Here is a 125,030-nt window from a genome sequence, read left to right as displayed (position 1 = left end):
GCATGGACAGCCTGCTTCAAATCATCCCATAGATTTTCGAGGATATTCAAGTCGGGGGACTGTGACGGCCATTCCAGAATATTGTACTTCTCCCTCTGCATAAATGCCTTTGTAGATTTCCAAGTGTGTTTAAGGTCATTGTCTTGTTGGAATATCCAACCCCTGCGTAACTTTAACTTTGTGACTGATGCTTGAACATTATCCTGAAGAATTTGTTGATATTGGGTTGAATTCATCCGACCCTCAACTTTAACAAGGGCCCCAGTCCCTGAACTAGCCACACAGCCCCACAGCACAGCACCAAATTTGACAGTAGGTAGCAGGTGTTTTTCTTGGAAAAACCATGTAAATCGCTTTTTGACCAAAATTTTTTGTCTCTTTGTTCCAAAAAGACTGCGGCTTGTCTAAATGAGATTTGCATACAACAAGCGACTCTGTTTGTGGCATGAGTGCCGAAAGGGCTTCTTTCTCCTCACCCTGCCATGATACAAATGTTCTTTGTGCAAATTGCGCTGAATTGTAGAACGATGTACAGATACACCATTTGCAGCAAGATGTTCTTGCAGGTCTTTGGAGGTGATCTTTGGGTTGTCTGTAACCATTCTCACAATCCTCCCCATATGCCGCTCCTGTATTACAGGAGGTACCCAAGGGTAACAAAATTTTTGCACAGCCAGTTTTTCACTTTTGATTTAATTACATACAACTGAATACTGCTTCTCTAAAAATCTTTGTTCAGAAAACACCCCAGTACTCAGATGTTCCTGGGAAATGAAAGACATACAACAGTTTGTTTTTAAGTAGAGTAAATTATTATGCAGGCTGAGAGGGGTTCCCAAACTTTTTCATATGACTGGACATAATCTATAGTCCATAATACATTGTTATACACTATGAAACTCTCTGCCTCTATTACATTATAAATGTTATACAACGTGTACATTAGTATTTACTGTTATGATCCATAAAAACAGCTGTATGTTTTGTTTTCCTGCTTATTGATATATGATCAGGTGCAGAGAGTTGCACGGGAATAAATGCAGCTGTTCTGGTACAATTTATGATTGGGTGTAGGGAGTTGCAAGGTAAAATGCAGCTGTTCTGGAACAGTTTATGGTCAGGTGCAGGGAGTTACAAGGGAATAAATTCAGCCATTCTTGAACAATTTATGGTCAGGTGTAGAGTTGCAAGGGAATAAATGCATTCTGGAACAATTTATGGTCAGGTGTAGAGAGTTGCAAGGGAATAAATGCAGCTGTTCTGGAACAATTTATGTTTATGTACAGGGAGTTGCAAGGGAATAAATGCAGCTGATGTTCTGGAATTGTATAACATATAATAACAGATGCAGGGAGTTACAAAGGAAAACCGAAAAGATGTTGATTGCTTTTTGTATATAACATAATACTGTGTAGCAAAATTACTATGTTATTTACACTAACTGCTGATACACATTGCCCCCAGAAAAGAATAAAATACTTTTAGTAGCAGATGTTTTATTTATACAGAAGTTTGATTTTCTTTTTCCTCCCCAATTATTACAGGGCAAGGTAAAGGAACAAGCAGGGAAGGGAGGGGGGAGGAAAACGAATAGGTCAGAGAGGGGGTTAAATGAACAGGGCAGAGAGGGAGAGGAACAAACACTGCAGGGAGGGGGTTAAATGAACAGGACAGGCAAAGGGGGAGGGATGAGCACAGTTTTCAAGCTAATACAGACGTTTTTTGATCCATACTATTTCTTTTATTTTACATTGTTTGATGCATTGTGTAAATTTATGCTATATGTCCCCTTTAAAATGAAAATTCCTTACGCCATTTTTTTCCCCACAGTTAAATTAGATCAGCGAAGATAGTGCATTCTTGTGAATAACAAGGTATTCTTGGACAAATATGATCGCATCTCCCATGGTCAACAAACTGCTACATATCATTGCCCTTGGCCAGTGACATCCTTTACGCAATTTTAGGCATCTGACTGGAATACAGAGAGGCTAGCATGCAGCACTAGTTGGGAACGGAAGTCTTGGGTAAATTGACGCTAGTGGTTCACACTGCAGATGCTTTGCAAGTTGCAAAGAGTTCTTTGAAGCTTCACTTTTCCATTAATTTGTTTGCAAAATTGCCATACATTGCCCTGATTTGTTAAGGAGTTTGTTTAACTTTTACCCGTGAAGAGCATTGCAGGGCACATTCTGTACTGGCAGATAATGTTAGAGGGGCCTAATTTTCATTTGGGGCAGATTTATTTAGGTTTGAATTTCAAATTTTTGAGTTGGATTTTTGGTCAAAACTCACAAATACGAGTTGGGAATAATCAAAACTTGAATTTGAATTCGAGCTTTATGATACCTTGTTCCTGGGAACAACTCAAATTCGATAGTACACCACCTAAAACCTGCTATTCGAGTTTTTGGGTCGCTAATATTAGTTCGAGTTTTAGACATTTAAGATTTTTCTTAAATAACATACTATTCTAGTTTCTAGTTCATTCGAGGTAGAAAAAACTCTCTCACTTGACCTTTGATAAATATGCCCCTAAATCTCTTGGTCTGCTGGCTCAGCCAAACGAAAAGATATTTCTTGGCTATAGCTGTGTATGGTTCAATATCCATCTGTTCAACCTGTAGGTCATCTTGTGTATAGCCACCTTAACCCTTTCTCTGCCTGCTGATTTTCTTTCACATTTAATCTGCATTTCCTGCTAGACAAGTTTCCAATATTTTGTACTCGTGAACAATTCATTTTGTAATTTTACTGTAGCGTAGTATTTTTTGGTTGAAATATGTAAAACAAAATAAATAAAAATATGAAAATTATCTGGATATTCTGAGTTTTTGAAACTTACTTGCCATACATACATGGCATAACTAACATACCCCCACAAGTTTGGTGTATTTAGAAATGACTAACCTCCTTATTGCACTGTAATTGTCCATTGAAATGCAGATACTCTGTATCAGCTTATCATCAAACTTAGCGATTTTTCAATCATATACTCAGAAAATAGTTAGCTTCAATAAATCCTCTATTTTTTGAGGTTCTAATAAAAATAAAAACTATAGGCAACATCAGGACATATGAAAATATTTCATGAATTCATCACACACACACACACACACACACATATTTAGATCATGCACCCTGTTTGTCACCAAGAATCTTAGCTGACTCAGAGGAAGACTAAAGGTTGCCATATAAGGGCCAATAAAAACTGCAAACTTGGTCCATAAAAGCTTATTGGCCTGTATATGGGTCCCACAGGCCTGCCCAACCAATATCTGTATGAAAAGAGTACAATTCATCATCTGCTGTGCTGATTGTCGAGAGATGGGAGGGGGCAGGCTAGAGCAAGGGTTGCCACCTGGCCGGTATTTTACTGGCCTGGCAGGTAAAAATGATGGTTGATCCCAATGTTATGAATAGGGGAAAAAGATAAATATATAGGAAGGCCGGTATTTTTTTCAAGAAAAGGTGGCAACCCTACCTAGAGCAGCAGCAGTCTTAAAGAGATACTGACACCAGAAATTAAACTCTTTTTTTTTTTTTTACATTTATCATAATATTGCCTTTGAAAGCTACTTAGAACTTTACCATAAAGTATTTGCACAATGCTTTTACATTACCTGTCTGATGCCCCATGTTCCCGTATGAGGGGGTTGCCATTTTGTTTGTTAGCATTAGAAACTTTAACTGACAGGCTGAGATGGGACAGTGAGGTTGGCAAAACAGTCAGGTTTAGTAACTTCAACTAACAATAACTTAAATACAAACATAAAGAAACATCTCAGCAAAAAACGATGAATATGACCTATATGTAACTTTTAATGTACATTCATATTTTAAAAGTAGTTTTTAAGTGTCAGTATTACTTTAAATACAGTCCTGGGTGTATGTTACTTTGGTATAAGGTAAGGGAAAACCAGTCCTGGGTGTATGTTACTTTGGTATAAGGTAAGGGAAAACCTAACAGCTTGAATCTGAAAAACACTTCCACAAACACACTACAAATGAAATTCTTCAAAAAGTCACTGACTAACTGCTGAAAAGCAGGAAGTAGCATTCTGGCTATTATATTCGACATGCACTTACTCCATCCTCTCTAGATTACATTTTTGGCTAACTAACGATAGAAACATTTTTGTATTTTGTACATACTATCTTTTTATCCAGTTTTTATTTTTACACTGAACTGTAAAACCTTTAAATTAATAGTCTGCGTTTCTTTCTGCTCTTGCCTGTAGCTGATCTCATTTAAACTGAATGAATGTAGGGGAACACAGGGAAAACCAGCCATGTGTAAGAGCCCTAAGCAAGATGAACAAGCAATCAGGATTGTTTATTCCATACGATGAAAACAGTATTCGCCTGATGTGTTTTATGTCCCAAGTCATGTAGTCACAGGCTTTAACCTCTTATCCTATATTTAAAAGCCATTATAAAGGGCAAAGGTGACACCACACAGCTGTGATGTTCCGTCCTTCTACCCTTTAGCAAAATAACCCTTCTATTTAGGGGAACATTCCTTTAAACAGGCTTACTAAGATAAAAAGCATATGAAGATACATTATCTACTTACATAAGTAAAATGGGATATGGGCAAAGGTTAAAAAAAGTTACAAAGAAATATAAAATTATAAATATGTAAATTAATGACAAAGTACCAATCCTTTGAAACAAATAAGTAAATAGTTATGTCACTTACCAACCTTTTCATGAGAAGAACAATATTTTTGGAGGTACCGTGCAAGGGACCCATAACACATTTGAATGTTTGTGACACACTTGCATCACAGTGATTTTAATTTTCACTTTTGGTGAAAAATACCTTTGTTCCATGGGTTTGTGTTTATCTGGTGTTGATGAAAATGTAGCTACAATTTATAGGATAGAGAGTGTTGGGAATTCTTTGCTGAAAGCTGACACTTGCCTTCAGGGGGATTCCAAATGGTCAGTTTCACTGGCTACATTGTAATTGCTGGACAGATAAGGAATTTTTGCTAAAAGCTAAGGAGCTGTTAGATCGTTGACATGTTAAAGGATGCCTTTTTAATAGCCTATGGGTGCAAGAAACATGATTTCGGAATTAGGTTTACCTCTCAAATAATGGAATAGATAGGAAAGGTTGGGGGGGGTTAACTGGAGTCAACAAGCTCATGCCAAAAGATTGGGGAAGGCCCCACAGTTTATTACATAATATAGTAAACAGTATGAAGGGAATAAACATGCAGTCAACAAATACTTCAGTTCTTTATAATGACCGTAAGCTTGTAGAAGTTTTCCAAGATGCTTGTAGATTCATGGCACACCAAGCCCTCACTTTGACAAACATTTTATCAATAAACATTTTTTACATTCTAAGTTGACAGAAAAAACTTGGTTCAACATCATCATCATCATTTATTTATATAGCGCTGTCAAGATACGCAGGAAGGGACATACGAGTATGGAGCTTTAATGTGTCTTAACAGTTGTGAGTAGCATTACGAATAGGGCTTAGGAGATGCGACATTACATAAACTACAACACTTGTTTGCCTAAGCTGTAATGCCCTGTATGTGGGGGATGCACCTTACGACCTTTGTAAAACAGAATGCACAAGCATATTAATCATATTGCCTCCCGATTTGAAGAATCTACAGTATCTAAGCACTTCTTGAGTGCATTGGAGAGAACACAGCATATTTAAAAATCCAAGGATTTCCCATATAATAGGTATGGCGATGTCTAAATTTCTATGTAGGAAAGTATTTTGTATTTTTATCTTAGAAATGTAGCAGCCAAAGGGCCTAGATAAAAGTTTTGATGTTACATGTTTTGTTTTGATGGCCAGTGATGTAAGGGCTAAACTACCCAGGGGATAAAAAAATATTCCACCTCAAAACTGAGAGATCAGCAATTTCCGTGTAATTCCGCGCATGCGCAGTTGTCGCAGACCGGCAAACTGCTCTAACTGCACATGCGTAGAAATACTCTCAGTCAGCTTACAGAGGACACGGAAGATGGATGCGTGGAACTTTGCTGGAAGAATCTATGGCGAGGGGTAAGTATGGCGTATGGGGCATTTCCCCGGAAGGGTAGTTAGCCTGGGGGGAGGAGGGACGGAGGTCTCCACCTGCTGAAGGCTCAACCAACACAAAACAATTCCTGTAAGGAATGATAAAAACACATATATCTATGATTTTTTTAATTCATAGTGAATACACATTAAAATGTAAGCATTGTAAAAATTGTAAATTTAAAAATCTGATGGAACTGCTTTAAAATTGGACATTTGATATTAAATATTTCATCAATATAGTTCATCAGTTCAGTTTAATTTGAATCATAGTGCCTTTAGTATATGGAGCGGTACTGAAGCAAGAGTAGTAACAACCCAACACCAAAGTGTGATGGGGGGCAGATTTATCAAGGGTCGAATTTCGAGGGTTAATAAACCCTTGAATTCGTCCCTCAAAGTAAAATCCTTTGCATTTGAATATCGAATTCGAAGGATTTTAGCGCAAATACTCGATCGAATAAAAATCGTTAGATCGAACGATAAAATCCTTCAAATCAAACTATTCGAACAATTTTAATCGATCGATCGAAGGATTTTTATTCGATCATAAAAAATTTAGAGAAGTGCTGAAAAAAATGGATACTGGCTTTTCTATATGCAGGTTCACTTCCTAACACTTTTAGGGGCAGATGTATCAAGGGTCGAATATCGAGGGTTAATTAACCCTCGATATTCGACTGCTGAATTAAAATCCTTCGACATCGAAGTCGAAGGATTTTTTCGTGATTTTGAACGATCGAAGGATTTTAATCCATTGATCGAAGGATTATCCTTCGATCATAAAACTGTTAGCAAGCCTATGGGGACCTTCCCCATAGGTTAACATTGGCCTCGGTAGGTTTTAGGTGGTGAACTAGGGGGTCGAAGAAATTTTTAAAGAGACAGTACTTCGACTATCGAATAGTCAAACCATTTTTTAGGTCGTAGTCGAAGGTCGAAGTAGCCAAAAAAACCATTCGAAATTCTAACTTTTTCCTCTATTCCTTCACTCGAACTTAGTGAATGGGCCCCCTAAAGTGTTTTAAACTGTCTTTAAACTCTTTTATTGACATACATATATCTATATATACATATATCTATATATACATATATCTATATATATATATATATATATATATATATATATATATATATATATATATATATATAGATATATAGATATATAGATATATAGATATATATATATATATATATATATATATATATATATATATATATATATATATATATATATATATATATATATACATATATCTATATATATATATATATATATATATATATATATAGATATATATATATATATACTGTATTATATGGAATGAGAAAGTCAGTTGGAGAAAGAAAATGTGACGCAAGCCTACACAAATATATAATGTTTGTGAGTATATCAATTACTGCAATTCTCCTACAACAGTGTATTTGGGTCCGGTGTTCCCCTAGGCACCAGACCTGTGAGTGCCCCTGTGTGATGTCACAATGCACTGTGCATGCCATCCACTGTGCTGTGATCAATGGACCCCTTTCCCCCACCTCTGCTGCCAGAATTAGTAGGTAATCATCGGTTGCAACTTCAGCATACAGAAATAAAGGATAATTTTTTTTTTAATTCTTTATTTACGTTTTCTCATCAAAAAACATAAGCAGAAAGAGGGTGAAATAAAGGGTACAGAAAAAAAATGGGGAGGGGAAGGGGTTGGGTAATACATTGGTCAAATAGCAAACACATTTCATTTCCAATGCATTTATTTAACATTTCATATCAGCACCATAATTATTATTGCTGTTCTCCCCCTTGTGCCTATTCCTTTAATGTTCTCTGACTTTTATTCCAATCTTATTTTTCTTTCTAGATCTAATGATTCTCTAAATATGTACCAGGGGGAAATAAAGGATAATTTAACAACAATATCCAAAGTGTTCATCGATTATTCACATGAAATGAGTGACAGCAAACTGAGAGCCAACTCTGAGCCAGCAATTCCCATAATTGAAGAGCAGACCCCCCTCTCAAACTGGTGGGGGGGGACTTTAGGCTGTGTGGGCTTTCTTTAACTTCTGTTCCCAGATATGTAGGTGGGTTTCCTAAATAGATTCCTGGGGTGTGTTCGTATCTCAACACTATATCTTTTTACATGTTTCCAACTCTTGCTCTGGTTTGGAGCATCCCATCACATATCACAACTATATTATCAGTATACTAGCCCCAAAATGTAATGTGGGGGCACTATATTTAGGGGCACATTTACCTAGGGTCGAATATAGAGGGTTAATTAACCCTCGATATTCGACCATCAAAGTAAAATCTTTCGACTTCGAATATCGAAGTCGAGGAATTTGCGCTATTCCTACGATCGAAGGAATAATCGTTTCGAACGATTCGAAGGATTTTAATCCAACGATATTTAATTCCTTCGATCAGGAAATTGTTAGGAAGCCTATGGGGACCTTCCCCATAGGCTAATATTGGCCTCGGTAGGTTTTAGGTGGCGAACTAGGGGGTCGAAGACATTTTAAAGAGACAGTACTTTGACTATCGAATGGTCGAATAGTCAAACGATTTTTAGTTCGATTCGAAGGTCGTAGTCGAAGTAGCCCATTCGATAGTCGAAGTAGCCATATTGACCATTCGAAATTCAAACTATTTTTCCTCTATTCCTTCACTCGAACTAAGTCAACCCGGTAATACAACACACCACCCATACTAAATGTTGATCCAGCGACTGTTTCAATTGCTTTCTTTGAGTCGGGACGCATTTCCCCACCTGACGCAAACTTGAGAGACTTCAGGTAAGTTTATTTGCCTTCCTTTGGATCAACTAGCAGTTAAGCAGGTTTCATTTATACAAAAAGATTAAACTTGATGGACATGTGTGTTTTTTAACGTGCATTATTTAGGAACAAGTGCAGTATTGGAAGGGAAATGCAGTGCTTCCTTTGTTATACAGCAGCACACTTATGGGTACAAAAAGAAAATGGCAGATGGAGAGAGGGTTGAAGAAGAATGGTCATGGGGAGAATTTTTAATGGCAAATAGTGAGAGGGCAGGAGAAGAGAATGGATCATTCTGACACAAGTTTAAAAATATATAAAACAATGGTGGATTAAGGAAGAAAGATGCAGTTATGATCGATATAAGAGATCAGGGATAAGGAAAACTGAAGATATTTTAAAAAATACAATAAAAAGGAGAGGGAGAAACAGTAGAAAGTGAGATTGGGAAGAAAACATAATAAATGGAAATGGAGAAGGAAAGGTAAGAATCCTAAGAGATCACATTAAAAAGTAGATATGTTTATACATTTTTTTTTGCATGGGTAAAATCATACAGATAAAGGAGACACTAGTTGATAGGTTTACCTAGGGTGGCAGAACACTAATATTTTGGGATAGTACAGCTTATGTCACCTATATATATATATATATATATATATATATATATATATATATATATATATATATATATATATATATATATATATACTTTCATTTTGCTGATACTTGTTAGATTCAAACTTGTAAACTATGATCATTGAGTCCTTCACTAAACTAGAACCAACACACTCTTTATTACTGAATGCAGTAGGCATAAACGTTACTAAAAATATTTGGCACTATTTCCTCATTGGTACCACAATTATATAGCCCAGGTTATCCTCCTTTGAGCAAAACCCAGTGACCGTGAAGTCGCCTGCAATAACATATCCCTGGAAATAGCTTGCACAAACACAGAGCTTTGTATGTGATGTTCCAGTGTTTCATACAGTTAGGATTGTCCTGTATGGTTCTTCAAGGGGCTGTGCAGTCCTTGCTTTCAGAGTTGTAAAACCCAGACAAAATGTAATTTATTTGTGGGTGTTATAAGTATGCCCACAATGTCACCACCCCGCTTCTGGACTGTACCATCATGGCTCTGCCCCTAACATTATTAAACCATCCCTGGATATCCTTATACCACCCGCTTTGTAAAAGAAGGTGGCAGCCCTGTGTACAATACTGAGCCCTTCCCCACTTGTGAGCTGTGAATATTACTTAATTTTAAGGGGTACATTCACTTTTGATTTGATGAATCATGATAAATAGGCTTGCATTAAACTGACTTCGGGTCAGTTTAATGCAATCCAGGAATTGGCTTATCCAGCACAGGCTATTCATTTATCAACAGAACCCACCTGAAAGTTGCTTGCAATAACTTTCAATAAAGCTTGATAAAGCACAGAGCTTCCTTGTCGGTATTCTGGTGTCTTATGCCTGTACAGTATGACATTCATAATTTTCATCCTAATGTATTCGTTATTGGACTGGATTCAGTATACCATAACTGCATGCCCTAACTTCAAATTCTTGGGCAGGATGCATAATTAAAATATGAATGTTTTAGAGGCAGTATTTTTATGAATGGCCAGTAGGGGACAGTGCAGGATTGAGGTGTAGCAGTAAGATTTGGATACATTGAAATAGTGTATATACTTGCATACTGTATGAATATGCAGGATAGACAACAACTTCTAGAATATTCTGAAATTACATTCTATATTTAATGACAAAAGATAATATACGCATGTTAGGGATTGGGTAAGGACAACTAGAGCATGGTGGGGGGGGGGCAGACATGAGAATACAAGCAGTGCTGTATTTATGGGTGTGGCCCAGGCCCGGACTGGCAATCTATGGGTTCTGGCAAATGCCAGAAGGGCTGCTGCATGGTTCCATAGAAAGTTACCATAGAGTGGGCTGGTTGGGGGCTGTTTGGGCTGGTAGGGGGCTGTTTATTACTTGGAATGGCAGGGCCTATTTTGACTCCCAGTCCAGGCCAGGTGTGGCCACAGCTCTCATAAACAGAAATGTATTCAGGCAGGATGGCAGGGTACAAAGTGGCCACAATGGTCAATTGTGCCTGTTTTTTCCACCATGCACCATGCCCAGTTTTGGACAGGGACCCCCATTCCTCCCAGGGCCCCCCAGTGGCAAATCCCCCCCTCAACCACCCAACCTACCCCAACCGCAAGCATCGTCCCACCGCAACCCCTTTCCCCTTTCAGCATCAACATGGTTTTCTCCCAGTGTCCCGCCATCCCAGTCCGATCCTGACCCTTCCAGTTCATAGCTGACCACTATACTGTAAACACAGCAAAATGAAAAACAAAACACCTACACATCCCGCTCCAATGCAGTACAAAAGGCACACACTAATCATATACAGAATAGAATTCCACAATCATTCCAACAATACACATAAGCAGCAACCATGACCGGAACTAGGGCTAGGCGGAAGACGCACGTGCCTAGGGCGCAAAGGCAGAGGGGCGACAAGCACGTACCTCTTCTGAGCCCTTCCCCTAGTCCGGACCCTTGTGTCCTTAAGCTGTGGTTGCAGTTTTTTCTTACAGGAAAACTATACCCCCAAAGTGAATACTTGAACAACAGATCATATCAAAGAATCTTATCAAACTGGAATATATATTTAAGTAAATATTGCCCTTTTGAAGTGCCATATACGCTTCATGCGCACTGGTGTGGCCTCGCCACTTCCGCTCTTCTGCGCATGCGTCGAACAGTGGGGGGCCAAGTAATCGGCTGGGTTGCCTAGTGCGCCCGGCCGACTTGGCAGCAACACGACTCTTTATACTTTTGCAAAGATTAAAACTAAAATAAATGTAAATTACACATAGGTAGGGTAATAAATATGGGCGGCTCCTAGCAACCCTTGCAAAGCCACCAAAACCATAATTAACTATACAAATTAGCATAACCATCCACAATATAATTTTCAAGAGGGAGCAAAGTTATCAACCTTAGGCAACCTGCTTTTCTAGACTGTATACCAGTCTAAAGTATTGGCAGTTTAGTAGGAAACAGTGTCGAACTGGGATACCAAGAGCCCACCAGAGAAGCGGATATATAAAGGGCTTCCTTCTACCTTCTACCCCCCTTGCTTTATCTACTTTCTACTCCCCTTTCCCTTCCCCAGTTTTTTAAATTGTCCCATTTTGCTCCCCAATATCCTTCTCTGTTATTGCACTCCTTTTTATACCATTCCCTATTGTAGTAACCTGCATACTACAAAACAAAACAGGCATTGTTTGTCCATATATTGCAATATATTTATGATATATATGACTTGGCCACCTTAAATATATTGCTTTATATGGACCAAAAATTCCTGTTTTGTTTAAAGGGGAGGGCATATTTTAGCAGCTTAAAGGGGAAGGAATCCTAGTCGGCGCAAAGTTGTTAGAGTCAGTTAGGCCAAAGGTCATGGTACAAAAGGATTAGGCAGAAGGATGGTCAGACAGGCTGGGTCGAGGCAGGCGGATATCAGAATCATCAAACAGGCAAAGGGTTAAACCGGGTGATCAAACAAAGGGTTAAGCAGAAGAGTTGTCGTAGGCAGGTAAAGGTCAGGATACAGATTGTCGGATTGTCAGGAAGCAGGCAGGGTCAAACACGGATAATCAGATCAGAATTTCAAAGACAGACGCACAAGGCTCAGGAAAACCACTAGAACTACGTTCTATCACAGGCAGAGGGCTCTACACTGAATGGCCCTTAAATAATATTCAAATTTCACGCCAAAACGTGCGCCAAAACGAGCTGGCTTAACCACGCCAGCGTGCCTGCGCCTTTAAGAGGCTCGCGCCCTAGAACAGCATGGTGCCGGAGCTTCAAGGACCATGCGGCGGGTGTCCCCGCCGATGGCGCGGCGGGCGACCCCGCCACACAGGTAACCTTGTTACATTACCCCCTCTCCAGGGGGGGCCACTGGACCCCCAGGCTTACCAGGAAATTTTAGATGGAATTTCTTCCTGAGTTTGTTAGCCTTGATGTCCTCTACTGAGACCCAAGAGTTCTCCTCAGGGCCATAGCCCTTCCACTTAATAAGGTATTGTAGCTTACCTCGTAAAAGGCGGGAATCGAGGAGCTCTTGGATCTCAAACTCAGGCTGACCTTCAACCAACACTGGGGGAGGAACAGAAACAAAACGGACATTGTTAGCAGGTTTTAACAAAGAAACATGAAATGAGTCCAAATCTTAAAATTAACAGGTAACTTAAGACGGACACAAGAAGGGTTGATAATTGCAGAAATGGGGTATGGACCAATGAAGGGAACAAGGGAGCCAGAACCGGAAAAATGAAAATGCTTTGGGGTGCAACCCATTAACCATAAAGAAAGGGGACTCTCTCGAGGAGGAATGGGTAGCATTATTGTATGCAAATTCTGCCCAGGATAACAGTTCAGCCCATGTGGACTGGTTGTCTGACACATAACACCTGAGGTATTGCTCAAGGGACTGGTTTACCCTTTCGGTTTGACTGTTGGTTTGGGGGTGATAAGCAGAGTAAAAGGATAATTCAATCCCTACCAAAGAACAGAAAGCACGCCAAAACTTACCGACAAACTGAACCCCCCTGTCAGAAACAATATTTACAGGAAAAACATGTAACTTAAAGATGTGAGTAACAAATAAATCAGCCAAGGATTTAGCAGAAGGTAGGTGTGGAAGGGATACAAAATGGCTTATCTTGCTAACCCTATCCACCACCACCCAGATCACAGTTTTCCCCAGTGAAGGAGGCAAATCAACAATAAAGTCCATCGAAAGATGGGTCCAAGGCTTTTCTGGAATTGGTAAAGAAATTAGCAAACCCTGGGAAGACTTCCGAGAGGATCTTGACCTTTGGCAGATTGTACATAAATTTACAAAGACCTTGGTATCTTGTTTGAATGAAGGCCACCAAACATGACGGGATAACAGGGATACCGTTTTAGCAATGCCTGGATGCCCTGCCATTTTAGAATCATGAACCTCTCTCAGCACTTGTTCTTTTAACCCCTGAGGTACAAACCATCTCCCAGAAGGAGTATCATTAGGAGCAGATGTTTGTAAAGGTAGCAATAAAGAAGAAAGGTCAGATTCTAGGGTGGCTAAGATCATTTCCCTGGGGATGATGGGAGTACACTCACTAGTGTCAGGAGAAATGGATTCGAAACTCCTAGAGAGTGCATCCGCCTTGGTGTTCTTAGAACCAGGCCTGAATGGCAAAGAAAAATTAAACCGTGTGAAAAACAGAGCCCACCTAGCTTGACTTGAATTTAGGCGTTTAGCAGACTCAATGTATAATAAATTCTTGTGGTCTGTATAGACGATCACAACATGTTTTGCACCCTCAAGGAGGTGCCGCCATTCCTCAAAGGCCCACTTGACTGCCAACAACTCCCTGTTACCTATATCATAATTCACCTCAGCAGATGAAAACTTCCTGAAGAAGAAAGCACAGGGATGCAATTTGTTTGTAGTCGGGTGCCTTTGAGAAAGGATTGCCCCAGCTCCCACCTCAGAGGCGTCAACCTCTACAATAAAAGGTAGCGCAGTGTCAGGGTGATGTAGGATAGGGGCTGAGCTGAATTCTTTTTTAAGAAGATCAGAAGCTTGTACAGCTTCAGGAGGCCAAATACTGGGGTCAGCTCCTTTCTTAGTCAGAATGGTAATGGGGGCAACAATGAGTGAAAAATTATTAATAAATTGGCGATAATAATTAGCAAAACCAAGAAACCTTTGGGTTGCACGTAACGAAATGGGCTGGGCCCAATCCAGGACTGCTCTCACCTTAGGGTATATTTATCAAAGAGTGAAGTTAATAGTGAAGTTCCGCCACTAGAGTGAAATGCCGCCACTCCCCATTCATTACTATGGGATTTTTAAAGGCGTATTCATCAAAGGGTGAACTTTCACTTTCACCCATTGATAAATACGCCTTTCAAAATCCCATAGAAATGAGTTGAGAGCTGCGGAATTTCACTCTAGTGGCGGAACTTCACTTTTTGATAAATTTACCCCCAAGCCTGGATCCATTTCTAGACCCTTGCTGGAAATATTAAACCCCAAGAATTGAACAGAAGAATCCTCAAAAGTGCATTTCTCTAGTTTTGCATAAAGGTTATTCTCCCTTAATCTACGCAAGACCTCACACACATGTTTTCGATGTTCACACATGTTGGAAGAGAAAATTAGAATATCGTCTAGGTAGACCACCACGAATATCCCCAGCAGGTCCCGGAAGATGTCATTGACAAACTCCTGGAACACTGCAGGGGCGTTACAGAGACTAAACGGCATAACAAGGTTTTCCACTCATCTCCCTCCTTAATATGTATCAGATTATAAACCCCCCTAAAATCTAGCTTGGTATAGATTTTAGCATCCTTAACCTGATCAAACAGCTCAGAAATTAAAGGAAGAGGGTATCGATTTTTTATGGTGATCTTGTTGAGACCCCTGTAATCAATACAGAGACGAAGACCACCATCTTTTTTACCCACAAAAAAGAAACCTGCCCCCGCAGGGGAACTAGAAGGCTTGATGAAACCCCTTTCTAGATTTTCCTTAATATACTCCTTTATTGCCTGGGCTTCAGGCAAGGAAAGAGGGTAAGTTCTACCCCGAGGGGGAGTAGATCCAGGAATTAGATCAATGGGGCAGTCATACTGCCGGTGTGGGGGTAAGGTCTCAGCTGCTTTTTTGGAGAAAACATCAGTATATTCTGTGTAAGCAGCAGGTAAACATTCAAGGGAAGTAGTAGCTATGAAAGAGGGAAAGCCGACCCCACCACACTTGGAACCCCATTGAGTAACTTCCCTTGTGACCCAATCAATCAGAGGGTTATGCCTCTGGAGCCATGGTAACCCTAAAATAAGAGGAGAGGAAGCTCCCTCTGTGAGATATAAAGCTTTCTCCTCACAGTGTAGATTGTTGACAAACAGAGAAAGGGTTATGGTCTTTTGAGAAACCACACCTGACCCTAAGGGTCTCTTGTCTACAGCCAAAATTCGCATGGGGGGATTTAGAGCAACTAACGGAATTTTATATTTAGCTGCAAAAGCTGCATGCAGAAAGTTACCCTCCTCCCCTAAATCCACAAATGAGGACAGTTTGACAGAGCCCGTAGGCCAAGTTATTTTAACTGGTAACAAAACCTTAGAGGCAGATTGGGGAGAGGAAACTCCTGCACCCAAATGGAGCTCCCCTTCTCCATTTAGGCTTTGGAGTTTCACTGCCTCTTAGCACATTGGTTCAGAATGTCCCTTTTCACCACAGTACATGCAGAGACCCAGGGAACGCCTGCGTGCCTTTTCCTCAGGAGTTAAATGGGATATGCCTAATTGCATAGGCTCCTCCTGAGGCAAAGGCACCAAGGGGTTAGGAAATTTTACATTGGTCACCACATTAGATCTTATGTTAGTAACCCCAGAGAAGTTTGTACTCCTCTCACCCCTTCTCTCCCTTTGCCTTCTATCTACCTGGATGGCGAGAGACATGAGACCATACAGGTTAGAAGGTTGGGGGTAATTAACCAGACTATCCTTTACAGAATTAGATAACCCCAAACGGAATTGACTCCGTAGAGCCAAATCGTTCCACCTAGTTTCCACTGCCCACCGGCGGAATTCAGTGCAGTACATCTCCGCATCCCTTTTCCCTTGGCGCAACCTACGAATCGTGGTATCGGCAGTAGATGCACGATCTGGGTCATTGTAAAGAATTGCCATGCTGTTAAAAAAGGCATCGAGGGAGTAACGAGCAGGATCAGAGGTTGGCAGCCTGAGGGCCCAAATTTGGGGATCACCCTGGAGCAGGGTCATGATAAACCTTACTTTCTCCTCACCCGTAGCAAAGGAGTGGGGAAAGAAACTAAGGTACAATTTACATGCCTCTTTGAAAATGAAAAATTTTGTTTTCTGGGAACACAATTTTGGGCTCGTGGGGCTTAGCATAGTTACCCCATATGGCAGAAGAACCCATAGGCGGAGAGGAACCAGGAATAGGTAGCTGCTGAGGAGCTTGCGGAGTCTCCAGCTGGCGGGTTACGTTGTGAAAACCCTGCAAGAGATAGTTCTGCTTTCGCTCGTGATCCTCCAAGCGCTGTAGCAAGGTAGTAAGGAGCGCTTCAGTGGTAGTTGGAGGAGTAGTAGCGGAAGGAGCAGCAGCATCATCGTGACCTTGTCTTCCATGGCCCGTGATAATGTCACGGTCGGCATCCTAAACCAGAACTAGTGCCAAGCTCCCTGGTCTCGGCTCGGCTTCACCAGTAGTGTGACCGCCTTTCGCTTCGGGAGGAGCCCTCAGCGTACTCAGATGCCACCTGGACTTTTCGAGAGGAGCAAGGAGCAAGGAGTTCTGGTAGGCAAAGGGGCACGACTGTTGTTAGAGTCAGTTAGGCCAAAGGTCACAGTACAAAAGGATTAGGCAGAAGGATGGTCAGACAGGCTGGGTCGAGGCAGGCGGATATCAGAATCGTCAAACAGGGTCAAACCGGGTGATCAAACAAAGGGTTAAGCAGAAGAGTTGTCGTAGGCAGGCAAAGGTCAGGATACAGATAGTCGGATTGTCAGGAAGCAGGCAGGGTCAAACACGGATAATCAGATCAGAATTTCAAAGACAGACGCACAAGGCTCAGGAAAACCACTAGAACTAAGTTCTATCACGGGCAAAGGGCTGTACACTGAATGGCCCTTAAATAATATTCAAATTTCACGCCAAAACGCGCTGGTGCAACCACGCCAGCTCGCCTGCGCCTTTAAGAGGCGCGCAGGCCCTAGAACAGCATGGCGCCGGAGCTTCAAGGACAATGTAGCGGGCGTCCCTGCCGATGGCACAGCGGGCGACCCCGCCGCACAGGTAACCTTGTTACATTGCCTTTCTATTCTGCCAACTTGAAATTGATATTACAATTTAGTTTCTAAGCCTAGCAACCCTGGCAAACATAAATTAGAGCATCAGTTAATCCAGATATACAATATTCTTCTAGTTTTCTTACTTATCTTTTTTTTAAGAAATTCTTTTATTGTACAACTAAGCCATTTCTTGGTTGCTAGAGACATCAGTTTGAAATCAAATCTAGAGAGCTGCAGAAAAGAACATGTATTAATGCAAAGCAAGTTTAATATCTACGACAAAAGCACTGGCCTAACTAGGCCAAGTCTCTAAACAGTTTAATGCTTATGTTCTTTGTGCTGTGCAAAAAAACATGAAGCAATGTAACAGGAAAAATAATGGCAAAAATCGTGATTGAAGTGTGTTTTTTTTTTTTTACTAAATACAAACACTTAAAATATTTATTTTATGCTACAGAACTCTCAGATTTACCACATCTAAGGCGGATACTGGTTAATGCCTTCTGAGAAAGCCTATCCTGAAAGGAAGTAAGATTTTATTCATTGTATACTGTATGCTTATAGGGAATCAAACAAGATATATCTAGAGATAACCAAGTCCTTCCAACATACAGATTGTGCTAATAGGTTTGGTAACAAAGCAATAATCTTAGTCTTTATTTGCCAATGAAAAAATATAACTAGAGCACATCTTTATGTAACATAAACTACAAAATGCATCCTTTCCCCCTAACTCTGCACAGCATGAGGATGAATTGGTTACTACTCCTTAAGACCTAACTATAATAACAATTTATATTTTTTTATGCAGTGACAATACCTGTTTATATAAAAATACTATTTTACTTGTAAATTCTGTATAATACTGGGCCTTGCAATGATATTGAACTAACTGAATTATTTTTTACTTTACAGATGCTCCTACATGAAATGATGATGCATATTTCTTTGTCATGGATCTGGATGATGATGATCATCATGGAAAAAGGTTTTGCTTTTATAAGAGGTACATTGACAATATGAGTGGAACACAACTTAAAGTAAGTGCTTCTATTCAAATAAATCCCCAAGTGTTCTGGGCCCAAGAGTCAAACAGAAAGTTTTCCTTATAATTATAGTTTTGCCTGATTTAAGCAGATATTCTGAGACAATTTGCGTTTAATTTTTATATCAACCAAAAAGCAAGTTAAGATTTTTTTAGGACTTTTGCTATTTAACTGCAATGACCACCTGCCCTAAATATCTGTCTATATTTTACATGTCTATAAAGATGCATGATATTATCGCACTAGGTCGAAATTCAAATATTTTTAGGTGCCTCGTCCAGTTTCTCACTGCCCAACATAGGTCTATGTACATAATTCCTGGGTGCGTTTCTAGTCTGGTCCACAAACTAGAGAGAACATAAGTCAGCAATTAATACAGGCAAGAAAGAACAAGCAGTAGCTGTTAAGTGTGCCCATAGGGTGAATCTATTAAAGTTTCACATTTTTGAAATGGTTGAACCCAAGAGGCGTGGATGCAATAGGCCAAAGGAATTTTTTTTGGATCAGGAAATTGGAAACTTTGCTTTCATTGGGGTTAAATAAAGAATAGGACTTAGGGTAAGGCAACACGAGGAGAGTCGGGTAGATTTTGTCGCCTGGCGACTAATCGCCTCGTCTTCTGAGTGACAATCTCCCCAAACTGCCTCAGCGTGTTTTCCCATACGCACACGCGGCAATGCGTTTTCAATAGTCGCCCAAAGTTTCCTCCGTGAGGCAACTTTGGGCGACTATTGAAAACGCATCGCCGCGTGTGCTTTAGCGCAGGCGACTTTTCATTGTAGCCTATGGGAAAACACGCTTAGGCAGTTCGGGGAGATTGTCGCTCAGAAGACGAGGCGATTAGTCACAAGGCAACAAAATCTCCCCGAATCACCTCATGTGTAATAACCCTTAAGCCCCATTTTTAGATAAGTTTTTATCTAACTATATCAGAAACATTTTTTTATTTTTCACAGCCTATCTATTTACTATGTTTTTATTTTTACACTTAACTGTTCCTTTAAGGACACTGAGAAATGAGGCACTTCTTTGCTCAACAATACCCGCCCCTTGTCATTCACTGATGCCAGAGGTGATGCCAGAGGCAGAGGTCCCAACACCAGCTCCATTTCCTGCCCTGGAAGAGGAGCCCACTATTTCCATAGAGGTAGGGGAATCTGCACTTTAGAGTTTGATGATTCAGGAGTCTGCAGCTGCTAGACTGGTTAGAATGAGGGGGGAATGAGCCTGCAGAGGATTTGCGGTCTTCTGGCAGTAAATGTCTTACATGAGGATAACATCATCTCTGATCAAAAAGTGGTACTTTTTCATATCTCATGTCTGGGTGGGTAGGGCTTTTTTTTGGAAACTGAATACCACTTTGCTGTAAGATGTGGTCTGGCACATTCCCTTACCTCTGGGTGCGCTGTTCGCAATTTGCCTGCTCCATCAGTCAATGTTACTACACAGCAATGAGTGCTGTGAAGTTAAGACATGTGCAGTAGCACATCTATGGTCTAAAGTTGCCACCAAATCTACCTTTAAATTACCTTTTTACACGGTCGGACTGGGCCCAGAGCCGCTGTTAGAGCCACCTGCCAACCTCCTTCCCGGCCCCCGGTCGCTATCGCAGTAAAAAAAAAAAACTTAGGGAAAATGCAGGAAATGTAGAATCGAGGTTTCACTGTATTAGGCTGCAACGTTTTTATCATCTGCAAATAGTGATACATTACTTATACTGAAGCATGTGGGACCACAATAAGAACCCTACTCCGCTCTTCTTCACCTTGCCTCATGGCTGGTGCTCCCCTGTATCCATGCTTAGGATCGCACCATTTTATTGACCAGTATTGATGCCACACACATGCCTAGTTCAACACTGAACTGAAAAAAATATACCAGGAATAAAAGTAAAAGCATTAGATAGTATTATGATGTTAAAGCTGCAAAACCATACAGCAGCTCTATGAAAAGCTTTGGTTTTCATTTAGTCATAGGCATCATTATATTCTTTAAAGGGGTTGTTCACCTTTGAGTTAACTTTTAGTATGATGTAGAGAGTGATATTCTGAGACAATTTGCAATTTGTTTTCATTTTTTATTATTTGTGTTTTTTTAATTATTTAGCATTTTATTCAGCAGCTCTTGAGTTTGCATCTTAAAGGAGGGAAACCCTGTAGAAAAAAACCCTGTACCCCCCACCCCACGTGGACCAGACCTCCCTCCTCCCCCCCAGGCAAACTGCCCCCCCGGGGAAATGCCCCATACTTTATACTTACCCCTCGTCGCAGATTCTGGCAGCAGACTTCACAGCATCCATCTTCCGGGTCCTCGGTAAGCTGACTGAGAGAACGGAATGTCGGCACATGCACAGTTGCTGGTTTTCGGCAACTGCGCATGCCCCAAAATTGACAGAGATTGCCGATCTCATAGTCATCTTACCAAGGACCCGGAAGATGGATGCTGTGAAGTCCGCTGCCAGAATCTGTGGTGAGGGGAAAGTATAAAGTATGGGCCATTTCCTCGGGGGGGGGGTTAGTTTGCCTGGGGGAGGAGGGAGGTGTGGTCTACTCTACGTGGGGTGGGGGGTACAGGGTTTTTTCTACAGGGTTTCCCTCCTTTAAGATGCAAACTCAAGAGCTGCTGAATAAAATGCTAAATAATTAAAAAAAAACACAAATAATAATCGGTGGGGGCAGTTAGCCTGGGGGAGGAGGGGTCTTCGTGGGGTGGGGGGTACAGGTTTTTTTCTACAGGGTTTCCTTCCCCTTTAAGCAATCAGGTAACTAGGGTCCAAATTACCCTAGCAACCATGCATTGATTTGCATTAAAACTAGAATATGAATAGGAGAAGGTCTGAATAGAAGGATCAGTAACAAGAATCAGCAATAACAATACATTTGTAGCCTTACAGAGCATTTGTTTTTTAGACGGGAGTCAGCGACGCCCATTTGAAAGAGTCAGAAGAAAAAGGCAAATAACTATAAAACTATATATATATATATATATATATATATATAAAAATAATGAAAACCAATGGAAAAGTTGCTTAGAAATGGCAGTTCTATAACATAATAAAATTACCTTAACAGGTGAACCACCCCTTTAACAACAGTACATTTATAAGAGAATCCTCATGACGTAACAAAAATGAGTAATTGCTAAGATAAAAATAATTGATGAAAGCGAACTTAGAAAAGAATGATTAATAAATAAGGAATTTGAAAAACATGGGAGTGGACGAAGAGGACACCATAATCTTTAATAGGACACAGATAGGAAATGGAGAACAGACGGCAAATGGAGAACAAAAATGCAATGGAGAAGTGAAACAAACGAGAGGGTGGATGGGAAGGAAAAGAAAAAAACTGTGCCAAAAGTGAGGTAAAGTCTTTATGTTAGAGGAAGGGTCTACAGGCTGAACTATAACTCTCTTATTTGTTCACTTCTACACAGAGGAAACTTGGGTACAAGTGGTCCTTAAGAGACAAAGTAGATTTACAGAATAAATAAATATATAAGGGCATCCTATAATCTCTCTAATGCAATGTCGCCCATATTCGGAAGGGGTTTTTACAGTGAGAGCTGTGAAGATGTGGAATTCTCTCCCTGAATCAGTTGTACAGGCTGATACATTAGATAGCTTTAAGAAGGGGTTGGATGGCTCTTTAGCAAGTGAGGGAATACAGGGTTATAGTAGATAGCTCATTGTACAAGTTGATCCAGGGTCTAGTCCATTTTGGAGTCAGGAAGGAATTTTTCCCCCTCTGAGGTAAATTGAAGAGGCTTCAAATGGATTTTTGCCTTCCTCTGGATCAACTAGAAGTTAGGCAGGTTACATAGAGTTAAAAGATTGAACTTGATGGGCATGTGTCTTTTTTCAACCTAACTCACTATGTAAATAACATAGAAGAATTTACCTCCTATGTATACTAAATATTCCTGGCCTGAGGGGCCAGATTCAAATCAATGAGAAAACATTATTTTGTGATTTATCATTTGATAAGTTATAGGCGAGATTCCATTTAAGGAGAATAACTTTTCTCATAATTCAGTTTTTTCCCCATAGACTTGAGTAGATTTTTATGTGATAAACAGTAAGATAAGTTTTTCTCACTGCACTGCATCTGGCTCAATGAGAAAATCTGGAATCAAATTAGGAGATAAGCTTTTCTCATCAGACTGAAACCGGCCCAACGCCCAATATCACATCACACACCCATCACTATGGGTAATGCCTTCAGTATATCACAGTATGCTCCAAAGGATTTCACTAAGACTCTCACTTTATTCCCTACACTTCAGTCATGTGGGTGTCACCTAGCGTCCAGGGTCGGACTGGGGGGCCCGGGGCCCACCGGGACTGGTGTCCAGGGCCCCCCCCACCTACTTGTAAGGTGAATCGCCGCTCGGCATAATTGCCAAGGCGGCGCATCGCGCATGCGCAAACGGCGCTAGGCGCGCATGCGTAAACGTTGCGCATGCGCAAACGGCGCTGCGATGTGCCGAATTTTTTTTTAAAAAACTGTTTGGGAGAGGGAGTCTGGCCCGGCGGGGGCCCACTAGGGTCGGGGCCCACCGGGTATTTTCCCGGTATCCCGCCGGGCCAGTCCGACACTGCTAGCGTCTCCTTAGTGGAGCACCAAGTTGTTCTTACTAGCTCACACTCTCTATCTAACCATAACTATTGTGTTCTATATCAGGAGCTACCTGCCACTAACTTTACCTTATTCTTTGAGTCCCTCATCACCAAAGTCACTAAAGCTTTGGTTAACTTTCCCACTTGAGGCCCTGACTGATGCTTCCTGCCATGAGCAGCATACACTCCCTCCACTGAGAGCAGATTCCTTACACTAAACTGTTAAAGTAGTTAAAATTTAACTTGCAAGATAGTTCCATAGCACTGTAGTAATAACAGATATCTAACTAAAACTTGACCAGATATTGGTTAGATAGTCTATCAGTTTGCCTCATACATGTTTACATGAGCTATGATTTAACTCTGAAGGGGCCAAGTTCAGAGCTGTCAACTTTGGAGTGTGAAGATGGCAGAATTATAGAACATGTCAGCACACAACCAAAATATTGTCACTCCTATACATTCCCCCGATTTTTTACCACTTCTGATGATTTTCGGCAAAAATCCAATGTGCACATGCACAGAACATTTCAGTGATAGCAGTGGGATGATTTCTGTGGCTTCAGGAGAAGATGTGCACATCCATGTGACATCACGTCTGCTTAAAGGGATACTGTCATGGGAAAACATGTTTTTTTCAAAATGCATCAGTTAATAGTGCTGCTCCAGCAGAATTCTGCACAGAAATTCATTTTTTAAAAGAGCAAACAATTTTTTTTTATATTCAATTTTGAAATCTGACATGGGGCTAGACATATTGTCAGTTTCCCAGCTGCCCCCAGTCATGTGACTTGTGCTCTGATAAACTTCAGTCACTCTTTACTGCTGTACTGCAAATTGGAGTGATATCACCCCCCCTCCGCCCCCCCCCACAGCCTAACAATAGAACAATGGGAAGGTAACCAGGTAGCAGCTCCCTAACACAAGATAAGAGCTGCCTGGTAAAAACAATACTCCCAGTAGTAAACAATGGGATTCTTCAGAATTTATTATCTACTGTATATCCTGTGCTTGAATGGCTGCCCCCATGGCTACACAGAAGCTTTTTTATATAAAGTATAGCAGTTTTTCTGAAGAAAACACCAGTTTTACCAGTGCAGGGCAACAGTAAATTATATTGGCATTCCATTAAAACACTTTCATTGTTTTGGTGTTACTGTTCCTTTAAGTAATAAAAATGATGCACAGGGAGGGCCTGGCGCTGGATGAAAGAGCTGGTGGGCGGTAGGGTCCCCTGGGTAGCAGCCCCTCTGGGCCTTGCAAACCCTAGTCCGACCCTGGTCAGTGGAGTTTGCTCCTGCTGTCCCATCAAGCTTCTCTGCATTGCCTTTTGCTTGCTAGACAAGTTACTTATGTCTCTATGCAGTTTTTGGGGAAGTTATGTAAATTACACAAGTTTTGATGTAACTTTATGCATAACTAATGCAACATAGCCAGGTCACTATTCGGAGAAAGATTTCACAGGGCTCAAGCCATGGCATGTTGGCCCTGAATTTAATATTCATAGTGTCAAACCCTGGGTTAATACTAAGATGAGGAAAGTCTTAAAGAAACAGTAACACCAAAAAAGTGTTTTAAAGGAATGACCATATTGTGCACCAGGGCCACCATCAGGTGGGCACAGGGGGACAGTTGTCCCGGGCCCTGCAGGTATTTGTGTATAAGGGGGGCCCGGCCATGCTTCACTTAAATTATTAGCCGGGCCCCCCTGCTGTCAGCGTGCTGAAATCTTCAGAAAAGAGCACAGGAGCTCCGGTGCGTGTATGATCAGTCTCCTTTTCAGTTCTCTGTATCCTCATTGGTTGATTACGTTTAAGTCCCGGTAAAGCTGTACAGGGATTGGATAGGTGAAGTAGGATCTTCCCCTCCAGCCTATCCAATCCCAATGCAGTTTTTCAATGAAAGAGAGGAGAGCACTCAGATGCTAGTGATTATTTATTATTCATGCTGCTTGGTGTTAAGCAGCATGAATAATAAATAATCACTAGCAGTTAATCTCTCCTCTCTTTCATTGAAAAAGTGGATATTTCTGTATGACTGGTACATCTTTGTGAGAGGATTGATGCATTTATAAATACGTGATCATTAGGCTGAGCGCGGATATTCACAGCTTTTACAATCCCAATGCAGCTTTACCGGGACTTAAACTTAATCAACCAATGAGGATACAGAGAACTGAATAGCAGAAAAATCATGCACGTATGGGATTTCCAGTCTTCTCTTCTGATGCTTGCAGCACGCTGACAGCAGGGGGGCCCGGCTTATCAAGTAAGTGAAGCATGGCTGGGGCCCCCCTTAGCTCTGGCAAGCAATTTTTTTTTATTTCGGGGGGGGGGCCCTGATCACCAATGACCTTTTATAACATGTGTGGGGGGGGGGTAGCCACCAATGGCTTTTTATAACTTAGGGGGGTTTAATGTTTTAACTCTGTGTGTGTGGGGTGGGCAAGATATGGGGTGGGGCTTGGGGTGGGCAGGACCAGGGGCCCCAGAAAATGTTGCCGTACAGGGCCCCGTGATGTCTGAAAGCTGCCCTGTTGTGCACTGTTGCCCTGCTCTGGTAAAACTGGTGTATTTGATTCAGAAACACAACTATAGTTTATATAGACAAGCCGCTGTGTAGCCATGGGAGCAGTCATTCAAAGCTGAAACAGGAGAAAAGGCAGAGGATACATAGCAGATAAAAGATATGCTCTATAGTTTACAATGGGGTTCTTCAGAGCTTATATGTTATCTACTGTGTATCTTGTGCTTGAAAGGCAGCCCCCATGGCTACACAGCACAGGTGGGGAAGGGTGGACAGAGGGGAATTTGTGACTGGGGACAGAGGCCCTTAGGGGGTTTGGGGGCCCTGATGTGGAAGCCCTAGTGGGCCAAAAACCCCAACTAGTCTGACGCTGTAATGGGGCCCTTTGGAAAACCTTGGTCTGCATCAATGTGCCTATGTGGGAATTTTTAACCTGCCCAATCAATATGAGGCTGAATTTTGGCCACATATGGAACTTGCAGGATCTACAGAGAGCCCTATACAATTGCTGATGAGTGGGCAGCTTTTGCAGACCTATGTATAGCCAGCTTAAGGCAAAGATTTTAAAAAGGATGTGTGATTCACTTCAAAACCTACCCACAAACATTTACAACTGAATCATCTCATAGGAAATGTTTGGGTATTGTTGCACGAGCTCCATTGTTTGTAACATTTTTTAACATGTGGCTAGGCAAAGAATATTTTTATACTTTTGCCGGGAGTTGGAGCCATAAACGACACTTTTTATGACCCTCCCTAGCTATGAGGTGAAGGAGGGTCTAAAGACCCCTAACCTTGTAGGACTTCTGGCTTGAGGGTGGGGGGACAACAGAGGCACCCTCCTTCAGGGCTGGGCCTGAGAATCAGGACTCCCAAGGCTAGCGTCCCTGGCACCCGTCTGCTTGTTGATCTCTCAAGCATGTGCATCCCCTCACATGTGCATAACTCCTGATGTGAGTGCATACAACTCCTGACACAGACTTTCTAACAACCAAAACTAGAGGAAGGCCCTGCCACTGTTGCCCCTAGGCATGTGCTTTTTCTGCCTAACTCTAGTTCTGGCCCCGCCCTCCCTAACCTTACAGCAAAGGAGGTCTGAAGACTATTTGCCCTGCAGGTTTGGCTGGGGAGCAACATTTAGAGGATCTTTCCAGTGATGTCACAAGATGTTACTGGGTCCCACAAGCAAATTCATTTTAGATGTCTTATTTTACCAATATTTATTGAAATTAAGTAGGGACTCATATACTTCCTGGGCCCTCCCTGCAGTTTCCGGGTCTGCTTCCTCTGTAGTTATGCACCAGGATCTTTACTTTACTCTCAAAGGAGTGTCTATATTTGTGAACCCTTGTACACTTTTTGGGTATTTTTTACTCTTGGGTGAAGCAGCACATTTTTCAGTCTTTAAAGAAAAATAGAATCAACGTGGATGTGGTTGGGGCAGGGCCTGCTTCATGTCTTAGTACTTAGCAATTGCCTTTGCTGTTATGACATATGGGAACTTGAAGAACTCATATTCTAGTCACTGCATGGGGTTTTTACATCACTTGCAATTTTTTTTCTCCTTCCTTCCCCCGTAGTAGCGTTTGACTTTCAGGAGAAAACTGTCAGCAGTATCTGTCAGATTTGCCAATAAAACAGTTTATGAGTAGCAGAGGTCACTGTGGAGCAGTAATCTATATTAGTAGTGAAATAAATGGCTGGAATGCATCGGTATGGAGCAAAGAGCAGCAGCACTGACTCACAAGGGGATGAAGAAGCAATGTTTTAAATGTGGCCATGGAAATTAAACGTGTCGAAATGATACTTCTCTAAATGAGTCTTTCCTTTAAAAACGGCGCAAGCAGACGCAGAAAGTGGCATGATGCTGGATGCAACTAATCAGGGTGGGTTCCGGCAAATGCCAGAGGTGCTGCTAAAGGTGCCATAGAAAGTTACTATTTAGTGGGCTGGTGAGGGCTGATTGGGCCTCTGTGTGGGCTGATAGGGCCTCTGTGTACATGAAATGCCAGGGCCTATTTTAATTCTCAGTCTGGACCTGCAACTAATGGTCATAAATCGTGCAGCATATTGCAATGCGTCTCTCCTTTCTGTGCGACAAGCTGCACAATCCCCAGCCTCTGCTCCTTACACTTCTGACTGCACATATATAAATGTGACTTTCCTCTGCTTCAAAAAGCGATGCTTTTATGGAGAGAGGGATTCATTTTACGTCAGTCAACGAGTTCTATAAGGCGCCCTTCATTACTGGAAAAGATAGGGCGTGGTATATTTAATAACATATAGATGTCTCTAGATGTAGATCGCTATATGTGTTTAGATATACACGTCGTATGGATGTATTCGCATCCTTATCTAGTAGGTGTAACTGCCTCACTCTACGCTCCTCCTTCGCCCGCAGTTGCAACAGCCAATCACCTCAGCAGTTCCTGGAACGCTCCTTATATGGTTTAGCCGACTGGGGGCGCGCAGCATAAAACCGGCGCCGAGCCCAAGAGCTGCTCAGTGACCCGCCCGCCTGCAAAGAAAGAAGACAGTTCGTGTGTGCGTCCAACCCTCAGGCAAGTAGCGAATCGCCTACCATTGTTCTCTCTATTGCTTTGCTTCTTTTTATACTGCTATACGCTTCTCTTTCCATAGCGGTAATAACGAGGCTTAACTTCTAATTCTCTAGACACGTTCCTTTATGGGGTGAATGAAATAGTTTTAGTCGGTGGCTCAGACGCGTGAAGCTTTATGAAGCGCAGTACAACGCCCTGTGTTCTTTATTAGACGTTTAGTGGTACAGGAAGTTGTAGTAGGTTGCGCACACACACGGGAGGGAACACTAACTTGTTATGTTCCTATTGGGGAAGCAATTTTTCTATTCGCTCTGTAAGTTGCTTGTTAAGTCACATGTTTATCCGTTTTTTATTCTTCGTGTGAGGGAAGGTTTGTGTGATTATTGTCAGGGATGTGCGATTGGGCGTTTCCCACACGGGACAGATGTGTCTGTACAACAGGGTGAAAACTGTGTGGGGACAGGCGTTGAGTCTGCTTTGTCCTAATCTTTCTATAGATATTTATTTCCCAGACTAATGACAATGCTTTTACGTTAAAATGTATTCTCCTTGCACCTTACGATATGTAATTCTGAGCCCTGTAGCGCCATTTTGATAGTCGTGGGGGGGAGTGAGGTAATGGATTGACTCACTAAACGCCTAGTGCCGGCAATGACTTCTGTTTTTACTTGCCACACCTTCCTTGTACATGGCGGGGGAGGGGCCTGTGTGTAAATCTTTGCTGTTGCCTTATTTGGTAATACTGAAACTCCATCGATTTCCCTTTGTCTGAATCTGCGCAGGAATGGTGCAAACCCACGCGCCCTCTGCCGACAGAACTGGAGCGCTGCGAGTCACGTGACCGGAAATACTGGTTGTGCGGTGTGTCAGCTTGGGCGGGTCCTCACCTCCAATCTGTTTCTTCTTTTCAGATCACAATGGAAGACGATATTGCTGCCCTGGTCGTTGACAATGGATCTGGTATGTGCAAAGCCGGCTTTGCTGGGGATGATGCTCCCCGTGCTGTCTTCCCATCTATTGTGGGTCGCCCAAGACATCAGGTAGGCGCTCCTACTGCAGTGATGCAACTATCTCTCAAAATAACACGTCAATACAGTGAAAATCAAACTGGCTGCACTTTTTTTTTTTTAAATTATTTTACGTTTCACTGCTAAATGTGACTGATTTGGGGGGGAAATGTTAAGGCTGTGATTTTATAAAGAATGTAGGTGAAAATTGACAAGCAAAGGTTATTTATTTTTTGATATAAATACAGGGATTGCTTACCTCTACAAACTGTATCCAATTTTGAAAATTGGCCTGATTATTTCATAAAAACTGCACAGCTATCTGAACCACTATCCAGAAGCAGAAATGTTATTTGAATTACATAATATCAAAACTCAATTTGATTAAAATTAATATAATTGTAGTAAATGCTTCCCTTTTCTCTGTAATACAGTATTTTGTACAAGATCTCGGGTAAGATCTAGTCTTGTTGGAGGCAAGACATTCCTCTGGCATTTAATGCTTAGAGGGCACTTGTTGGGTAAAAATGTTATCCCCAACCAAAGGTGTGAGCTAATAGAGCCTCATTCTGGCTGGGCATTACAGTAGTTTTATTTTAAATGCCCTCCGCCAGTGCTGGGCTACCCACTTCCTCCCCATGCGGGTAGCCTAGCGCTGGTGGGGGGGATTTTTTTTTTTTTTTAAACTACAGTTATCCCCAACTGGAATGCAGGCTCTATTAGCCCGCACCTTTGGTTGGTAACATTTTTACCCAACAGATGCCCTTTAAATGATTTATTAGTAGACAACTCCAGATTATGGAATGATTTCACCTGGAAAACCCAGGTCACAAGTGTTCTGGATAACTGGTCTAAATATGTTCAACTAGGAAGACCCAATCTTGGTTAAAATTATAATTCAGCCATTTCATAAGCACTTGAGAGTGATCGCCTTTGAATGCAATATATAAGGTGGTGTGCTGGCTCATGGCATAGGCACACATAGGTATGTATTTTAATACTGGAGACTAATCTCACTGATGTTGCCCATAGTGAAAAATTGGCAATTAAATTGTAACTTTCACCTACAAGTTAGAGATATTTGATGGGTTGCTATGGGCAATGATTGGTGATTCTGTCTTCAGTATTAATAAATATGCCCCTTTGGCTACCTTCTGACACCCTTTTTACAGCTGGCTTATCTGTGGAGCCTGGGGTTTTAAGCAAATCTGTCTGACCATAAATTAGGCATGTTTATATAATTTTTTTTTTTTAACGTATACTGCTATCACTAACTTGTGCATTTAGTTATCGCTTGCTATGTGCAGTAGTGAGTCTGAATAGAAAGGGGAGGCATCCATCTAACTGCAGACAATATTTGTAATTTAATTTGTTACTTTGCAGTGTTAAACCAAAGCCCTTTATGCCTAACAAAGTGAAAAGTTAAACCATGCTTGTTTTAGGGAGAGTGGACACAATCAAAGTTTGCAGGCTTTTCTCCCTTATCAAAGAGTTCTTCACAGCATGCTTTCCATAAAACCTATTGGACTTTTGCTAATTATGGGTGGGTGCTCTTTGTATTATGAACATGTGCTAAATTATAATATCCATTATAATCCAATTTTTTGTTTTGAGAAATAATTGGTGGTTTTTAATTTAGCACAGGTTCAGAATTCATGCAAACAATGCATTGTAAGGATTTGGTGCCCAAAAGTGTAGTCTCCCATAAATCAAATCCAATAATACCACATAATGGGAATGAGTGAATGCATGTAGTAATTTTTTTAACTTTTTGTTTTAGGGTGTCATGGTTGGAATGGGACAAAAAGATAGCTATGTAGGAGATGAAGCTCAAAGCAAGAGAGGTATTCTTACGCTGAAATATCCAATTGAACACGGCATTGTCACTAACTGGGATGATATGGAGAAGATCTGGCATCACACTTTCTACAATGAATTGAGAGTGGCCCCTGAGGAACACCCAGTGCTGCTGACAGAAGCACCTTTGAATCCTAAAGCTAACCGGGAGAAGATGACACAGGTATGTTGCATATCGTCTAGTATGTAAGGATCTGGGGTGGCTTTTGTTTTGACTTTTATTTATGTAATTTGCTATCCTTTACAGAACTTTCCTGGCCTCAGAGTTTACTGGAATCTTTACAGGTTTTATTTTCAATATATGCCTGTTTTACATCAAGGATAGAATACTAACCATGTTAGGGGGAGTGTGTGAAGAGTGCTGAACGGCTTGTATTTCGGAGTTCACTTTGCTCTTGTGTGGTTTTTTTCTTCACACTGGCCCTGCCTGAATTAATTTTGTGTGCAGCAAATTCAAATGTCCTAAAACATGCATGGGTTTTGTTTTTTTTTAAGTTTCTATACACTTATGCTAACTTAAATTTTTTTTTATCATTGCAGATCATGTTTGAGACCTTTAACACTCCAGCTATGTATGTTGCCATCCAAGCTGTGTTGTCCCTGTATGCATCTGGTCGTACCACTGGTATTGTCATGGACTCAGGTGATGGTGTAACCCACACTGTGCCAATTTATGAAGGTTATGCTCTACCCCATGCCATTCTGCGTCTGGACTTGGCCGGACGTGACCTGACAGACTACCTCATGAAAATCCTAACAGAGAGGGGTTACAGCTTCACCACCACAGCCGAGAGGGAAATCGTTCGTGATATCAAGGAGAAATTGTGTTATGTTGCTCTAGACTTTGAGCAGGAGATGGCCACAGCTGCCTCTTCTTCATCATTGGAAAAGAGCTATGAGCTGCCTGATGGACAAGTCATCACCATCGGCAATGAGCGTTTTAGATGTCCAGAGGCACTCTTCCAGCCATCTTTCCTTGGTGAGTGAATTGCCTTCAGTGGCGCTGTCTTAATGAGTGAAATCTTCATGTTTAGTGGGTTTTAAATGTCTCTCTGCACTTTTTTAGGTATGGAATCCTGTGGCATTCATGAAACCACTTACAACTCTATCATGAAGTGTGATGTCGATATCCGTAAGGACCTCTATGCCAATACTGTTCTGTCTGGTGGTACCACAATGTACCCAGGAATTGCTGATAGAATGCAGAAGGAAATAACTGCACTAGCCCCCAGCACCATGAAAATCAAGGTTTGTACAAAATAAAGCTGCATGTTTATTGAAACTAAACTGGCTGTGTGTGATTGACTGGGAATTTTCTAACTTGTCGTCATCTTGCAGATCATTGCCCCCCCTGAGCGCAAGTACTCTGTCTGGATTGGCGGTTCCATCTTGGCTTCCCTGTCCACCTTCCAGCAGATGTGGATCAGCAAGCAGGAGTATGATGAGTCTGGTCCCTCCATTGTCCACCGTAAATGCTTCTAAAGGGACAGACCCTTTCAACATTAACAAATGTACCTGTGCAGGAAGATCACATTGGCATGGCTTCTCTTTTGTTGGCGCTTGGCTCAGAATTGATAACTGGAATGAACAATTAGCACTGTATGGTCATCAATGCATCTGAGGACATTTATGATTTTATTCAGTCAATAGTATTGTACTGGAGAAGCTACCCTCACAGTGTTGTCCAGCTTGGTGGGAGCTCTTACACAAATCATGGTGATACTATTGGTTTTTTTTTTTTACTTTTTTTTTCCATGCAGCTATGTACCCAAACATGTCTCTGTATCTTCTGCCTTGAACACTTGTAACTTGTTTAACCCTGAAATGGGGATCATTCTCAACATCTGGAAGGTTTACATTATCATAGACCATAAAATGTGGCGGGTCACCTGTAACCCAACTGAAAAAATAAAACTTATGTTGTTTCACATTTCTTTGTTGTCTCAAAGTATTTAAGCTCCATTGGGTTTGTCGGCTGAATAGGGGAAAATAAACACTGAAATAAGTTATCCGCATAGCTATGTGCACAGTACTGGGTTGCTCCCTGTGTGCCATACTGCCTCTGGGGGATTATTGGCATTTTTGAAACACTTGATGGGGGTTCCCAAGGTGTATAATCACATGTAGGGGTTGCTATGCTACCCATAGAGAAGGAATATTTTTAAGGGTATGATTTGAAAAGCTGGTTTCGCATAGGAGAGATCATTACAATGAGCACCAACCATTTGGTTTGGGTGTGCTTAACATTAATACTGGCTTGTGGTTTAAGGTGGGTGTGGCTTAAATAGTGAGTGGTCATCGCTCGCTTTCATTACTGGCCCTCCACCATGTAGGCCAGAAAAATCCCAATCCACAGCACTGATATCCTTTCACCTCAAATCTACACTTGTGAATGTGTTTCAAGGTAAGTGACGTTATGCAGTTTTCCACTGGACCCCTCCTATTAAGAGGCGTTTATGTGGCTTTAAGAGAAGTTTATTGGCACAAATGTGGCGGGAGTGAAAACATTTCTGGTCACTTCTAATGTGCACTGACCAGGGGTTTCTATAGATTTGTTTTCATTAAAGGTTAGGGCTGGCCAGGTGTCCCACAATTAACTAAGTTATATGAAGTACAGGACTAGCTCAGGCTTAATCTCAGAGTGGGGAAACGGAGCACAAGTATGTCATTGGTGAATATACAGTTATCACAATTTGATTTATCCTTTGTCATTTTGGTTATCAATTTGCATATAATGAGCACACTAGTCCTTGTGGTTGTTTGGACTTCCAATAGATTCCAATTTCTTTAGGGTTTGGCCACAGACCTTTCACTGGCCATTTGAGGCAATATAAAGTAAGATTCTGCTTGACATTTTGTACTTTATAGCAAACCGACCCCCTTAATTGTTATAATACACACAAGCCATGAATATCTTTTAAATTATGTCCTTATAAATGGTGAGTTCTGATGTCATTTCTGTCACAAGACTCTCAAACTTTATAATAAATTTATAATAAAGCACCCCCCTGTTGCATAATATGAGGATATTAGAAGTCAACTCTGAGTTCCATGACTTTGGACTCATGTTTTTCTATGGTCATGAAACTCCTCAGTAACTTATAATATCCTTATTTTACAAGAGGGGGTACCTTATTCACTATATACATGACCTCTTCAAGAATGACAATGTATTGAAACTGATCCATGATCCCTGGTATGTGTTAAAAAGGCCCAACACCATCCCTATATCGTGATACTTGTGCCACCATACTTCAGTCTTCACACTGTACTGTGACTTGAAGTCAGTGTTTGGGGGTCGTCTGATGAACTGTCTGCGGCCCCTAGACCCAAAAAGAACATTCTTGCTTTAATCAGTCCACAAAATGTTGTTCCATTTCTCTTTAGACCGGTCAATGTTCTTTGGCAAACTGTAAGCTCTTCAGCACGTCTTTTTTTTATTTTTAACAATGGGACTTTGCGGGGGCTACTTGCCGATAGCTTGGCTTCACATAGGCATCTTCTAATTGTAACAGTACTCGCACGTACCTTTAGACCTTCTTTGATCTTCCTGGAGCTGGTCATTGGCTGAGTCTTTGCCATTTTGGCTATTCTATCTCCATTCGAATGGTAGTTTTCCATTTTCTTCCACATCTTAAGTTTTGGTTGCCAAAGCATTTGAGATGATTTTAGCGGAGCAGCCTATGATTTTCTGTGCTTCTTTATATTTTTCCCTTCAATCAACTTTTTAATCAAAGTCTGCTGTTCTTCTGAACAATGTCTGGAACGACCCATGTTACTCAGATTTTAAGAGAGAAATGCACTATAACCTGCATGCACTATCCTAAACAAACAGAGCTTCTATAGAGCCTTTTACTCAGGTATGGTACAACATTCTACAGAATAAATAGCATTCTAGCTTGCACTTTTTGCAGCTAATCTATTGGCAATAAAATGCCTCCATAGCTTTCCTTCTCCTTTAAGGCAGACTTAAAGGAATTGTTCAGTGTAAAAATAAAAACTGGGTAAATAGGCTGTGCAAAATAAAAAATGTTTCTAATATAGTTAGCCAAAAATGTAATGTACTGTAGTGATTTGATGTATAACATGTCAGTCTGAACACTACTTCTTGCTTTTCAGCTCTCTTGGTTCACACTGACTGGTTACCCTAGCTACCAGGCAGTAACTTTAGGGGGGGCCACATGGGTCATAACTGTTGCTTTTGAATCTGAGCTGAATGCTGAGGATCAATTGCAAACTCACTGAACAGAAATGTACCATGTGGCCCCCCTTCAAGTCGCTGACTAACAGTTATAGAACTGAAAAGCAGGAAGTTGGATTCTGGCTGTTTTATTAGACATCTGTTCACTCCAGCCTTTATACATTACATTTTTGGCTAACTAACTATATTAGAAACATTTTTTATTTTGCACAGCCTATGCATTTACCCAGTTTTTATTTTCACACTGAACTGTTCCTTTAAAGGAGAAGGTGGTGTAAATTTTTGGAGCAAAATAAATGTTGGGTAATTACAAACACTACGCACAGGCCCTTTAACACCTGGTTACTTGCAGAGAGTACAGAGGTCTCTTATGTGCATCACACTAGAAAATATGCCTAAATCCCAATTAATAACAAAAATTAGGGAAAAAAGGAAATCATGACAAGATGCTTCGGTGGCAAAATCTACCACTTTATCTTGCATGCCTGACCAAGTAAACTGCTACAATAACCAAAAGTTACTTTAAAGGTGAACATACCCTTTAAGTATCAGTGTGTATAGATGACACAAAACTGTGCAAGACAATTGATTCCATCCAGGATCTGGACAAACTTTGGGCAGCGGCAAGTGTGATTCAACGTTACATAGTAAAGTTGGGTTGAAAAAAGTTTCAAATTACTGTGTCCAAAAGGGATGTGAGGGTCTCCAAAAATAAGAAAACAAATGTAAAAAGTAGAAAAATGTATTAGGGCATGAAACCTAACGCATTTCGTGCCTATTGGGGCACTTACTCATAGGCTAGGCGTAAGTGCCCCAATAGGCACGAAACGCATTAGGTTTCATGTCCTAATAAATTTTTCTACTTTTTACATGTTTTCTTATTTTTGGAGACCCTCACAACCTTTTGGACACAGTAATTTTGATTTTGCACCTTGGGACTGAGGTGAACTGTGAGTGTTTTCTCCTTTATTCTTTACTTTATTTTGTATTTTTGATCTAATACTTATTTATTGAGTGGAACCATAGTTATTTACTATGATGTGGCAGTAGCACAAACCTTGTTTCTATTGAAAAAAGTTCAACCCCTCCAAATGAAACCCAGCACCCATACATATGCACAGTGACCCCTCCATACACTCACCTAAACTTAGGGTTGCCACCTTTTTTGGAAAAAAATACCAGCCTTCCTATATATGTTTCCTGGCCATCCTCCGTCAACATGGATCCAAAAATACTAATGGGTATTTCCCTCTAGCTCCGAAGCCAGGACAGAAGGACCAATCTTGCACGGCTATAAGACCCTCCCCTTCCTGTGAACCGACAGTCTTTTTCCTTCTGTCCGAGCTTCGGACATGTTATTTTTTTTTTTAAGCACTCACGTGGTCCCCTTGGATCACGATTACCGGGCGCAGTCCTTAGGAGTTCCCTCTGCCCGTTGCCCCAGTCCCTGTGTAGCAACGGCGTTGCTTGGGCGGGGACCCCTGCGGCGGGGTGTTTGCTGTTTCAGCAGCTTCTACGCGGCGCTTCTGTGAAGGGCGCATCGCGTGACGTCATCAAACGGCGCAGAAGAGATTTAAGGAGCGTTCAGCGCGGTTCCGTGCCGGTGTTGTTCCACTGCTGCGAAGATGGATCCGGCTGCCAGTAAGAGAGCCGCTCCCAAGGCGAGAGAGTGAGTGCTTGTTTTTTTCTCTAACTACGAAAGGAACTCCCATTATTGCAGGTACTATTATACCTTTGCATGCTTCTTTTCAGTATGTCTGCCTCTTCGGAAGAGCCTGAGAAGAAGAGGGATAGGCTAGAAGCTGAGAGGCGCTGTAAAGCTTGTCACAATCCTACTATGAGGGATAAGAGGGTGTGCAGAGAATGCTTTTCTGAGATGGCTAGAGAAATTTCAGGCTCCACTTCTGGAGAATTATTATCTGACAATACTGCCATTCCTTCTACATATGCAGCTATTCCTGATCAGCAAACACTATTGACATGGATTAAAGATACGGTGTCTCAAACGGTCAAAGACTCTATGCATACTATGTCAAGACCAGTACACAGAACCAGAGATTCTATTTCGGTTCATGATAGTTCCTCTGAGTCTGATATGTTGTCAGAAGAGGAAGAAGAGTTATCATCTGCATTTGACCAAAAGCATTTGGGCCCATTGATTAAAGCAGTTAAGCTTACGTTGAATATTGAGGAGGTGGATCACCCACCAGCCTCTCTGCTTTTTTCTAAAAAGAAGAAGTCAGTCTTTCCTCTACACAAAGAGATCAAAGATCTGATTTTGTACCTCTCTTTCCCGTCTGTGATTGTTTTCCCAGGGTATTATTAAGAATTTAAAAATGAAAACGAGTTTTCAGTGCAATGGGTTCCAACAATTTTGCTTTTATTGATGTGTATTGCTGTATTACATTGGATGTTGAACTTGCTCTGGAAATAAATAAAACTTTAAAAAAAAAAAAAAAAAGATCTGATTTTGTTAGAATGGAATAAGTTATCTAGGAGGATACCAGTTGAAAGTAAAATTGAAAATTTATATCCTTTCTCTTATGAGATGGTTGAGATTTGGAATACGCCCCCTACAGTTGATGCGCCTGTAGCAAGGCTGTCAAGGAAGACAGCGTTACAGATAGATGATTTATCGGCCCTTAAACACCCTATGGATAGGCGCATGGAATCAGAGTTAAAGAAGGCATATATGTCGGCTGGAGCCACAAGTAAGATAGCTATAGCTTTGGTTTCCGTGACTAAAGCTTTGTCCCTTTGGGCAGAAAGATTGGAAGTGGCGGTTAAAGATATGTCGCCAAGAGAAAAGATCTTAGTGGCTCTGGAGGATTTTAGAATAGCCTCAAATTTTTGTTTGGATGCTGCCTTGGATATTACCCGGCTATCATCTCGATCTTTAGCATTTACAGTAGCATCCCGCAGAGCGCTATGGGTCAGGCAGTGGTTTGCTGATACAGCATCTAAGAATGCTTTATGTAAGATGCCTTATGAAGGTAGAAGACTATTCGGTAAAGCCTTGGATGATATAATATCTAAATCTACAGGAGGGAAAAGCACTTTTTTGCCTCAAACTAGGCGTTTTCGTGAGCCAACGAGAAAACTATCTGATGCGTTTTCCAGGAAGAAGGATGACCCAAGATTCTATAGGCCTGGAGATCTGGGCAAAGCAATTTTTTCAGGCCTTCCAGACCCAAGGCCCCTAGATCGCCTAAACAGCAACCCAAGGCCCAATGATGGTCAGCATGCCCTACCTCCAGTGGGGGGGAGACTTCTCACATTTTACGAGGTTTGGGCAAGAGAAGTTCAAGATTTTTGGGTTTTAGCCACGGTGCAAAGAGGATATCGTTTAGAATTTCAAAAGAAGCCTATTTTGAATCATTTTGTGGCCACAAGCGTGCCAACAGACAAAGAGAAACAGAAAGCTGTCCTACAATATATTCAACAGCTGCTAAAGAAACAGTCTATAGCTCCAGTTCCAAGTCAGGAATACGGAGAAGGGTTTTATTCGCCTCTCTTTCTAATCACAAAGGCGTCGGGGGATCTACGCCCGATTTTGGATTTGCGCATGTTGAACAAATATCTAAAACGGCAAACCTTCAGGATGGAAACATTAGTGATGGTGAGGAAGGTCATTCACGAGGGAGATTGGTTGGCGTCCTTAGACCTCAAGGACGCATATCTCCATATTCCGATAGCACTGGAACATCAAAGGTACCTACGTTTTTCTTTCCAAGGCCTTCATTTCCAGTTTCGTTGCTTACCTTTCGGTCTAGCGACGTCTCCGAGAACATTCACCAAAGTCCTTGTAGTAGTAATAGCAAAATTGAGACTCCAGAAGATCGAAATATATCACTATTTGGACGATCTCCTTTTGGTGCCCAGGAGTCTGGAGACTCTGAAGAAGAATGTGTCGATAGTGAGACAAGTCCTGGAGGACTTTGGATGGTTAATAAACGAGGAGAAAAGCCAGACTATTCCATCCCAGAGGATGGTGTATTTGGGGGCGCAGCTGGACACGCGTTTAGGGCTCCTTTCTCTTCCTCAAGAAAGGATACAGCGGATAATCCAAACCGTGTTTCAGTTCAGGAAGAAATCTTCGGTGGGAGCAAGAGAATTCATGAGTCTGGTGGGTCTCTTAACATCCACAATAGGCCTAGTCAGGTGGGCCAAATGGAGAATGAGGCCAATTCAGTTATCTTTCCTGAGGCAATGGGATCCCGTGAGACAGAATTGGTCTCAAAAGATTCAGATCACGCAGGAGTGCAAGAAACAGCTAGTTTGGTGGCAGGAACCCAGCAATCTGAGATTAGGGTTCTCCTTGGAGGAACCTCCTTGGGTGGAGATCTTCACAGATGCATCGGGCATAGGATGGGGAGCCCATCTGCAGGATTTGTGGGCTCAGGGAAGCTGGAGCAGAGATCTCTCGGTGATCCCATCCAATGTGCTGGAGCTCAAGGCAGTGTTTCAAGCTCTTCTAGCATTCCAAGATGTTTTATTGGGTGCAGCAGTGCTTATCAGATCAGACAATGCAGCAACTGTTGCTTATATCAGAGGTCAAGGGGGTACTCAGAGCGCTTCTCTCTTCAGAGCGACAAAACCGATAATGGATTGGGCAGAGAACCTGTTAGACATAACAGCTCGATATATACCGGGCCCACAGAATGTAAGAGCAGACTTCCTCAGTCGACATTGTCTCCCGAGGGGGGAGTGGGCCCTGAATCCATCGGTGTTCACTTGGATAACATCACGTTGGGGTTGTCCTCAGTTGGATCTGATGGCAACAGTGGACAACAGGAAGCTTCCGGCTTTCTTTTCTCGAATACCTTGTCCAGAAGCCTTGGCGACAGATGCGTTTGCCCAGAGTTGGGACAATCTTTTTGTTTATATCTTTCCCCCAGTGCCAGTGATAATGAGAGTGTTGCAGAAGATTTGGCATTCCAAAGTAGAGGTGATAGCCATTCTTCCGAATTGGCCCATTATTGAAGAAGCTATCGATCCGGGAACCTCTGGACCTGTCTCAAATTCCGAGCCTTCTAGTCCAAGGAACATAGGAACATCCAGATCAACACAGATTCAATTTAATGGCCTGGAGGTTGAGAGGGGAATTTTGAGACAGCAAGGGTGCTCATAAGTAGTCATAGATAATTTGATCAAAGCTAGGAAACAAAGTACTCTGGCTAAGTATCATAAAGTGTGGGAATGCTTTTCATCTTATGCAAGACTACATAAATTTAACCCAGTTTCTCCTACTGTTCCGAATATTCTGGAATTCCTCCAGGAAGGATTACAGAAAGACCTAAGTGCCAGCACTCTCAAAGGTCAGGTGTCGGCTTTATCAGCGATTCTTGGTAATAGATGGGCTAAGGACCCTCTAATTCAGAGATTCTTCCAGGCGGTTAGTGTAAAAAAAAGAAGAAAAACCTTCAAAAAGACCAGTATGGCCTGCCTGGGATTTACCGTTGGTTCTGGGAGCGCTCATGGTAGCACCTTTCGAGCCGTTGGAGCAGGTGACTTTATGGCTGCTAACATTGAAGGTTGTCTTCTTGGTGGCTATCACATCAGCCAGACGCATTGGGGAACTTCGGGCTGTCAGTTGACCCGCCTTATACCATCTTTCATGATAATAAAGTAGTGTTAAAGCCTGTATTGGAATTCCTACCAAAGGTAGTGTCTTCATTTCATCTTAATGAGCCTATTATTCTACCAGCCTTACTTTCGTTGGAGATGTCTCAAGAGGATCTCTCTGCTTTGGATGTCAGAAGATGTCTACAGATATATATAAAGAGAACAGAGGAATTCAGAAAATCAAGAATTCTCTTTGTAATCCCTGCGGGTAAAAGGAAAGGAGAGCCAGCGGCCAAAGCTACCTTAAGTTCATGGGTTGTCAAGACCATTTTGAAAGCCTATCAGGAACAAGGCAAATCTCCGCCATTGGGGGTGAAGGCTCATTCAGCAAGGGCGGTGTCAGCATCTTGGGCAGCAGAAGCAGGAGTGTCCATGGAGACCATCTGCAAAGCAGCTATGTGGGCTACACCAAACACGTTTATTAAACATTATAAGTTAGATGTTTTGTCAGTTTCTCAAGCCCTGTTTGGGCAGTCAGTAATTCGTTCTGTTCAGAATAAATAAGTGTGTCAGCATGAAGCAGTAGTATTATTCCCACCCTGGGATTAGTATTTTTGGATCCATGTTGACGGAGGATGGCCAGGAAAGGAGAAAATCGTTATCATACTTACCGAGATTTTCTTTTCCTGGCCATCCTCCCAGTCAACATGCCCCCCCCCTAATTCTGTGGTTGTATTTTTCAGCTTTATAATAGACTGTCGGTTCACAGGAAGGGGAGGGTCTTATAGCCGTGCAAGATTGGTCCTTCTGTCCTGGCTTCGGAGCTAGAGGGAAATACCCATTAGTATTTTTGGATCCATGTTGACTGGGAGGATGGCCAGGAAAAGAAAATCTCTGTAAGTATGATAACGATTTTCTCCTATTTTTTTCCCCAATTAATAACATTGGGATCAGCTAACATTTTTACCGGCAAGCCTGGAAAAATACCGGCCAGGTGTCAACCCTACCTAAACTATATATGCCAATATCTATACTACCGTATATACTCGAGTATAAGCCAACCCGAGTATAAGCCGAGGTACCTAATTTTACCTACGAAAACTGGGAAAACTTATTGACTCTAGTATAAGCCTAGACACAACTACAGCCCAGTCTCCCAGCAGTGCACATTCTGCCAAAGCGACCCCCCCATCGATCAACCGGACTTAATACTGTGTGCATTGTCCCACTGTCCCACTACCACGTGCAGAGGGTGCTGTGTGATATTGCCATCACTGTTAATCTTTCGTATAACCAACAGAGGGAGCTGTGTGATATTGCCATCACTGTTAATCCTTCATATAACCAACAGAGGGCGCTGTGTGATATTGCAGTCACTGTCATTCTTTCATATAACTAACAGATGGCGCTGTCAGATATTGCAGTCACTGTTATTCTTTCATATAACCAACAGAGGGCACACTGTTATTATTTCATATAACCAACAGAGGGTGCTGTGTGATATTGCAGTCACTGTTATTCTTTCATATAACCAACAGAGGGTGCTGTGTGATATTGCAGTCACTCTTATTCTTTAATTTAACCAACAGAGGGCACTGTGTGATATTGCAGTCACTGTTATTCTTTCATATAACCAACGGAGGGCGCTGTGTGATATTGCAGTCACTGTTATTCTTTCATATAACCAAGAGGGCGCTGTGTGATATTGCAGTCACTGTTATTCTTTCATATAACCAAGAGGGCGCTGTGTGATATTGCAGTCACTGTTATTCTTTCATATAACCAAGAGGGCGCTGTGTGATATTGCAGTCACTGTTATTCTTTCATATAACCAACAGATGGCACTGCAGTCTCTCCCCAAGTGAACTGTTGGTATAGGAATGATTATAAGTGACTGCAATCTCAGCTACTGCCTGCTGACCCGAGTATATGCCGAGGTAGACTTTTTCAGCACATTTTGGATGCTGAAAAACTCATCTTATACTCGAGTATATACGGTAATTGAAGATTTTAGTTTTACTATAACCTTGGATATTATGCTTAGTTTTACTATAACCTTGGATATTATGCTTTTTCAATAAATTATCCAAGTCCCTCATAAAGGCATTAACAGAATCAGCCATCACAACATCACTCGGCAGTGCATTCCACAATCTCACTGCCCTCACTTTGAAGAACCACCTACACTGCTTCAAATGAAAGTTCTTTTCCTCTAGTCTGAAGGGGTGGCCACTGGTGCAGTGATCCTCTTTATGGGTAAAAAGGTCCCCTGCTATTTGTCTATAATGCCCTCTAACATACTCAGATTAATCATGTCTAATCCTCAATCTATCCTCTTTAAATGAGGGTTCAGCTCGTCAAATGTCGGCTTCCGACTGCTGGGTTCTTCTTTTATAGACGCTGCAATTGCTCACCCTGCCCCTTTTGTGATGTCATCGGTGGGGCGGGTCTATAAAAGCAACCCAGAAGTCGGATGCAGGCAGGCACGGGTCTGGGAAATCCCGGCCCACACATCACTAATGTATATAGCACTTATAGGCTTATGGATACACAAAACTGATACAGCATAGGGTTTAAAACAATAAATAAAAAAGCACAAACATTTCTTTACATTCATCTAATTGCTGTAAGTTTCGGTGTCTCAAGTATTGATGTTTTAAAGATTCCTAAAGAAACACATACAGTGGCTCTACCATAGGGCAATTGGTATGTTCCGGTGAGAGCCTGAGTGTCAATAAACAGTTCTGTATCTTAAGGCACCACAACCACCTGTGTTTAACATCTAACCTTATCATCTAATTTGATATTTAATTGGGAGTAAACCAATTCAAATGCTAATGTGCAAAACTAGTCTCTCATGCACAACCCAATTGCATCCAAACTGCATCTGTCTATGGTTGATAATGATGCAAACCATGCAAACACATTTGTTCAGATCCCTGTGGTTTACTTATTCAATGCAGCTCAGAATGTATTCCTTAGGAAACTCATTGTAAATGCATGTTTCTAATTCTATATTCTATAACAGCCTAACTTTATTACCTTGAACCAAAAGTTATCTATTGGCTAACCTGCAGATGGGATACATTATGGACTTCTAATCCAAGGGGGCTTCTAGCCCAAAATAACAGGTACATTTTTAACTGCATTAGAAAAATTTTTTTAGGGGACTTTCCTAGGATTCAAGGTTTAATGGCATCTCCTACCTGTAGTGAAAATATATCATAATATATCATATTTTATGCCTGCACAGATTGTTTTTTAAATGAAGGTATTGGGCTGGAAATCAGAGTTGGTAGATGAGAGGAAGAATTCACCTGTTTGCACAAAAGAATGTTTAGAAACAATTTAAAAAGCTTATCCAATATTAAATTTGAATAGAATGATTTTAATAGTTTTTTTCCGAAGAAGCTTTACAGAGCACAATATAATATGACGGTTTGGCATTACAGGTGAAATTTGTTCCTAAAATTCCTTGAGCCAATGGGTGCTCCATAAACACTCTACTTGACAAAGATTGCAAAAATAAAAGGCCTAAAAATTCAACCCAAGCTCTCCAAACAGAAGACAGATCCACTGATAGAAACTCATCTGCTAACAGAAACAACCTAAACTAACTGATTCCAAATATAGCTTGGGGCACCCTGACAGCAAACACCGGGTTGCTTATCACTTACTTGTGTTAATAAAAAGAAAGAATATTTGTACATTACCATTTATTATAACAAAAAGGTTATTTACACAATGCAAGTATTTTTTAGTGGAATGAACATACTTGGAAAGTAACTAACAGTCTAATCTACATATTTTCCTAGGATGTCTCCATCTCTGAATAAGAAGTAGTCCTGCAAATAAGTAGAAAAATATATTAACCAAACGCTTTAAAAGAAAATATATTTTACTTATTTTCATACATTGAGATTACCTTGTCATCCAGTACAACCTTTGTACCTCCATATTCAGGCAAGAGGATTTGGTCCCCAACTTTTACACTCACAGGCTGAATATCTCCGGTCTAAAAAATATCACAAAAGAACGATGTAGAGTGACATTTTAAACATGAATTTATGAGACCACTAATACAAGCATGCAACTATAAATGTAAAACTCTTTACAGCCCTGCTACTGGAGATGATGGACTCAATTACTACTCCTCTGACTGGCACATTGAGAATGAAATCCCATATGGGGCAGTAAAATGATATACAGACTGGAAATCAAATTTACCACTGTGCTATAGCCTTGCACCAGTCTTGTCTAGCACCACAAAAATGCACCTCTAGTCCCGCTCGCCTACCAATGAAAACGAGTAGGCAGTCTTGTTTACAGACGGGAAGCAGGCGAAGCAGACGAGATGGCCACGGGCCGTGAAGGTTTTGTTGTAACTGAAGCATGAGCAGGTATGCGGGGAATATGATTGCGCGCAACTAAAAAAAATTATTATTTGCAATTAGAAAAATGCTTATATTGACTTCTCAAAGCCAAAGGGGACTTTAATTTTTGACCATAGATCCCCTCAAAGGTGTAGATGTTATAAGCAGCTTTTTGAACCATTTAGTTCAGATATTAGATTTGTTCTCTTCCACATGCTTTAAAAAAAAAAAAAAAAAAAAAAAAAAAAACACAAACCAACAACAACAAAATACCTTTCCTCTAGAACCTTCTCCAACAGCAACTACAGTTGCTTGCAGCACTTTTCCTTGTGATTTTTCAGGAAGCATGATTCCTCCTTTAGTTACAGTTTCTGCAGCAAGCCGCTCTACGAGGACTCGATCAAATAATGGAACAAACTTTTTGAAAGCTCGTACTGCCTGCGATTAAACACAAGAAAGAACATCAGCAAATGTAGAACATCACAAAAGTATATTGTACAAACACACTAGATGAATGTATGGCCTGTATCTTGCATACACCAGTGTCCATATGTTTTGTCACTCTCTGATGGCCATAAATTAGTAATTTAAGCATAAATATTAATCCTCACACAACATTATTAGGAAGGTTACTTGCTGCTAATATTCCTGTAAAAATCTTTGAGAGGTCCTCAGTGGTGTTTGTCATGAGGCAAGGTGAGAATCTTGCAGCAGGAGGCAGTGCCTCACAGTTTATCAGGGGAGGCAAAAAGCTGCTCCTGGTAACTTTAAAGGGATCCGGTCATTGGAAAACATGTTTTTTTCAAAACGCATCAGTTAATAGTGCTACTCCAGCAGAATTCTGCACTGAAATCCATTTCTCAAAAGAGCAAACTGACTTTTTTTATATTCAATTTTGAAATCTGACATGGGGCTAGACATTTTGTCAATTTCCAAGCTGCCCCCAGTCATGTGACTTGTGCCTACACTTTAGGAGAGAAATGCTTTCTGGCAGGCTGCTGTTTTTCCTTCTCAATGTAACTGAATGTGTCTCAGTGGGACATGGGTTTTTACTATTGAGTGTTGTTCTTAGATCTACCAGGCAGATGTTATCTTGTGTTAGGGAGCTGTTATCTGGTTACCTTCCCATTGTTCTTTGTTTGGCTGCTGGGGGGGGGGGAAGGGAGGGGTTTGATATCACTCTAACTTGCAGTACAGCAGTAAAGAGTGATTGAAGTTTATCAGAGCACAAGTCACATGACTTGGGGCAGCTGGGAAATTGACAATATGTCTAGCCCCATGTCAGATTTCAAAATTGAATATAAAAAAAAAATCAGTTTGCTCTTTTGAGAAATGGATTTCAGTGCAGAATGCCCAAAGGGATATATAAGATTATGTTGTGGAGCATGCTTTGGACCTGGGGATTTCCGGGTTAACTGCTCTTTCTGTAATTTGGATCTTTATAACTTAAGTCTACTATCATGTAAATATTGCTTCTAATAGCAAATAGTTATATCTTAGTTTGGATCAAGTACAAGGAACTGTTTTATTATTACAGAGACAAAGGAAATCATTTTTAAAAATCTGAATTATTTGATTATAATGGAGTCTATGAACTTATGGAATAATTGTTTTCCAGATAATGGATCCCATACCTGTAATCAGAATAATTTAACGAAGGACAGATCAGATCAAACACGTTTAAATTGTTTTTATGGTGATGTCAGATACTTTGACAGTAAAGCATCATTGAAAGTTATCTATTTGTACTAGTAAGGCCAATTGGGCAAGAAAAAAATTGAAAACTGAAGGGAAAAAAAACAGCTTTGCAGTGAAGAGTAAATCAAATGTCAAATTATATTTTTAGAGGGGGTGATAAATGGACTATTTTCTACTTGGTCCTTGGTGTTTTTTTTTCCACAGAAGACCTTGAGACTGGCACTCTATTAATCTTCTGTGTTTTTCTGGGGGTAAAGTATGGCTTTCATGTAGGCGGTTTCCACTTTGCCCACAAATGTAATAAATTAGACAATCGACCAGCAAACTGGTAAATGAAGTTCTGCATATAAAAATACAAGGTTATGCACATGGGCAAAAAACAACGAATGCTAGTTAAACATTCACTTAAGACTTGAATTTGTGAGGTTTTTATCTACTTCGAATAAAGTCCACATTTAATAAAAAACAACCCCTCAAAAATCTGCTTATTTATTATTAAAAAATATTAATATAAAAATATTAATAAAATGGTGGGGGAAAAAATTTGAATACCTTGAATTTGTGAGCGAACAAGCTCGAACAAAACTTGAAAAAACTCCAGCTGAAATTTTGCCTAGGACAGCCGTCATTGACTTTTACATGACCTTGCAAGCTTTTAGATGCCATAGTTTGGTATTCAGTTTTTTTGGAGTTTTTTTTAGCTTCATAAATACTTGAGTTGAAGTAAAATTCCAGTTTGCAGTTTATCACAATAAAAAACGGGAATCAGGTTAAATATTAAAATGTTATCATTGCTAAATCAGCACCTTAATGGTATAGTGTTACGGGCCTCCTTCCTTAATTAAGAATGAATTAGGGGTTATTTTGGACAACTAATTTTTTAAAGGGGTGGTGCACCTGTAAGTTAAATTTTAAGCAACTTTTCAAGTGGCCTTCGTTTTTTTTATTTGCCTTTTTCTTCAGAGTCATTCCAGCTTAGGGTTAATGAACCCCAATTAAAAACAGGCTCTATAAGGCTGAAAATGTATTGTTACCGATACATTTTATTACTCATCATTATATTCAGGGCGTCTTCTATAAGCTCGAACAAACCTTGAAAAACTCAAACTGAAATTTTGCTGAGGACAGCGGTCATTGACTTTTACATGACCTTGCAATCTTTTAGATGCCATAGCATTCTGGTTTTTGGAGTTTTTTTTAGCTTCATAAACACTTAAGTTGAAGTAAATTTCCAGTTTGAGGTTTAGCACAGTAAAAAACTGGAATAGGGTTAAATATTAAAATGTTATCATTGCTAACTAAGCACCTTAATGGTATAGTGTTATGGGCCTCCTTACTTAATTAAGAAGGAATTAGGTGTTATTTTAGACAAATAATTTTTTTAAAGGGGTGGTTCACCTGTAAGTTAACTTTTAGTATGTTATAGGATGGTTAATTCTAAGCAACTTTTCAACTGGTCTTCTGTTTATTCGTTTTTATAATTTTAATTATTTGCCTTTTTCTTCGGACTCATTCCAGCTTTCAAGTGGGGTTAACGAACCCCCATAAGGCTGAAAATGTATTGCTACCGAAACATTTTATTACGCATCTTTATATTCAGGGTGTCTCCTATTCATATTCCAGGGTCTTATTCAAATGAATGCATGGTTGCTAGGGTAACTGGGACCCTGGCAACCAGATTCCTAAAATTGCAGACTTGGATAGCTGCTGGATAAAAAGCTCTCTACTAGTGATTTGCAGGTCGAGAACAACTGGACCCGCACCCAACCCCAGACTACCCGATGCATGCTCCAATCTATATTCTTACACATGACCTGCCATTGATGTGATGTCACTGAAACAAACTTTGTGTGGATGTTGGGTCCTGTGTGCTTTAGGGGTTGTTCACCTTTGAGATAACTTTTAGTATGAGGCAGAGAGTGATATTCTGAGACAATTTGCAAATTCGTTTAATTTTTTATTATTTTTAGTTTTTGAGTTATTTAGCTTTTAATTCCGCAGCTCTCCAGTTTGCAATTTCAGTAATCTGGTAGCTAGGGTCCAAACTACCCTGGCAACCATGCACTGATTTGCGTAAGAGACTGGAATATGACTAGGAGTGGGCCTGAATAGAAAGAGGAGTAATACAAATTAGCAATAACAATATATTTTTAGTCTTTGCTTTTTAGAAGGGGTCAGCGACACCCATTTAAAAGCTGCAAAGGGTCAGAAGAAAATGGCAAATAATTAAAAATCTATAAAAAATAATGAAAAGAAATTGCTTAGAATTGTCCGTTCTATAACATACTAAAAGTTACCTTAAAGGTGAACCACAGCTTTCAGAGGGGACTGTATTTTCTTATGCAGACAAAATATAAAAGGCTACAAAATGTTTTTTTTTCTGTTAATGACTCTGCCAGTTAAAAGTTGCCAAACTTTTTTTTATATAAGGGGACAAAATACCACCCTTTTAACCTCAGTGTCCGTTTATGAGAAATAAAAAGTGGCTAGCCCATGATAGTCTGCCTCTAATATAAAAGGATGTAACAATTGGGTTGCTACAGAAATGGATTCCCTGGCAACTTTGTGTGTTTATCATTGTGGATCAGCTCATAGATGCAGGCTGAGAATCAGTACCACGTGACACTAGTCTTAAAGGGCAGCGCTTTAATTACCAGCAGAGACCCCACTTTAGTAGCAGTACTTTGATCCTTTATGCATTAAAGGTACGGTTTATCGGTATAAACAACACAAAGGGAAATAGCATGCGATAATCCGACTGCACGCTTACCTACAGTACTCACCATAATTAAACAACGCCTGACGTCTCAGCACGCGACCAACTGCACAGACTCCTTCCTCAGACTGCCAAATCTGACCTACATCCACGTGAATAGAAGAGAAGCTTTGCACATGCGCAGTGGAATGACGGGCCGAGATTAAAATCGCCCAAACACAATTAAAATCGAACGACAACAACCTTATGTTGTATATGCGTCGACAGTCTACAGTTCACCTTACATTAGGGCGAGTTTTGAATTTAGATTTTAAAATTGATCCGCGCAAAGCCGACGAGCTTTGAACTTCGGTTTATTACTTCCGGGTTAGTGTCAATGTCACCTAAAACCTTGGAAAGCCGACGATATTCCAGAACGTTCTGGAAAGAGGCCCAGGAACTTGCATTTCGGCATATACACCGCTCGTTGTGCAAACTCATAGTTCATAGGAGGAGCTAGGTGTCCAGTTATAATAAATGCAGGGGCGGGGTTTCTTTTATTCCGCCGTGTAACTCGTTCATGATTAGCTCTCGGTAGTGAAAGCTTCCGGAAGCCTGACACACACACGTGATCCGAAGAGGAGCTTAGAAGGTTTTGCTGTAAGGATTCCCATTCTGGGGCAGACACGTGCGTGCGTATAGAGAGAAGTGCTCTGCGGGCTGAGGTAAGTTCTACGAGTTTCTTGTCACGATTCTTACTTCAGCTCAGGACTTTATGGGTGGCAATGGCTGAAAGGAACTTGACGTTTTCTGTGTCATTAGTACAGCACAACTAGAATTTTGAAGCCCTTGCCGCATTCTTTGTACAATGACCTTGTCTATTCTGTCCTTTCACATTATCCCATACCCACATGTCCGCAGCTCTTTGTTCTGTCAATATAGGAGTTAATAAGGGCTACTTTTCTCTCTCCTTTTTTTTACCACACTCTTAAATTGTCTACAGAATACAGCTTTGTATACTCTATGCTTTTCTGTAATGGGTTAGTTTTCATTCATTCTCTTAAAGAGGTTGTTCACCTTGAAATGAACTTTTAGTATGATGTAGAGTGTGACATTCTGAGACAATTTGCTATAGCAGCTCTCCAGTTTGCAATTTCATCTGGTTGCTAGGGTCCAAATTACCCTAACAACCATGCCTGATTTTAAATGAGAATCTGTAATATGAACAGGAGAGGCCCTGAATAGCAAGTCCAGTAATAAAAAGTAGCAAGAACAATACTTTAATACATTTGTAGCCTTACAGAGCATTTTTTTAGAAGGCTCAGTGACCCACCCCCCCCCATTTGAAAGCTGGAAAGAGTCAAAATAAGGCAAATAATTAAAATAAACAATTACAAAATTTAAGGCAACTTAGGTTCTCTCTCTCTCTCTCTCTCTCTCTCTCTCCTTCCAAAATATTTTTTTTTTTTTACTGTTTATTTAAAAAAAAAAGTGTTCAATGCACGTCTCTTTGTGTTTCCAGGTGCGGTATCCGCATTTACAACTTGTAACAATAGTTGATAAATTTTTCCGCATCATCTGTGCAATGTTGGCAACAGTTGTATCCATTTGAACAGCTGCCTTTTGTAAAACTCAGGCAAAAAATTCTATATTCGTAAATCAGCCAAAAATGAAAGAAAGTAATTGGGGAAAAAAAATGTCTTTCGTTCTGGTGAGCAATCTATAACTTAACTGGTAAAAGTGTTTGAAGGGCGATGACCTTTTTTAGAAGGTCGTTTCCTGAATTTCTCCTTTTAGACTGAAGGTCCATGACAACTGGCAGTGTCCTACTCCCATATAAGCTGGAGGGTGAAGTTTGATCTCTCAGCCCCACCCCCTGCAATCTGTGAATTCTGGCTAATGCCAGGGTGGCTGTGGTAAGATGCCATAGACAGTCACTCTTTAGTAGGCTGGAGGGGGGCTGTTTGGGCCTCTGTTTACTTAATATGCCAAGGCCTATTTTATTCTCCAGTCCAAGCCTGCACAGGGCTCACTTAGCTCCCTTTCTGAGATGCAATCACTGCTGTTACAATTCTGCTACATTTAGTTGATACATTTCTCCGCAGTATTAGCAACTATTGTATCAAGTGTAACAGCTGCCTTTAATGAAACTCGGGGATTCTGCTCAGCAAGGACAAAGATAACAAATGTATCAACAAAATGTTTCAATTTAAAACGGTGTGTACACAGTTTACAGGGTCAGTGACCCCCCCCTTCCCAGAGCTGCTTTAGAAGGTGAAAAATGACACTTTTATACTTCAATATTAGAAAAAGCGAAAGTAATTGTAAAAGGTCGTTATTACTGGTGATCTATCTGAAAACAACTAGGTGTTTAAAGGTGAACAACCCCTTTAATTGTTGCTTTAGAGAGAAAGAGACTGATCTTGATATTCTTAAGGAAAAAATTACAGGTTTTCAAGAAGAGAGCATCTACCACCGTGGCCAGAAAGTGCAAGGGATAGGGATTTAAATAAAGGTGAGGTATCACAAGAGTAAAAGTAAATGGCCTTGTGACATGGCAGTGTTTATTATGGCTTCTAATGTATTGAACATATGCGTTTAATGAAATTCTAGTGTTTACTGATATTTTCTGAAGCTGCTATATTTTGTACAGTTACCACGTGCAGCACTTTATCCAAAGTTTTTACTCGACCCACAATGCAGATTTATAGTTGTAGTCTTCTATTAACACCTTGCTTACTATGCAGAAAAATGTCCCTTTCTCTTTTAGAAATGCTGCGACTACAGAGAATTCTACAACATGCAAAGCCAGCTTCCAGAGTACTGGCTTTGAGCTTGAGCCGCCAATATGCCAAAGATGTTAAGTTTGGGGCTGAAGCCAGAGCCCTTATGCTTCAAGGGGTTGATCTATTGGCTGATGCTGTGGCTGTGACAATGGGACCCAAGGTAATGTATGTACATGCTTCATTAAGAGTCAGAAGGATTGTGCAGGATTTTAAAGGACATGTCAACCCCACATTCAAAAATGTAATCACTGAAAAGCCTCTTTGAAAGCTCTAAATACCTGCCACTTTGGTTGTTCAAAGGTTAATAGTAAGGCTGTAGCATCCACTTAATCGCTAAGAATTTTTTTTCTCCTCTTCTAACCCACTCAGTCCCCTCCCTCTGAAATTTCCATTGGCTGTTGGCTCGTGAGCATGCTCAGTTCTTCTCAACTCAGATTAATAAACACACCCTCAAGTCTAGCAGCCAAGAAGAAGAGATGGCATTGCTGGTTCCCATAGAAACTCTGCTGTAGCTGTCCACCCTAAAAATTGGGACCTCTAGCTACGAATTGTCAAAACTAGGTAGTTCTTTAGCCCAGGTGAAGCATACCATGGAATTTAAACAGATTTATTTTTTTCTTGAATATATGTGGCTGAGTTGTGCAATATGTAAAGAAATTGTGGTATGAATATTATAGGAAGGTTAACCCAGCTCTAAACCATCAAGGATAGACCAGAAAAGCTTATCTAAGCAATCCAAGTAGCCAGGCTGACCAGATAGGCTCTGTTCTTACTACTGATTTTTCAAATAGTCAAAATTTAGATATTGTTCGAATTTCTTGAGCATGACCTTTTTTTCTATTAAATGTCTTTGTAGGGAAGAACTGTTATCATCGAACAAAGCTGGGGAAGTCCAAAAGTAACCAAAGATGGTGTGACTGTCGCAAAAGCAATTGAACTGAAAGATAAATACAAAAACATAGGTGCCAAACTAGTTCAGGATGTAGCTAACAACACAAATGAAGAAGCGGGAGATGGTACAACCACCGCAACTGTCCTTGCAAGGTCTATAGCTAAAGAAGGCTTCGAAAAGATAAGCAAAGGTGCAAATCCAGTAGAAATCAGAAGAGGTAAGTTTAACACCACTTTCCTTTGGTTTGCAGAAGTAAATGCTAATGGTACACTCATCTATTTTGCTTTCTGGCACACAATAGTGTACTATGTTTCTCCACTGAAATGAATGGTGTTCACAAATTGTCAAAATTCCCAGCTCCCTAGAATGAGGGTAATACTTGGATGTTTTTGAACATTCTCTTTCTATGCTTATTTACATTTGCAGATAAAACTGGCTTGGGTTTGTCTATGAATAATCGTTGATGGTAGCTTGTTTTTTTTGAATCTACAAATTTGCAAAATATACCCACATGATTACACCATTATAATTTTTCACCAGAAGTTTTATACCCTTTGACCATCAAACAAATATGTTTTCTCAAAACTATAGCCTATAAAGTCCAAATAAATGCATACAGCAGAGGCTTTTCTGGCTTAAGGTTTTTAATGTTCAATTTGCTCCAACTGCAAAAATTATTTTTCCATCAAATTTACCCCCAATATCTCTGATCATGGGGTTCAGCAAAATCCTGCTGGAGGGCCACTCCATTTATCCGAGTTATAGCACATTAATGGCAAGAGTAGTACAGGCAGTTGTTTATGTATGCCTCTCTCTTTGTCTGCCATTAGCTTAACATGGAAGAGCCTGGTCATGTGTAAAATGTGGCTTTTCTAGATACCATAGTAAAATTTACCCTTTTTATAATAGCACTAAAGTTGCATGCTAGTATTTTATTTTAGAAGATATATTCATAAAGTCCAACCTCAGGTACCTATTGAAGCTAGCCATCTTCAATCACTAGTGTCTCTGATTTTTCAAGGCAAAATGTTGACAGGTGATGGATGTTTTGACCTTCAATGTTCTCTCTAAAAGCACCATGGCCATGCAAACATGTAATAGCCTGTAAATTTCCAAGACAGAAAAAAAATATAAATAGAACTATCATTTTTATTTAGTCTGTGCAAATGAGTAACTTTCGGCCAGATCTCGATCGGGGAAGCCCGTCGGGGGGCCCCCATACACGGGCCAATAAGCTGCCGACTCGGTCTGTCGGCAGCTTTTATCGGCCCATGTATGGCCACCTTTACGGCAATTACTGTTGGGAGAAAAGTATCCCCTGACTTGCAATCAAACTTCGGTTTAAGAAACTATGTTCTAGATAACTATTACATACTAAGCTTAATTTACATTGCTTCTGGTTACAAAATTAAATAGCTATACCATGCAATACCATGCAATTAAGCTGCATCCTGGATCTCTTGCTGTCTATCTGTCTCCTTTTTCTCTGGCATTTGCTTACAAATACTCTACTGTTTCAGGTTGCCTCAGAGTTTGGTACTCGGCCCTCTGCTCTGCTGTTCTCCCTGTACACAAACAAATGTTGACTAGCTTTACGCATTGTTGCAAAGAGACACATCCATTTGATGGCTGTTATCTGTTTTGGTGTGTAATAAGAAAGATCTCTGATCTAGTCACACTAAATAAAGCTAAAATACATTCCCAATGCCCAAAATGCTGATCTCAGGAGTGAGTACTCCTGGAAGAGAGGCATACCTTATTTTCTTCTTATTTTAAATTAATTTGAATTTCTACACATAATCCTTATTTATGATTATGTATTTGTGTAAAATGTGTATAGCTGCATTGTCCCATGTAGGAGTACTTTTCCAAACAGGCACTAACTAGTCTAGAAAACTTGCATTTAGCCCACTATCTGACTTTGCCAAAGATTAAAATACGGTTTATAAAACTATCATAATTTTTTAAAAGTAACTTTTTAAAAAAATTTTTTATTACTTGTATAGGTGTAATGTTGGCAGTAGATGCGGTAATTGCTGAGTTAAAAAAGCAGTCGAAACCAGTGACAACACCAGAAGAGATTGCTCAGGTAATGTTTCCTTCTAAAGTCGATACTCTAAGAACTACCTATAATTCCTGTAAACAAAAACTTGATGCTGGTGGGGTATAGCCAATTTGAGCAGACATGTTTTTAAAATTTTCAAATCTTTATTGCTGATGTTTCCTTTTTTTAAGCTAGAAATTGGGGGTTGCAGTGCATGTATAGATTGTGCTAAAACATTGGATCTAGTATAACAGAACTGTGTAACTATAAAATGGTGGGGATGTCTCCTATATATAATGGTGGAAGGAAAAGATGCAGATTGGTATATTCAATAGCTATACAAACCGAGCCTGGGTTCAGTCCATAAATATTTATGTTCCTACATTGCAAAGATGGTCCACACTCTGGGCTCTACAGTGATTGACAGGCTTGAGGACTCAACTGTCCAAAATTTGCAGAATGCTTTATTTGTTTTTATTCAAAACAGCTGTTCACAACAAAATAGACATTAAAGGGCACATTTACTCAGTTCGAGTGAAGGAATAGAATAAAAAAAACTTTGAATTGCGTTTTTTTTTTTTTTGGCTACTTCGACCATCGAATTGGCTACTTCGACCTTCGACTACGACTTCCAATCAAACTATTCGAACTAAAAAACGTTCGACTATTCGACCATTCGATAGTCTAAGTACTGTCTTTTTTAAAAAAAAAAACAACTTTGACCCCTTACTTCGCCATCTAAAACCTACTGAACCTCAATGTAAGCCTATGGGGAAGGTCTCCATTTAGCTACAGGTGAGGCAATTGGCCCATAAAATAAAGGTTGCTTTTGTTGATTATTTACAGCACAAAACTAAGCACATTTTTTCCCAAATAAAAGTTCTCTTGATACTCATTTTTCTTTATGGCGAGTATTTTTTGTGTCCTTTGTGGTTCTGATTCAACACGGCAGTGCTAGGCAGCAACAGTGCTCATAAAACATATATTATAAATTGCATGTAAAGATGCATAGCTATTTTTATGGTATTTTGCATACGCATTCCCTACCAAACACTGCAATACATTTAGACAAAATTTTATACAGAGACACTTATTATAATGTAATGTCGGTTCATCGTTTATTCTAGGTTGCTACCATATCCGCTAATGGTGATGAAGAAATTGGCAAAATAATCTCAGATGCGATGAAAAAGGTTGGGCGTAAAGGTGTTATTACAGTTAAGGTAAGTCCTTAAATCACTCATATCACTTTTTTTTTAAAGGTATTTATTTACATTTTAAACATAACATACAACACAAAGGTATATGTCAGGTAACATAAGCAGTGATCACAATATATCGAGGTCTCGCAGGACCCCTGCAGCGCAGCTTGGCAAAGAACACTCCATACAGTTGACAGTTTAACCCCAGCATGAGACAATCATACATGTAAGCAACAATATCCCCATTCGGGCACACAGGGACAGAGCACACTACCCCCCAGACAACAATCTAATAAATCACAATGAGATCCACGAAATAAGTGGCATCCCTAATGAGTTACATCGCAAGATTCACTTCATCGTGGGCCTCTAACCATGGTCCCCAAATTTTATCAAATTTTTGGGGGCAGTGCCTAGCTAGGTACGTTAGCTTTATTACTGGGAGCCGATCATTAACCACTTGTTGCCATTGCTTGACTGTCGGGGGTAGGGGGCTCATCCATTTGATGGCAATTTGTTTTTGGCATAGAATAAAAGAGTGCGTAGCAAGCACCTGGTTTTTACGAGGGGCGCTAGTTCTTCTACTATTCCTAAGAGACACACCTCCGGTGCAAGTACCCCAGGAAGCAGGACCACTTCAGAGAGGTGAGAGACCACCCGTGCCCAGTAGCTGCTGATCATGGGGCAGGACCATAACAAGTGAAAGAAGTCTGCATCCGGTCGTCCACATTTGGGACAGTCAGCATCAGGGTTTCTACCCATGGCCTTAAGTCTCAGCGGCGTAATATAAGTGCAGTGCATTATCCTAAATTGCACCATTTTATCTTTAGTGGAAATCAGAAAACTGTAAGCCTCACTAGTTGACTCCTTATATCACTTTTACATATTTGTTTAAATATCTTCGGTTTATAGTTAAAAACACAATCTGTGATTTATGAATGTTACTGAATACTGCAGAGGTTTGGGCAAATGCTTATCTGAAATTTGAAATTGTAATAAAAAATTCAATTCCACGAAGCATTTACGGTTTGGGTGAATCGGACTCCAGCAAAAGCTGATGACTCCTGAATCCAGAGGATAGCTAAAAATAGGCAAACCAAAGGGGTTCTTGGTTCGTTTTCAAGATCTTAAGATTGTAGAATGACCAACTATGTCTGTGAACTTCCTGTACCACCTATAGTTACATTCATGTAGCCCATACTTCCCATCCAGTCACACCAACAGCATTTTGTGGTGCACTACAAATTGTGGCCTCTCAAGAAGCAAAACTCCACATATTATACATTATCATACATTATTGGTTTTATAAAGGTAAAATATTAAACCAAATAGGATTGCTTTGCCACCAATGTGGATCCATGCAGCCCAGGTAGGATCAAGTTCACGGTACTGTTCTTTTATTACAGAGAAAAGGGAGATTTAAAAAAATAATAGACTTAGAATGCTTAGAATAGACTGTATAGGAGATGGCCTTAATTGAATGCTCTCTGGATGTTATTTAGAGATAAGAGATTCCATACCTGTACTAGGTTAAGGTGAGTTTGTGAGAATAGATTTCAATGTTTGGGTGGGAGATTTTTTGCTTTTAGCCAGAGGTGGTAAAAAAAAAATATAACTATTTACTGTATTTTTGGGTAATTGTTTTTGTTTCTCTTCAAGCTCCTCTTACCTTGTGCCCCCCCAGACCCTCTCAAAAAATATAAACTTTTAAATGGGGCACAATTAATTAAAAAAAAAAAAAATTATAGCACACACCTATTGGACCTTTTTAATATCAGAAAATGTTTGTCATCTGTCTACTGCATTTATAGTACATGTTTGGGAGGACAGTTTGCTTATTCCATGAATATTTCTTCTCTTCCACTTGCTAAATGGAAGATGTCTGCAGCTTCCTTTCGTTTAAATTTAGATCCACACACACCTTGTTAATAAAGGAGGGTGGAATACTTATCAATAGGAATCTGTTGACATTCTAAACTCTCATGTATTTCAGGATGGCAAAACTCTTCATGATGAGCTGGAGATAATTGAAGGCATGAAATTTGACAGAGGTTATATTTCACCATACTTCATTAATACAGCTAAAGGTATGTTGAATTTCATTTTTTTTTTTTTATTCGTTTCATCTTTTATTTTACTTTGTGCATCATAATTTCCCTCCTATTAGCAGGGATAAATGTAGTAGTTCTAGGAAGCTAGTAATCGTAGAAAATGTTATGTTCCATAAACTGTTAAAATCTAATTCTAAATATTTAGGGATCAGGTATGGGTAACGTTTACTCCTTTTGTATACATCAAGGAAAAGCAATGATTGAAACCATAAAATCACAATTTATTTAATTTTAAGTCAATTAAACAAAATGTTCTCCCATTTTTTTTCTGAATGACTAAAATTGCTTGGTATTTTAAATATTTTTGGGGAAATCATCCAGCAGTTAAAAGGCTCTTTTTAACAAGATTTCAGTGTTCTATTTGGTCTGTAAATTCTCTCTATTCTCTGAATACTCTTGTAAGGCAAATAATATTTGTTCTTCAAATCCGAATACCTTTATTTAGTGGTTCTTTACTTATAAAGATCAGGAAGTAATGCAAATCTAATTTCTTCAAGAATATAACCTAAAATGAAAATGCGATGGGGGGGGGATGGGCCAATTAATGGCAACATTTTCTTGCATCCACTACATACCCAGAATGTATAGGTAGAAACAATCCCAGAAACATCTAACTGTAGGTTCACAGTTCAAATGCTTTGAGTGCAGAGTTTTGAATTTATGTGCTGTAGGTATCAAATGATCTTACTCTTTAAATATATAATTCCTGGGTGCTAGGGTAAATTGGGCTCTAGCAACCAGATTGCTGCTAAAGAAAAAAAGCAAATTAAGAAAATAAATAAAGGCCAATTTCAAATTCCCAGAATATTAGTCTTGTGCTGCTTACCTAGCTAACTTCCAAAATAAGGTTTTCTGAGCATGGTCTTTATGCATATGCTGCTATTCCTTCCTTTATAGGTCAGAAATGTGAATTTCAGGACGCCTATCTCCTCCTGAGTGAGAAAAAAATTTCCAGTGTTCAATCTATTGTACCTGCTCTTGAAATTGCTAATTCTCACCGTAAACCACTAGTTATAATAGCAGAAGATGTTGATGGAGAGGCATTAAGCACGTTAGTGTTAAACAGGTGAGTTTTAACAATCTCCCCCCCCCCCCATATATTGTTCAGAACCCATGATTGGACTGAATGGGTTGATTTGAGAGTAGAATATGCCACTGGCCTTATTGGACATCAGTGTTTCAAGCTAAAAAAAAAAAAAGAATATGCACAGGTTACATAGCAAGAAATCTCTGTAGAATACAATTGTTTTAGATTAATTTTGAATGACTATGTCCTTGGCTACTAAAGCAGCTTATTTAAACTATAGTATTGTTTCTGAAGCACCCCCTATCCCCTATCTGACTATTTCTGACTTCATTGTAAGCAGGGCTGTGGAACTAATTGTAGACAGAAGAGGCACCTGCCTAGGGAGAATAAATGCTGATTGTCATCATTGTGCCCATTATATTCCCATAGTTGTTTGTAATGTATAATCATTTTCCCAATTTATGTTCAAATATGAACTCCTGGCTATATAAAATCAGATGTGCAGTGTCAAGACATGGAATTGCACATCAGGTGGTTATAGAAGGTTTGTGAGGTTTTTAATTTTTTTTTTTATTATACTGACAGTATTACCATTCTTTTGCTGTAGGCTGAAAGTTGGGCTGCAGGTGGTTGCTGTAAAAGCCCCAGGTTTTGGGGATAACAGAAAGAACCAGCTTAAGGATATGGCAGTTTCATCTGGTGGCGTGGTAAGTAAAAAATAAAAATAAAATACAAATTGGTCTTTCTTGTTTCATGGAAGAATTTCTAAGACTTGGTGTGTATTCTAAAAAGTTAATATATTTTCTTTTCCCGTTTTAAAGCATGAGATTTACAACTACAGCAAAATATATTAACATATATACACACAAGCCATGAATATCCTGTAAATTATATCCTTATAAACCGATCTTGGTGATGTCGTCAGTTATAAATGGAGCTTAGTGATGTCATTTTTCACATGACTCACTAAAACGTGTGTATTATAAAAAAAAAGTGCTTCTTGTTGGAAAATTTTGAGTATATTAGATGTATGTATAAGAAGAAAAATGATATGGTCATGGAACTCCTTGGTGACTTATAATATTCTTATTTTACAATAGGGGCACTTTATTCACTATATTTATCTTATATCTCCAACACACTCTTAACAATCCTTTTTTAGTGTCTTACAGTAAAAAAAAAAGCTCTGTACTCTATGCCACCTGTTTAGATGTTTGTGTTCTGTTTATTTGAACTTCAGGTGTTTGGGGAGGAAGGTCTCAGCCTTAGCCTTGAAGATATTCAGCCCCATGATTTTGGAAAAGTTGGAGAAGTTATTGTTACTAAAGATGACACTATGATATTGAAAGGAAAGGGTGACCAAGCTCAGATTGAGAAACGTATTCAAGAAATTCACGACCAGTTGGAAACTACGAGCAGTGAATATGAAAAGGAGAAGTTGAACGAGAGATTGGCTAAGCTGTCAGATGGTGTAGCTGTATTAAAGGTAAATATAAAATTGAGGATGCTGGTACATACAGTGTACAGTAAATGAGCCTCGGCTATATTATAGCACAGTGCTTTGCTCAGCGTGTTGGTTTGCATCAGTTCTGCCTATTTGTATTATATCCAAAATGTGACCATATCTTTCAAGAAATACACGACCGAGGAAGTGCAAACATTTTGTGCAATATGTAAAATAAATATTATTACCTACTGAATGGCATTGGGCAGTGCGTTTTAAGGAAAAGGGGTAACGACAGATACAGATTCTTTCATAAAATAAACTTTAAAAAAACAAAACCTTACTCCATAGTGGTCATACAAAAAATTGCCTTATTGCATGTCCCTCCTGTGCACTAAATCATAGGCTTAATATGCTCAAACGTAGGCTCTGCTTTCCTAACTGTACTTTTGAAAGAATCTTGTGAGGGTTTCGCTTTTATCTAAAATGCAGGGCATAATTACATAGCTTTTGTATAGTTTGGAACATAAATTACAGACACGCTCATGCAATCATTGGTTGCAAAGATCTAATATGCTTCTTTCATTATCTTAAACCACCCAATATCTGACAATAAATTCATACGTCCTTGTGACAAATTAAGGCAGAAAACAATTTTGGGACGTGATGTGTACAAAGCAATACACTGCAATGTTGTGTTTTTTTTTTTTTTTTTGTTTGTTTTTTTTACATATGGCAACTTGGGTGGTTTTTCTACAAAGCTTTATAAATGTTCTTGCAGAAGAGGCGCTAACAAATTCTAACCAATGCAGAAGTACCATTGTTTGGCCCCGATGTCCTCAATATGGCAAAATCACCATCTTTTCCTAAATAGAGCCGCCCCAAACTAGGTCTGGACTACTTACTAATTTGAATTCCTTAAATTGCAGCCCTTCTCAGTTGCATTCCAGTCATTTTTTCTTTTTTTTTAAATTTCATTAATTTGCCAAACATCAGCTAATGCATAAATCAAGTGGATACCCTTAACTAATCTGTTGGATTAAGGTCAATGGTTGTGAGTGGTGTTCTAAATTCTCTTTATTCACTAAAAGTCAAGGAAAAAGTACACCATTCAAATATTTCACTCAAAAACCCAGCCTTTACTGCTGGATACAAAGGTCGCCCATGTAAAAGTATGCTTTGTGTTTGTTATGCAGATAGTTCATGATAGAAAAGTCTACATTTTAACTTGTTATTCATCTTCTTTAGGTTGGTGGTACTAGTGATGTTGAAGTTAACGAAAAGAAAGATAGAGTGACCGATGCTCTAAATGCAACCCGTGCAGCTGTGGAAGAAGGAATTGTTTTGGGAGGAGGCTGTGCTTTGCTCCGATGCATCCCAGCGCTGGACTCTCTAAACCCAGCAAATGAAGACCAGAAAGTTGGTAAGTTTGTTTATGAAATGTTTTCACAATCCGTAGTCTTGAATGAACCCCTTAGCGAATATAATATCCCTTAAATTTATCCTATGATCCATCACTGCAGCGATTTTGCGAGAAACCTGTCGCTGTTAAAGGATAAGGAAAGGCAATTTACATTGGGGTTGCCAAAAGTTAGGTACCCCCAAGTGATTATATTCACCTGACTCCCCGGGCTGGTGTTCCTATCAGCAGAAATCTGCACTGGCTGAGGGTTCTCCCAGCGAGCACCACAGAACGATCCTCATCCTCCTTCTTCGATTTTCAAATTTCCCGTGGCAGATGCATGTGCAGTAGAACGGAATAGCCGACTTTTTAAGTTAAAGCCGCAGGAAGAGGATCCCTCATGGTGCTCGCTGGAAGAGCCTCGGGCTGGTGCCATTTTCTGCTGATAGCACTGGCCTGGGGTGTCATTTAGTTAAAACCTTTTTGTATAAATCAGTGCATGGTTGCTAGGGTAATTTGAACCCTAGCAACCAGACTGCTGAAACTGCAAACTGGGGAGCTGCTGAAGAAAAAGCTAAATAACTCAAACCAAAAAAATAGCAATTGAAAACCAATTGCAAATTGTCTCCGAATATTACTCTCTACATAATCGGTTAATTTAAAGGTGAACAATCCCTTTAATTTCACTGTATGGAACAGAAGGTGTCTTTTGAATTCCAAATACTTATTTTACATATTTGCAAGAGATTGTTTAGTGTTGGAGTTGTGGTTTTAATATTTGCATTTTCTTAACAGGCATTGAAATCATAAGGAGAACGCTGAAGATTCCTGCAATGACCATCGCAAAAAATGCAGGTGTTGAAGGTTCGTTGGTGGTAGAAAAGATCATCCAGAGTCCAGTTGAGATTGGATATGATGCCATGAACGCTGAGTTTGTAAACTTGGTGGAAAAAGGAATTATTGACCCAACAAAGGTAACAATATGAAGTGGTGCCTCCCTCTTTGTTATTCAGCCATAATCTTGCCTTAGAGCACTTAGCTGGGTTTACCCATAGTAGCTCCATCCTGGTCAGCCATTGTCCGAATGAAACTTGTATAGCTGCTAGTTAAAACAAAGGAAGGTAAAATTGAAAGCCCTCAGATTTGCCTCATTTAAGTAACCTTGTATTTTTTCGAATTGTTAAAATGGTATCCAACCGGTATTTTTTTGAGTAGAACCACTTCAGGGGGAGATTTTTTTTTTACATTTTTTAAACACACTAGATGCCCTCACATCTGCTGGGAGGATTTACTGGCGATTAAAGCGCTTTATCAGCCGAATCATCTTTGTATTTTGACTATTTCAGGACTATTTCAGGCATATTCTTTTTAAGAACTGGAGATAAAAAGTGCACTGCGTATTCTAGATGGAGCCTTACCAGAGTATTGTAAAAGGGAAGAATTGCCCTCTCCTCCCTCAAATCTATACCCCTTTTAATACAGGACAATACACCCTTGTAGATAATTTCAGCTGTAGCAAGAAATGCCACAGTTACCCTTATGTCCTACTTTGTTATAGATTTGCCCAAAAGGAGGGACTAAACACTAATGTTACAAATTGTAACAACTTCTCCACAGCTTACAGACAGCATGCAGGAACTACATAACCCACAATGCATTGCACTCTGATGTTCCGTTCCTTATTGAAATCACGTGTGCAGGGAATTGTGGGGTTTGGAGGACAGATGGCTTCTAATACAAAGTAACAGTAGTCAGCCAGCTCCGCAAAGTAGTCAGAGCAGGGGGCTAGGCTTAGGGAACTGTTCCAAACCATTAAAAATCATGAAAAGTCTGCATATTTTTTAATTGATGTATATTGCAAAGTTGCTTGTAATTATGTTTCCCTTTCAAAAAGCTTAGTTATGTTTGTGTGGAGTTCCCCTTTAATAATAATAATAATAATAATAATATGCTAGGTAATATCCCTGGGTGATGATGGTTTCCATACATCTTACTGTGCCCACCTATTTTACTGTACACTTCTCATAAAACAATCCTTTACAGCTGGTATTTTATTGACTAGAGGGGCCACTATCCTGCATCCAACATGGCAATCTGTCATATATCAATACCCTGTGAAAATGTGATCAAAAAATAAATTTTTCTATAAATATATCTTGCATGGATTCCATTTGTTAGTAATAGCTGACCTCTGCATTTAATCACAATTCTGAAGAGGTTGTGTTTTTTTTTTTTTTTTTTTTTTTTTACATACCATGGTCTGTCTCTTCTGATTTGCAGGTTGTCAGAACAGCTTTGATGGATGCTGCCGGCGTTGCTTCACTCTTAACTACAGCTGAAGCGGTTGTGACAGAGATTCCAAAAGAAGAAAAAGATGGCGGCATGGCTGGAATGGGAGGGATGGGAGGAATGGGAGGCATGGGCGGTGGAATGGGAGGTGGAATGTTCTAAATTTTTATACAAAGAACTGATAAATGGCCGTGTTCCAAGCTCGGAAGTGTTGAGAGAACAGTGGAAAGCTGTGACACTTGTGAAAAGATGGTTTAGATTACACAACTGTTTACTGCGATCATTATTCATTGCCTTCATGTAATTTATTTTCTATTTTGGAAGCCCTTTGTACATTCCTTTAAACAATTATGTAGTTGCCATTGTTACAAAAACATTGTTTAAACTATTATGTCATTTTTACCAATGTTTCAAGTTCATTGATACGTTTTTACATTTACTGCCACTACTGCCCAAACTTTAATGTTAGTGTCTAATCCTGGCTAAAAAAAAACCATTAAATAAAATTGTACTAATTATGTTTACTCTAAATTCTAGTTCTGAATGTAAGATTTTCTTCCTTGGATTCCATGTTGCTTCCCCCCCCAAGTCAAATTGCGCGCGCCGTTAGATTTCATTCTCAAACACGGGCTTACTGTGAAGAGGTCTTATAGTAACGCTAATGTATAAATGTATAAAATATTCCTACAAATTCATAATACTTAGTATAAAATAGGCAGACACTATTTTGCATGCTCACTTAATAAACCTGATGGGGCAGATTTACTAAAGGGAAAAGTGGCCGTCGCTAACTAAATTTTGCCAGAAATCCAATCTGCAGGGACATCACTAATTTACTAGCAGGCATAGAGGACAATTCGCTAGTGAAAGAGACCGTTGTTCGCACAGTTTCACGTCCTTTATCCAGGTGAATTTTTACTCAAGCGAACGATCTTTACTCGGCAAATTCACTTGTGCGAATTTTACAATCTTTTGCCAGAGTTTCCTTCGTCCCCTTAGACCAGGTGAACTGATAAGATGAAGCTTCATCCTCCTCAATCTTGTCAGTGACATTATATCCTGTATGCTGAAAAGTTATAAAAGTTGTAAAATACGCTGGCATTTTTTTTCCATATTTGATTGCCTTAAAAGTCCTAACTATTAAAGATCTTTATGTTAACATTTTTTTTTTTCCAAAATTTGAGGGACTTGCCACATTTGTTGTAGGGTGGGCTCATGTCTAGGGCATTAGAGGATCTCTTTTGTCTTTATTTTGTAATAATAAGTGGTCGCTTCAAGCATTTGTACCAACATCTCTAATAAAGACGTCCATACAACCTACGTGTACCTGCACTATTCAAATTGACGTAAGAGTACTAATAAAGTTTCGCTAGGCAGAATTGAACACTAGTGAAAGATAACTATGAAATGCTCGTGCTGATGAATTAACGCTAGCGAAAGTTCCCCTAATTTGGCTGCTGAGATGCATGTTAGTCAATTGGCATGGTGGTAACAAATTTACGCTTGGCTAAGTGTGGCTGATCACCCTTTAGTTAATTAGCCCTGCTACCACTTTTTTTTTTTTTTTATAATGGACCGGTGACCACTGAAGTTTTTTTTTATACCTGGCTTTTGCAGATCTTTATAGTTAGTGGGGTGCAGACAAAGTCAACATGCCTGCAAAAGCTGCCCTAACTTTGCCGCTGGTAACATAACCTTTAAAAGCAAAAAACATCTTTGGATGCCAGTGGCAACGCTATCTGTCAGAAACCTACAATAGCACATGAACATCTTTACCGTGACATTCACAATTCACACTAGTCAAATCAGGGTCAGACTGGGGGGCCCGGGACTGCTGGTCCAGGGCCCCCCCTACTGCGCCGCTTGAACTCCGCCATGCGCGAGCCGCGCTTCTCGGTGCGCAAGTGCCAATGCGCAAGCGGTGATGCAATGCGCATTGCTGGAAACTTTTTAACATTTTTTATACTATTAGAGGGGGCAAGTCCGACAATGAGTCAAATAGTTGTCCCTAATGAATGTTCTACAGGCCTGAACTGGCAATCTGTGGGTTCTGGCAAATGCCAGAGGGGCTGCTGTAAGTTGCCACAGACAGCTGCTATTTATTGGGCTGATTGGGCCTCTGTGTACCTGAAATGCCAGGGCCTATTTTGATTCCCAGTCCAGACCTGGTGTCATGGTACCATTTTGTAACAGACTTCAGTGAGTTTAAGTTAATATTTACCTGAATACATTCAGTGGAAAAATTAGATTGCCCTTAAGGGATTAAAAATACTATAGAGATTCCTTTAAGTGCAGGTAAAATGACTCCAATTTAATCAATTCCACCTATGATGCTATAGCCATCTCTAAAGTTTTGAGAAGATCTTCCACAGGTAGTTGGTGCAATTGGGTTATATCAAGCCACACGGTAATTGCTGAGGTCTGACCTGAGCTCTGATGTTTGCCAATCACACTAGGCTTGCAGCTAGAGTTCCAGTGCATTCTACTGAAGTTAAAGGGGAACTAAAGTCTAAAATAGAATAATGCTAGAAATGCTGTATTTTGTATACTTAACATAAACTTACTGCACCAGAAGCCTAATAAAAAAAGATTTATGCATTCAAAGTTGGCCACAGGGGGTCATCATCTTGTAACTATGTTAAACATCATGTTTGTTAGGCAGGATTTAAAAGCTTCTTTAAAGGAGGCGGTGATGTTAGAAAATGAAGGGGGCGGAGTCTTATGGGTGGAGCTCTTCACTGATTGTTAGCAGTCCAGCAAATTAATTGTAGGCGTATGTTATAGACCACTAATGTACGTGAGGAGGAGGAGGCGAAGCTCCTGATGCAAATAGAAAAGGCTGCTAGTTTGGGTAAAGTAATGATAATGGGGGATTTTAATTACCCAGATATTGACTGGAGCAACAGAACTGCCAGATCAGTTAATGGGATAAAAATTTATAAACTTGTTACATGACAATTTTCTGGATCTAGTGATCTCAAATGACCCAGAAATGTGCAAGTCATTGACCCCCTGAGTACTAGTGACCATAATGTTATATCATTTAATGTCTGGTGCACAGGGGAGCTCCTTGTATATATTTGAATCCCAGATGCTCAACTTTAAATTAATCAACACTGAATCTGCTGGAATTGCTATTTTGACCAAATTCTGCTGTAAGGATGCCTTATCTTGAATAAAATGAATTAGTATACATAGTTTTGTGTAATATATGCACACCTCACCTTTAAGTTAGCTTTTAGCATGCTATAGAACGGCCAATTCTAAGCAACTTTTCAACTGGCTTTTTTTTTATATATAGTTTATTAGCCTTCTTCTTGTTCAGCTTTCAAATGGGGGTCAGTGACCCCATCTAAAAACAAATGCTCTGTAAGGCTACAGGTTTAATGTTATCACTACTTTTATTACTTTCTATTCAGGGCCTCTCCTATTAATATTACAGTCTCTTATTCACATCAATGCATGGTTGCTAGAGCCCCTAAGTTTAGCTTCTCAACAGCTGCTCAGAGCCCACTGAGCATGTGAGTGTCACTGACACTTTCCAAGATGGTGACCCCCTGTGACAAGTTTGAAGTCCTGGATCATTGCTGCTATTGACAAGCTGAATCTTTAGGCTTGTGCAATAAGTTCAGTATATAAAATTTGGTATTTTTAAGCATATTCATTTTTAGGGTTTAGTTCTCCTTTAAGGATGCATTCAATCAGACTAACTTGAGCCGCAGAATGAGCTTTTGTACTATGCTTCATTGTCCCTTGTAACCAAATCAATCCCATTTTTTAGTGGAGCCTCACTGGCAACATCTTTTTACTATTGGATCTCCGACGTTTTTGGCATTTGTTTTCGCCTGTAAAGCAATCAATTTAATATTTATATTTTTTTCAATTCTCGATTACTGCTTTACAACATGTGTTCCTTCTTGCCTCTTCTGCGGAATCATGTGCAACGCTGGGGAAATCTGGAGCTTGTGCCACACTCTACACATGGCATTAATGCAAGGGTTTACTACAACTATGGAACCAGCTCAACAGAGCAATGTCCATCAAGGTTACTTCCTGCATGGTTTAATAGTGAATTCTTTTAGGAGCATTTTATTTTCTTTAGAAACCTACACACATGCATGCGTCTTTTCTCTTTATATTTCTGTTTTACCATATTGTCTATGATCAACTAAAAAACGTTATTATTTTGCACTACTAGATCAGGTATGGGTCAGTTACCGTATATACTCGAGTATAAGCCGACCCGAGTATAAGCCGAGGTACCTAATTTTACCTACGAAAACTGGGAAAACTTATTTACTCTAGTATAAGCCTAGACACAACTACAGCCCTGTCTCCCAGCAGCGCACATTCTGCCAAAACGACCCCCCCAGCGATCAACCGGACTTCTTTGCTGATGGTGACAGAGAATTGCCAAACGGATTACTGTGTGCATTGTCACACTGTCCCACTACCATGTGCAGAGGGTGCTGTGTGATATTGCAGTCACTGTTAATTGTTCGTATAACCAACAGAGGGCGCTGTGTGATATTGCAGTCACTGTTATTCTTTCATATAACCAACAGAGGGCATTGTGGGATATTGCAGTCTCTCCCCAAGTGTACTGTTGGTATAGGAATGATTAAAAGTGACTGCAATCTCAGGTACCGCTGACCCGAGTATAAGAGTTTTTCAGCACATTTTGGATGCTGAAAAACTTGGCTTATACTGGGGTATATATGGTATGTTATTTTGCCAATTTGCATAATTTAATTGCATTTTTACCTCTGCATTATTGTTTGTTAGCACCGCTTTAAAGCTTGGAGCAGAATTCTATCTTTCCTATTTCGGATTCAGAATATTGTGTGCTTTCCAGAGATACAAGGTTTTCTGGGGACAATGTAATCTTGGGGGATATTATAACACATAAAACAAATGTAGGCCACGAACGCGTTTGTCAAATTGCATGTTTTCCAAAATTATAGGGCTTTCTGGGATATTTGTAATGATTGAGGATCTACTTACATATACCACATATTTTGGGGTACCTACAAGATACATACTTTTGTCAGCTGTTCAGTGGCCCTATGGTATTAATATTTAGGATGTTTTACCTTTGTAAAATATACCAGCATGTTGTGTTTCACAGGTGAGTGGGTTTTTGACCATTCAATCCGCCAGAAACCATCCCTTCAAACGGGTGGGTGGAGGATGGCCCTGTTTGGTATCATCAGGAAGCACGTGATTGGCTCCAACCAAAATGTAATTTATGAGGCTGTAAACCCCAGGTCAGAGGGTATATGGATCTATTTCTGTAATCCATATTTTGTTCCATAACTGAACCCCCAATGTTTCTTGGTCCATAAGTTCTTTCCTTTAAAAGACAAACTGTTACCAGATCCTTACAAACGAGTTTATTAAGGGCACAGACAAATGCAAGTCTCTGGGCTCAGGTAATCAGCTACAATTGATTCTCTCCAACTTGCAGTAAAGTGTGATGGAAGTTTTTCAGAGCACAAGTCACATGACTGGGGCACCTGGGAAATTGACAATAAGTTTAGCCCAGTTTGCCCTTTTGAAAAAGTGATTTCAGTGCAGAAGTCTGCTGGATCAGAACTATTAACGGACGCATTTTGAACCTGCGACAGTATCCCTTTAAGCATGAAACCCAATTTTTTTTTTTAAATTAAAACACCAGTTATAAGTCTCAACTGTCAATCAAATATCGCCTGGCCCTTCTTTATGCCTTAGGCACAATAATTACTTTCACTTTCCATTCTACACTTCCTAGACTGCACATTCTCCCTTCCTCCATACCTGCTAATTGTGTAGCCTGTGTATGGGCATGTGCATCAGGTCCCCCATTCTGACACATTATAAAGATTTCGGCATGATGCAAAGCTTGCCTTAAAGGACAAGGAATGTTAAACTAAAGAAGTAGCTAAAATTTTGTTTGGGCTTCTGTACCAGCCCAAGGCAACCACAGCCCTTTAGCAGTAAAGATTTGTGTCTCCAAAGATGCCCCAGTAGCTCTCCATCTTCTTTTCTGCTGATTCACTGCACACGCTCTGTGCAGCTGTTACTTACTGAGCTTAGGGACTCACTCACAATAGACAGAACACAGAATAAAAATGTCACAATAAGGCTGATTAGTAATTAATACAGATAATTACTGCATTGCAGCACAGAAACCAGTGCAACTAGCATCAGAATTTAATAATCAGCCCTGTAGCATCATCTTATATTAGAGACAAACCTCATTTTCTGTTTGATAATTTGTGACGACCCCTAAACTTAGCTTCTCAACAGCTGCTCAGAGCCCACTGAGCATGTGAGTGTCGCAGACACTTTCCAAGATGGTGACCCCCTGTGACAAGTTTTTGTGTCTCCAAAGATGCCCCAGTAGCTCCCCATCTTCTTTTACTTACTGAGCTTAGGGACTCACTCACAATATACAGTACACATAGAAATGTCACAATATATATTTTTGCACTTGGCATGGCAAAGCCCTTGGATACAGAACTTTTGGAGGGAGGTAATGCAATTTCTAGCAAACAACTTAGCATTCCCACAGGTATGCCCCCCCCCCCAAAGTTTGCTTATTGGGGTTAGTGGAAGATCTCCCCCTAACCCGTGCCAGATCACTTCTGAAACTAGCCTTATACTAAGCAAAGAAAGTGGTAGTCATGAATTAGATGGGCAAAGATGCTCCATCAGTTGCTCAATGGGTCAAATTGAAAGGATATGGGACCCTTAGGTAGACATTAATTTGACTGAGCTCCCTGAGGGTTAATTTAGACTAACTATTAAGATGTCACAATGCATATGTTGATGTCACAATGCATATGTTGATGCATGTATACAAAGTGAAGTGTTGCAATGCTCAGTAACTTTGTTTTTCATATCTTACATAAAGTGGATTGTATCATGCACTAAAGGTTTTGTGTACCAACAGATTTTACCTTGTATCTACCATGTTATAGGTTTTCCCATTTCCCTGAAAATTAAATAAATAAAAACTTTAAAAAAAAAAAAAAAAAGTGTCACAATATAAGGCTGATTAGTAATTAATACAGATAATTACTACATGGCAGCACAGAAACCAGTTTCAAAGGTTTCACAGTCAGCACCCTTCGCCTCCAAATTACTTTAATCTGATGCACCAGTTTCTTTTCTTAAAATGCCTTTATGAGGACATGGCCAATTGTTTGGGGTCAGAGTCCATGCCCTAATAAAGGCATTTTAAGAAAAGAAACCATTGACTGGTGCCGTCAATAACTAAAGAGCACAGAAACCAGTGCAATTAGCATCAGACTTTAATAATCAGCCCTGTAGCATCAGTTTATATTACAGGCCAATCTCATTTTCTGCTTCATAATTTGTGACGACCCCTAAGCTTAGCTTCTCAACAGCTGCTCAGAGCCCACTGAGCATGAGAGTGTCTAGGTTTGCCACATGGCCGGTATTTTACTGGCCTGGCCAGTAAAAAAAAGATGATTGACTCCAATGTTATTAATAGGGAAAAAATAAATATATAGGAAGGCCGGTATTTTTTTCTAGAAAGGTGGCAACCCTATGTGAGTGTCACAGACACTTTCCAAGATGGTGACCCCCTGTGAAAAGTTTGAAGTCCTGGATCATTGCTGCTATTGACAAGCTGAAACTTTAGGCTGGTGCATTAAGTTCATTATATAAAATATGGCATTTTTAGCCCTATTCATTGTTAGAGTTTAGTTCTCCTTTAATAACAGTGTTAAATGGCACCTGCCTGCCTACTGTGATTGTGATTTCCCAGACTGAAGGAAACAAGATTAAAATAGGGATGCCACCTTTCCCCAGGTAACTCCAGGTGGGGTCATGATGTAATGGGGTGGGTCAATGATTATTGGGGGTGGGGCTATGCTGTGGCGATTGGCAATTGGCCGAGGGTGGCAACCCTAGATTTAAATGATTTTTATAGTGCAAGTAAAGTTTATTTCACTTGATTAACATCATAAAATGGGTTTCGGGAATTATATGTTAGGGTGATCGGTCTCTGTAACAAAACACATGAAGCACCAACTGATGAAATTGTTTATCTGCTAGTATATATGTATAATGAGAAGCTGCAGGAAACGTAGGACATATAAAGATGACCCTTTACTCTTGTGTTGTACTTAAAACATCATTTAATATGCAGTTTTACTAATAGGTATGTTCATTTTAGCCACATTAATCATAATAAAAGGGGAACAGATGAGAGGAAGGCAAATAAACCTGCAGGAGGCCAACTGCTAATTAAGCCTCACGCTATAAAAATAGAATATTGAAGTCACTGGGGCCATAAGTCCAAAGCACATTTAAACAATCTCTGCTTCTAAAATGCTTTTACATAGATACGTGCATGAAGAGATTCAGTGCTCATATAATGTGGAAGAATAAAAACAAAAAAAAAAAAAAAAAATCAAAGTTTGCTTTATTTTTGCTTGAACTCAGATATTGAGGGTGAAAAGGAGGCAAAATGACAGAAATTGCTGCAACTACAGAAACATTTGTAGCAGTCACAAGTCAGACTATAAAAACACATGCAATTATATCTTCATGGCGGCACAAAAAGCCTACAAGTTTGTAGTTTACCAAAACATGTCATAGAAGGGATCAAGTCACCAGCTTTCAATAGCGACCTGCAAAAGATGAATTTAGTCATAATTAATATTTCATATTCACATGCTATGGTAAATATGAGCTTTCCCCACCAATTACAAAAGAAGAGATGACATTTTTGGGAGATATTGCCTTTGAATGTTCTGCTGCACTTTATAAATGGGTGCAGACCTGTTCCATCGCTAAGGTATCAGCCAATGGTAACAGGCAGAAAGTTGTGAAAGGTGGGACTAAATCTGTGGGATACATGAACCACAATAAATACAGTATTGATAGAATTATTTCCCAGAAATGGCAGATCCTTCATCTCAGCAGTCATGCCTTTTCTCTCTGCTGTGCACATCCCCAACTCAGACTTGTCCTTCCCACTATTTCTTGTTTTCGTAATATTAATAAATTGTCAAATACTTACGTGGAGAGTATGAACGTGATCTAGAGCGAGATCTGTAGCCACCGCGGCTATAATATGGAGAAGGAGACCTCCTCCTGTATAATAAGAACACTACATTATAAAAGTGTCACGAAAAAGATCATTTGTAAAAAAAAAAAATATATATATTCTAACTTTATTAAAATTAAATAAGGAGTTAAGGCCTCCAGTAATATGCAGTGCTAAAAAAATATAAAAGTAATTCATGTGTCTGGTAGAGATGTGAGAGAGCAGTAGCTCTTTTCCGTATTTATACATTACCTAGAAAACTGGTCTCTGTCTTGTCCTCCACGCCATCCTCCTCCTCCTCCTCCTCCACCACCACCTCCTCCCCCTCTGTAAAGCAGATCATGCAAATTACAAAAAACAAATGGCATTTTTAGCCCTATTCAATTTTAGGGTCTAGTTCTCCTTTCACCACTCAACTGCAGTCCTAATCACGACTGGACCACCATGGACTGACTGTCAGGTTAATTCAAGTCAAAGCCTCATGTCCTGGGGGAGGGAGTAATCGTTAAAATGAAAGCAAGTTGAAAAAAATGTGAACAAACGATTGCATTACCTGTAGGATCTGCTGTAGTAGTCTCTGTCGTCATATCCCCCTCGGTCGTATCCCCGATCGTAAGAATCTCTGCGCCGTGAACTGCCACTGAAGTGAATTAACGTTTGGTCAAGATTAAAATAAAAATAAATGCCATTAACATAGTGGTTTATATTTCATGAATACAGGTATCTCTCTCTCTATAGATCTGCAAATGTCTGAGTAACAGAAAATACAATAGTAGCGACACTCAAGTCTGTGTTTGTTCTGGAATCCGTTATTTGAGTGAGCTCTAATTCATCTGCTAGGAAAGGAACCCCCCCCCCAATAAGATAAATTGGCTTTAACTGTCAAGGAATATCTGACACCCAACTGCTGCACATGAAGACAGAATGAAGAGAAACAGGTGCTGAGAGAGGGATAGTGAACATAAACTTGATTAGTTCAGAAACAATGCAGAATATTTGATTGTATTTAGAAAGTTTCTTATTTCAGTATGAGCAAACTTATATTATATTTTCATTTTCATGATAGTTTCCCCTTTAAAAAAAATCCTGTCAAACACCCCACTGACTTCAATGTGTCTGACACATTTTTCAGGTTTAACTATCCCTAATTTATAAGTGAACTATTAAACAAATGGGCATATAAAAAGCAGTAAATATTTGTTATAATCCTTTTTTTACCTAAAATTATTATAGGTATGACAGTCATAAGACATGACAAGCTCCAACTAAACATTACACTTACTATGTTGGTCTTCCCATGTAGATTCCTGGTGTAGGTGTATGGGGCCGTTTTGTTATTGAGAAATCAACACGTAGCCGTCGTCCATCAAGTTCCATGCCATTAGCACGTTCTTTTGCCTTTTTTGAAAAACAAAAATGTTGTATAGGATTATATATATATATATATATTAAATTGTGCAAGAGCTCAGCATTTCAAGTGCATGTAAAAAGCTTCATGATTCCTGCTTTATCAGGCCAAACTGTAAGCCTCAAAAGCACTGAGGTTCCATAGCTTCATAGACACCTGCAGCTGCTGTGCCCACACATGTACTTTCCCATGAATCCTGCAGTTCTCAAAAGAATTTGACATTCACAAATGCCTAATGGAGATGCAAAAATACTTAACAATCTTCAGCATTAGAAATGAGAAATTCAAAAATTGGGACTTAAACCCCCAGCCCATAGGCCCTAAAATATAAATTATTGAAAATCCCACCAAAGTCACCATAAATAAAAAGGCAATATTTAAATCCACACAGGTTTTTTCAGGCCTTAGGATAAACTGAAATCCATCATTTCCCATTAGATGCGCTAACGCTAGACATCAGCACAATTCAACTTTACCGGAGTTTAATTCAATAAATATTTAAGCACCAAAGTTCAGAGACACATGGGATTAAACCTCCTCGTATCTTCAAACTCTAGCGAGCACAACTGAATCCGGACTCAAATTTCCTTTAAATGTCACGAGTTGGATAAACTTAAAACAGACTCCAACGTATGTATGTATGTATGTATGTATGTATGTATGTATGTATGAGTTTGCCAAACTAGTCACTGCCTGGTAGTTAATAACCCCTCTGGAAATAATGCAGTCAAGATCCTTGAATTCCCGACATTATAAGCTCCTCAAAAGCCATATTTTGCCGGTTATATAGAAATTTTTTATATAGAATTTTCAGTCCTAATAAAAAATACAAATGTCAAGAATATATTCCTATATCCAGCCTATTAATCCCCCCAATCCAAAATGTGCATGCTTCTAAACACGTCTCCATAACCAACACCATCCAAACTATTTGGGTTGTCAATATTCCTTCCCGAACACTGTAGACTCCAGGGTATCTTCCTACATTTTCATACAAATTGCTACAAAGAGGCCTATTTATCATGCTGTGTAAAACATTGGAGACAGACATCACCAGTGATATTGTCCATAGCGACCAATCAGATCTTTGTAGGGAACTGTTGAAATCAAATTGCTGATTGGTTACTTTGGGCAACAACAATGGTGATTTTTTTCCTCCAAAAAGCATTAATTTGAAATTAGAGGAGACCCCTACAATCAGAGATGGACATTTTAGCATCCACCTTTATTAAGAACATTTGACTTGTAACTGGCCTGCTGTTTTCTGTTAAGCGAATATGTATTTGAAAATAAATTCAATAAACAGTTGTCAGAAGAAAAAGAAAAAATTAGCAACTGGGAGTATTTTGAGGGACAAATGGCCTTGGTCTTATACAGAACCCAAAAACAGAAAAGTTAGTATTTTTAGCTTAATTCTTTGTTTATTTTTTTTAGATCATTCCTAATTGATGTAGTGCACTGGACTTTGCCTGGTGTTTGGATTTATCTTTATGAAATCAACAGCTTTAAGGATGACAAGCAACACCGGCTTAAAAGATTAAAGCAATGGCATCAGTTTTATCAATGCAGTGCACTGCCCTAATAAAAGGGACTTCATACTTATGATGCTTCAAGCTTGTGCTGCCTGCAGTATTCTTATAATTGACAAGCCTTCTCCAGCCAATTAACACTGCCAGACTCGGATCAGTACCGAGGGTACAAGGCTTTAAGAAAAAGATTAAAAAAACCAAATACATTTTACTCACCTCTTTCGCATCATCAACATTTTCAAAATATACAAAAGAGAATCCTCTTGAACGTCTTGACTGCTGGTCATACACTATGGAAACGTCACTAAGTGGACCGTATTTAGAAAAGACTTCTCTCAGATCACGTTCTGTAGTATATAGACTCAAACCAAATACTCCCAAACAGCAGTTAGGATCTGGATTTGCCTAAAGGGCGGGAGAAAATAAAAAGTTCAAGCCAGTCACGGACACCATCTATCTATATGAGGAAATATGTTCTCCTCTGAAAGGTATATTATTGATGACTACAGAGGTTCACCATATTGCATCCAAGGTAAGGAATATACAGGAATAGAAGACTGTTCCCCATATACCTTGCTTTGACAAGCTCTTGACCCTAAGCAGTTTGTGTCTCTAAGATTTAAAAAGGAGCAGGAGGAATTTGACATCTCCAGTTACGAGAGGAATTCTGTTTATTCCAACTTCTACTGCCACAGAAAAAACGTAATCAGGACCCTGCTGAGAATGTGTGTGACTGGTGGTTTGGAGGGATGATTTCTCCCAGAAGCAAGACTGAATCTGCATTTGAGACGCCGTTGTCTTGGTAGAGAACAAGGACGACTGTGACAAAGCCCCAAAAAACGGTTTTGGTACAGCTGAAATGCCAAACAGAAAAGCCATACATTGTAGATGCTTTACACCAGATAAAACAGTTGTGGGTAGGTCTTATGGGAGATGCAGATAATGGTTACGTAAGACCTACATAACTTTTAAATTGTTTTAATAATTTTGACAAAGAAAGACTACTGTGGACCATCTTGAACCTCTCTTTTTAGTATGAACTTGTATTTAACCTTTTATGGTCTGGAATTTTAAATTTTTCCCCCAACAACGGTCTGCTTCCAAAGTTTAACAAAGAAAAGAAGATGGCTGCCATGAACTGCGGGGGACAGAATCTGCACCGAGGGGTAAGTAAAAAGTTAGGGGCATTTGCCCCGGGTAACACCTAGGCTGGGGGGGGGGGGGTTTTGTTACGGGTTTGTTTCTCCTTTAAGAAATGTTGGGGCACTTGTGCGTCCTTCTTCCAATTACTTACACATTGCATTACTCTATAATATGCGGTTGAGCTTCTATCCATGGGTACCAAGTTTTCTTGAATTTTTCAGGGCAGCCTCTTCTAATGTAGATTAGTTTATTTATACAGAGGGATCATCAAATTAAGCTGTTTTTGCCACAGTGAAGGGGGATCCTGCGCTTTCCATTTCATACCTATACACTTTTTGACAGTGGTATAGAGGATAGCTAGAAGGATTGTCATTGCTCTGGTTGGAGCGAAGATGTCTACTTGATTAAGCAACAGGATCAACGGTTCAAGTTGGATTAGAGTATTTACAACCTCAGATGTGTATTCAGAAACAGAGTTCCAGAACAGTTTATTTTGTTGCAAGACCAAACCGTGTTTATAAAATTTGCAGCAGCATGGTGGCACTTAGGGCATTCCTCAGAGTATTGTGGTGAGATTTTGTGCAGTCTTGAAGGGGTGAGATAAGTTCTATATAGAACTTTGAATTGGAGTAGTTTGTCTCAAGCCCCAACCAGATACTCATGATGGCAGTCCAGAATATCTAGCCAGAGATCCTCATTTATACGACGAATATCCTGTGACCATTGTTGGAGGGGAGTGAGTTCTGAGACTTGGTAGGCTAAGTTCAGTTAGGCATAGAACGTGGACAATGGTTTGGGAAGTGGAGGATTATGGGCCCCATCTTCTATACGCCTTGAGGATGTATCAATAGCATGTCCTCTCGCTTGAGCGACAAGGCATGTCTTAGCTGAAAAAACCTGAACGATTGGGGACTTGGAACTTGTCCTTATTTGTCCTTAAGGTACTGGAAGTCACATATACCACCATTAACACCAACATCCTTAACATATTTAATATTGAAGCTGGCCCACAGTTGAGGATGTTTGTAATTGTGGTAAAATCGGATTACACCACAGTTGGGCAAAGGGAACATGTGGTTAGGGAGTCTTGGGAATAAATGAAACGCTGTGTGCTAGGCCTGCACCACGGCTTTCATTAGCAATGTGGTGTTGGGAGAGTGTTTAGTACCTCTGTATAATAGGTTTTTAAGTCCTTCGTATGAGCCCATCACTCAGGCCTCCAAAGTGTTAGCTGGGTTATCCCATATTGGGGAGGCCCACCACCATGCTGTTGCCAGCCTAACTACTAGGTAGCACAGAAACATGTTGGGTGCTGTGGGGAGTTGTTTTATTGCTTTGACCCTGGGTTGGGTAGACCCAATATAATTGAGGCAACAATGGTTTGAGTCTTTGGAAAAAAATAAATAAAAAAATAGTGAGAGGATACGGACAGGAGTTTGACGGAAAATAAACAGAAACTTTGGTAGCATGATCATTTTGAACAAGTTAATAGGTCCCACTAGGAATAGAGGCAAATTGTCCCAAGCTTTAATTTTATTCTCCAAAGTGTGCATTTGGGTTGGAGATTAAGGTCAGTGAATTGTTTAAGGTCATTATGGACTGTAATCCCAAGATATTCAAAGGATATGGGGCAATTGTAGCTCCTTCAGGCCTGCCTGTGCATGGGCTGTCTATAGAGAAAGTGGATTTTGACCAATTAATTCTTAGACCAGAGTATCTCGTATGGGTGTTTATAATGGACAGTGCCGTATCCAAGTCTGAAGTGGGGTTGGCCAGGTATAGGAGAGTATCATCTGCAAATAAAGACAATTTCTCTGTTTGGAGGCCCAATTTAAGGCAGACAGTGTTAGGGGACTCATGGATTAGGCAAGCTGGAGGTTCCATAGCGATGGCAAAGAGCAAGGGGAATAATGGGCATCCCTGCCTTGTATCCCGGGAGAGGGCAAAGTTAAGGGAAACCATGTAGTAGAAACCATGTAGGCTTTAGGAGCATTGTATAAGGCTATTGTCCATTTCATGAAATTAGTAGTAAACCCGAAGTATGCGATGGTAAAGCAGAGGTAGGCCCACTCAAAAGCTCTCTCATTATCTAGTGAGGCAATGACCCTTTCGCTCGAGTTGTTGTGTTCAATTACCAGATTAGTGTAAAGCCGTCTTAGGTTAACATTTGTTGATCTACACGGCATAAACCCTGACTGATCTGGGTGAATAATAGCTGGAAGAATTGGGGACAAGAGTCAAGCTAAGACCTTAGCCAGGATTTTAGCATCACTAGCCAGACTCCCCACTTGTGACACTGCTATTGCTGGATACCGGGAGGAGGATGAAGGAGATGCCTGTCAGTGAATAGCCAGAGAGGAGAAATCGATCCAGTATGGATGGTCGCCTTTTCTGAAGAGGAGCAGAAGTGGACTTTCTGTAAGTTATTTCTTAATAAAGTTTCATTTGTCTCTGTTTATTTTTAAACATTTTTTTTGATGTTACTGGTCCTTTAAACATGATGCTAAAAGCAAGCTTTCGGTTATATAAAGTGGCCCAATACTTTGTACCTTACATACTGTATGCTATATGGTAATTCAGGTTTGAATTTATGTTATACCTGTATTAAATAATAAACAAACAGACCCATACTTAAACTTTTTTAAGGGGTGCCCAAAATTTAGGACACATTCTGTCTGCTTTTGTTAAAAATAAATGGTGACTCGAATTGCATTGATCTAACTGCCTAGATTATATCAGCCAAATTGGTTCTATGCAAATGAAACAATCTGCATGACAATTTCACTGGCAACAAAAATGTACATAGTCGGGGGGGGGCACACTGGCTAAGGCAATGAGTGCTAACTATTGACTAAGCTTACCAATGCAGGTATATATCTAGAAAAGACTGCCTTTCTAATGAAATCTCATAAGATTTAAAACAAAGGAGTCTTCTCTGTACTGGAAAAAGTAGAAATCAATTGTTTTTGACAGATGTGTGAACTGGGAGTAAATTGTGTATATTTTTTTCATTATCCCCTTTAAGTTAAATCAGTGGCAGTCTTGCTATTCAGTTGTTTTCCTTCTTTTATTCAATGAAGAAGATTTTGAAAACTGTAAATACTGCTATTGCCAATGTCATGTCAAAGTAAAATGCATTAAAATCTTTCTGCAAATGAACAGATGTCACATACCCGGTTTCCAATATGCCTTCGCCGAGAAGACATAGGAGAGTGACTATGGCTGTGACGCCTTCTATATTCTCTACTGTGTGACCGGCTCCTTGATCTTTTCCGAGACCTAGAGCGAGTGCGTGACCTTGTATAATGTCTTCGAGAACCTCTTCTTGATCTAGACCTAAAGACACAAAAGATTTGGTTAAAATTGAGTAGCCTTTATTATAGTCAGCTACATTAAATGAACAGTTTAATGTAAATATAAAAACTGGGTAAATAGGCTGTACGGGAAATAAAAATGTTTCTAAAGTAGTTAGGCAAAAATGTAATCTATAAAGGCTGGAGTGACTGGATGTCTAATAGAACAGAATCCAACGTCCTGCTTTTCAACTATGAGTTAGTCATCGACTTTAAGGGGGGCCACATGGGACATAACTGTTCAGTGAGTTTACAATGGATTCTTAACATACAGCTCAGATTCAAAAGTCTATCTATTTACACAGTTTTTATTTTTACACTGAATAATTTAGCTATTTAACGTAATACATATTTATGGGAAAAAATGTAAAGGAAGTTTAAAAAATGATTAAGAGAAACGTCAACCAAGCCTATGTCAGTGAGCTGAGACACTTGCTTATCATGCGCCCAAACACAGTTGCTCACATTGGGTGCTCCAGTCCCATAGGAGATGCGTGGGGCATTTTGTTGCGATATTAGTATTATTTCACCCAGCCAACTTGCAGACTTTATTAGATTAATTATTTAGTTTAATTTGACATAAGGCTAAACCGGTTTCTTTATTGCCCAAGATCCCTCAGCATTGTGCTCTGACAAGCTTTAATCTCACTTTCCTTAAAGGATAAATATTTAAAACAAGTGAATGTATGAGTGTTTTTCTAAGCACTTTTGTAATTTACATTAATTTTTTATTTTATTTTAATTCCAAGATATTAAGGGATACATGTGCTGTTAATATGAATGAATTGTTACAACAGCACCACCTGCTGGTCAGTTTCCCACCAGTCTGACCACCAAGTAGTCAAGGAAGTTTTCGGGAGAAAGAAAGAGGCTGCTCTGATATTCTTCTGCTTAGGAAAGATGTGAGAAAGGTTTCTATTTTTTTTTCTAAGCAGAAGAACATCAGAGCAGCCTTTCTTTTTCCTGATAACTTCCTTGACTACTTGGTCAGACTGGTGGGAAACTGACCAGCAGGTGGTGCTGCTGTAACAAAATTCATTCATATTAACAGCACATGTATCCCTTAATACCTTGGAATAAAAAAAATAATGAATGTAAATTATAAAAGTGCTTAGAATAATCCCCTCGTCAATTTTACATTCACTTATTTAAAAGGTTTACTTATCCTTTAAAGCGATATTGTCATGGGAAAACATGTTTTTTTCCCCAAAACAAATCAGTTAATAGTGTTGCTCCAGCAGAATTCTGCACTGAAACGAGTTTCTCAAAAGAGCAAACTTTTTTTAGATTTTATTTTGAAATCTGATATGGGGCTAGATATACCGTCAGTTTCCCAAGCTGTCCCCAGTCATGTGATTTGTGCTCTGATAAACTTCAGTCACTCTTTACTTACTGCTGCACTGCAAGTTGGAGTGATATCAACCCCCCTTCCCCAGCAGCCTTACAACAGAATAATGGGAAGGTAACCAGATAGCGGCTCCCTAACACAAGATAACAGCTGCCTGGTAGATCTAAGAACAGCACTCAGTAGTAAAAATCCAGGTCCCACTGCAACACATTCAGTTACATTGAGTAGGAGAAACTGCTTGCCTGAAAGCAGTTCTATCCTAAAGTGCTGGCTCTTTCTGAAAGCACATGACCAAAAAATGACCTGAGATGCATGCCTACACAAAAATATTACAACTAAAAAAAAAACACTTGTTGGTTCAAGAATTAAATTTATATGGTAGAGAGAATTATTTGTTTTTCGAAAAAACGAAATCATAAAATCATGACAGAATCCCTTTAAGCAATGCAACGTGGAATGAGGTCAAATCTCAACTCACCCACGGGATTAGCCTATTAACAGAACAATGGGCAGGTAAATTCTCCCCGACACCTCTCCTGAAAGGGATTCTGTCATACGAAAACTGTTTATTGTGTTTTTACTCATAGGTCTACAACCATGCATTACCATAGCATATTCCTACAGAATCACAATGCACCTATATAGTCATACAGTTTTTGATCTATAGGGATTGTTCCCCCTAAAGAGGAGCTGCACCCACCAAACCATAAATAATGGGAGCAAAAAATGGTACACGGCTGAATATTAAATTCTGATGGTGAAAGCATTTGTTTATGAGATGCCATGTAATATCTAGTTTTGTATTGCGACTATTGTATTGTTTTTATGTCCTTAAAGGAACAGTAACAAACAAAAAGTATTTTAATGTAATTAAAATATGATGTACTGGATTTGCTTCAGAAACACTACTATAGTTTATATAAACAAGCTGCTATGCAGCCATTCATTGAAAAAAAAAAGAAGAAACGGCACAGGTTACATAGCAGATATTCGAAAATTCACTTTGTACTAACAAGCTTTCATTTTCTGCTGTTACCGTTCCTTTAAGTTCGGGTAACTGACAGCAATCCAAAGTATGTGTTATGAATTAACAGGAAAAATAGGGGGGAAGGCTACTTTGGACACTCAAAATCCTTTGAACCTGGTAAACTCCAAAGGTTTTAATGCACGATTACAAGGATATTGTATGAAATTTGTTTAAAATGAAAAGAAAAATGTAAATTATTTTTTTCTGGTTCTCAGTGGGATATTTTCCAGGAATGTTTACTTTACACACCTTGAATGAGATCTGGATCGGGATTTTGATTTGGAACGTCTGGATCCCTCTTTTGAACGAGATCGGGCAGCTGAGCGATTCGGGGACGGACTTGCAGACTTGCCAGACTGTCGTGCACTTCCACTCCGTGACGCAGATCTTGATTCCTAAATACAGATATTAAGTTAAATAAAAAAAAATGTTTGTACAAAACAAATAAAGATGCAGTTCAAAAGACTAGAATTAAAGGGAGTATTTTGCATGAAAAGTCTGCTAAAATTTTAAAAAAACCTAATTTGAATATGTTCCCTAAAATTTGTCTACCCTGTATAGACTGATATAGAAATAATGCATGCATATGTAGTTTAGTATTATACAGGGACACAGAAACAGACTAGTAATTACTTAGCGTAGTGCTTTCTGATTCCAGATTACTTCTTATCTTAACTTCATTTTAATTTCTTTTCTTCATTCTTCATTTTCAAATTCTGACTTCTTTTCATCTTCCCCACTTCACACAAATTTCTTAATATTCTAAAATTAGGACTTCAGTTCTGAAATTAGCATGCATTTTTTCTCTCATAATTTCAGCTTCAGTTATTTCTGAGCTTCAAATAATTCTCATTTATTAAACTTGTCAAATGACGACTTCTGTATTTTCCTTCTTCAATATTAACCTTAACAGAAAAAGAACAGGATGAAGTTTAATTTTTTTTTTAGGATCAAAACTAATGACATCTGGAATTATAAAAAAAAAACATAGTATTAAAATACTTAATGTCTAAATTTTATCAGTAATTTAATTATGGGGAAAGCTGATGTTATGAAGCTGCATGAAAAGGTTGTTATGAATAGCCAGAGATGAGTCCTATATTGCAAGGATTGCGGCATTTCTAAAAATCACTTATTTCACATCTGGCAAGATCACAGCAACGTTTTGGACTACATAAATCCTCTCTCATGCTAACAAATTACTTCAGATACTGCTTTCATAAGCTATGAATAATCCAACATAAGGAATAGATATCAAACAAAACATTGCAAAATTATGTAAAAAAAACTAGCAGAAACTTCCATGGATAGGGTAGAGAAGGAAACTGTTGTTTTAAATGCATGCTAGTGGTAGATGATAATAGCATGCAAGAGTTTTAAAATTAAAAAAAAAAAAAACGCACTAATAAAGGGGTAGAATTATATAAGGTATAGACTTGCAAGGAATAATACCAAGCTCTTTTTTGTATCTCAAAATGTTGAGAGTGTGCTCAATTAAAAATATATATTAAAATGTACAGAAGTTGTCATAGGCTGACACAGAATAGCGTCTGTTGGAGTGCATAGTGTAGTTTTAGCCACACCATTTTTTGTGGATTTCTTTTCTCTGGTGCTGTGACAGAGTAACGCTAAAGTAAATTCAATATTTAAAGGCCAAGGAAAAACAGGATCACTGTAACCTACAAAATGACAACTAGAATTACTGAAGGGTGCATAACAAATTGGTGCCCCACACTGATTCTACCTTTACTTCAGTTTTAAAATGGGATTACAATCTACAACACAATACCCATGCTGGTTACAACAAGAAGTAATAGTCAGCATTTCTTTATGAAAGACAGAGACTTATGATTAAATAAGTAGGAGCTTGGACAGTGGAGTTGGAGTTAATGGTACCTATTGGTTTTTAACCACAGCGGTCTGTACAGTGCATAAATGTTTGCTTTTTAAACAAAGGGCTGCTAGTCTTGGTAATTCTATTTGTACATGTGCATGGATTTGTGTACAGAAGAAGGCTGTCCATGGTACAATCTACTTGGAGTATGATACTTATTGTGCGAGACGTTTGTTATGGGGAGGGCACTTTAAAGGGATACTATTAAGTACTTCTGTACTAAAATCAATTTTTCAAAAGAGTAAACTGATTTTTTTTTATATTTCATTTTTGTCAGATTTAAATCTGACATAGGGCTAGACATATTGTCAGTTTCCCAGGTTCCCACAATCATGTGACTTGTGGCTGATAAACTTCAGTCACTCTTTACTGCAAGTTGGAGTGATATCACACCCCCCCCAACAGCAGAACGATGGGAAGGTAAACAGATAGCAGTTCTCTGGTAGATATAAGAAGAGCACTTAATAGTAAAAGAAAGTCCTGCTGTGACTCCTTCATTTACATTGAGTAGGAGAAACAATAGCCAGTCAGAAAGCAGTTCCATAGTGCAGAAATGACTCTTTCTGAAAGCACATGGCCAGGCAAAATTACCTGAGATGGCTGCCTACACACCAATATTACAACTAAAAAAAAAAAAAAAAAAAAAAAAAATGTTGGGTTAGGAATTAAATATTACTTGAGTGAATTATTTGGAGTGTAAAAAAAAGTGTAATTAAATAAAAACACCATAAAAATCAAGACAGAATCCCTTTAAGTAGTGAACATATCTCTGCTAAGAACACTCTATAGCAAGAGTGCCCATATTATACTAATGCGATGTTGTCCTATTATGATCTAAATCCATAAAGCATTGTTAGCATTCTGTTCCATGGAAAATATTACTTAAATATCGATTTATGAGAAAATGTATATTGCTATATTTAACAACTATTTCTTTTGTAACCTTAACATAATAAATATTTGAATGAAAAGAATGAATCAGGAGGGTGATATAGACAAGCTGTTTGTATGAGCCACATTCCAATGTAAAAAGAGTTGGTGAGCCACAAATGCATGGAAAAAAATCCATGGGGGTGCCAAGTAAGGGCTGTGATTGGGTATTGGTAGTCGTTATGTGGACTGGCAGCTTACAAGAATGTTTGGCAGTACACCTGGTTTTTATGCAACCAAGACTTGCCTCCAAGCCAGGAATTAAAAAAAAAGCACCTGCTTTGAGGTCACTGGGAGCAACATCCAAGGGGTTGGTGAGCAATATACTGCTTGCAAGCCACTGGTTGGAGATCACTGAGCTAATGCATTTTTTCCAGGATGTGTATACTTGCAGAGGGATTTTGACAAGTTTGCAGTCTGGGCGACTAAGTGGCAGATGAAATTCAATGAAGATATATGCAAGACATTTATACCCCTTTTTACACCACCCACCCCCCTATTGACGTGAGCTCAATCAGTTGGGCTTAATTAGAAATGGTGCATAAACACTATCTGAGGTTCCAAAAATAAACATACATTGTTATTTATACATATTATTTTGGATTCCACAGATTGAAAGCAAATAGTGCAACGCAATCTAGTTGTGACAAATGGGAAGTATTTTAATAGAGTAAGGGAAAAAGTTTTTAGTGTTATTGTGAGCTAACTGAAAGCAACTGAACTGGAAAAGTGTTGGAAGGTGAACAACCCCTTTAACCCTTTCCCTGCCAGCCGTTTTGTCCTAGATGCGAATATCTACTGCCAAGCAGTTTTTAGACATTTTGTACTCTTTCAATTTAAGGGCCTTCCTGGGGTGGTCTTTTAGTTTATCCAGTAAAACAATGTATTTTTTCCAGGACAAACTGAACTTTCAAAATATGTAACAATTTCGGTGTAATTCTACTTCTGTAAAAAAAAAAAAATAGGCTTCTAAGTGTAAAAAATTGAAAAACAAATAACGTTTCACAAAGAAGAATCACATATCAGAATCATCATTTATTTTATGTACGAGAACACAGCCGATTTGGAAAGGTCTATGTCTCCTGAATGCGGCAATATATAGTTTTATGGAGATTTCTCACTTGTATAGATCAAAATCTCTAAGCAGTACACTAACAAATTTCCAAAGCACCGATCCCCAAATGGCATTTCAAGGCCAAACATTCCACTAACAATAGATTTAACCTAGAAAACTACCCATTATTAGAAAGAACAGATTCTGGTGAATCAAAAATGGGTAAATATATCTTTGTACTCCAACCAACCAAGTTGCAATCGTTTCCTAAAGTTATGTTTTATAGAAATTGGGGATTTTTTTTGAAAAATTACCTCAAAGCTTCCACTCTACAGCATCATATCTCTCACACATATGAATGTAAAACACCCCAAATATGAAATCCTTGGGTCCACTGAATAGTTTGATGCCCAATATGTATAGGTTTACCTAAACATGTGGTATATAGGGGCCCTAAAATGTAAACACCCCATTTGAGCTATTAGTTCTGTAATTCCAGATATTGCAAAAATCAACACATTTACATAGATTGGGGGGGGGTCAAAGTTAGAAAAAAGTACGTTCACCCCAGAAAACCATATATTTTCGGAAAGTACATATTCCCCCGAATCCAAATTGGGTATGCATGTTTTTCTACTCCAAAGCACCAAGCTGCAAAACTTTCCTAAAATTGGCGATTTTAGGGACATTTTCAAAAAATCACCTCAAAACGTCCACCATGCAGCATCGTATGTCCCACATACTATTGAGTATCAAGATAAATCACCCCAAATATGGGGTCCTCTGAACAGTTTGATACCTAAAATGTATAGGTGTAACCAAGCACGTGGCATATAGCGGCCCCAAAATGAAGACCCCATATGGTCTGCCATTTCAGGTGCTGCAAAATCAACACATTTACATCATTTTGGGGTGGGCAAAGGTAGAAAAAAGTAAGTTCACCCCATAAAACTAAATATTTTCGGAAAGTACACATTCCTGCGAATCCAAATTGGGTATGCATGTCTTTGTACTCCAAAGTACCAAGTCGCAAGCCTTTCTTAAATCTGGCGATAAAAGCAACGGTTTTAACATATCTGAAAATCGCCTAAAAATATTTCATTTGGCTGCATTTATCTCACCCAATTTCTTACATTCAATTGTAAAACACCATAAATATTGATGCCAAGGGTCTACTGAACAGTAGACATAGATATACCAAGGCATGTGCGGACCCCAAATAAAAAATAGTGCATGAGTTTACCAAAAGATAACAGTACAATGAATACGTAAAAAAAAACAAAAAAAAAACACCTGTTTGTGAGTTTGTGTATAAATGTTTGTGCACTAATAAAAGTTGTCTGAGTGTTCAAATACATGTAAATAAATGTACAAAAGGGACCAAGTGTGCTAGAATAAAAAAAAAAACAATCTTTACTAAAATGTGCGTGTTAAGTGTATAAATGTACTGTAAATGTGTAAGTGCAGGTAAGTGTGCAAAAAAACGTGCACTTACCGTTTTTGGAGCAGGAGGATCGATGTCATCGCTGGAGGAGTCCTGGCAGCGTGTCTGCAGAGTTGTTGCGCAGTAGTAAGTGCGTGGGCGGCTCTGCAGGCAGGAAGCAGGTCAGTGTAGTAGCAGACACTCAATGCAATGCGTCTGCTACTTTGAAGTCGGATCTGCGACAATCGAGTCTCAGATCTGACTTGACAGCCCCCCAGCCTCGTTGCCTGGGGGCTGTCTTCTCTCCCCACTCACTGTGGAGGCGGCAAAAGCAGCCGAAGCAGAGAGAAAGCTCAGCTGCTAATGTACCATGTACGTTCTTGGCAGCCTGAGCATTTGCCTGCCAGCACGTACGCCGTAATAATGTGTTGTTACCCTGGACATGTAAAAATTGGGTGTTTATTTTTACAAACTATAATTGAATTGTTATAGTCTGAATGAAAGTACAACATGTGCACTCTCTATAGCAGGGTTCCCCAACCTTTTTTACCCGTGAGCCACTTTCAAATGTAAAAAGCATTGGGGAACAACACAAGCAGGAAAAAGTCCCTTGCGGTGGCAAATAAGGGCTGTGATTGGCTATTTGGTAGCCCTTATATGGCCTGGCAGCCTACAGGAGGCTCTGCATGGCACTATACTTAGTTTTTATGCAATTAAAATTTGCTTCCAAGCCTGGTATTCAAAAATTAGCACCTGGTTTGAGGATACTGAGCGCAACATCCAAGGTGCAGCATCGAACTGATGCGGTCCTCGATCCAACATGATAATTAAAGCTGCCAGCTCTTGACAGGGGAGGCAGGAGCTTGTTTTTGAATTCCAGGTTTGTTGGCAAGTTTTATTTGTATAAAAACTAACAACAAGAGCCTCAATGTAGGTTGCCAATCCACATATGGGTAACCAAAATGGCCAATCACATCCCTTATACATCTGAATGTTGCTCACGGGATCAAAAGGTTGGGGATCCCTGGTTTATATAAACAAGGTGCTGCGTAGACATGGGAAAGTCATTCAAAGGAGAAAAGGCATGGATTATTTAGCAGATAAACTAAAATATAATGGTGTTCTACAGAGTTTAGATCTGTGCCATTTAGCCCTATTTCTATAGATCTTTCTGAAGCAAACACCAGTTCTAGAACAAAAGCTGGCTCTCGCACACCCAATGTAAGATGCGAAGTCTGGTGCTCAGTGGTAGAGGTTCGGCCACCTAACAATTGAATCAATAAAGAAGAAATCCACGGCACACAGGCTGCTGCAAGCAAGGAACCCCTTGCACATTGAATGCGCATTAAACGTGCAAGGGGTTCCTTGCTTGCAGCAAACACCAGTTCTACCGGTACATTATGAATTTAAATATTTTTTAACACTTTTGGGTGTTACTGGTTGTTTAATGGTAAAGCAATGTACTCAAACCAAAGGATTCCTCCCTGGCTAAAGGTGGCCATACACGGGCCGATAAAAGCTGCGGACAGACCGAGTCGGCAGCTTATTGGCCTGTGTATGGCCACCTTTAGTGTATGGGGCCAGATGTCGATCGGGTGGGACTAAAAATCCAGTCGGATCGCGGCCGCATCTGTTCGTTGATGTGGTCCCGCGATCCGCCCATTAGCCATGGTTAGGATCCGATCGTTGGGCCCTAGGGCCCACAATCAGATCAGCCCGATATTGCCCACCTCAAGATGGGCATATCTGGGAGAGTCCAATTTCCAAAACCCACCAGCACTCCCTGGCCTCTCAGATACAAGCTGGTCCGGTGCACAGTTAGAAGGGATCGGAGACACGTTAGCAAGAAGGAAACCGGCACTCAGGACTCAATGCAAGCGGGCAAAGCCCTGCGTGTTTATTGCAACGTTACGTTTCGTTGACATTACCAAACGTGCGCATCTCTCCACGTATGGCCACCTTAAGTAGGGTGTCAGTAGGGTGTCCCCAGGCCCGGACTGGCAATCTGTGGGTTCTGGCAAATGCCAGAGGGGCTGTTATAAGGTGCCATAGAAATCCAGTGTTTAGTGGGATGGTGGGGGCCGTTTGGGCCGCTGTGTACCTGAAATGCCAGGGCCTTTTTTAATTCTCAGTCCAGGCCTGGGTGTCCCTAATTAAAATTGAAAATACCAGAACAGCACTTAAATTAAGATTTGCACATGTAGGCCTCATTAACGTTTAGGCGTTTAGCGTCTATACTGATGGCAAAATGACATTCTAGTCGTAAACAATGTAAATATAGGCACGGTTATATGCTTCTTACAAACAGTTCAGTACGACTAGGGCTACGGAAAGAACGCGTCTGAATAAAAACGCGCTAATCCGGAGAATATACGCGCGGGTTACATAAAGTAGAGGCACTTCTGTTTGGGTTAAATAATACATCAGGCGCTTATACTTCGCAAGACAAATCTCCATCCTTTTACACGTGCTGCTGGAAACAAACGATAAATTAGCGCGCAGCTCCCGAGCTTCTCAGATTAACGCTCGCGCGTCCCCCAATAGAGGAAAAGTACGCAGATAAGATAAAACCACGAACGTAACAGCAATTTAGAACAGATTTAGAGAAGGGCGAAGAAACCATTTTGGGTGCATATAACAAATGTAAAATGGCGACAGGAGTTCCGCATTTCGAGGCGGCGATATCACAAAGACAAGGATTAAGGGAAGCATTTCCGCGCAACTATATGCATCGGAGACGTCTGAGCGTTACGTCGCACAAACCGCGAACACTTAAGCACTTGCCAAGAATGAAATGAGCCCCATATTACTGACCCGATCGACATAATTTTGCTCTCCGCTATCACTCATCTTGTCGTCCAGGTTTAGCAAAGCGATACCGTCGGCCTCTGGACACGCAGGAAATGATGTAAAACACTTCCGGGCGTAAAACGCTTCACGCACGCTTTTGCGCAGACTCTATTTGGTTTCTGAAGCTTTTTTTTTTTTTAAGAACGTTTGCCTAATCCAATACTATAATATAAATGTCCTATATTTTAGTTATTGAAGGGACTCTGTCATTTGTTTAGCAGGAACAGGCAAAGTTATCGTGAAAGTCTTGAATCTTGTACATTTTCTTATGGTGAATAATTCCAAGTAATCCCTTCCACATGAGGGGAAATGTATCAGGGTTGCCAGGTTTGCAGTTTTCTAGCCAAATTGGGCTAATTTAAAGCCCGGGTCGGTTTTGAAAGTACAAACAAGCCAAGGTACAGATTTTGTGCGTTTGGCTGGTTTCTACTTTAAAACCAGCCAAATTTTTTTCTTGCCCTAATGTGCCAAGCCTGTCTCCCGATGCATGTTGGGTAATGTCGTTTTTATTTAACAATTTGCCCACTGGCAAGTCTAATGTAAGACTACAATACCCAGCATGCAATAGGACTGACTTTAAACGTTGGAAGTTAACAGATTTTGGGCTCTGTACCCCAGTCTCCCGTCCCTCTGAAGCATTCTTGCGTTTTTGGATGACTTTCCTCAATTTCCGACAATTTTGGGCCAAAAATCTGCTGGCCACCAAAACGTCTAGAGGTTGACCTGTTTTACCAATATTTATTGAAACTGTATATGTATTAGGGCCCCTATACCTCCTGGGACCCCTCTGTAGTTACACCCCCGGTGACGGGTAAATCTGTCCCATTTTGCTTCATGGAAAAAATTACGAAACAGTGAAAATTTGAAAATGGTTTATTTTCACATACATTCATTCAGACTTTATTTTTCACTGCAAATATTGTGCTATTTTCGGGATACTTTTGAAGCACCTTTTGGCTAGTGTTGGGCTGATTTTGTAGCTGACTTCGGCTGGTTTTGAAAATTAGACCTGGCAACCCTGATGTACAGCCACTTGTAAAATATATAGAAAGGACTCTTTTTTTACAGGTTATGAGGTTAAGTGCTATAAATTATATCACTAAGCATAGACTGGTAACTGATGACATTACAAAGAAAAGGTTATATAGTGAATAAAGTACCCCCTCTTGTAAAATATAAGAATATTATAAGTTGCCGAGGAGTTTCATGACCAAATAAAAGCACGAGGCCAAAGGCTTTTATACAGGTCATGGAACTCCGAAGTAACTTCTAATATCCTCATTTTTTACAACTGGGGGTACAAGTTTCAGTGAGTCATGTGACAGAAATGACATCAGAACTCCGTTTATAAGGATATAATTTACAAGATATTCATGGCTTTTGTGTATTATAAGGAGATATTTTACATTATATTTATGGATTGTAATAAGATCCTTATAAATGTTGTCTTCTAACATAGCTCATATCTAGGGGCAATAGGAAAAGCTCATATCTAGGAGCAATAGGAAATGTGAGAGGCGTTGCTATGGCTGCAGCGGCATAACTTCAGAGGAATCAGAATCCATGTATAGCCATTCTACTGCCAGAAAATGTGCCCACCCCCTCCAATCTATATGCCGTGCAGAAGTTGGGGGGGGTAGGTTTACGTTGCTATACCAACAAAGTATAGTGCTTAATGCATTTCCCTGATTTTACACTTTCACACAACTTTTTATGAAAAATGTGAAATGGGGTTCTACTGCATGATGTTAAAGTAGAACCAAAACCCTTATTCATAAAACCCCCTACCCTACATAGTCCCCCCTGCTGCCCCCCAGCCTACGTGTAAACTCCGGTAATTGCCCCTATGTCTTTACTTACCTCTCTTTGCAGATTCAGTGCAGTGGAGCTCACAGGGACCATCTTCCGGCTCTTCGGGTCTTCTTCCATCCCTTCGGCTATTTCCTTGACTTTCGGGCACATGTGCAGTTGTTCAGGGCCGGAATAATGCTACTACTGCACATGCGCCGATATGGCACTTACTTACTGAGGATTACAGAAACGATGAAGATGGCCCCTGTGAGTAAAGACTTAGGGGCAATTACCGGAGTTTACACCTAGGCTGGGGGGACAACTATGTAGGGTAGGGGTTTTTATGAATAAGGGCTTTGGTTCTCCTTTAATGGTAAACCTGTTTCAATTTGGTCAGTAAATGACTCTTCATTTTCTACTAATCTCTTAGGAAAGACTTACATCTTAAAGGAAAACTATACCCACCCCCCGGGAACAATGCAGGTCTATAAAATATGTTTCATAAAACAGCCCATATGTAAACCCAGCTTGATGTAAATAAACCATTTTCATAATACTATGCTTTTTTAGTAGTATGTGCCATTTTGAAATCCTAAATAGGAATTTGCCATTTTAGGATCCCTGGGATCCTACGATTTGCTGTGCACACAAGGTGCACACACAAGACTGAACCAAAGTCTCTGGTCACTGTATTTCTAAAAGTCGAAGACATCTGCCATCAAACAGGTCCATTGCAGTTATTTAATAGTTATTGCCACTTACTGAATCAACAAAAAAAAAAAGAGAGAGAACAATGCACATTCCCTGGTCTTGTTTTAATAGTAGTTTAATATCTATGCAAGTGCATATACGTTCAGAAACTGGGGTTTTTAGTTACAGAGTTATCATGAGAACATTTTTAAGCCCCCATCCCACATAAGGGAACACCCATATGGTGGTCTTGACTGTTTACCCATGGTCATAGTCTTCATAGGTTGGCACCTCCCTCCACGTTAGTATTTATTGGGGAGAATGTCTCCTGATTTTGACATTGGTATCCAGTAACTTCATTCATTATAAAGCAATTACTGTAGAAAGTTTACATCTCCTTTAAGCTGCCTGGTCTCTCTCTCTCTCTCTCTGTGGTGAATGTGAGCATCTTGTTACACAATGGGGGTTATTTATTAAAACATGTATATGGCAAAAACAAAAAATACTGACGCACTCTGGACTTAAATATGAAAATGACAAAACATTTATTCATTCAACACCACAGAGGGATGTCTTGCACTTTGAGAAAAAGTGTACGAATACTTCTCAAAGAAGATTTTTCTTTTTGGGTCTAGGGGCCGGAGACAGTTTCTCAGACAACCCCCAAACACTGAATTCAAGTCACAGTACAGTGTGAAGACAGTGAAGTATGGTGGCACAAGAATCATGATATGGGGATGTTTCTCATACTATGGTGTTGGGCCTATTTATCACATACCAGGGATCATGGATCGGTTTCAATACATCAAAATACCAGAAGAGGTCATGTTGCCTTATGCTGAAGAGGAAATACCCTTGAAATGGGTGTTTCACCAAGACAACAACTCCAAACACACCAGTAAATGAGCAACATCTTGGTTCCAGACCAACAAGATTGGCGTTACGGAGTGACCAGCCCAATCCCCGGACCTTAAACCAATAGAAAACTTGTGGGTGACTTAAAAAATGCTGTTTCTGAGGCAAAACCAAGAATGCAGAAGAATTGTGGAATGTGACAAGTGTAAGAAGTTGGTCGACTCCATGCAACACAGATGTGCAGCAGTTCTCAGAAACACTGATTATACAACTAAATATTAGTTCAGTGATTCAAAAGGAAAGCAAAATCTTGAAACATTTTTCAGTTTATACACTGAGGGGCCGATTCACTAACTTCGAGTGAAGGATTCGAAGTAAAAAAACTTCGAATTTTGAAGGTTTTTTTGGGCTACTTCGACCATCGACTACGACTTCGAATCGAAGGATTCGAAGTAAAAATCGTTCCACTATTCGACCATTCGATAGTCGAAGTACTGTCTCTTTAAAAAAAACTTCGACCCCCTAGTTCGGCAGCTAAAACCTACCGAAGTCAATGTTAGCCTATGGGGAAGGTCCCCATAGGCTTTCCTAAGTTTTTTTGATCGAAGGATATTCCTTCAATCGTTGGATTAAAATCCTTCGATTCGAAGGATTTAATTGTTCGATCGAAGGAATAATCCTTCGATCATACGATCGCAGTATTTGCGCTAAATCCTTCTACTTCGATATTCGAAGTCGAAGGATTTCAATTCCTAGTCAAATATCGAGGGTTAATTAACCCTCGATATTCGACCCTTAGTGAATCAGCCCCATAATGTTTGAGTTTGTAAAGAAGAATGCAGCCAATGCTATTTTTTGGAACAACCTAATATTCCCTTTTCTTCACTTTCTGTAAAGGAATAACACAAATTTGATAAATATTCCTTTGTGTTTTGATTAGGAATAGAATGTGCAGTGTTCCCAATGCATTTGTGTGCATGGAAATAAAAGCTATTATAAGGATTTTGAGCTTTACTCACTCTTTAAACACCTACTATTATTCTGAACACAATAATAAATGTCCCACAAGGTGTTTATAACATGTGTTCTTTGTTTTTAGGTGAATCCACGGGGATTGTCTATACTGCCTGAATGGCCCAGTCATTTTCATGCATTTAGTAATAGTTCTCGCGTGCACATGATGAAACATGGTGCTGGTTAATATTGCCTCCCTTTTTATACAAGTACCAGAATTATGGAGGTTAGCTAAGCGTATTCATGACTTTTTACTTTAATTTATACATTAGTCTCTCAGTGTGTTAACAAAATCAAGTCGTCACATTTTTAGTATTTTACATCCACCAAGCAACCGGCCATTGCTTTGAAGAAGTAGTAGTATATTGCGGAATCTACTATGTTTTTTGTCAGTAGATACGTTTACTTTGCATATGAGCCACATCTTCACTCTTTCCTCAATTAGCATGACTAGTTATATTCCAGGGATATTTTCTCACAAGATTCTCAGTGGCATAATGTTTATTGGTTCTTTATGGTTTTCCTTGGGTAGGGAGGTTGTGGGTCCCACTGGGTTTTAATATTTGAATACTCTATTTAGTACAAGACCACTTGGGTCATGCTTTGGGGAATACTGCTCGTTGCCACACACCCACATGTCATACATCTTGGTTTATCAATTTCAGCATATCCATTTTACATTATATAAACAAGTTGGGTGGGTTCTTTGCTTGCCTTAATATAGGGATTGGTGTTTGGTTCATTTTTGTGTTTATATGTGTTTGTACTTTACACCCAGCTTTTAGTTAGCATTATGTACAACATAATACAATAAAAATACCAGTTAAAGTCTGTGCAAGCATTAAAAGAACATAGTAACCTGTAGATTGTGGATGAGAACTGGACAACAATGAAAACAATTTTATTAACAGGATTTATAAACAGATACAGCTTGTTTCTTAAAATCCATATCACATTGATGAACAATAGCCGAATAACTTAATGGTGTTCCTCATTTAAAAACAGCGCACAAAGCATACTGAATCCATATTAACAAAGAAGCTATAAGGATACATGATTGAAGAGTCTAAAATGATATATACAGTACATAACTGTTAGTAGGTTCCTCATTGTGGATTACTTTCTTTGCAGTTTATTTCATCATGCTTCACTTTCTCCAGCAACTGAATTTTGCACCTCTTCTTCTAAAATTGGCACAATCAGATTATCCTTGGACATCAAGTTATATTTCATCACAAATTTAGTGAACCGGTGACACAGAAAGGTCTCATTCTACGAGATAAAAGAAAACTTTTTAAAAATAGAACTACATGAATTGCAAAACTTGACTAGTATAAATATGTACTGGGTTTTAATCTATAAAAGTAAGGGGCAATCATAAAAATACACATATTTGATATGGCCGGGATGTTCATTTTAGACCATATTCTACATTTGCATAGCCCCTGTGAGGAAAAACATTTTTGCAAATCATCTTAATTATTTTAAATATTCCATTTTGAAGCTACAGACCTGATAAGCCACAGATCAGCCCTGCTAAAGTTCTCACTTCTGTGCGCTCAGCTCCCTGTAGGGGATTTCTTTGCCCAGGACTTGGTAGGTATCCATACAAAAAAAAAAAAATCAAACTGAACTGGCCCTGCACCTGCTTCCTTCTCCTGTTACATTTGCAGATCTTTGATGGGATTGGCTGGCAAGATTTAGCCAATAGGATTAGTGAAATGCAAATGAAGCAGGAGAGGGGAGGTATGTGCAGTAACCAGATGAGTGTCAGTTCCTGTATGGGCAAAATGGAAAGCCGTGTCGGTGATCCCTAGCTGAGAGGCAGCAGAGGAGAGAGACTTTTATCAGCAATGATCCACAGCTTATATGGTCTGTAGCTTCAAAACTTATAATAATAAAGATAAATTAAAAAATGTTTCTCCTGACTGGGGCTATTCAAATTTAGACTTTATGTTCTGAAGTTGAACCACCCCTTTATATTTTTCTATTTTTTAGTCTTGTGATTGTATTATATATTTACAACCATATTATTATAGAAGTCAATTTTATAGTAATTCTAGTTATAATACAAAAGCTGATTTTTTGTATAAGCAAAGTATAGTCTTCAAGAAAAAATGACCTATTAGGAAATTCTCCTAAAGTCAAAGAGCTTAGCATTTCCTGCGAATGTTTGGTTCAAGTCAAACTGTACTTAAAAAAAAAAAAAAAAAAAAAAGGTTAAAAAAAAAGGCATCAAAAAAGGATTTAACGGGACATTTATGCAAAATGGAAAGAAAGCACACAGTATTTACAGCAGCACATGTGATCAGTGCTGTTCACCTTATACAAGATGAAAGGAAGATAAAAGTTTGCTGGTCTTGAAACTAGCCATTCTATTATCTCTCTCAATCTGGAAGTGAATCAGATTGTGTCTCTCTGAATCTGGAGATGGGCCCTGCAGATACGGTACTAAAATATTTCTTTCTTTCCTAAAATATTTTTATCACTTGCCATTAAGTCTGTGAAGCAATTTGAAAGAAAGATTAATAAAATTATTTGCCCTAGAATATCACTGCCTACATCATTTTGCCTTAAATCCATTCTTCCAAATGCTGGGTATTCATACTGATACACAACTAGCACACTGCCATATACATATTTGCACAGTGTTACTTATTCTCCTATTTCTTCCTATTCCTCCTGAAATAAAGCCCAGAACTATTGTATTGTTCTACAGATAGCCAGAAATGCTAGGAAATTATATATATGACAAATACCTGGTTATGTACTAAAACCACTACATTATGCAGTCTAAGGACTAATGTAAAGCTTATTTGTTGCTATATAAACGTGCACCCTATTGCCCTATTTCAGTTTGATTGGCGGCCCCATGGATAAACAGAAGCTTGTTTATATAAACTCTTTTTTTGAGTTTCTGAAGCAAGCAAGCAGCTTGTACCAGTATATTACATTTTCTTTCAATATGGTGGAATATAATAGTTTAAAAGAGGAGAGCCCTTTAAATCTGTAGAAAGCTCACTTTTGGCGCTACTGGTACTTTAATAAAGAATTCTTCCTCTTTTAGAAATAAGATAAGTTTAAGGGGCTTATTTATCCTTTCTTTGGATCAGCTGAAACCTAGGTAAATATGATGGGCATCTGCCTCTTTTTCATCTCAGTTAATATGACACACTTATTACACACACAAAAAGCATAATTTTAACAGGTTTTACCTCATATTCATCAAATATTTGACGATGATGAAAGTAAGCATGTGAAAATATTCTGTAAATTCTGCGGCACACTGATCCAAGTTTAGCTACGGATGACTCCTTTATGCTAACCCTAAAAAAATGTAAACAAAAAATATAAGTTAGTCTAAGCAGTTTCTGGCAAATCATTATCTATTACTAACAGAGCATTTATAAAGTGAATAAAGTACCCCCTATCAGAGCTATAACACATTACTATATTGTGCCTTCTTAATTTCAAGTTAGAATATTATTTTGTTGTGGCTTCTTCAATTCAGTATGGAATATTATGTATTACCAACTTACCTGCTTGGAAAATATTTGTTGCTATTCAAAAGACATGCAGCACCATCAAGTGTGTGTCTAGTGTAGTCTATTGCAGGGCACTACAAAGTCAAAGATAAACAAAAAAATTATAAAGCTAATATACACTAAATATTTTACATAACCTCTTAGAAATGTATGTAGATATAAAAGCAATATGAACAATGGCCCATTATTTTTAAAGCTAACTGCAAAATACACACATAAAAAAAATATGATAATTGGGATATTGTTGCTCATTTAAAAAATATAATTTCATTACTGTCAAACTACAAAATATGATGATTGTGGTGTGATTCTGACATGATAACTTTGCAAGTTTGCAAGTGGGAAAGGGGAAGAGAGAGAAAAAGGAAATGAATGATAAAATGTACAGTTTTTTTTTAACAGAATAGTAAAGTGTACCTTAATTCTTGTAATTATTTTTATTCTATTCAATATTTCAAAATTCTACAATGGTTTTACCTCTTATAGTTCCCTTTCATTAATATTAAAGACACCAAGCTGCTTAAGACTAGAATTTATATATACTGTATACATATTTACCTCTTTTGGTGTCTTATGAGCTGCACAAAGAAATATCCATTGTTCTGTAGCAGTCATTTGAGTACAAGTATCAGGGTGGCATTCAGTCTGAAAGAAAACACAGTTGAAATGATTTTGAGAAGTTTCAGAACAAAGTTTGATGTGAAAATGCCTGCCAAAAGTCTTAAGAGGGGCCCATCGCTCTTGCTCCACCCACAATACCTGCCTACCGCCCCCTTCACTGTTTGCCGATGCTCCCCGCCGGCTCTCAATTAGGAGAGCAGTTGCAGACGGGAGATTTGCTCAGAGGAAGCAGGCCCTGGGATCCGATTCCTCTATAGTTACCCCATTGCTACAGGCCTGATTATTACATTCCGTTTCTAAATGCACATGATTTGGAGCTGCCATGTAATCAGAGTTAAAGTAAATTACTAATTAGCCTTTTGTGACATTTCTATTCCATACATAGAGTATATTGTGAATCCGTTCCTAAGCTTAGGTAACTGACAGCAGCTCAGTGCTTGTGTTGTGAACCAGTAGAAAACAAGATGGGGAACAACGGGGGCATCAAAGAAGCACATATCTTCCCTTCCCTGCTAAAGGGCTGTGGTTGCCATGGGCTACAACAGAAACCCAAAACATAATGTGTAGCAAACTGGCAACCTGTGTATAGGTCACCTTTAGTCAGGCTTGAAGAGAGACATGGGGGAGGCACTTGGGCTGCTATTGCAGGTTTTCTGGATCCAAAAAGTATGCTACAAATTGCATTAACTTCATGCAAAATTATATTAGACTAAGTGACAGATTTATAAAGATGTGAGATTAGAGTTTCTCTCAGAAATACTCACCACTTTTCATTTATTCCTAAGGGATTTTTAGAAGTGTATTTATTAAATAGTGAACTCTGCACTATTTAATGAATACACTTCCAAAATCCCATAGGAATGAAAAACTGTGAAAAACTCTCTCACATTTTGATAGATCTGAAAAATCAAGGCATATACTCCCTTTAAAAAAAGTCATAATGGAAAAATATATATGTGTTTTCCACACATAAATAAACATGCCCAACTTACTAACTTTATAAATGTAGCAATTTTTTCAAACTTTACTTCCAAAATAGAGGCTACGGTTTGCCCTTTGTTACGATGTTCTGACAGCCGCCACCTGTGCTGTGCAGGAGCGTCTGCCCCACTGCCCAAACGTATGTAAACTTCTTTTGTTTGGCTTTGTAACAGACAGAAGCTTTGATGAGAAATGCACAGCACAATTTTCTATACTTTTGGGCAGTGAAGCCAAAAATTTCTTCTAAGCAGTACAACCAGCGGTCATCAGATCATCAATATAAACATCTGTGAGGCCAAAGAGGGAAACAGACAAACAAACAAGTAAGCATGTAAATTGGGGATAGGCTTGTGTGGAGAACCCAGAAAATCAATTTTAGTGTTTTGGTTTAAGAAAATAATCTAAGCATAGTCCCCCTCCCCCCACCATAGGGAAAGTAAAACCAACAAAAACACAAAGTAATGCGGTCCCAGAAGTGTTTGAAATTATAGAGATATTACCTGAAGCTTGACAGCAAGTCCATTGAGTTCAAGACAAAATTGCCTAAAAGGTAATCAAACAAAATAAATTAGATGAACCTGAAGTACAATAATGCAAGAACAAATTTTATAGTAACGATCTCTACAGTGAAATGCACTATTACTCAAGAACAAAAATTAAAAGTTTTTTCAGCCAAATAAGTTATTAAATAAATGTTCTTTAGTTGTTAAATATTCAACATTTAAGATTAAAGGGATTGTTTTAACTTTTAGTATGATGCAGTGACATCCCGAGACAATTTGCAATTGGTTTTTATTCAGCAGCTCTCCAGTTTGTAATTTAGCTAACTGGTACCTAGGGACCAAATTAGCAGCAATGTGTTGATTTGAACAAGAGACTAAAATATGAATAGGCGAGGGCCTAACTAGAAAGATGAGTAATAAAAAGTAGGAGTAGCAATAGATTTGTAACCTTAATTAATTACTATATAAACACCATTCTTATATTTAATTTTTGTCAAAGTGAAAACAGGCAAGAAACAGAACAAAAGTATAGTACAATACAGGCCATCAGGTTTCCAACTGTCAATAAATACAGACATATCAGGTTGCCAATTTAATTACAAATATTGGATAATGCTTATTTGATCTACATACCAAGGAAGGGGAGTAGTTATACTGCTTACAATACTGAATTGAAACGAGAAAGCCACTGTATTGCCCATTTGTACACCTCTGTTCCCATGTATAGCGTCCATGCAGCCCAATTAGCTACATACTGAGCTCGGGTGCCGTATATTGAAGATATAAGTTCCTCCAATCTCATATTTTCACTATCCATTCTGCCTTTGAAAGGTGTAGATTTCCGGTGCCTGGGGATGACTGCTGTAGCTGCCTTTAACACAAACAGGGCAAACCCTTTTTTATTTTCCATGGGCCTGGTAACATGGACAGTAGGAGTATTTCTGAATCTGCAGGTGGTTCTATGCCCAGGACCTGTTTTAAATGTTAAGTACCTTTTTTTCAGAATTGTTTGATAGAGGCAGGTAATTTAACAAATACAAGGCCAATAATTTTAAAAACGTTCAATGTGAAAGATAAGGCCAAAGCAGTACACTAAATTCAAACTTGGACCAAGTTAGAGGTTCCTTTTTGTATATACCATAAAAGCCCAAAATTAAAGGGTTGGTAACCTTTAAAAAAGAACTAAAGCACAACTAAAGAAGTAGGGTAGAAAAGTTATATATTATGTTTTGGGCTTCTGTACCAGACCAATGTAACCACAGCCATTTAGCAGTAAAGATCAGTGTCTCCAAAGATGCCCCAATAGCTCCCATTTCTGCTGATTCACTGCACATGCTCTGTACTGCTGTCACTTACTGAGCTAAGGGACCCACTCACAATATATAGTACACATAGAATATATATGTCACAATATAAGCAGATTAGTAGTTAATACAGATAATTACAACATGGCAGCAAAGAAACAAGTGTAACTAGCATCAAAATTTAAAAATCAGCCCTGTAGATGGTCTATGTAGGGTAGGTTTTTTTTAATAAGGGCTTTACTTTTAAGTTCACTTTTAGTATGTTACATTGAGGATTTTCATAACTCTGGACACTGGTTGGGGCTGTAATGCACGACACTTTCCATCACTTTTCCCTATGTTATTTCTTCAATTGGGAATGTGAGAATGCAGTGCACCCCCCAAGTCCCAGGGGAGGGTTGCGTAGACATTTGGCTCCCTTCCACCTTGATTTGTTGCACCAAAGAAACCTTGGGGAAAAGGGTCTCTCTCTAGTTGTGAGGTACAAACCCTTGCCCCCCCCCCGCTGTGCTTTAAGACCAGTATGATAAAGACTGCAAAGCTCTTCTGAGTCTTTTGAAAGACTTTCCAAAACATCCTAGTCCTTCCCTTTGATATGTGTTTTTGAGAACTGCATGACCGTGGAGTTCCATAAATATATGGAAAAAAAAGTCACTCCTAAAAGTAAGAGTGAACAGCAGCAGCAACTGTATAAAGCTGGGAGCAGATGGACTGTTGGCTCCACTGCTCTCAGCCTGCATTTTTGAAAGCTGAGAGAAGCTGATTCGCTCCCTTTCCCAGGTCTTTTTATCTGCAATGAAAAGTGCTGATCCACTTGATAGCTTTCACATTTTTGGCCCGGCCTACATGTGCCTACACACAAGTGGAAGCTGCACTTTTCAGTGTAGATAAACAGAGCTGGAAAAGGTGGAGGGTTTACTTCTCTCAGCCTGAAAAAAAAGATTTAAAAAATGTGGGCGTAGAGCAGAGGAGTCAATGCTCTGGCCCTAAGGACTGGCTGGCAGGGATGGGCGAATATTTTCACCTCGTTTCGCTGAAAAAATGACGCCCATAGATTTGTATGGCGGCGTGCGTCAAAAAAAAAAAAATAAAAAGACGCGCGTCAAAACAGTTTCGCCGCACGACAAAATTTTTTTGACGCCCATAGACTTTAATGGGCGTCTGCGACATTTCGCCGGCGGCGAATTTTTGGCGAAGCGAAACGGGTCAAATTCGCCCATCCCTACTGGCTGGTAGATGGACCCTTAGAAATGTTGCACTTGATAAAACACAGCTTCTCGATCACTAAAGATACGTTACAGTGCTTTTATCCTTCCTTCATATAATAAATGCAACAATTAGTCCATATTCTAGGACAGAAGTCAATTTGTTCAAGGCTATGTAAAGAATATACAGTCTAATATTAAATATATATGGAGTTTGCTATTTTTCCTTTTCACTCCTCAATAAATGCAAACTGCAATTGCCAACCGCCTGTGCATAAGACTGAACTGGCTTTCAAAAAAACTTTGGGTAAACACCATACAGAGAACTGCCTTGATATATTTAATTATTTAATATGAGTCAATTAGCATAAATAATTAATACCTACCGAAGATGTTCATACTTCCACACACCTTCATCCTGCCCTTCGGGGGGATCCAAAATTTTGTCAATGTTAGAACAATCTGTCCTTATGTTTTGTTGAATGTACTGTAGAAAGTTGAAAAAATAAACCAGAGATTTAAATGTCTAGTAGAGTAAAGATTTAGCCAGGTACACTTATGGACAGCTTAAAAACATCTTTTTAGTACCTTTTTATTTGTTTGTTTACAGTCATTTAGTCCTGTAAGGTATAAAGTCCACTTTGTAGCCCATCCATGTTCAATATGCCTGGCAGGCAACAAGAGTACTGACCATTAGGGATCACAACTACAACTACTCTGCCCTTTATCCAGCCTTTAAGTGTTATAAAGCAGAAATCAGGATGGGGGGGACCTTGCTGGATCCCAAGCAAAAATGAATACACCTTTTTAAGTACATATTAAAAAGGTTGGGGTAAAGAGTGAGGCTAAATTAAAAAAATTCTAGATATTTTAGGTTATAAGGGTTGCCAAAAAACAAAAATGTGCTTAAGCAGGTTCTTTTTACTTTTTTAATGTTTAACCAAAATTAATGTGAACAAGGTCCTAACTGAATACAACTTAAAGGAGAACTAAACCCTAAAAATGAATGTAGCTAAAAATGCCATATTTTATATACTGAACTTATTGCACCAGTTTAAAGTTTCAGCTTGTCAATAGCAGCAATGATCCAGGACTTCAAACTTGTCACAGGGGGTCACCATCTTGGAAAGTGTCTGCGACACTCACATGCTCAGTGGGCTCTGAGCAGCTATTGAGAAGTTAAGTTTAGGGGTAATCACAAATTATCAAACAGAAAATGAGGTTTGTCTCTAATATAAGCTGCTGCTACAGGGCTGATTATTAAATTCTGATGCTAGTTGCACTGGTTTCTGTGCTGCCATGTAGTAAATATCTGTATTAATTACTAATCAGCCTTATATTGTGACATTTATATTCTATGTGTTCTGTCTATTGTGAGTGGGTCCCTAATCTCAGTAAGAGACAGCAGCACAGAGCATGTCCAGTAAATCAGCAGAAAAGAAGATGGGGAGCTACTGGGGCATCTTTAGAGACACATATCTTTACTGCTAAAGGGCTGTGGTTGCCTTGGGCTGGTACAGTAGCACGAAAATATAATGTACAACATTTTTAGCTACTTCTTTAGTTAAGCTTTAGTTTACCTTTAAGGTAGGTTTATTAAAGGAACAGTAACACTAAAAAAATGTATGTAAAAAATCAACTGTACCCTACTCCAATAACAGCTCTACATACATAAAGTGTATTCTTTGTCCAAAAGACGTACCCTGTATTCCACAAAAGGGCGACTCTGCAAAATCCATGGTGGGATGCTCCAGCGCCCCTCTTAGCCAGACTTCTAAACTGGAAGTTAGCTCATGCTGACCTAAAACAGATTTCTCACTTTGTTTGGTTTAGGTTACAGGAGAGGGTGCGAGTGAGCAGCTATTATGCCTCCGCATAATTGACTTCTGTAAGTGCTGCACGCAGGTAAGGAATATACGTTTTCTGTGTGTTCGATTTATGGCTGACTGGCATGCTGCATTTACTGCTCACAGCACTTTCTGAGCTAAGGCAAGTTTAGGAATAACACAAGAACAAGCTTCTGGTTCAGAAGTCTGGATAGGAGGTAATGTGGAGCACCACACCTTGAATCTTACAAAGTTCACGTCACCCTTTCACCTTGTTGGGAAGATATCCGGATCCAGAGCACACAGACAGAAATTGTGGTTGTCAAAGGAACATTCTGTACCGGCCTTAGTGGTGAACCACTTTTATTTAATTAGTTCAATTAAATTGAGAGGGTGGGCATCGTAAGCAATTGCCGAAGACACTACATAAGAGACTATACAAGTCAACTAATTCTGTTCAGGATGAGGCATCCTTATAGGGAGATCTGGGCAAAATAGTAGACTAAAGTCAGATATGCTTATCTGTAGCAAGCAATGGCAGTCAGCAACAGGAAGGCCATCAAGGTATTGTCACTGCCTCACTTTATTTCCCAGCACAAATCGCCTCTCCAGAGGGAATGAAATGCCCAAAATAATAGCCTCTGTACATTCGGAATTGCAGCATTGCTGTAATAACACCAATACATCAGTAAATCATACCCGTTTGTAGGCTGCAATTCCTCAAGCAAACTTTGCAACACATTACCTTAGATTACATTTGGTCAGTGTCATATTATAAAAAAGGCACTTATCTTCCACACAACTTTTAAGAATGAACTGTAAACCCTCTGTGTATGGAAGAATATCTGTTTACCAAGCCTTACCTGCTGAACTGCTAATGTACTATCCATTTCCTCAAAAGATTCATCTGGCCAGTTGTAAAAATCCTAAAATGCAAAAGAAATAAGAAATATAGACCATGCCAATATTGGGAAAAAAACAAGATCTGAGCTTGTATTCATTCAATACGGTTTTACGTTGAGCTTTAGTTATAATTATTGCATTATTAAAGCTGGAAATCCCTAAAGGAAAAGCAAAAAAAAAAAAAAGTGTTTCAAAGTAATTAAAATAAAAGGTTCATATAGAATATTGGTCATCATTGTTAAAACAAGTGTATTCCCCTTAAAAAAACACTACTACAGTAATATAGCAATACATAAATAAGCTGCTGCATAGCTGAGGGGGCAGCCATTCAAAGGAGAAAAGGCTCACGGCAGATACCAGATACTCTATGGAAAATATGTTGGTGTTCTACAGAGCTTATCTGTTATCTGCTTTTAACCTGTTCCCTTTAGCTGTATTCGAATTGCCTCCATTGTTACACAGCAGCTGGTTTATATACACAGAATAGTAGTGTTTCAGTTAACAAAGCATCAAAGTTCCTATGGAAGCCAAAATTTATTTGGGAAAGAACGACTAATGCAATGTTTTTCGGTTAAGTTGTTTTTGGATTGTTCACCAAAAAAGGATATTTTTTTTTCTTTAATTGCTTTGCTTATTTTATTTTTGACTGTTTTTCCATAATTGAAGTTTAAAATTCCAGTCTGGTGTTTCAGTCTGGAAGTGCAGTAATATAGGAGCAGATTCTGAACTGTTACAATTTGCTACATTTCTCTGCTGCATTTGTGGAATATTAGCAACTATCGTATTAATTAGAACACCTGCATTTTATGAAACTCAGGGACTCTGTTCAGATAAGAAATGTATCAATTAATGTATCATTTAGTTTTCAGAGTTGGTGATCCCCTCCCGGTGCGGCTTTACAAAGAAAATATTAAATAAAAATTTGTAACTGAAAAAAATCTCTATTTCTGGTGAACAATCAGAAAACAACTGAACTGAAGTCTTGAAAGGTAAACAAGCCTTTTATGATCCAGCCACATGATTCTTCAGGGCACCAGACCTTTGCATCATTTAATCAAAATTCTTATTAGCAATTCTTTAAACGGGTTGTTCACCTTCCAAACACTTTTTCTGTTCAGTTGTTTTCAGATTGTTCCCTGGAAATACAACCTTTTTCAATTACTTCCATTATTTATTTATTTTTTACAGTTTTTCCAAAATCTAAGTTTAAGGTCCCTGTCTCTGGTGTTTCAAAGTCTGGCAGCTCAGTAATTCAGGTGCAGATGCTAAACTGTTACAATTTTGCAACATTCAGTTGATACATTTCTCAGCAGCATCTCTGGAGTATTAGCAACTATTGTATCAATTCTAACAGCTGCCTGTAATGAAACTCAGAAATTTTGCTCAGCAGGGACAAAGATAAGAAATGTATTCACAAATGTATCAATTTAGAGCAGTTTACAGGGCCGGCGACCCCCTCCCCAGAGCTGCTTGAGAAGGTGAAAAATGACACTTTACACTTAAATTTTAGAAAAATAGTGACACATAGAAAATAGAAAGTAACTGGAAAAAGTCGTTATCTCTGGTGATCTAGCTAAAAACAACTAGTTGTTTGAAGGTGAACAACCCCTTTAATGATTTCCAATAAACAGATGAAAGACAACATGGTATTTAATTTCTTTGGTGCTACAGTTTGAAAAGTACTAATCCAAAGTGCTAATCACTTTATAATATTATTATTATTTTATGGTCACCACCCCTTTTAATAGGGGGACATGATCAATGACCATTGCCCATAGATTAAAACATTATGCACTTCCTTTGCACAATGTGGTATCAGGTTTCTCCTCACCTTTAAGTTTACTTTCATTATACCTTTTAATAGTTGTAATATGGAATTTGTGTTCAGTGAATTTGGTCTTAAACATTCTATTGTCTTACCAAAGGGAATATGTACATTCAATAATAAACACAAATAGTCTTACAGCAATCATAATGTCCCCGACTAATATATTTATGGCAATAATATGGATGTACAAACCATTTTTCCTTCAATATTGCAAAAAAATACTGTTAAAGTGTGTATTAAAGAGGAAATATATTTTTTGTGCACTTTTTTTGTATTAGTGTTATACCTCTGTGCAATACATGCCTGGGACAATTCTAACACCATCTCTATGACAGATAAAGGATATCAAAAACCACTCTTTTATTGTCGAGATTTCCGTTTCCAGTAATATCGCTTTTCCAATATGGATGTACGTTTGGTAACAATCCAGTACAAGATACGGTTTTATTATAACAGAGAAAAGGAAGTTATTTTTAAAAATTAGATTTGTTTAAAATGGACTCTATAGACTTCCCATTATTCTGAGCTTTCTGGATAAGAGACTTTCAGATAAGGAATGCCGTACCTGTACTATCAATACAAGTATTTAAGTAAATCACTTTAGTTATATTTATATATTATTTGTTAGCAACTGCAACTTTATAACATATGGTTTAATTTAAATAGATCATGAGCATAGGAAGAATAATAATTCAGGCTCGCATCCCCCAACATTTAGGGGGTTATTGACTAAACCTCTACTTTTTTCTCACTTTATTAAAAATAAATTAGACCAAACTCTGAAATCTGAATCCCCTTAATTTACCAATACCCGACAAAATAATCGACAAAATCGAATGTCAATTCAAATCATGAGACTTTTTCAAATGGTCACACCGAAAACTCGACTATCGAAATGTTGTCCGTAAAACTCAAATGTATTGGCTTATCGAACAAAAACCAGCACAAATAGCCCAAAACTATTAAGAATCTTGAAGGTAAAAAACATGTTCCAGTTGTTAAAGGGACCATCTGCCATTGACTTCTACATGATTTTCACAGGTTTCAGCTGGAGTATTTTCAGGTTCTGATTTTTTAGCAGCTTCAGAGTATAATCAATCTTGAAAAGTTTTTTTTCCCTCTAAAAATGTTTACCCTTTAAAAAAACTCAACCAGAAAAAATTGAGGGTTAATAAATGTGTTTGGAATACAGTATAACCAAGCACTACAAAACTGTTGAGGTACCAAGTTCCCAAAAATGAGGCTGTTACCAGTACTTTTGTTTAAAGAACCTGCCTTTAATGAGCCAGCATATCTTGGGGCCCTAACTCGTGTTATTTCAGATTACCATAACTCTTTTGTAAGGACAGACAATGTAACAAAATCTTTGTGTCCTCTTTATACAGAAGTAACTATTCAGATCCTCCCACCAATCTATAAATTTCAGCATTCCATAGAGTACTACTAATACAAAATATTATGTACATTTAAAGTTACCTATAGGTCAAATTGGTTGTTTTTACTCAAGGGTCTACTTTGGTAGGAAATTGCTACTAGTCCCTTCTCAACCTGTCAGCGAACGGACTACTGCTGCACAAATATGGCAGTTTAGCATAGAAGAACGTGGGGGGTGAGCAAAGTGATGTAAACTCATTGAGCAAATACTTTTATGGCAATAGCAAATAGCAATAGCAAAGGCAATTTTATCATAGATGTAAAACAAGGTTTTATTTCTAGTGTCAGTATCTCTTTAATGCTGCCATTAGTTTACTGACCTTCAAGCAGAGATTTCAGGTATATCTAGGAGAGTAAATTACATTTCTCCCCAATACTTATTCTAAACTGGCCTTTAGTGTTACACCCACTGCCTGCTACTCTTTTAAATTCACCAAAGGGGCCATCGTTTTTGAACAAATGACCTATGGGTTTTCAAAAGTGTTGAACTTCAATTGGCGATCCATATACACTTGCCTATCTGACACATGAGAATGCTCCACTCCAGAAAATTATAAATCTACTTAGCAGAACATTGATTCAAATTGGTAGGTGTTTTCCAATTTACTCAGCGTCAATATTCCATCAGTTAACATTAAAGAAAATCTACTGAGCAGCACATTGTGGCAAAGGACAAAATATTAAAGGGGTTGTTCACCTTTAAACTAACTTTTAGTATGATGTAGAGCAGGGATCCCCAACCTTTTGAACCCATGAGCAACATTGAGAAGAAAATGGAGTTGGGGAGCAACACTAGCATGAAAAATTTTCTTGGGGTGCCAAATAAGTGCTGTGATTGGCCACTTGGTCACCCCTGTGTGGTTTGTCAACCTACACTGAGGCTCTGTTTGGCAGTGCACCTGGTTTTTATGCAACCAAAACTTGCCTCCAAGCCAGGAATTCAAAATTAAGCAGCTACTTTGAGGCCACTGGGAGCAACATCCAAGGGGCTGGAGAGCAACATGTTGCTCACGAGCTACTGGTTGGGGATCACTGATGTAGAGAGTGATGAGACAATTTGCCATTGGTTTTCATTTTTTATAATTTGTGGTCTTTGACTTTTTATTCAGCAGCTCTCCCATTTGCTATTTCAGGAATCTGGTTGCTAGGATCCAATATACCATAGCAACCATGCACTGATTTGAATAAAAGATTGGAATATAAATAAGAGAGGCCTGAATAGAAAGATGAGCAATAAAAAAAATGGCAATAAAAATAAATGTGTAGCCTTACAGAGCATTTGTTTTTAAATGGGGTCAATCACCCCGATTTGAAAGAGTCAGAAGGTGGCAAATGATTTGAAGACCAATTAAGAAAATTGCTTAGAATTAGCCATTCTATAAATTACTAAAAGTAAACTTACAGGTAAACCACCTCATTGAGGTCTCTGAGGAAGTGCGTAGACACGAAACGCGTCAGACCTCAGACGCTGGATTCTGTTAATCGGATGTTAAAATAAAGATTTTCCTTTTGTCCATTATCCGTGAGTGTGTGATTCTTCAAGGATACTGGAGTGCGCTGCTCCAAAGTGTAGTGTGCGGTTACACGTCTCCTTAGTGACGGACTCGGGGCGGCGGCACCCGGGTCATAACGTGGACGGGGTAAAGCTCCCCATAGACGCGCCGATGCTTCTTGCCGAACGACCGATTTTAGGGAAATCCGACCAATCCTTCGATATTTTCGTGCGGTTAGTGGGATTCAAACGATCGTACATCTTACGATTTTTCGGCCGACATCTGTCGGGAAATTGATCGGCCAGGTCAAAAAATCTTTGTCGGTCCCAGTGCAATCTCTCTATGTTTGCAGGGCCAAGCATGCAGCTCCCCTTTGTTTTCCTGGCAAATTGGTCTTTTTAGTTGATGGTAAATTCGTACGATCGTTCCGAGAAGATCGTGGTCTCACGATGAGGATCTGATCTTTTAAAAATCTCAACATCTATGGCCAGCTTAAGACTCAAATCACATTGTATTATTAAGCGATTGTTATCTGTTGTGGGGAGCCCAAGTGGACGCGATTGATTACGGAACCTACAGTAAGTGCAGGGTCCGGGGCAGTAAGCACCAGATAGATAGATAGATAGATATATATATATATATATATATATATATATATATATATGACCCCAGATGCATATATTTCCTTTCCTCATTTGAGTTGGATTCCCTGTATTTATTTAGTAACCCGTATAATCTGAATATAGCGCTGGATCATGAGAACCACCTCATTAACCCTTTCAATGGACCCAAGCACAATAGGTGGCATCACATCAGAATCACATTCCTGCCTTCTGATTAATGACGCCATTACATACAATGGGAGAATTACACAGGAAGGCAATACTGCAAAAGAGAAGCCACAGACGCCCTAATAGCGGTCGTATGATCACATCGGTTGCCATGCGCATGCTGTGTGTAGCCAACAGTTTGTAGGAAGCAACAACGTGCCTATATATAGGTCACTCTAGAATGAACTCAGTAGACAGTTTTCTTTTGAAGCCACTAAAAGCGGAATAATTGTCACAAGCAGTTTTTCAACATGACTGGGTAATAACAAGTCTAGCCTAAACAAATATACACACAGCACAAGTATTCTATTCCCCAGCAAGCATTATTTACACATGCGTACTCCTGTTTCCCTTATAATGTGTAAACACAGACGCAGAGTGGGCTTCTGGGCCTACAGCTCTTATACTAAACTCTATAATTGCCAGTTCCAGCCGTTTACCTAAACCCAAGCTGTTATTAACTTTACACCACAAGCATTCGCTAACTCCACGCTAAGGGGTGTGTAAATAATGTAAACACATTGCTACTGACACGAACATCCGGGCCTTCATCAAGTAGACTCGCCTTCACGTTATCAACACACACGTTCCACCGGATCTTGTGTATTTTATGTTCACAGATAAAAACGTTCGTCGTGGACAAGCGCACTCTTTACCTGAGTCTTGGTGCCCGGTCTGTTTCTCCTCAGCACTGCTGTACCCTCCGCCATGACCATAGTGACAGGGGAAAGCTATAGGAAGTACCCGTATGAGGATGCCGGATGTAGTCAGGAGAGGAGTCCCCGCCCTCTAGTTTCAGAGCGGTCTGAGGGTGGAGAGTGGCGTTCATTGGGAAAGGAAGCGATTGATCAGAATTTGGAGCTCTGTGCAGAGGAAAGAAGGCTTATTCCTGTGAAAAATAGGACAATATATATATATATAATGAATCAATTTTATAAGTTATAAGACATGCGAAGGCCATTTTATCAACAGTAACCACGACTGAACTTACTGGAACTCCTTTATCAACACTGGGCAAATTTGCCCATGGGCATTTACCTATAGCAACCAATCAGTGATTAGCTTTTTTTAAAGTAGAACAATGAATGCAGCAATCTGATTGGTTGCCACTTACTGCCCATGAGCAAATTTGCCTAGTGTTGATGATTGACCCCCACTTTGTCTAAAAACCAAGAATGCAATGGCATTTATTAAAAGATGCAAATATAAAAAGCACAAATGAAAAAAAAAAGCGCTTAAGGATCTGAAAATAATATGACTACTTCCAGGGCCGGGCTAGGGTTGCCAACATTTATAAAATTTACCGGCTGCTGGGGGTGGGGCCTCAAATGGGCGAGGCGTGATGTCAAAAGGGGCGGGGCCACGCGACGGAGACCCGCGGACGCTAGAAGAGGTAAGTTGCAGGGGATTGGGGGCAGGCCGAGGGCTCCTTTTGATTGTATTACAAATTTACCGGCAGCTACATTGCCGGTAAATTTGTAATACCGGCCTTGGCAGATATTTTACCGACTAGACCGGTAAAATACCGGCCGGGTGGCAACCCTACACCCTAGGCAAGGACTTCACTCAGTGCCCCCCACCCGATCCTGCATTACCATGTTCCAGCTAACGATTCATATAGCCCCCTGTACCCGTGCCAGCAGCCATCATGTTGCCCCATGTACCTGTGCCAGCACCTATCATATTGCCCCATTTGTACCTATACAGTCAATTCCTCAGATAAGCCAGTATAAGCCAAAACATCTATCATATGTTTACCCCCAATCTGCGAAAGCCGAAAAAATCCATCATATTGCGCCTAATTCATACCTGTGCCAGCAGGAGCCAAAAATCCATCATGTTGCCCGAAAGTGTTCCAAGGGGTCAACAATGACGCATGCCTAGCTCCATTTGCAAGCTCGTCATTGTTGAAGGGAGGAAAGCATGCGCAGTACTATAGAATTTAGCCTAATGAGACTGAAGGCTACCTCGGGCACTCTGTAGGAAGCGCAATGAAAAATCAGTGACGTCACCGTAGTCCTGTACTCGCATTCTCAGCAGTGCGTTTCCTACTGCTAGACACCAGGATCAAAGGATTAACTCTGCTCTGTGTGTTTGGTATAACAGCCTTATCATACAGCTTTATTTAATTTCCAGCTTTCGTTGTCCTTTAAATCTCAAATTTTTAGAGTTTTTAAGATCTGTAGGAAAAACACAAATTTTTAGAGGTTTGTAAAAAAATAAAGACATTCGATTGTTAGTAAATAGGCTTCTTAATGTAACGCTTTGTGGTGTTCTAAGAAAAGACATAGTTAAAGGAATTGTTCAGTGTAAAAATAAAAACTGGGTAAATAGACAGGCTGTGCAAAATAAAAAATGTTTCTAATATAGTTAGTTAGGCAAAAATGTAATGTATAAAGGCTGGAGTGATTTGATGTATAACATGTCAGTCAGAACACTACTTCCTGCTTTTCAGCTCTCTTGGTTTACACTGACTGGTTACCCTGGTTACCAGGCAGTAACCAATCAGAGACTTGAGGGGGGCCACATGGGTCATATCTGTTGCTTTTGAATCTGAGCTGAATGCTGAGGATCAATTACAAACTCACTGAACAGAAATGTACCATGTGGCCCCCCTTCAAGTCGCTGACTGACTTAGAGTTATAGAGCTGAAAAGCAGGAAGTTGGATTCTGGCTGTTTTATTAGACATCTGTTCACTCCAGCCTTTATATATTACTTTTTTGGCTAACTAACTATATTGGAAACATTTTTTTTATTTTGCACAGCCTATTTATTTACACAGTTTTTATTTTCACACTGAACTATTCCTTTAAGCATAGCAAAGACATTGTTGTAGGATTGGTATCACAAAATGTACACCAACAGGTCATAAGAACACTAATATTAATAAAATTTGTGGTGGCTACAATATGGCATCTCTGTAACAATGTCATGTAAATAATTTATCTCAGGTACAATTTAGGGTGCTAGTGGAGCCAATTAACATGCACATTGCAACTTAAAAGAGATTTTTAGACAAAAGGAAATGTGTATAGGGAACTCCATCTTCCAAACAAAAATAATATAAATAGACCCACATACCACAGAAACCCCTAATATACCCATCGCCATTATCAGTTTGTAACAATGTACCGTGGTGGTCTAGTGGGGGGTCGGCAGGGACACCTGCAGCCCCCTTGGTGGGGACGCCCGCCGCGAGCTGCGTCCTCTTCTTCCTGAAGTTGCAGTACTAAGGGCTCGCGGCACGCCTCTGCTCCTTTTATAGATGGATTCGCACTGACGTAGTGACGTCAGCGCACAATGGCGCAAAGTTTGAAAGGTTTAAAAGGCGCACTTGGGTTGCAGTTCTTTGCCCATTATAGGTTTGCCTCTAGCAAGTTCCTGGTGCTTCTGATTCGTATCCTGTATGTTATTTGAATACCTGTTGTGACCCATGCCTGTTCTGACTATCCTGACTTCTGGAATCCTGACCCTGCCTGGTAATCGACTCTCCTGTATCCGTAACCTTCTGATCGATCTCCTCGTTTGACCCTTGCCTGCCCGACCCAGCCTGGCTGACTTCACTCTCTACCTATGCATTGTACTGCAACCTTCTGCCCAAAAGACTTCTTTACCGTCGTGCTCCTTTGCTTGTTCAGAACCCTTCGCTTGGCACCTCTCTTAAAGGAAAACTATACCCCCCAAACAATGTAGGTCTCTATTAAAAGATACTGAGTAAAACAGCTCATGTGTAAAACCCTGCTTCGTGTAAATGAACCATTATCATAATAATATACTTTTTTAGTAGTATGTGCCATTGGGTAATCATAAATAGAAAATTGCCATTTTAAAAAATAAGGGCCGCCCCCTGGGATCGTAGGATTCACTGTACTCACATACAAACCACATGTTAGGTCACATGAGCCAATTAACAGACAGAGTTCTGCCTTTTGCTTCCTCACTTCTTCCTGTTACAGTTAGTGTTGTAGCATTTCTGGTCAGGTGATCTCTGAGGCAGCACAGATAGAGTCACGAAATGGTGGTTCAAGGCAAGAGATGTAAAAGGGCAATATTTATGTAAATATATATTCCAGTTTGGTAAGATTCTTGAATATGTCATTCAATTTGATATAAACTATCTGTTGCTTAAGTATTCGTTTTGGGGGTATAGTTTTCCTTTAAAGAGATACTGACACCTGAAATTAAACTTTTACATCTATTATAATATTGGCTTTGCAAGCTACTTCTAACTTTGCCATAAAGTATTTGCATGATGCTTTTACATTACCTCTCTGATCCCCCATGTTCCTGTATGAGGGGGCTGCCAAATTTTGGCAGCAGGAGTCCGTTAGCATTAGAAACTGTAACTAACAGGCTGAGATGGGACAGTCAGGTTGGCAAGTCAGAGTGTCAGAGAGTCAGGCTTAGGAACTTCAACTAATGATAATAATGATTAGGGATGTAGCGAACCGCCGTTCGCGAACACCGGCAAAAAATGCGAACAGTTCGCGAACTGTTCGCGAACTTCGAACATCCGAAAATCGTTCGATTCGAACGATCGAAGGATTTTAATCGTTCAACGAACGATTTTCGTTCGAATCGAACGAAAATCGTTCGATTTTAGCGACCGAATGGTCGAATGGTCGAACGATTTTGACGCGAACGCCTATTGGCGAACGTCGCGCGACGTTCGCGAACTTGCGGCGGACGCGAACAGTCGAAGTTCGCGCGAACTAGTTCGCCGGCGAACAGTTCGCTACATCCCTAATAATTATATACAAAAACAAACCTCTCAGCAAAAAATGATCAACATGACCTATAGGTAACATTTAATGTACATTCATATGCTAAAATTCATTTTTTAGTGTCAGTATCACTTTAATAAGACCTGGCGGCATCCGATTAGCCGAGGGCTCCTCCCGAGGTGAAAGGCACTGTTAAAGGCGGAGGCAAGAGCCGAGAACAGGGTGTGTGCTTAGCATTGGTTCTGAATTTAGGGTGTCGACCCCGTGACACAGTTTCTTCAAAAAATATAAATAATTGCCATTTTCTATGCTGAAATCCAGCTATTTAACAGTTCTTCTCTTTCTGCATCATTTGAAATCCTGGCAGGGAAGGAGGGACTAAACAATAATGTTACAAATTGTAACAACTTCTCCACAGCTTACAGACAGCATGTAGGAACTACATAACCCACAATGCATTGCACAATGATGTTCTGTTCCTTATTGAAATCACACGTGCAGGGAATTGTGGGGTTTGGAGGATGCAGGCTAAGGCCAGCTGACTGTTGATGCAAAGTAACAGTAGTCAGTCAGCTCAGCAAAGTAGTCAAACAGATCAGAAGGAGAGCAGGGGGCTAGGTTTAGGGAACTGTTCCAAACCATTACAAATCATGAAAAGTCTGCATATTTTTAATATCATGTATAATTAAACTTTACATTTCAATATAAGAAAAACAGTCCCAAATAGAAATTTGAAAGTAATTAGGAAAAGTCTTTATTCCTGGTGAACAAACCAATTGAACTGAAAAAAGTGCTTGAAGGTGAAGGTCTATTAAAAAATAATTTAAATATTAATTAAAACAAATTGAACTGTTTTGCCTCCAATAAGAATTAATTATATCTTAGCTGAGGTCAAGTTGAAGGTACTGTTTTGTTATTACAGGGAAAAAGAAAATAATTGTTAAAAATTTTAATAATTTGATTAAAATGGAGTCTATTGAGATGGCCATCCCGTAATTCGGAGCTTTGTGTATAATGGGTTTTCTGGATAATGGGTCCCATACAAACAAGTAAGTTTCCTTATTTATTAGACACTCTGCAAGTTTTAAATGGTTTTACCATTTCCCTCCAAGTAAAAATTTTAGTCTCCATTTGGACAGCCCTATCTTAGACAATACTTTGTTATTGCATTTAAAACCCACATCATCATGTACATAGAGAGCTTGTGGGTGTGGTCTTTGCCAGGTGATGTATGGCAACATTTAGGGCAGCAGAAGACAAAATATCATAAAATATAGGCTGTGTATCTTTTGATACCACATATCTATAATGATACACACTATGAGATTTACACGTCCCAAAATGTAAATAAAAAGAATTTGGCAAAAAAAAAAAACTAATGCAAAACTATGCAGCATTTCTTTGTAAAACATCTGACTTTATACCTTGATAGTCAGCATATTTTTTGTAACTCTAATAAAAGAAAAAAAGGTTTCGCGCTGAAGTCAAAAGTGGAGGCAGCTCTCAGTAGTGTAGAATCCTCCGCTTCATACACACCAACCAGAAAAATCTTAAAAATAAAAAAAGAGGGCACAAGGGAAAACTCCCATAGTGTATCACCAACGATATAGTTGCAAGGTTTCAAAAGCCTGTTACCACTTAGTAGGGAATGTGAGTAATATGTATCAGGTAAGGGTAGGGTTGCCACCCGGCCGGTATCTTACCGGCCTAGCCGGTAAAATACCTGCCAAGGCCGGGGCCGGTATTACAAATTTACCGGCAATGTAGCTGCCGGTAAATTTGTAATATGATCAAAAGGAGCCCTCGGCCTGCCCCCAATCCCCTGCAACTTACCTTATCTTGTGCCTCTTCTAGCATCCGCGGGTCTACTGTCTTCTATCCCTATCCATGTTAAATACGGGGAGATGTTTGGTGATAAACTTTGTTTTTCCTTATTAATTGCCATGCTTTGTGTGTATCTGTAAATACAGGGTTATCACGTATGGATGATGGGATCTCATTCAGAGATTTTTGAAAGAGGTAATTGAGAGAGTAGTCTTTGCTTAAAGGGATACTGTCATCGGAAAACATGTTTTTCTCAAAACGTATCAGTTAATAATGCTACTCCAGCAGAATTCTGCACTTAAATCCATTTCTCAAAAGAGCAAACAGATTTTTTTTATATTCAATTTTGAAATCTGACATGGGGCTAGACATTTTGTCAGCTTCTCAGCTGCCCCCAGTCACGTGACTTGTGCCTGCACTTGTTCTTAGATCTACCAGGCAGCTGTTATCTTGTGTTAGGGAGCTGTTATCTGGTTACCTTCCCATTGTTCTTTTGTTTGGCTGCTGGGGGAGAAAAGAGAGGGGGTGATATCACTCCAACTTGCAGTACAGCAGTAAAGAGTGATTGAAGTTTATCAGAGCACAAGTCACATGACTTGGGGCAGCTGGGAAATTGACAAAATGTCTAGCCCCATATCAGATTTCAAAATTGAATATAAAAAAATCTGTTTGCTCTTTTTGAGAAATGGATTTCAGTGCAGAATTCTGCTGGAGCAGCACTATTAACTGATTCATTTTGAATTTTTTTTTGAATTTGAATTCAAGTTGTTTCTAGAAAATAGGAAAGAATAGGTGATAAAGTTATCAAAGGTTTCTAAAGGAGGACAATTATTAAGTTTTAAAGCAGAATCTTAAATAGAATTTCCCGGTACTGAAATCACATTTTTCCAGATATCTCCAGTTAGAGAATGCAGTGACAAACACAGCAGACTGCTGGTTCTATCCCAAAGATGTTTTAAATCACCATTTAGGGTATTTGTAATCTTCTAATACTTATTTTAAAATGTGTGATCTCAAGGATTAATAATGGTTTACTTGACAGAAAGATATTGTTCAATAGATGGTCAGAAAAATGAAAGGTGGCCAAATCAGCTATGGAGTTTACTTATAGCAACACTAATACATTTTCACAGATATCAGTATTACATCAGGCATATATCTGTACATAGTAACATAGTTAAATTGGGTTGAAAAGAGACAAAGTCCATCAAGTCCAACCCCTCCAAATGAAAACCCAGCATCCATACACACACCCCTCCCTACTTTTCACATAAATTATATATACCCATATCTATACTAACTATAGAGTTTAGTATCACAATAGCCTTTGATATTATGTCTGTCCAAAAAATCATCCAAGCCCAGGGTCGGAATGGGGGGCCCGGGGCCCACCGGGACTGCTGGTCCAGGGCCCCCCGCCCCCCTACTGTGACGCGCCGAACTGTGCATATGCGCTGCTCGAACGCCGCCATGCGCGAGCGGCGCTTCTCGTGCGCATGCGCAAACGGCGATGCGATGCGCATTGCCGGAAACTTTTTTCAACATTTTTATACTGGTAGAGGGGGTCTGGCCCGGCGGGGGCCCACCGGGTTTTTACCCGGTGTCCCGCCGGGCCAGTCCGACACTGTCCAAGCCCCTCTTAAAGGCATTAACTGAATCAGCATCACAACATCACCCGGCAGTGCAATCCACAACCTCACTGTCCTGACTGTGAAGAACCTTCTACGTTGCTTCAAATGTAAGTTCTTTTCTTCTAGTCTGAAGGGGAGGCCTCTGGTACGGTGATCCACTTTATGGGTAAAAAGGTCCCCTGTTGTTTGTCTATAATGTCCTCTAATGTACTTGTAAAGTTTAATCATGTCTCCTCGCAAGCGCGTTTTTCCAGAGAAAAAAAACCCAACCTTGACAGTCTCCCCTCATAATTTAAGTCTTCCATCCCTCTAACCAATTTAGTTGCACTTAGTCTCTGCACTCTCTCCAGCTCATTTATATCCCTCTTAAGGACTGGAGTCCAAAACTGAACTGCATACTCCAGATGAGGCCTTACCAGGGACCTATAAAGAGGCATAATTATGTTTTCATCCCTTGAGTCAATGCCCCTTTTTATGCAAGACAGAACTTTATTTGATTTAGTAGCCACAGAATGACACTGCCCAGAATTAGACAATTTGTTATCCACAAAAACCCCAAGATCCTTCTCAGTTAAGGAAACTCCCAACACACTGTCATTTAGTGTATAATTTGCTTTTATAGTGTTTTTGCCAAAGTGCATAACCTGCATTTATCAACATTGAACCACATTTTCCAGTTTGCTGCCCAGTTTCCCAACAAATCACTCTGCAAAGTGGCAGCATCCTGCATGGAACCTATAGTTCTGCACAATTTAGTATCATCTGCAAAAATAGAAACAGTACTTTCAATGCCCACCTCCAGGTCATTAATAAACAAGTTGAAAAGCAAGGGACCTAGTACAGAGCCCTGCGGTACTCCACTTACAACACTGGTCCAATTAGAAAATGTTCCATTTACCACCACTCTTTGTAGTCCATCTTTTAGCCAGGTCTCTATCCAGGTACAAATACTATGTTCCAGGCCAACATTCCTTAATTTAACCAGTAACCTTTTGTGTGGCACTGTATCAAATGCTTTAGCAAAGTAAATCACATCCACTGCCATCCCAGAATCGAGGTCCTCACATACCTTCTCATAAATAAAATTAATTTAGTCTGGCAAGATCTATTACGCATAAAACCATGCTGGCATACACTCATACTATTATGATTTGCTATGAAGTACAGTATCTTATTCTTTATTAACCCTTCATGAAGCTTACCGACCACTGACGTCAGACTAACTGGCCTATAGTTTTGAGGCTGAGAACGGGATCCCTTTTTGAATAGCGGCAGCAAATTAGAAATTCACCAGTCTCTCGGCACTATGAATCCTGAAAAATTAAGTAAAGAGGTTTGGCAATCACAGAGCTAAGCTTGCTAAGTACCCTGGGATGAATACCATCTGGCCCCGGACCTTTGTTTATCTTAACATGTTTTAGTCTCTTTTGAATTTTCTCATGTGTGAACCATGCATCATTAGTTGTATTACTAGAATTGGGACTATTAACTGGTTCCTCATTTGTGTAGACAGATGAAAAATATGTATTCAAAATCTGCGCTTTTTTTTGTTTTCATAAACCAGCTGACCCCCTCTGATATTATTGGACCCCCCACATTTGCCAGCATACAGCGGGTTACTACTTTAACTTTTGAAATTTGCATTACTTAGGGGAGAATTATATGTTAAGTTACTATTATTCTATTTTCCTTGTAACAAAGGGACCTCCTTAGCTGGTAAACTGATGCCACCCTCACTCCTCCCCCATGACCCCTTACTAATCCCACTGCCCCACCTACCCTAGCTTCCCCATAATTCTTTATCTCACCACCCCCCCCTTGCCTAGTTTAAACACTCCCCCAACCTCTTAGTCATTCTTTCCCCTAGTACAGTGGACCCCCTTCCATTGAGGTGCAAAACGTCATGACTATATCGGTTGTACCCCAAGAAAAAATCAGCCCAGTGCTCTAGGAACCCAAACCCTTCCTTCCTACACCAAGACTTGAGCCACGCATTTAGCTCCCTAAACTCCTGCTGTTTTCCTAAACTTGCATGTGGAACAGGCAAAATTTAAGAAAAGATGACATTGGAAGACCTTCCCTTGATCTTAGAGCCTAGATCCCTCAAATCACTCTTTAAGGTCTTCCATCTACCACTCATTTTGTCATTAGTACCGATATGCACTAAGACAGTTGGGCCATGCCCAGCCCTACCCAATAATTTGTCATCAACCACATGATGAACCCTGGCACCAGGGTAGAAGGCAAACTGTTCGGTTGTAGCTATCCGGACGACAGATTACCATATCCACTTTCCTAATAATTGAATCCCCTACAACCAAAATCTGCTTAGGCCTGACTCTACTCTCCTCCCCGCCACTACTAGAGAAACTGGTCTCCCGGCTGTTAGAGAGATCAGCCCCATCTAGAATTGCCAATCCAGAGTTCACACTCCCATCTTCTTCACACAATCTGGCAAATTTGATGAGCTGCGTAACCTCACTATATCATGGCAAAGTAACCAGTAGCAAGCAAAAGATACAGTAAAGTTGTCCAGTCACACTATATGAAACTGTTTCACCATTATCACACATCATACTCTCTGTCATGCAGTAACTGGAAATTTAAGTCAAGTTAGTGTGTGAATGAACCATTATCTAACACCATTGTTGCTTTGGATCCGATCACGTGCTGTTTCTGGATGTCATTATTTATAGAGGGGAGGTTTAGCAAAAGGGAACAGATATTGCATATCACGTTCTAAACGTATGTTCAATACCAGAGAATTGGTTTATTGTTACAAATGAAGCTGGAAATGAGATTATATACATTTTAAATACAGATCCAAGTTCTTTTATAATGGATTTATGTAGAAACCTCACAGTTCCCAGTTTTAATTGTTCTACAGTTTATCATTTTACCTTAAAAGCGTATAGCATAGGTCACAAATGCAAGGCACAGCACAAGTGTAGAGCTCATACCACTGTATATTTAACTAACCCCCATATGTAACAAAAGGCACTAAGTTTCCACGGGAGCAGTAACCCACAGCAACCAATAAGATGTTTGCTTTTAAACAGGTGACTGGTAAATTCTACCTGCTGATTGGTTGTTATGGGTTACTACTCCTAGGCAAACTTAGTGTCTTTTATCACATACCTCCATAGGGGAAGTGTCAGGTGCTTATCCCCAACCTCTCCTGTAGAGGGGGCAATGTTATACGAGATATGGAGTACAACTTGTGCCAGTTTGGCGTTAAATCAGCCAAATAGCTTTGCTACAACTTCCTGGCAAAATGGTTTTTTTTGTTTTTTTAAATGCCATTTCCCCCCCCCTGTATTACAAAAAAACGTAATGCTTATACTCATGCTTAATCCCCATTTGTAAGGCAGCAAAACTGTCACCATGGGACATAAATTGACTAGCTTGTGTTCTATCAACATCATGTCCAAACCCTCTCTGTGATCTTACCAAGCCCAGCCCATTCTCTTCAAGCCCACTACCTTGAAACACATGATTCATACCTATTTGTCTTTTGTGGCTCCCTCTGCCACAGGCCCCCTAACTGGAGTCCCCTCCATACTCTCCAGATGGCAGCCCTGCAGGAGATCTCAGTTACAAGCCCGAGTTTCAGAGGGAACCCTCCTAAAATATAATTTATATGGAATACCCAGGAGAATGAACCTCAACTACTGGCACTGGAGCAACTTAAAACACAGCTAGAGAAGCACTTTTGCAGCTTCTTTTTGCTTTGCAAACGAATATAACTGCATTATATAAATAATTTTCTCAACCAAATAAATTTTTTTTTTTTAGCGGATCCACTTCCCCGGCCCTAAATATGCCGATTGGGAAACCCTGCATAAGCCCCAAACAAGGCATTCTTTCTGCTTTGTGTACAAATTAGGACGTTTATCCTCAACCAAAATGCTTTTTGGAGAATTCATTAT

General features: G+C 39.5%; 5 protein-coding genes across 5 annotated transcripts; 2 read left to right on the top strand and 3 right to left on the bottom strand.

Moving 5' to 3' along the window:
• The first annotated feature begins 28,341 nt into the window (after positions 1 to 28,341).
• On the top strand, positions 28,342 to 33,279 carry actb.S (actin, beta S homeolog). Its single transcript, XM_018239048.2, has 6 exons — positions 28,342 to 28,485; positions 29,397 to 29,525; positions 31,273 to 31,512; positions 31,890 to 32,328; positions 32,416 to 32,597; positions 32,688 to 33,279. Exons 2-6 carry the CDS (start codon positions 29,403 to 29,405, stop codon positions 32,829 to 32,831), a joined length of 1,128 nt encoding a protein of 375 aa, XP_018094537.1. The 5' UTR covers positions 28,342 to 28,485; positions 29,397 to 29,402; the 3' UTR covers positions 32,832 to 33,279.
• Positions 33,280 to 44,482: 11,203 nt separating this feature from the next.
• Positions 44,483 to 50,102, bottom strand: hspe1.S (heat shock protein family E (Hsp10) member 1 S homeolog). The gene is made up of 4 exons (XM_018239047.2): positions 49,970 to 50,102; positions 45,762 to 45,926; positions 45,041 to 45,130; positions 44,483 to 44,960 (listed from the first exon to the last, which is right to left on the bottom strand). Exons 1-4 carry the CDS (start codon positions 49,970 to 49,972, stop codon positions 44,910 to 44,912), a joined length of 309 nt encoding a protein of 102 aa, XP_018094536.1. The 5' UTR covers positions 49,973 to 50,102; the 3' UTR covers positions 44,483 to 44,909.
• Positions 50,103 to 50,334: 232 nt separating this feature from the next.
• On the top strand, positions 50,335 to 65,609 carry hspd1.S (heat shock protein family D (Hsp60) member 1 S homeolog). The gene is given in 12 exon segments (NM_001090501.1): positions 50,335 to 50,606; positions 52,652 to 52,827; positions 53,524 to 53,776; positions 55,566 to 55,648; positions 56,731 to 56,826; positions 58,799 to 58,892; positions 59,814 to 59,982; positions 60,551 to 60,650; positions 61,184 to 61,429; positions 62,636 to 62,810; positions 63,585 to 63,763; positions 65,070 to 65,609. Coding segments are annotated over 11 exon segments (1,740 nt in total). The 5' UTR covers positions 50,335 to 50,606; positions 52,652 to 52,653; the 3' UTR covers positions 65,241 to 65,609.
• Positions 65,610 to 73,207: 7,598 nt separating this feature from the next.
• On the bottom strand, positions 73,208 to 92,123 carry tra2b.S (transformer 2 beta homolog S homeolog; the record flags this gene model as incomplete). The annotated part of the gene is given in 9 exon segments (NM_001088933.1): positions 73,208 to 73,720; positions 74,113 to 74,186; positions 74,392 to 74,466; positions 74,693 to 74,779; positions 75,422 to 75,537; positions 77,293 to 77,481; positions 81,393 to 81,555; positions 84,197 to 84,342; positions 92,063 to 92,123. Coding segments are annotated over 9 exon segments (897 nt in total). The 3' UTR covers positions 73,208 to 73,709.
• A 5,210-nt stretch (positions 92,124 to 97,333) lies between these two features.
• On the bottom strand, positions 97,334 to 113,709 carry mob4.S (MOB family member 4, phocein S homeolog; the record flags this gene model as incomplete). Its single annotated transcript, NM_001095477.1, is given in 8 exon segments — positions 97,334 to 97,720; positions 99,664 to 99,775; positions 99,988 to 100,067; positions 100,552 to 100,638; positions 102,096 to 102,138; positions 104,994 to 105,094; positions 107,297 to 107,359; positions 113,578 to 113,709. Coding segments are annotated over 8 exon segments (678 nt in total). The 3' UTR covers positions 97,334 to 97,588.
• Between the last annotated feature and the right edge of the window lie 11,321 nt (positions 113,710 to 125,030).

Source organism: Xenopus laevis, chromosome 9_10S, assembly GCF_017654675.1.
Source record: "Xenopus laevis strain J_2021 chromosome 9_10S, Xenopus_laevis_v10.1, whole genome shotgun sequence".
NCBI lineage: Eukaryota > Metazoa > Chordata > Amphibia > Anura > Pipidae > Xenopus > Xenopus laevis.
The sequence above is the reverse complement of the archived record's forward strand: the minus strand, read 5'-3'. Positions and strand labels throughout refer to the sequence as shown.

Excerpts from the sequence above, each read along its gene's own strand:
- actb.S (XM_018239048.2), top strand. The coding sequence starts at position 29,403 with ATGGAAGACGATATTGCTGCCCTGGTCGTTGACAATGGATCTGGTATG. Across the intron at positions 32,329-32,415 it reads CTTCCAGCCATCTTTCCTTG|GTATGGAATCCTGTGGCATT; the intron begins GTGAGTGAATTG and ends GCACTTTTTTAG. Across the intron at positions 32,598-32,687 it reads CCAGCACCATGAAAATCAAG|ATCATTGCCCCCCCTGAGCG; the intron begins GTTTGTACAAAA and ends GTCATCTTGCAG.
- hspe1.S (XM_018239047.2), bottom strand. Across the intron at positions 45,131-45,761 it reads GAGAAGGTTCTAGAGGAAAG|ACCGGAGATATTCAGCCTGT; the intron begins GTATTTTGTTGT and ends GATATTTTTTAG. Across the intron at positions 44,961-45,040 it reads AGGTTGTACTGGATGACAAG|GACTACTTCTTATTCAGAGA; the intron begins GTAATCTCAATG and ends ACTTATTTGCAG.